This window comes from Bos indicus, chromosome 6 (genome assembly GCF_029378745.1).
Source record: "Bos indicus isolate NIAB-ARS_2022 breed Sahiwal x Tharparkar chromosome 6, NIAB-ARS_B.indTharparkar_mat_pri_1.0, whole genome shotgun sequence".
In the NCBI taxonomy this organism is placed as follows: domain Eukaryota; kingdom Metazoa; phylum Chordata; class Mammalia; order Artiodactyla; family Bovidae; genus Bos; species Bos indicus.
In genome coordinates, this window is record NC_091765.1 from 113,521,686 (window position 1) to 113,665,136 (window position 143,451).

Below are 143,451 nucleotides of genomic sequence, written 5' to 3' on the forward strand. Positions count from 1 at the left end.
GCATCCCATATGTCTCCTGTATCAGCTGGCAGATTCTTTACCAGTGAGCCACCTGGAAATATCATATAGGCTCTTTTAAATCTGCTTTGCTGAAACTTTTTCATAAGGAGTCTCAGATTGAACTTTTAAAAGCCTCTGGCTGCCAGGAAGCCAAGCCAAAGGATTACCATCAGGCTCATCTTCAATGCCTAAAGATATGAGGAAATTGCTCTCTTCTTGAGGTCTCCTAAATATCTTGAGGTTCCTGCAGCCACCAAGAAGTGACCTTCCCTACTCATCTGATAAAGCCACTGAGAAACCTATAGGCAAAGGACTAGTTTATTTTTTCAAGGACATTTATGGTCCCATAACATCAGTCAGTTCCTTAAAGTTGTCTATTCATATCTGAATTTATAAACATTTTCAAATTGGGTATTCCAACCAGTGTTGGCACTACAAAAAAATGTTTTCAATTATGTTCTGTTATAAACAAAATTGAATCTTATAGAAATTATGCAAATGCTTATATTGGCACAAAAATAAGAATACTCACTAAGAGTTTCCAAATTTTGAAAGGATCAGGTAGAGAGAATAAGATGAATGTTTCAGTTCTTCCTACAAAGTGAGAAGGTACCAAATTACTTTAAGCCATATTTAGCTTAAAAGGAACAGTTTCCTTATATCTAGAAAAAATATTAGAGAACCAGCATAAGAAGTCATAAAAATGATAGTCATCCTCATTGAATCATTTAGTCTCCTGTAATTGATTCTTGCTGATATTTTTCTAAAATTTTATTGGAGTATAGTTGATTTACAAAGTTGTGCTAGTTTCTGCTATACAGCAAATGAATCAGTTATATATATATATATATATATATATTTGCACATATCTATGTATACACACACATATATCCAGTGTTTTTAGATTCTCTTCCCATGTAAGTCATTACAGAATATTGAGCAGAGCTCTCTATGCTATACAGTAAGTCATCTATTTTATATACAGTAGTGTGCATGTGCCAATTCCAATCTCCCAATTCACCCCGCGTCCCTCTTTCCCCCTTGGGAATCATCAGTTTATTTTCTACGTCTGTGATTCTATTTCTGTTTTGTAAACAAATTAGTTTGTGCCATTTTTAGATTACACACATGTGGCACCACATGGCACTGCCCTTCTCTGACTTACTTCATGGTACCACATGGCATTGCCTTTCTCTGACTTACTTCATGGTACCATATGGCATTGCCCTTCTCTGACTTACTTCATGGCACCACATGGCATTGCCCTTCTCTGACTTACTTCATGGCACCACATGGCATTGCCCTTCTCTGACTTACTTCATGGCACCACATGGCATTGCCCTTCTCTGACTTACTTCATGGCACCACATGGCATTGCCCTTCTCTGACTTACTTCATGGTACCACATGGCATTGCCTTTCTCTGACTTACTTCATGGTACCATATGGCATTGCCCTTCTCTGACTTACTTCATGGCACCACATGGCATTGCCTTTCTCTGACTTACTTCATGGCACCACATGGCATTGCCCTTCTCTGACTTACTTCATGGTACCACATGGCATTGCCCTTCTCTGACTTACTTCATGGCACCACATGGCATTGCCCTTCTCTGACTTACTTCATGGTACCACATGGCATTGCCCTTCTCTGACTTACTTCATGGTACCACATGGCATTGCCCTTCTCTGACTTACTTCATGGTACCAAAAGGCATTGCCCTTCTCTGACTTACTTCATGGCACCACATGGCACTGCCCTTCTCTGACTTCCTTCACTCAGGTTGGCACTCTAGCTCCATCCATGTTGCTGCAAATGCCATTGTTTTCTCCTTTTATGGCCAAGCGATATTCCATGGTATGTAGGTACCACATCTTCTTTATCTATTCCTTTGTCAATGAATATATAATAGGTTGGTTCCATGTCCCAGTTATTGTAAATAATTCTGAAATGAGCATTATAGTGTATATAGCTTTTCAAATGATATATTTTTCTGGTGTGGCTCAGCTAGTAAAGAATCTGCCTGTAATGTAAGAAACCTGGGTTTGATCTCTGGGTTGGGAAGATCTCCTGGAGAAGGGAAGGGCTACCCACTCCAGGATTCTGACCTGGAGAAGTCCATGGACGTATAGTTCATGGGGTTGCAAAGAGCTGGACACGACTGAATGACTTTCACTTTCACTGGATATATCAGGAGTGGGATTGCTGGGTCACATGGGAGCTCTATTTTAAAATTTGTAAGGAACCTTCTTATTGTTCTTCATAGTGGTTGTACCAATTGACATTTCCACCAAGAGTATAGGAGGGTACCTTTTCCTCCACATCCTCTCCAGAATTTATTGTTTGTAGATTTTTTGATGATGACCATTCTTACCACTGTGAGGTGATATCTCAGTTTTTATTTCAGTTCAGTTCAGTTCAGTCGCTCAGTCGTGTCTGACTCTTTGCGAACCCAGAACCACAGCACGCCAGGCCTCTCTGTCCATCACCAACTCCCGGAGTCCACCCAAACCCATGTCCACTGAGTCAGTGATGCCATCCAACCATCTCATCCTCTGTCGTCCTCTTCTCCTCCTGCCTTCAATCTTCCCCAGCATCAGGGTCTTTTCAAATGAGTCAGCTCTTCACATCAGCTGGCCAAAGTATTGGAGTTTTAGCCTCAACATCAGTCCTTCCAATGAACACCCAGGACTGATCTCCTTTAGGATGGACTGGTTGGATGTCCTTGCAGTCCAAGGGACTCTCAAGAGTCTTCTCCAACACCGCAGTTCAAAAGCATCAATTCTTCTTCACCCAGCTTTCTTTACAGTTCAACTCTCACATCTATACATGACTATGGAAAAACCATAGCTTTGACTAGATGGACCTTTGTTGACAAAATAATGTCTCTGCTATTGAATATGCTGTCTAGGTTGGTCATAACTTTCCTTCCAAGGAGCAACTGTCTTTTAATTTCATGCAATCATGATCTTCAGTGATTTTTGAGCTCCACCAAAATAAACTCTGACACTGTTTCCACTGTTTGCCCATCTATTTGCCATGTGATGGGACAAGATGCCATGATCTTCGTTTTCCAAATGTTGAGCTTTAAGCCAACTTTTTCACTCTCCTCTTTCACTTTCATCAAGAAGCTCTTTAGTTCTTCTTCACTTTCTGCCATAAGGGTGGTGTCATCTGCATATCTGAGGTTATTGATATTTCTCCCGGCAATCTTGATTCCAGCTTGTGCTTCCTCTCATGATGTACTCTGCATAGAAGTTAAATAAGCAGGGTGACAATATACAGCCTTGACGTACTCCTTTTCCTATTTGCAACCGGTTTGTTGTTCCATGTCCAGTTCTAACTGTTGCTTCCTGACCTGCATACAAGTTTCTCAAGAGACAGGTCAGCTGGTCTGGAATTCCCATCTCTTTCAGAATTTTCCACAGTTTCTTATGATCCACCCAGTCAAAGGCTTTGGCATAGTCAATAAAGCAGAAATAGATGTTTTTCTGGAACTCTCTTGCTTTTTTGATGATGCAGCAAATGTTGGCAATTTGCTCTTTGATTCCTCTACCTTTCCTAAAACCAGCTTGAACATCTGGAAGTTCACAGTTCACATATTGCTGAAGCCTGGCTTAGAGAATTTTGAGCATTACTTTACTAGTGTGTGAGATGAGTGCAATTGTGCAGTAGTTTGAGCATTATTTGGCATTGCCTTTCTTTGGGATTGGAAGGAAAACTGACCTTTCCCAGTTCTGTGGCCACTGCTGCATTTTCCACATTTGCTGGCATACTGAGTCCAGCACTTTCACAGCATCATCTTTTAGGATTTGAAATAGCTCAACTGGAATTCCAGAAAAACATCAATTTCTGCTTTATTGACTATGCCAAAGCCTTTGACTGTGTGCATCACAAGAAACTGTGGGAAATTCTGAAAGAGATGGGAATACCAGACCACCTGACCTGCCTCTTGAGAAACCTGTATGCAGGTCAGGAAGCAACACTTGGAACTGGACATGGAACAACAGACTGTTTCCAAATAGGAAAAGGAGTCCGTCAAGGCTGTATATTGTCACCCTGCTTATTTAACTTCTATGCAGAGTACATCATGAGAAATCCTGGGCTGGAAGAAGCACAAGCTGGAATCAAGATTGCTGGGAGAAATATCAATAACCTCAGATATGCAGATGATACCACTCTTATGGCAAAAAGTGAAGAGGAACTAAAAAGCCTCTAAACTAAAAGTGAAGAAGTCGGCTTAAAGCTCAACATTCAGAAAATGAAGATCATGGCATCTGGTCCCATCATTTCATGGGAAACAGATGGGGAAACGGTGGAAACAGTGTCAGACTTTATTTGCGGGGGAGGGGGGGGGGGCTCCAAAATCACTGCAAATAGTGATTGCAGCCATGAAATTAAAAGATGCTTACTCCTTGGAAGGAAAGTTATGACCAACCTAGATAGCATATTCAAAAGGAAAGTTATGACCAACCTAGATAGCATATTCAAAAGCAGAGACATTACTTTGCCAACAAAGATCCATCTAGTCAAGGCTATGGTTTTTCCTGTGGTCATGTATGGATGTGAGAGTTGGACTGTGAAGAAGGCTGAGTGCAAAGAATTGATGCTTTTGAACTGTGGTGTTGGAGAAGACTCTTGAAAGTCCCTTGGACTGCAAGGAAATCCAACCAGTCCATTCTAAAGGAGATCAGCCCTGGGATTTCTTTGGAATGAATGATGCTAAAGCTGAAACTCCAGTACTTTGGCCACCTCATGTGAAGAGTTGACTCATTGGAAAAGACTCTGATGCTGGGAGGGATTGAGGGCAGAGTAGAAGGGGACAACAAGAGGATGAGATGGCTGGATGGCATCACTGACTCAATGGACGTGAGTCTGAGTGAACTCAGGGAGTTGGTGATGGACAGGGAGGCCTGGCGTGCTGGGATTCATGGGGTCACAAAGAGTCGGACATGACTGAGCGACTGAACTGAACTGAATGATTAGTGATTTTGAGCACCTTTCTCATGTGGTTTTAAACCATCTGTATGTTGTCTTTGGAGAAATGTCTATTTAGGTCTTACACCAAGTTTCTGATTGGGGCTTTTTTTTTTTTTTTAATTGATAGGGAGATGCATGAGATATTTGTGTATTTTGAAGATTAAACCCTTGTTTGTTGTATACGTTGCAAATATTTTCTCTCATTTTGAGGGTGTATTTTCATTTTGCTTATGGCTTCCTTTGCTGTGCAAAAGCATTTAAGTTTGATTAAGCCCCGTTTGTTTATTTTTGTTTTTATTTTTATTATTCTAGGAGGTGGACCAAAAAAGATCTTGCTGTGATTTATGTCAGAGAGTGTTCTGCTTATGTTTTCCTCTAAGAGTTTTATAACATTTGGCTTTACATCCAGGTCTTTAATCCATTTTGAGTTTATTTTTGTGTAGGGTGTTAGGGTGTGTTCTCATTTCTTTGATTTACATATAGCTGTCCAGTTTTCCCAGCACCACATACTAAAGGACTATTTTTTCTCTGTTGAATATTCTTGTTTTATTATAGATTAGGTGACTATGGGTGCAAGGGTTTATGTCTGGACTCTCTATCCTCTTCCATTGATCTATATTTCTTTTTTTGTATTCATACCATACTTTCTTAATTAATGTAGCTTAGAAGTATGGTCTGAAGTTGGAGAGCCTGATTTTTCCAGTCCATTTTTCTTTCTCAAGGTTGATCATGCTATTTGGTATCTCTTTTTGTCTCCATACAAATTGTAAAGTGTTTTATTCTAATTCTGTGAAAAAATGGTATTGGTTTTGATAGGGAATACATTGAATCTGTAGATTACTTTGGTTGTATAGTCTTTTTGAAGATACTGATTCTTCCAATCTCAGAATATGAGATATCTGCCCATCTGTTTGTGCCATCTTTGATTTTCTTCATCAATTATTCCTGGGATAAATCTCCCTTGCACGTGGCATATGATCCTTTTAATGTGTTGTTGGATTCAGTTTGTTGGTATTTTGTTGAGGATATTTGTATCTATTTTCATCAGTGATATTGGCTTATATTTGTGTGTGTGTGTGGTCTTTTTGTCTGGTTTTTGTATCAGGGTGATTGTGGCCTCACACAACGAGAGGAGTGTTCCTTTTGCAAGTTTTCGGAATAGTTTGAGAAGGATAGATGCTAACTCTTCTCTAATTGTTTGATAGAATTCACTTATGAAGCCATCTAGTCCTGGACTTTTGTTTGTTGTGTGAAATGAAATATTTCCTGCCATATCAGTGGGCAAGAAATGTCACAGCCATCGGCAATTTTGGGCCTCCAAATGTGAATGAGGGCTCCCCAAGTGGAAAACAATGCCTGCGATCCAACAGACACTGCCATCCTGGTTTCTGAGGGATTCAGGGGATTACAAGCAGCAGCCATCCACCACGAAGGTCACTCCTTTCAGTGAACAAGGTATTAAGGGTGGGAACAATCAATCAGTCAAGGATTTGGCCCTGGAGGTGCATATGAAAGGAACGAATTCAGTGTCTGGAGGCTTGAGTGTTCCCATACATGGAAGAAAGATAAGTTTCTTAGCTTGGTGTCTGGTTTTCCTTCCTCAACAATAATCTTTGATGCTCATACTGCCTTCTCCCTTTGTTGCACACTTGTATATAGCCTGAATCCCTCTCCTGACTCCTTGTAACCGTTTTCTCAGGGCTAATAAGATGCTGCCTCCCTGGATCAGAGTCCTTAACATTCCCACCAAATAAAATAAGTCTCTATTTTCAGGTTATGACTAATTTTTTAGTCAACAGTTGGGAATTTTTTTAGTCACAATTTCAATTTCAGTACTTGTGATTGATCTGTTCATATTTTCATGTTTTTCTGGCTCACTCTTGGGAAGTTGTACTTTTCTAAGCATTTATCCATCTCTTCTAGGTTGCCCGTTTTACATCCATATAGCTGCCCATAGTAGTCTCATGATCCTTGGGATTCCTGTGGTATCAGTTGCAACTTCCCCTTTTTCATTTCTAAATTTATTGACTTGGATCCTCTCCTTTTTCTTCCTAATGGGTCTGGCTGTAGGTTTATCAGTTTGGTTTATCTTCTCAAAGAACCAGTTTTTACTTTCATTGATCTTTGCTATTGTTTCCTTCATCTCTATTTCATTTATTCTTGCTCTGTTCTTTATGATTTCTTTCTCTCTACTAACTTCAGTTTTGTTTTTTCTTTCTCTTGTTGCTCTAAGTGTAAGGTTAGGTTGTTTATTTACCTTTTTTCTTGTTGTTTGTTTCCTGAGGTAAGACTGTGTTACTATAAACTTTCCTCTCAGAATTACTTTTGCTGTGTCCCATAGGTTTTGAATCATTTTGTTTTCACTGTTATTTGTCTCTAGGTACCTTTTTTATTTCTCTGATTTCTTCATTGATCAATTGGTTGTCTAGTAACATATCGTTTAGCCTCCAAGTGTTCATGTGTTTTTACAGTTTTTCCCTCCGTATAACTGATTTCTCATAGTGATGTGGTTCAGAAAAGATGCTTGATATGATTTCAATATTCTTAAATTTGCCGAGTCATAACTCGTGGCCCAAGGTGTGATCTAGCCTGGAGAATGTTCCATGTACGCTTCAGAAGAAAGTATATTTCTGCTGCCTTTGGATGGACTATCCTGTAGATATAAAATCAATCTGATCTAATAAGTCATTTAAGGCTTGTGTTTCCTTATTAATTTTCGGTCTGGATGATCTATCCATTAGTGTGAGTAGGGTGTTACAATATCCCAGTTGTATTGTGTTACTGTTGATTTCCCCTTTGATAGCAGTTAGTATTTGCCTTATTTATTGAGGTGCCTTTATGTTGGGTCCATATATATTTACAATTGTTATATTTCCTTCCTGGATTGATCCTTTGATCCTTGTGTAGTATCCTCTCTTGTCTCTTGTAATCATCTTTATTTTAAAGTCTATTTTTTTCTGATATGAGTATTACTATTCCAGCTTTCTTTGATTTCCTTTTGCATGGACTTTCATCTGCAATCTCACTGTTCCTCTGAGTCCCCTCCCAGGCGTTGGTCTTGACCACGTCACCTTTTTTACCCTTTCTTATTCAATTATATGTGTATCTTATGTGTGTATCTTTCTTATAGGATTGATTATATAGGAATTCTTCTGTCAGTTTCCAGTTAAGTTTTTAGTGAGAATTGTTTCATATGTGCATGTATTTTTGGTATGTTCAGGGGAGCAGGTGAGTATCACATGCTTTAACTCCACCATCTTGATCTTCTCCCTTACTACCAATAAGAAAGCCACAAAAATATAATCTAAGGAAGTTTTAGCATGACTTATTTGACAATCTCCCCTATATAACTTGTCATGTGAAATAAGGCTAATTCATGTAATATCTTTCTTTACATAAAGAGAGCAAAAATCTTCTGAGATGTTTCGGGGACCTCTGAAAAGTCCCCAAATAAACTTGAGGTCAAAAGGATTTTATATATAATTTGATTTGGGATAGCTTGTCAAAAAAAAAATCAAAAGGCTTGGATATTTGATTAACTAGGATGACAGATCATTATGAAACAATACTTAACCACCTATTTGACCAAAGTGACAATAAAAAAATTTCAAAGAAAAATACAAAAGGTTACATAGTTGTGAGCAAAGCTTAGCTCTCTTAATATTAGGAAGACTACCCCACCCCAGTACTCTTGCCTGGAAAATCCCATGGATAGAGGAGCCTGGAAGGCTGCAGTCCATGGGGTCGCTGAGGGTCGGACACGACTGAACGACTTCACTTTCACTTTTCACTTTCATGCATTGGAGAAGAAATGGCAACCCACTCCAGTGTTCTTCCCTGGAGAATCCCAGGGGCGGGGGAGCCTGGTGGGCTGCCGTCTATGGGGTCACACAGAGTCGGACACGACTGAAGTGACTTAGCAGCAGCAGCAGTTTTCTGAAACTGTCAAAGACCTGATAAAGGCAAAATTATTTTGATGAAACACAACATCTTTGTTTTCTAAGTGGATTACTTAAAAGGGGGAAAAATCTTTCAGGATCATTTCAGGAGCAGTCCAACAGTCCATAAAACTTTTATCCTTTTAATAGATGAAAGTAAAAAAGAAATAAAGTTTCATTTTTACCTAAGTATACTATTAATATTAAAGCTTAATTTCATAACCTTTATAGTAAATTCACTTAATTTTAGCCAGCTTGACCACTCATAGTGAGTTTCTTACCCCCTACTCTGCATGCTGTGATCTCTCCTTTTCTGTTTCATCCTGAGACAGACACTTGCAGGGGGAGGAGGGGCTTTTGTTTGTTTTTATTTTTAGCAAAAGCACATCCCCATATCTCATAACTTTTCTTAGCCAAGGACACATCCTTCTTTCCTTGCAGAGTTGTTTCTCCTGTTATTTCCAGTAGTCCTAACTAAATACGTTAGTTAGAATTCTGAACTTTTAGAAACCTCCTCCTTATTTAACTTATATGCAGAGTACATCATGAGAAATGCTGGACTGGAAGAAACACAAGCTGGAATCAAGATTGCCGGGAGAAATATCAATAACCTCAGATATGCAGATGACACCACCCTTATGGCCGAAAGTGAAGAGGAACTAAAAAGCCTCTTGATGAAAGTGAAAGTGGAGAGTGAAACAGTTGGCTTAAAGCTCAACATTCAGAAAACGAAGATCATGGCATCCGGTCCCATCACTTCATGGGAAATAGATGGGGAAACAGTGGAAATGGTGTCAGACTTTATTTTTTGGGGCTCCAAAATCACTGCAGATGGTGACTGCGGCCATGAAATTAAAAGATGCTTACTCCTTGGAAGGAAAGTTATGACCAACCTAGATAGCATATTCAAAAGCACAGACATTACTTTGCCAACAAAGGTCCGTCTAGTCAAGGCTATGGTTTTTCCTGTGGTCATGTATGGATGTGAGAGTTGGACTGTGAAGAAGGCTGAGCGCCGAAGAATTGATGCTTTTGAACTGTGGTTTTGGAGAGGACTCTTGAGAGTCCCTTGGACTGCAAGGAGATCCAACCTGTCCATTCTGAAGGAGATCAGCCCTAGGATTCCTTTGGAGGGAATGATGCTAAAGCTGAAACTCCAGTACTTTGGCCACCTCATGTGAAGAGTTGACTCATTGGAAAAGACTCTGATGCTGGGAGGGATTGGGGGCAAGAGGAGAAGGGGACAACAGATGATGTGATGGCTGGATGGCATCACTGACTCGATGGACGTGAGTCTGAGTGAACTCCGGGAGTTGGTGATGGACAGGGAGGCCTGGCGCGCTGCGATTCATGGGGTCGCAAAGAGTCAGACACGACTGAGCGACTGAACTGAACTGAAAATCTAATAAAAACTAAGAAGTAGGCATATGAACTGTCTGTCATACCAGAATTAATTAGATTAACAAATTTACAAATACATTTTATAATATCTAGAAATATGTGCCCTTCAACTACATCATTCTCAATCTCCATTTTTTTTCCTTCTAGATACATAGTTCTATTTTAACTTACGAGAGGTGGCCTAAAACAATTTCTACCAGGTTCTGAATATCAGCTGTGATCGTGAGTTTAGTCAGATCAGTTGCCTCTCATCTTATTTTCTGCTTTTTAAATATATTTAGTCACTAATCTGAGGAAGTTGTCCATTTATAGGAACTTGAGGATCCTGGTTTTAAGAAATTCTTTAACTACAGCCTATAGTTTGGCCTTTGACCAAGGAGTTAAAGATGCCTTAAAGGATCATCTGTAGCCTCAGGTGGTCTTATTTTAAAAGTTAACTGTAAAGAAAAAAAATGTTGACTGCTATTTCAGTACTACAAGGATCAAGCTACCCACCAATGGTGCACCTGAGGAGAACTCAGGATGGAAAACGGGGAAGCCTTCTGTGCCCTGGATCTTCTGTAATTGGTGACAGTGCTAAGTGTTACTTGGCGGTGGATAAACTAACTTTGAGGAGCAGGTTTTCCTTGGATTTAACTTCAAGAAAAGATCCCTGGGTTACCCTGGAATTTACAGGGATTAACATGTAATTAAAATGTAAATTAAAATTTACAAGGATTAAAGTTACAGGGATTTTTGCTCAGTTGAGAGACACTGGGGTAGTTTGGATTCAGTGATTAAATAGGAGGCTGAGATGATGTCTTTCCCATATTCAGCTACTTTAATAGAAATTGTTGGAAAAATTTATAGCTACCAGATGAGAGCTGCCAGCTTCAAAGAAATGAAACAAATCTTCCAACTGGTGACAGCTTTCTCAGGCAGCCAAGAAACTTGTGGGAGTGTTGGAGGCAAGTCCACATACTGGGTAGTGGTCCCATAGAGAAACTCACTTATTAGTTTACAATTTGCTTGTGCAGATAATAGCTTACAGTGAACGGCACCACCAGATTTGTGGTTTCTGAAAGAGAAGATTTAACTCTGGAACCAAAGATAGTCTCAGTCACTCAGAGCTTTGTGTGCAAAGTTTTACTTAAAGTGACAGGACAGAGAAAGCTTCTGACATAGACATCATAAGGGGATAGAAAGAGTACCCGCCTCACTAGTTTAAGCAGGACCTTATATACTTCTCCGGAGAAGGCAATGGCGCCCTACTCCCGTACTCTTGCCTGGAAAATCCCATGGATGGAGGAGCCTGGAAGGCTGCAGTCCATGGGGTCGCTAAGAGTTGGACACAACTGAGCGACTTCACTTTCACTTTTCACTTTCATGCATTGGAGAAGGAAATGGCAGCCCACTCCAGTGTTCTTGCCTGGAGAATCCCAGGGACGGGGGAGCCTGGTGGGCTGCCGTCTATGGGGTCACACAGAGTCGGACACGACTGAAGCGACTTAGCCTAGCCTAGCCTATATACTTCTCAACTTGCTGCTGGGGATTGATAAAAAGAATGCTCAAGGTTGTAAGAGTTCCACCAGAGCCTTTCCCAAGGCATACATCCTGAGATAACTTTGGCACAGGATTGGCCAGGGAGAACGGGTTCTGGGCAATGTCTCTGGGCAAGATATACTGTTGCTGTGCAATCAGGGGTACCAGTCTTGAGAAACAGGTTCCCAGGCAAAATTTGTTACAATTATCGTTGTTAACATAGAACCTAAGAAAAGCATTTCCATGAGTAAGACCTTGTGCTCTGTGATCAATAGTTCCGGACCCAAAGAAAGGCCAGTTCTCAGGCAAGATACATTATTGAACAAGGATTAAGGAAAGCATGAGAGAGAATGTTCATCTCCACCTTAAAGGATCTGCCTGCCTAAGCTTTAACTCTTTCACAGGGACCCACAGAAAAAGCTGGACACCCAATCCTCTCAACATTCACAGTGGTTTTAGACCGCAGGAGGGAGAAACTAGAAATGTAGAAGAGTGGAACAACTCTAGGGTGACCCCAAGAGGAGTTATGCTCACAAACAGCACCTCGGCCCATCACTCAGCTCTCAGTATGATTCTATCCTTACTAGTCAACTTTAAAATGGGAAACAAACCTTTCAAATCATAAAGAAGAGAGATGACAGGTTGCCAGCCTTCAGCTTACACCCCAGCCCAGGGTTTATACAGGTACAGAACTTATACTTGCGAGTACTCACTTAATTGAGAACTCACCCAAGATGGAGCTCTGTTGATACTCCAAAGCACATTTTGAAATTTGTGTATGCAGTTAGAGAAAGTTGTCTCGATAAAATATCTTCTCAGAATTCTGACCTTAAAGGAACAAAAGCCCTTCTGGGAGGCACTTGAATTTATTTCCCTGTGCCTTTGAGATATATATGTTCTACTTGAACTGCTAGGCGTCCTGTTTCTATTTTGAGAGCTTGGTCTCTGCAATCCAGAATGTACACATAATATGGGGTACAGCTTTCACCCAGTTAGACAAACTGGGTTTCCAAGTAGTCTCTTGGCTGTGTCAGCTCTCAGGGAAATTTGTCATAGGGGGTCCCATTCTATGAAGGCCTGTGTCATCTCAACCTTCACTGCATCTGCTAAGCAATGAAGGCCTTTACTTTCTTAGGCTGTTTTCTAGAGCTTGTGAAGGCAATATACTTTGCACTCTCTTGTAGGAACACCTCTTGCCTCTAATTGGTTTGAATTGCTATTGAGATAGGATTTGTCAATGGCAGATGATGGATCCTTAAATGGAATAAATTTCTAAATCAGTAAATTTTTAGAACACTCTCATTGTAAACAGGCCAGAAAGGCGGGGGGACGAGTCCTAGAGAGTCTGAGGTGCAGGCTGAGGGTCAGTTCCCAGAGGGCAGACACAGGAGCTGTGGAAGGTTAGAGGCAAGAGGATGCTGGGTCCCTGCTGCTGTGGGGAGGCACTTGGCACTAGAGGCAGCTCCAGGCAGTCTGCTCATCAAGACAAGTTTGAACTCCTCAAGACAGTTCACTTAGCAAAGAGGACAGAGAATGCTAATGCCACAAAGAATACGAGAATGGTGCTCGTGTGTCCACTCCACAAACTCCCACGCAGCACAAAGTAGGGTTGGGCTGTTCTTTGTCTAGAACACCCAGCAAAAGTCATGCTTCATACTCTCACAGGCTGCTATGCCCAATCAAGGGGAGCTCACAGGCCATGGGCCCACAGGTGGGAACAAGTTGACTTTGCTGCAGGGGAAGTATCGCACCCTGTGTTCTTCTCACCAGGTTGGATTCAATATGGAGTTCCTGGTGATCTCACTGGAGCGGCCAAAACACATGCGGAACCATCCCTTTTGCTTGACAATTTGCTTCCAGGAGACAAAGTCATGAATCACAGAACAGCAAGTAGCCTATTCAAGCTGGGCGTGAGCCTGTTCCAGAATGACTTGCTCTTGCACTGTAGCCTGTCCCTGCAGGGAAATGCCACCTCATGGTGAAGAACAGTCAGCCCCTGAGGCTGTCATAGAAGCTGCCTGACTCCTAGCCTCCCAAGGGGAACCTTGCAATCTCCAGATCTGTGAGATAATACATGTCTGCTGTTCATGTCCTTTCTCTGGTATCCTGTTATGGCAGATTAAACACCAATCACAAAGGATTTAACAGCAGGAGGCACGTTAACAGCCTGCAGAGTACTCTGAAGTGGACAGGGTTGGTCTACACTGAGTGAAAGAGAGATGCCAACTCTGGCACGACAGGTGGAGGACAGAGGGTTAAAGATGCAGGGATGTAGGAATGGGCTGGATGGTGGTGGTTGGTGAGGTCAGAGGCCTAGAGGACCGTCCATAAACTGAGCACTGGTTTCACCAACAAGCTCAGACAAAGGCCTGGGCTGTAGACTGGGGCTGACGGGAGACACGAGATTACAGAAGTGGCTCCTCGGTGGCACTTGAGGTAATACAATGTGACAATCAGAAGTAAGGTGTCTGAACGTAGTTGTCAGAAGGAAAGTCAATGAAATTACTGTACATTTCAAGAGAAAAGGGGCAGCAAGCCCACTCTGGGCTATGGAGATGGTTACAAGGAACCAGGACTCTTAGGGGCAAAGTAGATGAACGGATGACATGGGTGACCCTCACTATGGCCTCTGAGAAGGAATCAAGGATGAATGGGTTAGGAGGTAAAGGGTGCCAGCCAGTGGCATGGATTTTAGTAAGGAGGTGTGGCAGTGGGTACACAGCCATGGTGACTACACTCCGATTGTGAACTGCCGACCTGAGAGAGGAATGGAGCAACCAGTTGGAGGTTCTGCTGAGCAGGAGCTTGGAGATGGCACCTGTGACGCTGGGGCACCGCCCTCTAGGAGGCATGTACACCCCAAACCAGTGACCAGAGCCTGGTGATCTGAGGGGGTAGAATATGTGGGAAGGAAACAGGTGGGGCCCATTGTCATCACTCCCAGGGACCTACTTGGGAACTGGAATCTCATATACACGACTCTGGACACTGCCGGTTCAGAGGTCTGGGCATTCAAAGTGGGGGTGCTTCCACCATGGGAGAAGTTCCTGCTGGCCTGGTCACTATGGGTTATTCCTGCCAAAAGGCCAGTAGAAAAGATTCAGCAGTGTAGCGGGGAAAACTGACCCAGACCATGTGAGGAGGTAAATCAGGCCAGCTGAGCACAAGGAGGCCAAGAAGACTTGGTTTGGAGCTCACATGGGCATCTCTGGTCTTCTCTGCCTCATCTGGATGCTGAATGGACAGGCAGGCGCTGTGGCTCAGGAAGGGATGCTGACCAAGGGTCAGGCCCTCAGGAAAGAGGCTCTGGGTAGCACCAGGTCAGCATCATACCAGCACAGGTGCCCACTGGAGGTGAAAGGAGATGGATGGCAGGGAGGGACATGAGCATCTTCCACATCCCCCGTGATCTATGACAAGAACAGCTAATGCACAGGCCTGGTGGAGGGATGAGAGTAGACACCTGTGAGACATGGAAGACATCCCCACGTGGGCACAGGTGCACGGGGCAGGGGCTGGAGCAGCAGGGCTGGCCTGCCCCTCTCTCTGCAGGGCTCCTAGGGCTGCTGCGCGTCTCCTTCCACAGGGCCTGGTTAGGGCTCCCCATAGCCAGGCACGCCGGGATCCACACACGAGCACACCAGGGACCAAGGCAAACTGTGTCTTGCCACTTCTGACAGCCTCCAAGTCACACAGGCCATCTTTTCTCCATTCTGTTGGTTCCTAGACAGTCACAAGTTCACCAGCTACAAAGGGAGAAGACGCAGGTCCTGTACTCAGTAGGAGGAAGTCAAGATCAAGTCAGGTCAGGTGCATACCAGGGACGGGATGGGAGAGAGAGGATGGAGACCTGCTTGGAGACCGTGCTCTCCAGTTGTATTTGCTGGGGGAGTGGACAAGGTGGCCCGAAGGGAGAGTGAGTCACAGGTCTGGCAGCGATAGAAAGAGCCACTCAGGCATTTGGAGGTCAGAGAGAGGAGCCCGCTCCAAGACCCCTGCTCCTGAGTCAGGGTTAGAGATCCCCAGGCAACACTCTGACCCCTGCAGGCTGCACCATGTGCCAGGCATCCTCCAGGAAGGAGACACCGCTGTTGTCATCTCCTGTGCATTCCCTCTCGGGTCCCCAGCACATCTATGGGCGCCCCATTTTACAGATGGACTGCTGAGATGCAGACAGCTTAGGCATCTTGCCACGGTCGCTATCCCTGATCCAGACCTAATTCTGAAAATTTCAGGCCTTCTGCTCCTACACTAGCTGTGCAAACTCGGGTTGTCAGGTCCTATTTGTGAAAGCCAACTTTCCTCCTTAAAAGAGCAACTACAATTCCTATTGCAAGGCTCAGACTGGGGCTTCATGTGAAGGAGAGTGTACCAGGGCAGGCTTCCTGGTGGTGGCAGACCCCACCCTGAGAGTTATGATTTGCAGGGCGGTGTAAAGGAGTCAGTCCAGTGGGCTGGGGAAAGGGATGGGCAAGATGCCCAGTGGGAAATACTGGGAGAGGCCTAAGGGAAAGGCATGAGGACTGGGGTGAGGAGATCCAGGCCCGGCCAGAGGGAAGCTGGCAGTCCCCCCAGGGGAGGCGTATTTGGGGTTTGTCTAAAGGTGGATGGTCAGGACACCGCAGATGGGAGCAGAGTGCTGCTGGGCAGTGAGCGAGTGCCACCTGCCTGCACTGCTCAGGTGACCGCATCTGTGTGGGTGTCACTCCTGGTTTCCTTCCCACTCTATCCACTAAAGGGTGGTGGCCCAGTCATCTGGCAGGAGGCTGGGCCCTGCAGGCAGGCAGACGTCCTCCAGCCCCAGAGCCGGCCGAGGAGATGGAGCTGCAGAGCTGGCTGCCTCTGCTCCTGCAGCTGGGCCTGATGTGGCCCCCGTGGGCTCAGCCTGAGCCCCGACTGAGGGTCTTCGTGGTTCCCCACAGCCACATGGACGTGGGCTGGCTGCACACCGTACAGGTAGGTGGCCCGAGTGACCCCACACACCTCTTGAAGCTGCGGTCCTTTTTCCATCTGGACTCCAGAGTGGGTTTGTGTCCTGGGTCTCTGCCATCAGGGAACTTGGCCTTGGGCCCACCTGTACTTGGCTATGGACTGGATGTCGGCTGCCCTGGTGGCTAAAATAGTAAAGAATTTGGCTTCAATGCAGGAGACCCAGGTTCGATCCCTGGGTCAGGAAGATCCCCTGGAGAAGGAAATGATAACCCACATCAGTATTCTTGCCTGGAGAATCCCAAGGACAGAGGAGTGTGGTGGGCTATAGTCCATGGGGTCACAAAGATTTGGACACGACAGAGCAACTAAGGCAGACTGGCTGTGGGCAGGGGTGAGAATGTGTCCCTAGTCGCAATGTGTGGAAGGTGTTCTTCAAAATTCCATTGAGTGAACGAATGAACCAGGGCAGAGGAAAAGAGGGAAAGACTGATTTCCATAAGTTTCTGGTGCAGGTAACTGAAATGATTACCCAGGCCTGCACAAGCCCTTTCTGGAAGGAGGAAGGAAATAAATGAATAGGACCACTCTGTGATCGTGGATACAATACTTTCCACGAGATGTTAATAACTGAGTCGCTCATTTTAAAGGGAGTTGGGCAGCAAGAGGCCCTGAGGCTGAGTGTTGAGCCTGGTTCCGGCTACCCGTCTGCGTGTGGAACTGCTGACAAGTGGGGAAGCATGCTCGTCACCCCCAGTTTACAGAAGGGACACTGAGGAATGGGGTGGGTGCTGCCCAAGTCAGCCTGACCCAGATGGGAGCATGCTCAGCTCCATCCTGGGGGCTCCCAGCCCCTGGGGAGAAGATAGATTCAGAGAGATCGCGGGGTCAGCTTCTCTCAGCCTCAGCCCTTGACACACACTTCCCCACTATTTCATCCCAAGAAGGCCCATCAGTGTCCCTGGACCTCACTTCTTGGGCCCTGTTGTCAATTGGTCTGTGCTCCAAGGCAGGAGTGGTCAGCATGCCCCTCTGGGCTGGCCCCGCCTTGGCTGGACTGGCACGACCCTCTGTCACGTAGAGTGTCTGCCTCCTCATGACTCTCCTCAGTGGCAGACTCCCATCAAAGGTTGTCTGCCCGGGTGCTTCTCTCAATGCAGGGCTCATCGTGTGTCCATTACAGAGTGGACGCTGGGCTCCCTTGTTTGAGGAGCAGGGGGAGCTGATTGCAGGGCCTGGACAGGCTTGTGGGAGCACCAGTGCCCCCCAGGCACCATGTCTCCCTGGACCTTCCTCGTCGCTCCCTGGTCCATGCCCTGTGGTTTCCCCCACGGGTCTGCAGTGATGGTCTCTCCCCCTCCCCACCGCAGGAGAGCATGCAGGCTTATGTCACCAACGTCTACAACTCCGTGGTGGAGGCACTGACCCTTGAGAAAAAGCGCAGGTTCATCGCCGTGGAGCAGGAATATTTCCGGCTGTGGTGGGATGGCGTCGCCTCGCACTGGCAGAAACGCAAGGTAACGCTTCCCTCAGGGTGTCCTGACCAGCTGAGAGGAGATGCCCTGGGGGTCCCGGGGATGACCATTCAGGAAGCTCCTGGGTTGTGCTCTGTGTGACCAGGTCGGGGCTGCATAGACCAGGAGGCCCCAACTGTGCTGAGCTGTGCCCAGGGCCCATTTAGTACAGGTTTGTGGTCAGCCCCATGCCCAGGGGACAGGTTTGTGTTTGATCCTGCCTTTCTGGTTCCTCCTGAAAAGTTGCAGCTCTGGCAGCCCAGCTGGGCACTCAGCTGGTGTGAACGGGGTCACTTTTGACCCTGGGCACATCAGGGTGACCCTGTGTCCACACCCTCTGACTTCACTTATGAATCTGCATGGCTCCCATGGACACTGGAGCCACTGACCATCCATGGGTGCAGAAGTCCCTGTGGATTACCCTTCTGATTAATTCTGTATCACAGTGGGTCAGAGGCCATGGTCCTTGGAGAGGCAGTCTGGAGCCAGGTCCTCTCCTCATCTCCGTGTCATCACAGGATGGGGCTAGCCTCTTCAGCTGCATGTGAATTCACTGGGACCATGATTAATGTTAAATTCCTGATTTAGTTAATTATATAAGAGCTATAATGATCTTCTTGCTCAAGACTTAGTGAACTACGGAATTAAAGACATGAAGCTTCTAACGTTTATTTTCAATTGGTTTAAGTAAACCATATCTTGGATTAAAATAAATAAATAGTGTTAAGGAAATGGGTAAACAATATTAACAGTGAGATAATTGGGGGAAGCTGAAACGCCAGTTCTTTGGCCACCTGATGAGAAGAGCCAACTCACTGGAAAAACCTTCATGCGGGATAAGATTGAAGGCAGGAGAAGGGGATGACAGAGGATAAGGAGCTTAGATGGTATCACCAACTCAGTGGACATCCGATTGAGCCAACTCTGGGAGATAGTGAATGACAGGGAAGCCTGGAATGCTTCAGTCCATGGGGTTACAAAGGGTCAGAGATGGCTGATCAACTGAAAAACAACAATCAGTGGAAAGATTTATGGGAGGAGACCGTTTTTTACAATCCTTGCAACACTTTCATAACTTTGAAATTATTTCAAAACAAAAGTTGTGTACCTGTATGTATGCCTGATGAAGCATCAGCCATGGCCAGGTGCCGTTCTCAGAGCTAGACAAAGTGCTGACCAGGACAGACAGTGTCCTGATATTTGCAGAAGAAATGAGGCTGAGGAGTCTGAAGGAAGGACCTGGAGATGCAGTAGGCATGAGACCAGCAAACAAAAATGGTTCAGCCTGGGAGGTGTAACATGGCGTTTCTCTCTGCCCATCACACCAAGGTCCACCAGCTTGTGGCTAAAGGTCACCTGGAGTTTGTCCTCGGAGGCCAGGTCATGCACGACGAGGCCGTGACCCACATTGATGACCAGATCCTCCAGCTCACAGGTTTGATTATTCTTCCACAGATCAGGGTCCCTGTGGCCTCCTGCGGGTCTGGGACTGGGTGTCTGAGCCCTGGTCCTGAGCTCTGTCTTCCCCTTTTGGCAGGAGACTGTGCCCAGTCAACACTGATTACTGGCGCCGTGTCCATGTGTGCCCAAGTACAGGGGATAAGGGTGTGGATTCTAGACGAGCCAGCCTGGCTGGTTCCTGACTCTGCTAACTCCCAACCCTGTGACCCTGGGCAAGGATGCAGCCTCAATAAGCCTCAGTTGCCTCCTGTATAAAAATATTTGGTAATGATGTATGATCTATCTCAAAGGGGTGTTACAAAGTTTAAATAGAAATAATTCAAATAGATCACATTGAGTACAGCATGTGGATCTCTAGTCAATGATCAATAAGGGTCAGATGCCGTCTCTGCCATCACCTCACCCACCAACTGTTCAACCATACCAACACCTCCAGCACCACCACCATCACCACCATTACAACTGCCACCATCCATACCCACACCTGTACCACCTCCAACAACACCACCTCCAAGTCTGTCATGAATGCCCATCACCACCATCACCACCACTAACATCTTGGCACATCATTGCGTAATTTATAACACCAGCACCTCCAACATGAGCGCCATCACCATCACCACCATCACCAATGTCACCTGTATCTGTGCCTGTACCACCTGCAGTACCACTGCCTCCAAGTCGTAGTGAATCCTCCAGCACCACCACCATCACCACTAACACCTCAGCCCATCACTGCATCGCTTCTAACACCAACACCCCCAACCAACACCAAAATTACCATTACCACAACCTACCCATCATGCACCTCTTCCAAAACCACCACATTGCCCACCACTATTCGCATTCCGACCACCATCAAAATTAAAAGTGTGTTAATTATTTTAAACACTATTCTTGTAGAGAAGGGGACAAAAGGAAGCAAATGTAGAAAAATATGGGAAATCTATTGAAAATGTATTCATTTCCCATTTCCCCATTTCTCATTTCACCTCCAATTCAATACCCCTTCTAACACCAGTGCATACAACCACTCTCTCAACTGTTACATCCACACCATCACAACACCAACACCTCTACTACCATCCAAATCTCATCACCTTCACCACCCCAAAAACCAACAGCCGCTCGTCTACCGCTAACCTTAGCCCCCTGCCACCAGCAGCACCGTCTCCACCACCACAAGCAGGACCTGGATCACCAGCACTGTCACCTTCATGGTGACCTCTAACACCCCAACCGCTTCCCGCACCACCACTTCCAGCACCACCACCAAACCTCCAGGGCTAACTCTACCACCTACTGCACAACTGCCATCATCCGTGCCAACAGCCTAACAGAAACTGACAAACGTTACCACCGCCTCTACCATCCTCACTACCACCATCATCACCACCAACTCCATTCGCGTCATCATTATCCCTGTCAACACCACAACCACTGGCATCACAGCCGTCACACCAACACAGCTCTCATCAATACCACCATATCACCACCATCGCCTCTTCCATATGCATTACTAACACCACCACGGTCGCACCACCATCACCTTCACAACCTCCATCACCACACATACTGCCACGAAGGGCACGTTCTCCTCTGCTTAACAGGTGTTTTTCACAGGCATCACTTCACTCACCCCGGAAGGCAGGGTGTCCAGAGGGCATCAGGCTCGCAGTCTCTTTCGCAGAAGAGACACTAAGACTGAAGCTACAGGAGGGCAGAGTGTCAGTGGGAGAGTCCGGTTGACTGCAGTGTGGGCTGGGCGCTAGCCCACTGTCACTCCACTGAAGTCGGACCCTGTGCAGGACATCACGATGGCACTGGGCTCTCTCTTTGGATCTTCTTACCTCGTCTCTCCTCTCAACTCTTTAATCGGTGCTTCCTTCCTTCTGAGTTTCTACTGCCTTATTTCTAGATGGAAGTGATAAGCTCATGGGAATCTTTATGTTTTACCATAGAAACTCCCCTGTCTGCAAAATGCAGCCTCAGGCCTCACCTCCTGCTTTCCTCCTGTTCCTTCTGCTTCCTGCTTCCCAGATCTGCCCCTAAGACAAGGCCTCCTGTGGTTCAGAACAAGGTTTCCTGTTGTTTCCAGTCAGACTCACCTAGGGAGTCTCATGTCCAGGAACCTTCCACTGGGGCCACAGTGCTCGAGTACCTCCCCTCTTCACTGTGACCTACAGTTTGCTTCTGGCAGTGACCGGTGTCTGATTCTTATCTGGGTCCCCAGGGCTCAGTCCAGGATTTGACCAGCCAGGGCTGGTGGGCATAGAGGGAGGGAAAGGGCACTGAGCTATCTTCCTCCGGGTACCTACAGAATCATCATTCCTCATCTCTGGTCTCAGACCACCATGCTCACCTTCTTAAACACCGCACAGCTGACCCTGAAAGGCAGACCAGAGGAGCCAGAATCTAAGCTAAGATAGGTTCCCGTCACTGGGGCAGGAAGGGCTGTGGACCTCTTGATCCTCCCCAGGATATTCTCTGAGGCTCCATTTCCAACACCATCAGGCTCCTGGGACCCTCAGAGGATGGGCCCTGACTTCATCTCATGATGACCTCCTGTTCTAAAAACAAGGCATACACTTCCTTCCTTCAGTCCTGGTCGCAGTCCTGGAGATGGGGAGACTTACAAAACCCATTCTTGGAGGTTGAATATGAGGCAAAAATGCTGCTGAAACTTACATGAATCATGCTGCTAGCAGGTGATGGTCGCATTCTTTTTTAAAAAGTTACTTACTTTTTCTTATTATGTATATTATTGAGGTGCAGCTGACTTACAGGGTTTTAGGTGCAGAGCGATTGATGCAGGTGTACATACACACACATATTATTTTTGAAATGTTTTTCTATTATAGGTTATTATGAGGCATTAAATAAAGTTCCCTATGCTGTACAGTACACCTTTCTTGTTTGTTGCATACCTGTTTTTTAATTAAAAATCTAGCATCTATTCATCCTTAGTCAAACAACTGAAATCAAAATGTCATACATTTTTTATTTAGGCAGAAATTCATAAATATTCTAAGATATATAAGTATATGTTATGCATATATATATATATATATATATATATATATATATACATATACACAAAAGCATTGCTACTACAAATGAAGAAGGGGTGAAAAAGAACAAAAAAAGAGATGAAGAAATTGGAAAACAAAAACTAAACGAAGTGAGAAGCACTGAATGTTAAATAGCAAAAGTGAAACAAACTAGATAAAAGTAAAAAATCATCATATAGTCCAGTTGTTTTTTAACTATGGTGGTTCATAACAAATGTATCTGGAGCTCTGGAGAAAAAACAGCAATGCCTGGGCATTTATATTTTAAAAAAAAGATTCCAAGAAAATTCTGATATATATCTGCATTTTAAAAAGTGATTACAGGTTTTTCTATGAAATGGTAGTTTTAGTGATACATTCTATTATTTTTCTGTTGACCAATCATGACACAATGGTATTGAGTAATAGTTACGTACTCAAACAGAAATGGTATGGACCTAACAGAAGCAGAAGATATTAAGAAGAAGTGGCAAGAATACACAGAAGAACTGTACAAAAAAAAGATTTTCACGACCAAGATAATCACGATGGTGTGATCACTCACCTAGAGCCAGACATCCTGGAATGTGAAGTCAAATAGGCCTTAGAAAGCATCACTACGAACAAAGCTAGTGGAGGTGATGGAATTCCAGTTGAGCTCTTTCAAATCCTGAAAGATGATGCTGTGAAAGTGCTGCACTCAATATGCCAGCAAATTTGGAAACTCAGCAGTGGCCACAGGACTGGGAAAGGTCAGTTTTCATTCCAATCCCAAAGACAGGCAATGCCAAAGAATGCTCAAACTACCACACCATTGCACTCATCTCACATGCTAGAAAAGTGATGCTCAAAATTCTCCAAGCCAGGCTTCAGCAATACGTGAACCGTGAACTTCCAGATGTTCAAGCTGGTTTTAGAAAAGGCAGAGGAACCAGAGATCAAATTGCCAACATCTGCTGGATCATGGAAAAGGCAAGAGAGTTCCAGAAAAACATCTATTTCTGCTTTATTGACTATGCCAAAGCCTTTGACTGTGTGCATCACAAGAAACTGGAAAATTCAGAAAGAGATGGGAATACCAGACCCTCTGACCTGCCTCTTGAGAAACCTATATGCAGGTCAGGAAGCAACAGTTAGAACTGGACATGGAACAATAGACTGGTTGCAAATAAGAAAAGGAGTACGTCAAGGCTGTATATTGTCACCCTGCTTATTTAACTTCTATGCAGAGTACATCATGAGAAACGCTGGGCTGGAAGAAGCACAAGCTAGAATCAAGATTGCTGGGAGAAATATCAATAACCTCAGATATGCAGATGACACCACCCTTATGGCAGAAAGTGAAGAGGAACTAAAAAGCCTCTTGATGAAAGTGAAAGAGGAGAGTGCAAATGTTTGCTTAAAGCTCAACATTCAGAAAGTGAAGAACATGACATCTGGTCCCATCACTTCATGGGAAGTAGATGGGGAAACAGTGGAAACAGTGTCAGACTTTATTTTGGGGACTCCAAAATCAGTGCAGATGGTGATTGCAGCCATGAAATTAAAAGACACTTACTCCTTGGAAGGAAAGTTATGACCAACCTAGATAGCGTATTCAAAAGCAGAGACATTACTTTGCTAACAAAGGTCCGTCTAGTCAAGGCTATGGTTTTTCCAGTAGTCATTGATGGATGTGAGAGTTGGACTGTGAAGAACCCTGAACACCGATGAATTGATGCTTTTGAACTGTGGTGTTGGAGAAGACTCTTGAGAGTCCCTCCAGTCCATTCTAAAGAAGATCAGTCTTGGGTGTTTATTGGCAGGAATGATGCTAAAGCTCGAAGCTCCAGTACTTTGGCCACCTCATGCGAAGAGCTGACTCATTGGAAAAGACTCTGATGTTGGGAAGGACTGGGTACAGGTGGAGAAGGGGACAACAGAGGATGAGATTGCTGGATGGCATCACTGACTCGATGGATGTGAGTTTGAGTAAACTCCGGGAGTTAGTGATGACAGGGAGGCCTGGCGTGCTGCAATTCATGGGGTCGCAAAGAGTCGGACGCAACTGAGCGACTGAACTGAACTGAACTGAACTACATAATCACAAATGTAAAAGATTCTTATCAGTTTTCACAATAAATAGCCAGACAAAAAATAAAAGATAGTTACAATTATAAACAATTATGGAAACATGATTAACCTAACAATATAAAATAGGAACAAATTTTTTGCTTGGGTTAAGCAGAGTGACCTGGTAAGTGGAGGTTGGTGCTTTTCATGCATTTACATTTGGTGTGGTTAACAATATGTTTGATCCAATTTACCATTTTCTTAATTGTTTTGGGTTTATTTTCTGTAGATCTTTTTCTTCCCTTGTGTTTCCTCCCTAGAGAAGTTCCTTTGGCATTTGCTATAAAGCCGGTTTGGTGGAGCTCTCCAACAAATGCTAAAGGATCTTCTCTAGACAGGAAACACAGAAAGGGTGTTTAACTCGAACCCAAAACAATAAAGTAAATGGCAACAGGGTCATACTTATCAATAATTACCTTAAATGTAAATGGGTTGAATGCCTCAACCAAAAGACAAAGACTGGCTGAATGGATACAAAAACAAGACTCCTATATATGTTATCTACAAGAGACCCACCTCAAAACAAAGGACATATACAGATGGAAAGTGACGGGCTGGAAAAAGATATTCCATGGAAATAGAGGCCAAAAGAAAGCAGGAGTAGCAATACTCATATCAGATAAAGCAGACTTTAAAATAAAGGCTGTGAAAAGAGACAAAGAAGGACACTACATAATGATCAAAGGATCAATCCGAGAAGAAGATAAAACAATTATAAATATATATGCACCCAACATAGGAGCACTACAATATGTAAGGCAAATGCTAACAAGTATGAAAGGGGAAATTAACAATAAAACAACAAGAGTGGGAGACTTTAATACCCCACTCACACCTATGCATAGATCAACTAAACAGAAAATTAACAAGGAAACACAACTTTAAATGATACAATGGATCAGTTAGACCTAATCGATATCTATAGGACATTTCACCCCAAAACAATGAATTTTACCTGTTTCTCAAGTGCACACGGAAACTTCTCCAGGATAGACCACATCCTGGGGCATAAATCTAGTCTTGGTAAATTCAAAAAAATTGAAATATTTCCAAGCATCTTTTCTGACCACAATGCAGTACGATTAGATGTCAATTACAGGATAAAAACTATTAAAATTCCAACATATGGAGGCTGAACAACATGCTGCTGAATAACCAACAAATCACAGAGAAGAAATAAAAATAGAAATCAAAATATGCATAGAAACGAAGGAAAATGAAAACACAATAATCCAAAACCTATGGGACACTGTAAAAGCAGTGCTAAGGGGAAGGTTCATAGCAATAAAGGCTTACCTCAAGAAACAAGGAAAAAATCAAATAACCTAACTCTACACCTAAAGCAACTAGAAAAGGAAGAAATGAAGAAGTCCAGGGTTAGTAGAAGCAAAGAAATCTTAAAAATTAGGGCAGAAATAAATGCAAAGGAAACAAGAGATCATAGCAAAAATCAACAAAACTAAAAGCTGGCTTATGAGAAGATAAATAAAATTGACAAACCATTAGCCAGACTCATCATGAAACAAAAGGAGAAGAATCAAATCAACAAAATTAGAAACGAAAGTGGAGAGATCACAACAGACAACACAGAAATACAAAGGATCCTAAGAGACTACTATCAGCAACTATATGCCAATAAAATAGACAACTTCGAAGAAATGGACAAATTCTTAGAAAAGTACAACTTTCCAAAACTAAACCAGGAAGAAAGAGAAAATCTTAACAGATCCATGAAGCATAGAAATCGAAACTGTAATCAGAAATCGTCCAGCAAACCAAAGCCCAGGACCAGACGGCTTCACAGCTGAATTCTATCAAAAATTTAGAGACGAGCTAACACCTATCCCACTCAAATTCTTTCAGAAAATTGCAGAGGAATGTAAACTTCCAACTCATTCTATGAGGCCACCATCACCCTAATTTTATGAGGCCACCATCACACTAAAACCAAACAAAGATGCCACAAAAAAAGAAAACTACAGGCCAACATCACCGATGAACATAGATGCAAAAATCCTTAACAAAATTCTAGCAAACAGAATCCAACAACACATTAAAAAGATCATACATCATGACCAAGTGAGTTTTATCCCAGGGATGCAAGGATTCCTCTATATCCACAAATCAATCAACATAATACATAATACTCAGCCATTAAAAAGAATAAATTTGAATCAGTTTTATTAGCTGGATCCTATTATTCAGAGTGAAGTAAGTCAGAAAGAAAAACACCAATACCGTAACTAACAAATATATATGGAACTTAGAATGATGGTAAGGACAACCCTATCTGCGAGACAACAAAAGAGATGCAGGTGTATAGAACACTCTTTTGGACTCTGTACAAGAAGGCAAGGCTGGGATGATTTGAGAGAATAGCACTGAATCATGTATATTATCATATGTGAAACAGATCACCAGTCCAGGTTTGATGCATGAGACAGGGTGCTCAGGGCTGGTGCACTGGGATGACCCAGAGGGATGGGATGGGAGGGAGGTGGAAGGGGGGCTCAAGATGGGGAACACATGTACACCCATGGCCGATTCATGTGAATGTATGGCAAAACCACTGCAATATTGTAAAGTAATTAGCCTCCAATTAAAAAAAAAAAAAGACAGCTGGTTTGATAGTGCTGAATTCTCTTCACTTTTGCTTGTCTGGAAAGCTTTCAATTCCTCCATCAAATCTGAAGGAGAGTCTTGCTGGTAGAGTATTCTTGGTTGTAGTTTCTCCCGTTCATCACTTTAAATGTATCTTTCCATTCCCTTCTGGCTTGCAGAGTTTCTGTTGAGAAATCAGCTGATAGCCTGATGGGAGTTCCCTGGTATGTTATTTGTTGTTTTTCCCTTGTTGCTTTTAATATTTTATCATCGTCTTTAATTTTTGTCAGTTTGATTACTATGTATCTTGGTGTGCTCCTCTTTGAGTTTATCCTTCCTGGGACTCTCTCATCTCTTTCTGGGACCCGTATAATGCAAATTTTGGTGCATTTAATGATGTCCCAGAGGTGTCTTAGTTTGCCTTCATTTCTTTTCATCATTTTTCAATATTCTGTTCTATGGCAGTCATTTCCACCATCCTGTCTTCCAGGTCATTTTTCCATTCTTCTGCCTCCGTTATTCTGCTATTAATTCTTTCTAGTGTATTATTCATTGCTGTTTGTTCTTTAGTTCTTCCAGGTCTTTGGAAAACATTTCTTGCCTCTTCTCCATTATTTCTCCAAGATCCTGCATCATCTTCATTATCATTATTCTGAATTCTTTTTCTGGAAGCATGCCTATCTCCACTTCATTTAGTTGCCTTTCTGGGGTTTTTATCTTGTCCCTTATTCTGGGACATATCTTTCTGCCTTTTCACCCTGATTAACTTTCTGTAATGTGGCATTTGTTCTAGCCACTGTGGAACTGTGGGAGGCTTGAGAATGCAGGTGCCAGCTAGAAGTCTATTCCGCTGACCTAACTGGGTGGGGTGGGGGTCTTCCCTGGTGGCTCAAGGGTAAAGAATCCACCTACCAATGCAGGAGACATGAGTTCCATCCCTGGATTAGGAAGAGACCCTGGAGAAGACTCCACTCCAGTATTGTGATCTGTGAAATCCCATGGACAGAAGAGCCTGGCCAGCTAAAGCCTATATGATAGCTTACTGTGAACAATATCAATATCAGATTGGTAATTTACGAAGGCAAAGATTTTCCTTTGGGACCAGGAACCAGTCTTGATCACTCAAGAGATTTTGTGTAGCAGAGTTTCGTTAAACTATGAAAAGGGACAGGGGAAGCTTCTGACATAGACATCAGAAGGGGTCGGAGAATGCCCCCCTCTCTAGTCTAAGCAAGGGAATTACATAGTTTTTAATCGATTATTACAATGAATCAAAAGAATGTCCCAAGGTTGTAAAGACCTTTCTAGATCTACTCCCATAGTATACATTTTAAGACAACAGGATTAGTCAGAAAGTTTTCAGGAAGGAGAAACATGACCTTAAGCAGGATACATTATTCTTATATAATCCTTAGTAAGGAAACATAAGGAAAACAGCATTTGTCCTTTCCTCCTCCTTGAGAATTCCAGACCCCTATCTCCTCTTTGAGAGCCCCAGACACCTGTCTCCTCCTCAGGGACCCTGGACTTCTGATCAAACTGCCCAGGGATTGACTCTCTCAATCCTCCTTTTTCTTTTGGGAGAATTATGTTGCCAAGGGAAAGGGGGCATCATTTTCATTCCATAGCTACTTCCTGCTGTTGAGGGGCATTGTCCCTAAATTGTTGCTGTAACATATTCTCCTTACCCTCATATTGAGAGTCTCTGATCCAGGGGACCCAAGTAGCACTTGGAGGAGGTTGTGGCTCTTGTAGGAGCCTGGACAACCATTTGTAACTTAAAAGCTTTCAGACAGTTAGAAACAAACCCCATTTAGCAGTTACAGATATAAGACAAAATAGGCATTAAGCCAAGTCAAAACATAATCAAAATTAAAAGTTACATTATGTCCACAGTTAAGGAACAATACGTTATATCAGTCCTTCTTAAAATTGTTTGATGTCATCAGATGAAGAAAAGCTGAAGAAAGTCTTTTCCTTGAAGTGGAGAAACCCACCATGGGAAGCTTTCAATTGATCAGGAGGTTGAAAAGTTGAAAGCTGAGTCAAATAGTTAATTTTAACCCTTCAGGATCTATGACAATATCTGTGCACAAAACCAGTCTGTCATAGAGACAGGTCCTTCTTCTTAGGGGGAGTTCGAGCCCTCGTTAAAGCTACAAGGAGAACTTTAAACCAACTGTCTCATGTTTCTGAGTTTCCTACACAGATGCCTCTTAATAATGTCATTAGCCTTTCCAACTTTTTCTGAAGATTGGGATCTCCAGGAACAGTGTGAGTGATATTCTATTCCAAGAGCTTTTGACACACCTTGAGTTACAGTAGTTTTAAAGATGGAGCCATTGTCACTCTGAGTTTTAGAGTCTAAGATCCCACTTACATCATGAGAAGTCAGTACAGTAAGATTTTGTCTATTAATAAGCTTAGGAGCTTTCAGTTCACTTCAGTTCAGTTCAGTTCAGTCGCTCAGTTGTGTCCGACTCTTCGCGACCCCATGAATTGCAGCACACCAGGCCTCCCTGTCCATCACCAACTCCCAGAGCTCACTCAGACTCATGTCCATCAAGTCAGAGATGCCATCCAGCCATCTCATCCTCTGTTGTCCCCTTCTCCTCCTGCCCAAAATTCCGCCCAGCATCAGAGTCTTTTCCAATGAGTCAACTCTTCACATGAGGTGGCCAAAGTACTGGAGTTTCAGCCTTTGCATCATTCCTTCCAAAGAAATCCCAGGTTTGATCTCCTTCAGAATGGACTGGTTGGATCTCCTTGCAGTCCAAGGGACTCTCAAGAGTCTTCTCCAACACCACAGTTCAAAAGCATCAATTCTTCAGCACTCAGCTTTCTTCACAGTCCAACTCTCACATCCATATCTGACCACTGGAAACACCATAGCCTTGACTAGACAGACCTTTGTTGGCAAAGTAATGTCTCTGCTTTTGAATATGCTATCTAGGTTGGTCATAACTTTTCTTCCAAGGAGTAAGTGTCTTTTAATTTCATGGCTGCAGTCGCCATCTGCAGTGATTTTGGAGCCCCAAAAATAAAGTCTGACACTGTTTCCACTGTTTCCCCATCTATTTCCCAGGAAGTGGTGGGACCAGATGCCATGATCTTCGTTTTCTGAATGTTGAGCTTTAAGCCAACTTTTTCACTCTCCACGTTCACTTTCATCAAGAGGCTTTTAGGCATTAGCACAACAATAGCGTCAATTATCCTTTAAGCAATGTAGCCATAGCCTTTTTTTCAGTAACAAACTGAACTAAATTCTGATCCTGTGGGTAAGCTCAAAGCGGGAGCCTACCAGAGAGCAGTTTAAAGAGTCTTAAAAACCTTTTGAGTTCCTGGGGACAAAACTAGCTTGTCAGTTTGGACCTGCTGAGTCTCAGTTATAAGTTAATATAAAGGCCAGTCAAGTTCTGTATAACCCAGAATCCAAATGGGGCAGTAGCCTGATACCTAAAAATCCTCTCTTGTCTTAAAGTCATAGGAAGGGGATGACTTAATATAGGGTTAACTCTAGAAAGTATCATTCAAATCAGTGACTGAAAAATATTTTCTCTTTCAGCAATTTTAGACAATAAAGTATAAGGTTTCAGTTCAGTTCAGTTCAGTTCAGTCGCTCAGTATTGTCCGACTCTTTGTGACCCCATGAATCGCAGCATGCCAGGCCTCCCTGTCCATCACCAACTCCCAGAGCTCACTCAGACTCACGTCCATCGAGTCATTGATGCTATCCAGCCATCTCATCCTCTGTCATCCCCTTCTCCTCCTGCCCCCAATCCTTCCCAGCATCAGAGTCTTTTCCAATGAGTCAACTCTTCACATGAGGTGGCCAAAGTACTGGAGTTTCAGCCTTTGCATCATTCCTTCCAAAGAAATCCCAAGGCTGATCTCCTTCAGAAAGGACTGGTTGGATCTCCTTGCAGTTCAAGGGACTCTCAAGAGTCTTCTCCAACATCACAGTTCAAAAGCATCAATTCTTCGGCGCTCAGCGTTCTTCACAGTCCAGCTCTCACATCCATACATGACCACAGGAAAAACTATAGCCTTGCTAGACGAACCTTTGTTGGCAAAGTAATGTCTCTGCTTTTGAATACGCTATCTAGGTTGGTCATAACTTTCCTTCCAAAGAGTAAGCGTCTTTTAATTTCATGGTGGCAGTCACCATCTGCAGTGATTTTGGAGCCCCAAAAAATAAAGTCTGACACTGTTTCCCCATCTATTTCCCATGAAGTGATGGGACCAGATGCCATGATCTTCGTTTTCTGAATGTTGAACTTTAAGCCAACTTTTTCACTCTCCACTTTCATTTTCATCAAGAGGCTTTTTAGTTCCTCTTCACTTTCTGCCATGGCCTTGGGATACAGAATGAAGCAGGGCAAAGAGTAATAGAGTTTTGCCAAGAAAATGCACTGGTCATAACAAACACCCTCTTCCAACAACACAAGAGAAGACTCTATACATAGACATCACCAGATGGTCAACACCAAAATCAGATTGATTATATTCTTTGCAGCCAAAGATGGAGAAGCTCTATACAGTCAGCAAAAACAAGACCAGGAGCTGACTGTGGCTCAGATCATGAACTCCTTATTGTCAAATTCAGACTTAAATTGAAAGTAGGGAAAACCACTAGACCATTCAGGTATGACCTAAATCAAATCCCTTATGATTATACAGTGGAAGTGAGAAATAGATTTAAGGGCCTAAGTCTGATAGATAGAGTGTCTGATGAACTACAGAATGAGGTTCATGACATTGTACAGGAGACAGGGATCAAGACCATCCTCATGGAAAAAAAATGCAGAAAAGCAAAATGGCTGTCTGGGGAGGCCTTACAAATAGCTGTGAAAAGAAGAGAAGCTAAAAACAAAGGAGAAAAGGAAAGATATAAACATCTGAATGCAGAGTTCCAAAGAATAGCAAGAAGAGATAAGAAAGCCTTCTTTAGCGATCAGTGCAAAGAAATAGAGGAAAACAACAGAACGGGAAAGACTAGAGATCTCTTCAAGAAAATTAGAGATACCAAAGGAACATTTCATGCAAAGATGGGCTTGATAAAGGACAGAAATGGTATGGACCTAACAGAAGCAGAAGATGTTAAGAAGAGGTGGCAAGAATACACAGAAGAACTGTACAAAACAGATCTTCACGACCCAGATAATCACGATGGTGTGATCACTCACCTAGAGCCAGACATCCTGGAATGTGAAGTTAAGTGGGCCTTAGAAAGCATCACTACAAACAAAGTATAACAATTAGGCACTAATTATTTGTATGTCTTGAACAAGTCTCCATTTACCATTTGACTTTTTTTACACCCAAAATAGGAGTGTTGTATGGACTGTTACAGGGAATTAACAGTCCTTGTTCCTTAACATTTTTAATGATTGGCTTTAACCTGTGTGTGCTCAACACACAGTTTTTCCATCAGCCCACACTTTGAGATTTACATTTTGTTCAACCAATGGGAAAGAAACAGAAAGCTCCATATGCATGAAAACAGAAGCCTGGACATTGCTTAGTATATCCCTCCCCAGAAGGGGTGAGGGAGACTTCAGCACCATCAGAAACTTGTGAGAAAACAGCACAGAGTCCCAGTTACAGCTTAAAGGATGACTGAAATTATAGCATACGTCTCATCCTGACAGTCCCATTACAGAAGTGGACTGGGAGGAAAGCGGACCAAGGTCTTCAGTGACCACAGAGAAATTTTCCTCAGTTTCCAAAAGAAATGGACGGATTGGCCCTTCACAGTGATTAATACCTGGAGTTCCTCAGGTGTAATTAGGAGGGGAGCTTGTGCAGGGACCCAAAGCACCTTCAGTGACGATTATCTTGAGAGTCCAGCCCCAGGGGGCTACACCTCAGAGGGCAGTCTCTTCTCCAGTATGGTCTTTGCAGACCAGACATGGAGCCGAAGGCAGCTTAGATGCCTGAGGACAATCCCGCTTGAGATGCCTCTCCTTTCCACAGTAATAGCAAGCCGATCCCTTTTTACCTGGATCCCTCTGGGCATTTTGCTCAGGCTGTTTCAGAGCAGGTCTAATAGCCATTGTTGGGGCATCAGTCTTCCAACTGGCTCTTTTTTCCTATTTTCCTCCTCATCTTCTCTGCCATAACATACTGTCTGAGCCAGCTGCAACAGTTTTTCTAAAGACTGATTTGGTCCGAACACCTGTTTTAGTAACTTATGGCAGGTATCTGGAGCTGATTGAGTGAGGAATCCATTTTTTAAGATAATTTCTCCATCTGAACTTTCAGGGTCAACATCAGTGAACATGTAGAGAGCCTCCCATAATTATCTAGGAATTTACCAGGAGTTTCCTTCTCTCCCTGTTCTATCTCAGCCAACTTACCATATTTAAAAGTCAGTGAGCACTCGCTTGAGTCCTGCAAGAATGCATCCAGCAGAGGGAGTCTGTTATGGGAACTGCTTGGCTCCAAGTAGGGAGGAGGGCTATTTCGAGTCCCCCTTTCTCCTTACTTAAGCCATTCTTTGCCAAAGGTAGTTGCTTCCCCCAAAACTCAAGCTCTCGAGTCAGGAGTCAGTGTCTGTCCCAAAACATGTGCTACATCTCGCCAAATAAGGTCATAAGGTAAAGTTAGTCCCATAACGCCTTCCACGGACCTTTTGGATCCTCTAAATAGTCTACTGAGACTGAGGCAACCCCTCCTAGAACCCTGCCCTGATTCTCAGCCTGTTCATTTGGGAGCCTCAGATACAGAGGCAAAGGAAGAGAACAGGAGGGAGCTGTAGGTTTCACACCCAAATCTGTACCCTTGGGACACAAGTCTGGAATGTCTCACAGAGAGATAAAGAGCAAGACAGATGGCACTTGTACCCGTTTCTCTTGTTTTCTTCAGAACCGGTCTACTTGTAAAACAGTCTTGTAGTTAAGAGACACTTCAAACGGCCAGGATTCCCCATCTTTCACAGGATACCATGACCATTCAGTATCCCAGAAGAAGATCAGGCATGTCTTTTAACCTCTGAGGATCAAACTTCTCCCAGCATTAAAAAAAAAAAAAAAAACATTTTAAAGGAGTCGTTCTGGAACTGCTGGCTCCCATCTGTTAGAGAGAAAAAGCGACAACCACAACCATGGTTTTTCCACCAGATGCGTCCTTCCCTGCTCTAGATGGGGCTGTACACAGACTCTCCACCAAAGCGTTCCTTCCCTGGTCAGACTTTGTCAGTCCCTCACCGACGCAGGCATCTCCCTCGTCCCTCTCGGTTCTACCACTGAGGCGGGGTGGAGACGCAGAAGGGGCAGACCTGAGAGCACCCAGGCTGCTGTGGTCCCACACCACCAAAGCCTGTGTTTATGGGCCCTCTTCTCTGACGCCACCCGGGGTGGAGCAGAGGAGTTTTCCCAGAATGTTCCCCAAGCCAGGGCTGCAGGGGAGCATCCATCTTTCATGTGCCTGTGTGCATTCCAGAGCACAGTCCTGTCTGCAGTAGAAGCAGTGAGTCATAAAGGGCGAACATCAGCCAAGATATCCTATCTGAGTGTAACCAGGCCAGTATATGTATACCCAGGAGGTGGTGGGGGGTTGGCCAGAGATTAGATTATATTGGGGGAAAACCCTTGGGGAATCAATCGCATATCAAATACGGGACTTTCTGCAGTCACCCTGATTTCTGCTCCTATGGGGTGGCTTTTAAATCATGCATTAAGATGTGAATAGACCAATGATTCTGGGAAGAAGTCCTAATATTAGCATCTATTTCACAACCCCTCCTTGCCTATTAGGTGGCATCCCAGCCCTGGAGAAGGGCACGGGGCCCTGAGGGAGTGCAGAAACTTATCTCTTTGCAGAAGGACACGGCTTTCTCTATGAAACATTTGGGGTCCGGCCGCAGATCTCCTGGCAGGTGGACCCGTTTGGTGCATCCTCCACGACCCCCACCCTCTTTGCCCTGGCGGGCTTCAATGCCCACGTCATCTCCAGGATCGACTACAACCTGAAGGAGGCCATGCAGGATAACCGGGTGAGTGGTGAGCCGCATCTACTCATCCACTTTCTCACCATCAGAACTGAAAAAAGCAGCTGTGCCTTTAGGGATGGTGATGAGCTCCCCGTGTCTGGGGACATTCAAGCCGAGTTACAGACAGTCTGGCTGGCAGGTCCTGGCAAAGAGTCCTGCCCTAAGGAGGGTCAAATGAAGGTGTAGACAGGCGGCGTCTGGCGAATTCCTCCGCCTCCTGTGGCTTTGGGAAGTCAGGGGGAACTTTGTGGAGGGGGCAGCAGAGGGGGATCTTGACCTGAACCCCTGAGAGCTGCGGGTGCGGCAAGGAGATTCAGGCGGGGACTGCGGAGGGGAGCTGGCAGCCGTGTCGCCCCTGAGCCCTCACTTTGTTCCCTCCGGGATTGCAGCAGCTGCAGTTCGTGTGGCGAGGGTCCAGGTCCCTGTCAGCAGAGCGGGAAATCTTCACACACGTCCTGGACCAGTTCAGCTACTGCTCGTGAGCACCTGCCTTTGGCCAGTCCCCATCCCAGCCCCCTCCCTGGACCATCTCAGCCACATCCTTCTTGGCCAGCCCTGAGGGCACACACTGAGCACCCATCTTACAGAAAGAACAACTGAGGCCTGGACCCCAGCCAAGGTCCCGCGGTAGCAGCCATGGGGCAGATGGAGTGGCTCAGGCGATTGAGTCAAGACTTCCAAGTTCTGGCATCAGCCCTCCTGCGGGCTTTCTGGTGGGGGGCCCTGTGTCCAGTCCCTCTGCCCTCTGTTCCTGGGAGGTCGTGGGTAGGGGCTGAGCCCCCGTGAGTAGGGGAGGTGGGATGAAGCAGCAGCTGAGAGAAGAGGCAAGGGGGACTCACTAGCAGGTTCTGGGTGCTCTGTAAGACCAGAGTGATATACCCAAGTACCCACAGGGCTCACACGGGGGCATCTTCTGTCTACACAGCTGTCATCTGCCTAGCACTGCACTGTGCACCCCCTGATGGGACACAGACGCCTCAATGCTCTGGCCTGCCTGAGCCCTGCCTGCCTCCCAGAACTTGTGCTGCTGCCATGTTCAGGGCTGGGCCCCTAATGCTCCTCTCTCTCTTAGTGAGGGATTTAACTGGGATGGCGAAGCCATCTTCCCAGGTCCATCCCTGGATGGCAAGTACCCCAGCATGGAAATCCCTGTCACTGAGGACAGCATCCCAGACTTTACCCATCTCCTGGGGAAACGTGTGTTGCATAAAGCTTCCTGGTTCCAGACAGCACACATCCTCTGGCCCTGGGTAAGTTAGGGTCCCTGGCCCTGGTTCCTCAACTCTGTGCAGGTACTGCTTTCTTCGATCTGACCCCAGCACTGGCTCCACCCAGGATTGTGTGTCCACCTCTAACCATTCCAGTGTCCATCCAGGCAATGGGTCACCCAGCCCTGGCTCAGTCCTCCTTCCCTGCACCCCAAGTCCTCATCCAGTCTACTAGCTTCTCCCCCCTCCCTGGATCATCCCCACAGTCTCCGCCTACAAGGCAGCCCCTCCTTTACACAGGCTCCAGCTCCTCCCCAGCTCTCCCCTCCTTTCCCCTTCTCAATGCTGGGAGCAGAGGCCTCGGCCTGAATCCTGGCTCCCTACTCAGGGGCTGTGAGTCTTGGTACCCTCTGAGCCTCACTTTCCTGAATTGTGAAATGGGCGTGATGACAGGACCTGCTGCATTGGCTGAATTTGTCTTATCATGAAAGGCACCCTCATGGGACAGTGCGGGACACCAGTCAACATAGTCGCAGCTCAACTGGGCAGAGCACCTGCTGTGCTCCCAGAGGAGAGAGCTAGTGAGCCCCGTGGAGGGCTTCAGTGTCCTCCATGGGGAGAGGGGGGCGGTCGTGCAGATGAAGAGATGTGCAGGCTGTGCAGGCTGGGCTTGCACCCAGAAGGACTGGGCATTGCTTCTGTCCCCTGGCTGCAGGGATGTGACAGGCAGTTCTTCAACGCCTCACTGCAGTTCGCCAACATGGACATTGTGATGGATTACATCAACAGTGAAGCATCGGAGTTCGGTTTCTCAGTGGAGTATGCCACGCTCGGCGACTACTTCCGGGCTGTGCACTCTGACCAAGTCGCCTGGCAGGTCCGAGACCACCGCGACTTCCTGCCCTATTCGTCGGGTAGGAGCCTCTGGGGGTAGAGGGGGATTCGGTGCAAGGGAGATGTCACCAAAGCAGTGGCATGTGGTTTCCCAGCTTCCTCAGCTCTGCCAGTGGAGCCCACAGGGCCACTGGTGCACAGACAGCCCTACCTCACCCACCTGCCTAACGTGGATTGCCTAGGGTGGGGACAGATACAGGCGAGCTCAGTGCTGTCCACTGTTCCTTTGCCGGTTCCTTTCTTTCACAAGAGAGGCTTGAGTGATGTCCAGAGGCAGCCATGGTTCCCAGCGGGGCACTGGCGGGGGTTGGTCATGCCCCTTGGGGACTTCGTCACGCCATCACCTTTGTGTCCAGGGTGAGGAGAGTGGTTTCAGGGATCTCAGCTCCCAACGGCTCTGCCGGCCTGCCCCCATGGACAACCAGAGGGACCTGGTGGAAGGCATGCCTCTCCAGACCCTGATTTTCCTCAGAGGCACACGGGGCAGCCAGCACTCCAGCCCTTCCATTCTGTGTCCTGACTTCTGGGCCCTCATCCCTCTACATCCTCCTCTGAAGTCCTCCAGGGCCCCTCCCCACAGGCCATCCCAGGGGCCCAGGTGCTCACTGGGATTCTTTCCTCGTCACAGTCCTTCAGCACTCGGGCCTCTCCAGTCCTGCCCCAGCCCAGCCTGACCCTGCCAGCTGCCCAGGCCTTCCAGGGATCTCATACCATTGCTGATCTGGCTGGACCAGGAACCCTGAGATCACCCGCTGGCCTAGGCTGTGTCCCTGGGGACCCAGGCAGATCCATGCTGATCTATTCTTCATCAGCATTTCCCAAGTGGGGTTCAGGGGCCTCTAAGGGCAGGCCCTCCCACCGACTCCTGGCCTTTCCCTCCTAGACATGCATCACGCCTGGACTGGATTCTATGCCTCCCGAAGTGGGCTCAAGGCACTGGCGAGGCGAGCCAGCAGTCTGCTGTACGCTGGGGAGTCCATGTTCACACGCTACGTGCTGTTGGCTCCCCACCCATACCTGGACCCGGCCTGGGGCCTGCAGCAGCTCCAGCAGCTCCGCTGGGCAGTCTCTGAGGTAACACAATGCCTCCCAGAGACAGGACAGGATTGGCTATTCCGGGGCTGTGTGTTTCTCCCTCCCTAGGTCAGCACACCTCCCTGTCCCTCGTCACTACAGGACTCTTTTACAGATGAGAACACTGAGGTCGCCTTTGGTCACAAGACCATGCATGATGAAGCTGCCCCAAGGCTAGGACCATGGCCTGCCAGGGTCCAGCTGTGGTTCAGTAAGATTTAAAGCCAGACTGCCCCAGAGCAGAAAGGGCAAAGTGGAGCAGCATTGGTGTCCAACAATCCTGGCTGGATTCAAATCTCAGCTCAGCTCTATGAGCTCAGGATTTCCCTCTCTGAGCCCTAATTTCCTCCTTGAAAAATGAGAACTACATGCTCACTCAGGACACTAATGGGACAGTTGAATGTGATAATACACATATGCTGGTGGGCTCTGTGGCCGACACAAAGGAAGTTGTTCATAAATCTTCATCTTACTTGTCCTCCACTGTGCAGAAGGGAAACTGAGACCAGAGATCTCCTATAACTTGTCTCCTCTCCAGTCAGAAATGGGCCATACGGCCCATGAGATTCATAGTCACTAAAGGGAATTGTTGGCAGGACCAGTCATTGTGCGGGGTGTGATAGGATTGACTTTAGCATCCATGAGGGTGAGTAGACTCGTGGCTGCACCCCACGGGGACTCAAGTTTCCCTTCTGGGAAGAGGAGGTCATCCACCCAACATGGTGCAGATGAGTACCAGGCCATGTGTGGGGCTTGTCTGGAGCAGGTTATCAGCACTTATGGGATGACAGGGTCACAGAGGGTAGCTGGGCAGGGTCCTTTCCAGAAATCTGTTTCTGTCCAGCATCAGGGACACAGCCATGTGTTTTCCCAAGGTCAACAACACTTGGGCAAGATTGTCAGCCGCTCTAGCCTCAGATTCCTGTTCTGTAAAGTGGCAGGAATCCCCAGTTCTCCAGCAGCACCTTCTGAGATGGAAATGCTATCAGGGCCCAGCGGACATCAGGACAGCAGGTGCTGAGCAGAGGCTGGCCTGACCCCACTCTTGCTTTGCTCTGGCGGGGGCCCAGGTCCAGCACCATGATGCCATCACCGGAACTCATGTCCCAAATGTGGGTGACATGTTTGTGGAGCACCTGAGCACCGGGATGCAAGGGGTGCACAAGCTGATGGCCTCTATCATCCAGGACAGGTCTCCAGCCCACTCAGGTAAGCGAGGCCCCTGGGGGCACAGTGGGCCACGACAGGTGTCCGCCCCAGTCTGGGAAGAGAGCCTGAGGGTCAGGGGACGGGCTGGGACACCTGAGCTTCAGACTCGACTTCCATCCAGGGGAGGCTCTCGTTTAGGCATGAGCTGGGCAGGTGCCTTCACTTCACCGAGCCGTCTCCTCTGTGTGATTCAGCAAAGGCTGATATGCCAACTAGAGGCAGGAATAAATGCTAATGCAGTCCAGATGTTGCCAAGCACACGGCTTGCACAATTTAGTGTAACACCTCACATCTCTGAAAAGCTAGAAGTGCTACTGTCCTCACTTCACAGCTGAGGACACACAAGGAACACAGATCATGGAGCTGCCCAGGGTCACACAGGGAGGATGGAGCCCATACTCCTGAGCTGCCCAGGGTCACACAGGGAGGAATGGTCCCCATACCCCTGAGCTGCCCAGGGTCACACAGGAGGATGGTCCCCATACCCCTGAGCTGCCCAGGGTCACACAGGAGGATGGTCCCCATACCCCTGAGCTGCCCAGGGTCACACAGGTAGGAATGGTCCAAATACCCCTGAGCTGCCCAGGGTCACACAGGAAGGATGGTCCAAACACCCCTGTGCTACCCAGGGTCACACAGGTTGTAATGGTCCCCACACCCCTGAGCAGCCCAGGGTCACACAGGGAGGACGGTCCCCATACCCCTGAGCTGCCCAGGGTCACACAGGGAGGACGGTCCCCATACCCCTGAGCTGCCCAGGGTCACACAGAGAGGATGATCCCCATACCCCTGAGCTGCCCAGGGTCACACAGGGAGGACGGTCCCCATACCCCTGAGCTGCCCAGGGTCACACAGGGAGGACGGTCCCCATACCCCTGAGCTGCCCAGGGTCACACAGGGAGGAATGGTCCCCATACCCCTGAGCTTCCCAGGGTCACACAGAGAGGATGATCCCCATACCCCTGAGCTGCCCAGGGTCACACAGGGAGGACGGTCCCCATAACCCCTGTGCTGCCCACCTCCGCAGACAGGATGTATGCGTCCTTTTGACATTGCGGGCTTCACAGGTAGAGGATGAGTGGTCACCTCATTTTCCTGGAGCTGAGGGGATTCACCCCTGCAAATCCTGGGCAATCAGAGATAGGTGTCTTCCCTGCAGGAGCATGTGGCCCGCCCACCCTCCCAGGATCCACACTCACCCTGCTCTCTCTCACTGTGCTCTCCCCACTCTGCCTCACCCCTCACCTGCCCAGCTCTGCCCTCTTCTCTGTGTACAGTCCCATCTTACCTTCAGACACTGGAAGGGGCCGGGGTCAGGAGTGCAGCAGACTGGAATCCTGTCCACAGGGACTGGGGTCGGGAGGGGATGACGGACATAGAAAGGGAGGTAGAACGGGGTCCTTCCAGTGTCTGGTGAGTCCAGCCATTCCCATGAGCTCAGGGGGGCAGCTCCCCAAGGAAGGGGCAGGTGGAGACCCCAGAAAGACATCCAGCCATGGGAACTGCATGGGCAGAGGCCGGGGACTGGACAGTGTGTGCAGTGTTCACGGATCTGGGAGTCATTGGACGTGGTCATAGATGGTCACCTGGGGTTGGGGGTAGAGCAGAAAGAGAGTCCAGGTTCATACCAAAGAGGGCTCCACTGCTGACCTTGGTGACTGACCTTGACTCTCCAAGCTCCAGAGAATTGTCTGTACATTGCCAGCTCTCCAGCTTTGGCGCCAGGCCATAGGGCGTGGGTCACCTTGGACACCTAAGCCTTGGCTCTAGGCCTCAGTCTTCTCACCAGTAACGCTGGCTGAAAAGTAGAGATGAGTGAGGAGCTCAAGGGGGCATGCTCCCCCATCCCGCCTGGGAATCAGGACCCAGCATGAACAGATGAGGAGGGGGTTGGACATCAGAGCCCATGTGTCTGTCTGTCCTTCCCCTGGGCCTCTGCAGAGCTCGTCTCACCTGCCTCAGATTCTCTTGTTCCGAGGGGCACCAGGGGTGAAGTTTGGGTCAGGTACAGCAGTAGATCCTGTTCTCTGTATGCAGGCCCAGAGCCTGGGGGACACTTTGCAGTGGTCTACAACCCACTGGCTTGGACGGTCACCACCATCATCACCCTGACTGTGGACTTCCCCAAAGTCAGCATCACAGACGAGTCAGGCCTCCCTGTGCCTGCACAGGTAAGGGGCACATCCCATCTGTGGTGCATGCCCTGTTGCTGACCCTGCTCTGCACGGGCCCCCAGAAGTGGGCATCTAAGGGGAAGATGTGACATGCTGCCCTGACTGTGAGGAGTGTCCTAAGGGTGAGTTGCCTTCAGGGTCAGTGGATCAACCCAGTGGACTGACCCTTCCCTTTGCGTATCTGAGTTGACCAGAATCCGCCTGTAATGCAGAGCCACAAGAAACATGGGTTCGATACCTGGTAGGGAATATCCACTGCATGAGCGCATGGTAACCCACTCCAGTACTCTTGACTGGAGAATCCCATGGGCAGAGAGCCTGGCGGGCTACAGTCCATGGGGTCACCAAGAGTCAGACAACACTGAGGTGACTTGGTGTATAAGTATGTATCAGTTCAGTTCAGTTCAGTCGCTCAGTCATGTCCGACTCTTTGCGACCCCATGAATCGCAGCACACCAGGTCTCCCTGTCCATCACCAACTCCCAGAGTTCACTCAGACTCACATCCATCGAGTCAGTGATGCCATTCAGCCATCTAATCCTCCGTTGTCCCCTTCTCCTCCTGCCCACAATCCTTCCCAGCATCAGAGTCTTTTCCAATGAGTCAGCTCTTCGCATGAGGTGGCCAAAGTACTGGAGTTTCAGCTTTAGCATCATTCCTTCCAATGAACACCCAGGACTGATCTCCTTTAGGATGGACTGGTTGTATCTCCTTGCAGTCCAAGGGACTCTCAAGAGTCTTCTCCAACACCACATTTCAAAAGCATCAATTCTTTGCACTCAGCCTTCTTCACAGTCCAACTCTCACATCCATACATGACCACAGGAAAAACCATAGCCTTAACTAGACGAACCTTTGTTGGCAAAGTAATGTCTCTGCTTTTGAATATGCTATCTAGGTTGGTCATAAATTTCCTTCCAAGGAGTAAGAGTCTTTTAATTTCATGGCTGCAATCACCATCTGCACTGATTTTGGAGCCCCAAAAAACTGACACTGTTTCCACTGTTTCCCCATCTATTTCCCATGAAGTGATGGGACCAGAAGCCATGATCTTCGTTTTCTGAATGTTGAGCTTTAAGCCAACTTTTTCACTCTCCACTTTCACTTTCATCAAGAGGCTTTTGAGTTCCTCTTCACTTTCTGCCATAAGGGTGGTATCATCTGCTTATCTGAGGTTATTGATATTTCTCCCAGCAATCTTGATTCCAGCTTGTGCTTCTTCCAGCCCAGCGTTTCTCATGATGTACTCTGCATAGAAGTTAAATAAGCAGGGTGACAATATACAGCCTTGACGTACTCCTTTTCCTATTTGGAACCAGTCTGTTGTTCCATGTCCAGTTCTAACTCTTGCTTCCTGACCTGCATACAGGTTTCTCAAGAGGCAGGTCAGGTGGTCTGGTATTCCCATCTCTTTCAGAATTTCCCACAGTTTCTTGTGATGCACACAGTCAAAGGCTTTGGCATAGTCAATAAAGCAGAAATTGATGTTTTTCTGGAACTCTCTTGCTTTTTCCATGATCCAGCAGATGTTGGCAATTTGATTTCTGGTTCCTCAGCCTTTTCTAAAACCAGCTTGAACATCTAGAAGTTCACGGTTCACGTATTGCTGAAGCCTGGCTTGGAGAATTTTGAGCATTACTTTACTAGCGTGTGAGATGAGTGCAATTGTGTGGTAGTTTGAGCATTCTTTGGCATTGCCTTTCTTTGGGATTGGAATGAAAACTGACCTTTTCCAGTCCTGTGGCCACTGCTGAGTTTTCCAAATTTGCGGCATATTGCGTGCAGCACTTTCATAGCATCATCTTTCAGGATTTGAAATAGCTCCACTGGAATTCCATCACCTCCACTAGCTTTGTTCGTAGTGATGCTTTCTAAGGCCCACTTGACTTCACATTCCAGGATGTCTGGCTCTAGGTGAGTGATCACACCATCGTGATTATCTTGGTTGTGTAGAACTTTTTTGTATAGTTCTTCTGTGTATTCCTGACACCTCTTATTAATATCTTCTGCTTCTGTTAGGTCCATACCATTTCTGTCCTTTATCGAGCCCATCTTTGCATGAAATGTTCCCTATAACCGTGTATAAATTTCTACTTCCCATGGGGAAGCCAGCAATAGTCTTCACTGTTCATCTTTATGGAGGTGCTGTCGTAGGCGCAGGCCCCAGCTATGACACCCACATCCTGTGTGGTCCCTGCTCATCTCCTTCCCAGACCTGGAGCTAGACTTGATTATAGAGGTGACCCTCCTGTTACCAAGCCAGCCCTTCCTTGGGGAGCTGGATCGAGTAATGCCATTACTAGCCATTCAGCAAACACTCCTGAAAGCCTGTGCTGGGCTTGGTCCCAGATGAGTGCTCATCCCTGGACTCGGGAGCCATCCTGGGATTCAAGGAGCAGACACAGAAATGGACAGTTAAGGCCTGGGGTAATGACCAGGCAGCCAGGGCAGTGATCCTTAGCTGAGAGAGAGGGGGACAATTCCTCTATATCAGGGTCAGGGGAGGGAAGGGTGTTGGGTGGAGTAGACCCAACATGGAACATCTCCCTTCCCCACCCAAAGGCACCACCCACCAAGCCGAAATGCTCTTTCTTAAATACTACTGAACACCTAGTATGTGTCAGGCGTTACTCTAGGCACTGGAGGAACTTTAATAACCAAGTAGACAAAAGTTCCTGCACTCGGGGGGCTCCTATTCCAGTGGGGGATCCAGGCAAGAAGAAAATCAGAAAGTATAGGAGTGACAGATGACAATTGTGCTGGAGGAAAAGATCAGGACAGGTTAGGGGTGTGGGGTGGAGATGGGTATCTCCTTTAGTTCAGAGAAAGGCCAGGCTGGAGCCTGCAAGGAGCCACATGAGCTTGCTCATAGCCCCCCAAATCCTCCCACAAGACCCAGAAGTGACACTTGCTCCCTAGAGACTGAAGAACCTCCTGCATGGACCCAGTGTCCTCATCCAATTCCCTTCCCTGAATCAGATGATGTGGAGCTAGAGAAAAGCTTGCAGGGTGACCTGGAAACCTCCCTCCTTGGAAAAATCAGAGGATTAAGAGACAAGGGAGCCCTCTCTAAAGAGGTGGAACACTGTGAGCAGTCTCAGAGGCAGGAACAGGAGGGAGTGTGGGAGGAGGGCAGGTGGTTTGCAGCCCCAGTAGAGAAGGAGGAAGAAGGGAGAGCAGATTGGACCCAGTTGAGCAGGGAGGGTGCAGGAGGGGAGCCCAGCTCAGCCCAGTGTTGGATGACCAGCTGTCTCTGTGTCAAGCAAGCACTCCATCCACCAGGTGTGTAAGCCCAGGATTTCCGAGGAGACTGAGGCACCTCCCATCCCTGACATCCATCATTCATCCCGCCCTTCGGGTCTTGCAGGCCCAGCGCTCGAAGGAGATGCCCTCTGCCTATGACCTGCACGTGCTGACCACGATCCCGGGACTCAGTTACCGGCACTACAGCATCCGGCCCAGCAGGAGTTCCCAGGAGGAAACGGGGGAGCCTGAGCCCTTTGTGGCCAAAACCACGCAGTTTGGAGGCCGACTCAGGAGATACGGTGGGCAGGTGGGCGGGAGCCTGGTGCCTGTGAAAAATGGCTGCTACATCGTCTTCATGGACCTGGACACCAACCTGATGCACAGTGTCTGGGAGAGGTGAGGTGCAGTCATTGCTGCCTCTGAGGCCAGGAGGACCCTGGGACCTGGGCATGTAATGCCCTACTTGGATCTCCATTTCCTCAGCCAAGGGCAAGGCTGTGATGGTGAAGCTCCCTGTAGTGCATCGAGCTCTATTCCTAAGTGTGTGAGTCTAGGCCAGGACACAGAAGCAGCCAGGACCTACAGGATCCAGCAGAGGTGGTCAGGGGGAGAGTGTGGGGAGCAGCAGAAATGGGGTGCAGCCCCAGAACGTTCTGAGTCTCCCTGATCAGGCTGGGAAAGGTGCAGTCAGCACTGTGGACTTAGGCTCCATCATGGCTCAGGACCCACACATCTTTCACCTTGATCAAGCCCTGGTGACTCGAACCTCCTTTCTGTCTCTTGGGACTGGCCTACACTGACGTATCATGCAATGAGATTATACCATATGGGGTCCTTGGCAGGCTCCCTTCTTTCAATTCTTGTCATGTTTCCAACTTTCAGGCACGTTGCAGGGTCAATGAGACCCCTCATTCTTCTTGCAGACACAATAACATTCTGTTGTACAGATGGACCACTTTCGTCCTGTTGAAGGGTCTCTGTTCATCCCTGGCTCCTGGCTGGCGTCTCCATGGAGCCTCTGTGAGTCTGGTTCCAGCATGAGGATGACATGTTTTCTGTCATGATGACATGGCTTTCTCTTTCCTCTGTTTGCAGGCAGAGTAACCAAAAGGTATACATGACCCAGCAGTTCATGGAGTATCACGCAAACAGTGATGTCTGGCAAGGCCCCGTTTCAGACAATTATGTGTTCACACCCAGTGGTACAGCAGAGCCAGCGTGGGAGGCTGTGAGGATGGAGATCGTGGAGGGGCCGCTGGTGACTGAGATCCGGCAGTACTTCTACCGGTGAGGGCGGCCCCCTGGTTGTGCTCAGCACATGGAGGTGCTCACAGGCAGATGAATGGGGAAATGAGGGCCTGTCATGCTTCAGACACCCAGCTCCTGGACCTGGGCTTGGCACACAGTCCTTCCTCCACGGAAGTTCGATGAAGTCATGAGCTGCTCCACTCTACAGTCCAGTCTCTGCAGTCCTGCTCTGCTTGCCTGCGCTGTCACCTTGGTGGTACCTAAGTCCAGAGGTGGGACAGGAGCCCACGGTGACAGTGACCAACGCAGGACAGCAGTTCTTATGTTTTCATTAGCAGGACAGACAGAGCCCTCAGGCATCACTGGGTGCCCAGAACCTTCAGGGAACTGGGTCCCTCCTGTTCTATTGCCCAAGCAGTCTCCCCACCCCACTGGCTGCAGGAAGGATGGAGGGAGGGAAACAGAAGGAGAGGAAGGAAAGAATAAGGGAGGTACATCCAGAAGGCACCCTGGGCTTGACCTACCTCTCCTGCTTCTCCTCCAGGGAGGTGAACAACAGTTTGCCCACGTTCACCATCTACTCCCGGCTGGCCCGTGGACCCCAGGGCTCTGATGGAGCACTGCTCTGCCATCACATAGAGCAGGAGTACCAGGTGGGCCCCTTGGAGCTGAACCGAGAGGCCATCCTGAGGACAAGCACCAGCCTGAACACAGGGCGGGTCCTCTACTCGGACAACAACGGCTACCAGATGCAGCGCAGGCCGTACAGGAACTACAAGAACAACACCATCGCTCGGGTATGCCCTGAGCTGTCCTGGAGTGTGGCTGCTGCAGACCCAATCTTGATGGCCAGTTTCTAGAAAGCAGGAGAGTCCCCTTAGGGCCAGGGCCTCTCCAGAGCCCCACTGCCCTGAGTCTGCCCCTGGGGCCTGTGGCCAGGCTTGTTCAGACCAGGTGTCAGAGCTCTGGGGCCACCGTGGATGAGCTGTGTCCCTGACTGTGGATGAGCTGTGTCCCTGAGGTCTGTGTGCACCGCGGGCCCTCCTCGGTCAGATGGATGAACCACTGGGGGTTGCTTGAGGATTAAGCACATGGTGCCTGTCTAGGCCTGAACGGGGTGTGACCCTCCTTGGCTGCTCAGAGCAGTGCCTCAGCCTGTCTTCCAGGGAGAGCGGATTAGGGGCTGAACTCCAAAATCAATCAGCTCCCAGGGTCTCACCCTCCAGAGGCATGACCTTGGGCGAGTCCCTGGGTGTCCCTGGGCCTCGGTGCTCTCCTGGGAAGAGAGCGACCTCCCCCTGAGCTGTGCTGAGGCCTGGGATGATCAGGGGCAGCACAGCGCTGGGTGCCTCCTGAGCCTTCCTCTAGTCAGTTGTGTCTTCTTCCAGAGGGACCCGGAGAAGGGGGTGTGGCTCCTCCCTGCTCTGTCTTCCTTGAGCTTGTCAGTTCATCTCTACAGCTGGTCTTCACACACTGTGCCCTGGGCTCCAGAGGGTCCAGGGCTACCAGCCCCGGACATCTTCCTCCACAACAGGAAAGGGCAGGGCTGTGCGAGTGTTTTCCAACCCAGACACCAACCTCTCTCTATTTGGGAACCCCTGGCTGGGGGCCATCTCAGGCTGGACTGGCACAAATGCCTCATTGTCTCCCTGCACCAGGGGGACCTTTTGGGCACATTTCACATATGGGGAAACTGAGGCTTGGGCAGGCTGGGCCCCCAGGGCAAAGGTCAGGAAGCAGTGGAGCTGGATTGAATCCCAGTGTGTTCATCTCACAGTCAGAGCCCCTCCCATCAGTACTGTGCCACCCTGGGCTGCTGCTGTGCCCATGCAGGAGGCCGCCTGGGGCCAGAGGGAGACCCCAGACCTGCTGGCTGACCTGGCCCACTGCCCCCACCACCAGCCTGCCAATGTTTCTGTCCACAGAATTACTACCCCATGGTGCAATCAGCCTTCATCCAGGACAGACGAAGCAGGCTGGTGCTGCTGTCCGATCAGGCACACGGTGTCTCCAGCCAAAGGAACGGGCAGGTGGAGGTAGGAGGAGGCCCCACTGGTCACTCTTGGGGACCCCAGGGCCCAGGCAGGCCAGTCAGACAGTTGTCCCCTGCAGGTCATGCTCCACCGGCGGCTGTGGAACAATGACAAATGGGCCCTCAACAACGACCTCACACTGAATGACTCCTCGGTCGTCCACCCAGTGCTCTGGCTCCTTCTGGGATCCAGGACCCTCACCAGTGACCTACACCAGAGGAGCGGGCTGGCGCTGCAGCACCAGCCCGTCGTGATGCTCAGAGAGACGAATGGTGAGGTGGGGGTCCTTTCACTTCACCCGCCATCACTGCCCCCAGGGGAGCCCACCTTTCCAGGGATGGGGCTGAGCTCGTATTGATAGCTCAGGGTGAATGATGTTGATTTGTGATCTTGAAGAAGAAGATTTAGCTTTGGAATCAGGACCCAGGCTTGATCACTCAGACCTTTTGTGTGGCAATAGTTTTATTACACTGGAAAATGACAGAGAAAGTGTTTGACATAGATGTCAGAAGGAGGAGGGGGAGAACCCTTTATCAAGGGCTTATATACTTTTACCAGACCCACTCCCACAACAGACATCCTAAATTAACAAGGTTAGAATTAACCAGAACTTCCCTGGTGGCTCAGATGGTAAAGCATCTGCCTACAACGTGGGAGACCCGGGTTCAATCCCTGCGTTGGGAAGATCTTCTGGAGAAGGAAATGGCAACACACTCCAGTATTCTAGCCTGGAAAATCCCATGGATGGAGGAGGCTGTTAGGCTACAGTCCATGGGGTTGCAAAGAGTCGGACAGGACTGAGTGACTTCACTTTCACTTTCACCAAGACCCACTGCCACAAGCAAGTCTTAAGATAAGATTAGTCAGAAGGGACAGATGGTGACTACAGCCATGAAACTAAAAGATGCTTACTCCTTGGAAGAAAAGGTATGACCAACCTAGACAGCATATTCAAAAGCAGAGACATTACTTTGCCAACAAAGGTCTGTCTAGTCGAGGCTATGGTTTTTCCAGTGGTCATGTATGGATGTGAGAGTTGGACTGTGAAGAAGGCTGAGCGCCAAAGAATTGATGCTTTTGAACTGTGGTGTTGGAGAAGACTCTTGAGAGTCCCTTGGACTGCAAGGAGATCCAACCAGTCCATCCTAAAGGAGATCAGTCCTGGGTGTTCATTGGAAGGACTGATGCTAAAGCTGAAACTCCAATACTTTGGCCACCTCATGTGAAGAGTTGACTCATTGGAAAAGACTCTGATGCTGGGAGGGATTGGGGGCAGGAGGAGAAGGGGACGACAGAGGATGAGATGGCTGGATGGCATCACTGACTCGATGGACATCGAGTCTGAGTGAACTCTGGGAGTTGGTGATGGACAGGGAGGCCTGGCGTGCTGCAATTCATGGGGTTGCAAAGAGTTGGACACGACTGAGCGACTGAAGTGAACTGAACTTGTTAAGAAGGAGAAACATGTCCTGGAGCAGGATAGTTTTTTATTATATTATAGTTAGTACAGAGTTTAAAGGAAAACATACTCTTGAGCAAGATAAGTTGTTTTGTTGTACAATCATTAGCTCTGGGCTTAAAGAGAGTTAGTCTTAAAGATTGTTGTCATAACACCTCAGAGTTTCAGTAAAAACATCTTTTGTGTCTAAGACAAAAATGAAAGTGAAGTCGCTCAGTCGTGTCCAACTCTTTGCGACCCCATGTACTGTAGTCTACCAGGCTCTCCGTCCATGGGATTTTCCAGGCAAGAATACTGGAGCGGGTTGCCATTTCATTCTCCAGGAGATCTTCCCAACCCAGGAATTGAACCCAGGTCTCCCACATTGCAGGCAGATGCTTTACTGCCTGAGCCACCAGGGAAGTCAAAGACAAAGAAATGTAAAAAAAAAAATGTTTGTCCCTTTCTTCTCCTCGAGGGCTTTGGACTGCTTATCAATCTACCTAAGGATTAAGTCTCTCAGTACCTGCCAGGATCTGGGCTACTTCGGGATAGGAAGGGACCAGAGTCCTCACATCCAGGCCCCTCATTTTAAATGTGGGCAACCTGAGGTGCACAGAGGTTCAGTGACTCGTTCAAGGTCATACAGCTAGTAGGTTCACAGCTGGGACTTACTGCAATGCCCTCCTTACCTCTGTTCCCTCAATCTCCTCTATTTCCTTCTCTGAGGACACTTTCTACTTCTTCCTGTGATATATGTCACCATTCAGGTCTGGTTGCTCAGCATTTAAGAGACCGGCTTTATCTGAATTAAGTGCATTGTCACCAAGTGAGGGTGATTCTATTCTATGTCCTGATCTGCAAGTTTTATGAGTTGCCTCTCCTGAGGCTTCTATAAATTTCCTTCACTACAGTTGGGTAGCATAACTAAATAGTTGAACATGAAATAGTTTAAACAATGAGTGCGTTTGAAAGTATTTGAAGATGCTACTATAGAGAATCTTTCAAATTTTAGAGACATAAACACAAAGTGTGTATTTGTCATTCTCTTTACAGGCATACCTCAACATATATGCATTTCTTTTCTTTTTTTTTTTTTTTTTTGAGCATTGAAGATACTGCATTGTCTACAAATTGAAGGTTTGCTGCATCTTACATGCAGCACGTTCATCTGCACTGCTCGTTCAACAGCATTTGCTCAGTTCACACCAATGTATCACATTTTGCTATTTCCCACAGTATTCAAATATTTTTCATTACTACTATAATTGCCATAGGATTAGTGATCTTTGTCATTGTTCTTGCAGAAAGATTGCTAATCACTGAAGTCTCACCTGAGGTAACTTTTTTTTTTTAACAAGAAAGCTTTTAAAATCTAATGTATATATAAACTGTTTCTCTTAGACATAATGCTACTGCACGCAATAGATTATAGTAAAGTGTAAACATAAGTTTTATATGCACTATGAAACCAAGATACTCCTGTCTGGCTTTATTACAATATTTGACTTATTTCAGTGGATGGAGTCAAACCCACATTAATTCCAAATGTTGCCTGTAATCCTTAACCTTTTCCTATTTCTCATCACTTGCAGAAGTTTTGATGAGGCTGTGATTTTAGGTTTTCCCTGTTTGAGATTTAGGCTAGACTTCCACAAGGCATTAGAAGAAGGCAGGTGGTAGCTGACGCGCTCACTGAGCATTTGCTGAGTGCCTGGCACGCTGCAGACTGCTCCTGCGCTTGACCCAGCTCTTGTCCTGAAGGCCTTCTCAGGGGCTCTGCTGGGGAACAAGTCACGGGATCCAACTGCAGGGTGAAGGGGAATTAGAGGTCACGAGAGACCTGATGTCTGTACGTTTGGTGGAGTTTGCAACCCCAGACCAGGTGGTGTACAGTGATCAACTTCAAGAGCTAACAGTTGATGTTCTCTTGTTTGGAAGTAAAGAGACTGAAGCGGCAGGTACTTGAGCCGGACGTGGGGAAGCAAGTGGAATGGAAGGATGAGCTGGACAAGAGGCTGGGGCAGGAGGGAAACAGGGTAGCTCTGGGCCTCTTGGGAGCAGGTGGTCATGTCCATCTCTTTGGGGACTGTCAGGAGCTGCCTGCCCAGCCACGCCTGTGTCCAGGGGCAGACTCTGAGGAGAGAGACGGGTTTGGCCAGCTGGGCTGGGACTGCTCCTGTGGCAGTCAGTGGTTCCTTCCTGGTAGCAAAGAGGATGTTGCCGTGGTGAGAAAGCTCCATCCACGGTCCCGTCCATGGCTGTGGCCAGCTCCATCCACGGTCCCGTCCATGGCTGTGGCCAGCTCCATCCCAGGTTCAGCCTTGGGCTCTTTCACCTGTACAGACAGAAACCAAAGGTGTGAGACGGAGCCAGAGGAGCCTTTATTCTGGGGCAGACGCACCTGAGGGAAGGGTAGCGTGTATTGCTTCCTCGGGTGCTGGGCCCTTCATGCACTGTCCACCCTCTCTTTCCGTCACCTGAGCGTCACTGTCTGCAGACCTTGTTTGTCCTCTTGTCTGGGAGGTGACTGTGAACAGCTCTGGGACCAAAGGAACTGAGACGCCTGTGTCAAGGGCCGAAATCCCAGGAAAGGCTCTGATTGGCCCTGATCGAATCACGTGACCCAAGCCTGACCAATCACTGAGTCCAGGGAACTGTAAAGAGATGGCGGCTCCAGCTGGAGCCCAGAGTTGAACAAAGCATCTCCTGGGAGAGAAGGGCTGAGTCCCTCTGGGCAGAGGCAGCGACAGATGACAGTACGGGAGCTGGCGTCTGAGACCTTGTTCACAGAGCAGGTCTCTGTAAACTCCCTGCAAGTTCTGGAAGAAATGGCGTCTTCTCTCTTGGCCTATCTCCCAGTCTGCAGTTTGAACCGGTTGGACCAGAGATTCAAGGCAGGCTGGGGCTTTTGCACCAACAAGTCCTTCAGGCTGCCTGCCATGTGGGCCACAGGTGGGAGGGAGTGGTATCAGATGAAGTGGGGGACTTAGTGTGGCAAGCTGTGAGTGTCTGGAGGAGAGTTGGGCCCAAAGCCTCCCCTTGTTGTCCATCTGCCTTTCAGAGATTGCCCCGCGTGGGTCAGGCTCCAGGCAGCAAGAGGCTGTGACGCTGCCCCCAAGTGTCCACCTGCAAATCCTCAGCATCCCCGGCTGGAAGTACAGCTCAAACCACACAGAGCACCTGCAGACTCTCCGGAAAGGTGCGGCAGGTGTTCAGATGTCCAGACTCACTCCTGCCTCCACATGTCAGCCCAGTCCCCCAGCCCATCACTGCACAGAGGGGCTCTCCTCAGAGTCGTCCAGGCTCTTTGAGATCCTGCTTCTTCCAAGGTCTTCTCCTGGAGCCTCAGACACCGTTGTCCTGCCTGTATTTTCAGCTCAGGCATGACTTTGATGAGGTTCCGTTCAAGCCTGTAAAAATGATTCTAATGTCAAGCACTGCAGATTGAGCCGTGGATGACACAGGAAACATCCCTGGGCTCGGTGGGCCCCTATCTACAGAGGGAAGCAGGCAATTCATCAGAGAGCAATGACAGTGATCCGAGGAAGGTTCCAGCTGGGCATCACTGAGGGCTTCCTGGTGGAGGCAACACCTTCCAGAAACTAATAGGTGCTGTACCCCTTACCTGCCCCTTTAGGCTCTGAGCAGTTCCAGGGCAGGGCTGACCATGCCCCTGCCACTGCTGTGTCCCCAGAGCCGCACTTAGGGCCTAGGATGTTCCCATATAAGTGTCAGCCCAATTAAGAAGGAAGAACAGAAAGAAGTCAAGGCCAGATGTTACCTTTGTGCCTGATAAACTAGATCTTTGAAAGACGGGCTCACGCCTGCAGCCACATGGCTTCCTGACCCTGACTTCCATCATCCCTGCACCACTGCCCACCTGACACATCTAATGGGGTGGACGGGGTTCCCAGCAGCAGTAGAGTCATTTGGCTCCAACGTGTGTGTGTGTGTGTATGGCCAAGCCACTGAGAAAGCACCTCCTAGAGGCTGCTTGTACTGAATGAAGTAAAGGAGACACAGGCTGGGCCAAGCAAGACCCTCTTCCCAGGGAGTGAGTAAGAAGCTGAGCGAGGGGAGCACTGGGGATGGCAGGAGGGCCGCCTGCCTCCCCAGGAACAAACAACCCCCGTATCATCATCACCTGCATCACCATTGCCATCATCTCCAGCATCATTTTCCAGTGGCAGAAATCCTTCCCTGATTCTCGAGCTCCAGTCCCTAAACCCATCACCTGAATGGAGACAAGAGACTTTGCAAGACCTCTTATGCTGCAGTAACAAGGAGCCCACACGCTCTCTGTCCTCACACAGCACGGTTCATTTCGACCCCTTGCTCTGTGGGATCAGCAGGGTGGCCCTTCTCATTCGTTCTCCAACGTCCAGAGATGGAGGCTCTATTACGACACGTTTCCTAGGTCCTGGTGGCATGACCTGACACATTACCTTTGCAATGGTGACTCATCTTCAGGGTTACAAGGCCACACTCCCCTTCACAGGGGAAGGGCAGGGAGAATCTTCCAGAGAACAGGAGGCTGGAGGGACAGGCCCAATGAGGACCTCACCAGTGAATAAGAAGGAAGACTTTCCAGACTTCAGCAACGGCCCCAGTGTGGGTGGTGGGGGGCAGTAGCCTTGGCTGCACCTGGGGTGGATCCTCCCCCTCCTTCTTTATGCACACCAGCTGTGTGTCTGGGCAAGTGCCTGCCCCTCTCTGAGCCTTGTTTGGCTCATCTGCGAAGTGGGGCTGTGTTAGCTGCCTCCGAGGGAGGGTGAAGATGTGAAAGGGAGGTGAGAGTGTGAAGAGCCAGGCCGAGACTGTGTCCTCATTCCACCTTCCTTCTGTCCCCAAGACCGAGAGCACAAGGCCAAGGCAGACCTCCGCCGTGTCCTGCTGCGGCTCCAGCACCTGTATGAGGTGGACCAGGACCCCGTGCTGTCTCGGCCTGTGACGGTGAACCTGCAGGTCACCTGCCCCTCCCGTGTCCTGCTCCGACATCACTGAGTCAGGCCCCAGGAGGAGGCACCTCGGGAGACAAACCTTGGTGACTGGGTGTTTCCTGGGGTGGCCCCACCTGCCTGCCACCTGCTGGGAGTGCTGATCCAGCCAGCCCTGGGGGGTCAGCTCCTCCCAGCCTCAGTTCCTCATCTGTAAAATGGGACTGCCCCTCCTCCCATGGGGACTTGCACTACAATGAATGTGGGGGATCCTGTCCCTGGGCCCTGGTGTGGCCGCCCTTCTTCGTCGGGTTCTCTGCTCAGATCTGCGGTCCGGGTGCTCAGCCCTCCCTGTGCTCTGTCCTGCAGTCTGTGCTGCGGGGACTGGGCTCCGTGGTGTCCGTGGAGGAGCGCTCACTCACAGGGACCTGGGACGTGAGCGAGATGCGCCGCTGGACCTGGAGCACGCGGGACCCTCATGGCCACAGAGGTTCGGGCACCTTGGTCCTGACCCCGCCCCGGGTAGCCAGCCTGACCCCCAGACAGACTCCAGCTCTTCCCCTAAGGCCTGTGTGACCTGGAGCTGGCCGTCCTTCTCTGGGTCTCAGTCTTCCTGAATCAGCCACAGAAGGTTATACTCTAGGCTTCAGGTCAGTCTCCACGTGCCAAAGCTCCAGACAGGTTGTGTGTGTGTGTGTGCATGCACTTGTGTGTTCAAGACCACAACCCTCTGCGGCCTTGAGTGAGCCCCAAACTTTAGGTGCACCCCCAGGTGTTCTGACGGTTGCCCTGCTGTGCATTATGTGCACACACACAGACTGCTTCTTGCCTGGGAATGTTTGCCTCTGCTGTTCCTTCTGCCTGGAAAGCCATTGCCCCTTTATCTGGGCCTCCCCTGACTCGTGCCCCAGGTCCAGGGCTGAGTCAGGAGCCTCCCTTGCTCTCCCCTCTCCCTCACTTTGCTCTGTCCCATTTATCTCCTTTTTTGTCTACTGTACACAGCATAGTCTGGCTGTGTAGGTAGGCACTTAGTCAATGTATGATAGACAGATGGATAAAGGGGTGGTTTGATAGAAAAAAAGATGGAAGGAAGGGGAAAAAGTAGATGGATGATGGACAGGTCAATGGTTGAGTGATGGATGGATGGAAAGAGGAAGGAAGGAAGGAAGGAAGGAAAGAGAATGCGTGAAGGATGAATGAAAGGAGGGAAAATGGATGGAACATGGACTGTTGTGTAGATGGAGGTTGAACAGATGGATAGGAGGATGCAGGATGGAGGGCCGTATGAAAGGATGGAAGAGTGTGTGGTGGATGGTGGATGGATGGATGGATAGAGGGATGGATGCAGGAGCAAGTTTCATCCCAAGGAGGAAGCCTAAACCCCAGGCTGTGTCTAAGGACAGCCCATTGAGATCAAGGGCAGGGCCCCCTCATGGCCTCAGTGAGAAGGCTCTTATGCACACATACAGGGCCACAACCCATGGAGAAACAAGACCAAGCAGGCCCAGAGCCCCCGGTACATGCCTTGACTTTGCTGTGCCCTCAGGGGAGGCCAGAAATGAGAGGCCCTCCGGCAGTGCAGTCCTGTCAAGAGGGGTCAGCTGAGGGCTGCATCCACAGTGGGAGCCACAGACGCAACAGGAGCCGTGTTGCCAGGGGGATGCCAGGAGAAGGGGACCTGGGGAAGCAGGTGTTCCAGAGGCTGTGCTGGACTGACCCTCTCTGCTCCCAGGCAACTCCAGTCAGCCCTCACCACCGCCAAGAGGCCCCGAGGTCACCATCTACCCAAAGGAGATCCGGACGTTCTTCATTCACTTTCAAGAGTAGTGAGCCCTTGGCAGATTCTTGGTCCCAGGACACAGGAAAGCAGCCTACAGGGATGAGGGGAAAGCTGCCAATCTGGAGGGCTAACGGCAGGAAATGGATGGATGGGGGGTGTTCTGACTTCTTAAATAAAACTGCATTAAGGACCTGTGTCTTCCCCTGCCCACTGGAGCCAGCCCTCTCTCTCCTCTCCTATCACAGACAGTAGCTTCACACACGCTCACACTCAGGCTTCACTTGCAAGAGTCAAAGCCACGAAGTTCTCCCAAAGACAGAAGGAATAATCCACAGGTATACCAAGATGCATCTGCCTGCATCCTGCCAGATCTCAGCAAGTCCCCCAGTGTTAACACTGGCCCTGCTGTGTCCTGGGCACCTTCATGGGCTCATCGCAGGGTGGAGACGCCCCTGCTGTGGAGGGATATGCCTAAGATATATGGGACGGAGCTACAGCACTGGCCTACTGACCCGGATGTGTGATGCCAAGCTCTGTGTCCAATCTCATACTCTTGTCCTGGCCCCTGGGCACACCTGCCCTACAGGAAGTTCCTACAGCTCAGGCCACTGAAAGATGGAAGGAAATCATGTAGCAAGTGAAACACGGAAAACCCAGTGTAAGGGTTATTAATATTAAAGATCCCACTGGTGTCATAATTTCAGGACCACGAACAGCAGCCGCCTTAGGACTCTGTGCTTCTGGTGACCATTATGAGACAGAGCAGGACACGGAGGGGGTCTGGAGCTGGTGGGTACCCTCAGAAAGGTTGGCACAGGAAGGGGAGAAGAAGAGATGGCAGGAGCAGATGACCATATGAAAGTGTGTCAATGCCGTGCAGCTGTGTCCTCTGTGCCCGGGTTCTGCACTGGGGTTGCCTGCCTTGGTATGAAGCCCATTTTATGCAAGACAAGCTGAACGGGAATGGGTAGAGAGGAAGGTTCTCAAACTGTGGATGTTCGACTCTGCCCTGAGAAACTTTTCCTTCTCCCCAGCCCCCAAATGCCCTCTGTTGGGGGCAGAGCTGTCTGAACTCCCCTGCTCCCCAGGGATGCCCTACAGAGCTGGACAAAGCCCTGGAAGCCAGCTCTAAGGAGGAAAATAGAGCTGCTCCCCGTGCGATCCTGACATGAATGGAGGACTGACCTGATTCCAGCTGCCTCACCCAGTGCGGAACAATAACCTGCCCTCTGGACACTAAAGACCCTAAACTGCAGGAGTGGATGGACTTGAATACCTTGCCTACCCATCTCCCAGCCCCAGAGCGAGATTAGAGGAGACTTGGCCAGGGAGAGGGAACAGGTGGAGTTATAAGAGAGGAAGCCAGAGCAGAGAGAGAGAAAGAGCCTGCAAGACCCAGCCTTGCCCTGGCTTTCCTCCCACAACATGGCCCAGGACCAGCCATCTCCCCAGCACCCTGTGCCCTCCACCCCTCCCGGAGGAAGCCCTCCAGGGTCCTCCAAGCACATCCAAACCACCAGAGCAGATTCTTCTGTGGGCAGAGCCACCACGGCCAAGTCCTGTCTCCCCACAAGGACATCCTGGGGGCAGCACAACTCTTGCCCCTCACCTCCAGCACAGAGCCTGGCACAGAGTCAGGGTTCAGTGGCTGTTAACTGATGGAAACTTGAGAATGGGGTGCAGGACAGCCCCGCAGCCTGGGGTGGGGTGCACCTGCTGTGTATGAGGAGAGTTATCTCTGTGGTCAGGCACTGGGGGGGCACTTACATCTCCAACAGCTTAGTATCCAAACCACCCTATGGACAGACCTACGAGTGCCCACTATACAGGTCAGGACCCCGGGGCTCTGAGTCAGGCTGTCAGGAGGTGTGCAGGGTCCTGCTCCAGGGGGGAGGGACTCGCCCACACAGTAGGTGGAGGTGGAGTTGGGAGGAGCTGCTGAGCTGAGCTTTATATGCTGTGCTGTGGGTATCACCCATGTCGTCCATGGTAGAAGGGGGACAGCCATGTCCATGACCGTTACATCCCTGAGTTCTTTCCCTCAAAAGATCAGGAGGTCCTGCTTTGTTCCTGGAGCTGATCCCGCAAAGGACATAATGGACATGAAGCCTGTCTGGTGGGTGAGGAGGGTGTGGACCAAGCACACAGGTTAATACAGAAAGATACTCATCAGTAAATGCTATGGAGGCGGGATGGGAGGCCCAGAGAAAATCTCTCACAGATGAAAAGACATAAAGGAGGAATAGCACCCTGCCAGACAGGAAGTGGGGGAAGATGCTTCCCAGCAGAGGGAGCAGCACCTCAAAGGCCCTGACCTGGGAAAGGGCTCGACCTGTAGGGAGGCCCTGACCCTGCAGCTGTGGTGATGGGTGGACGGCGCTCCTTTCAGGCCAGGAGCAGAGGCCAGGACTCAGCAGAGGAAAAGGGTCGTGAGTATGGGGGGCAGTGGGCCTTCCAGCAGCTTCAGGGTGGACTGAGCAGAAGAGTGGGTGGGAGGTGAGGCCAGAAAGGCAGGGGGGACATGTGCTGGAGGGCCCAGGTGCAGGCTTCGGGTCAGGCTCCCAGAGGGCAGACACGGGAGCTATGGAAGGCTGGAGCTAGAGGATGCCAGGCCCTGCTGCTGTGGGGAGCGCTTGGCACTGGGTGCAGCCCAGGCAGTCTGCCCATGAGGGCATCCTGAGCCCCAGGCTGGTCACACGCCCTAGAGGACAGACAGCGACATGTCCCCAGGAACACACGGAAGTGGTGCTGGTGGGTCCATCATGCAGACTCCCACGCAGCACAGAGTAGGGTCGGGCTGTTCCTTCTCTGGAACACCCAGCACAAGGCACGCTTCACGCTCTCACGATTCACTATGGCCCAGATCAGGAAGAGGTCACAGGCCACGTGCCCACGTGTGACACTGGGGACAAGCTGGCACTGCTGCGGGGTCCTGCCAGGACCATGTGTTCTCATGGTGCCCGGGCTCAGAGTGCAGGTCATGGTGCGTCTCGTTGGAGCTGAACACATGTGCAAGGGCCCTTTTACTTGACAACACTTTGCTGCCAGGAACCAAGGTCACGTGTCCCAGAACCGCAAGTAGCCTCTTCCGCTGGACCACTGGGCATGACAGAGCCTGACCAGAAAGAACCGCTCCTGTGCTGTAGCCTGTCCCTGCAAGGAAATGCTACCTTCTCTTGAAGTGTGTTAGTCACTCAGTCATGTCTGACTCTTTGTGATCCACAGGACGGTAGCCCACCAGGCTCCCCTGTCCATGGAATTCTCAAGACAAGAATACTGGAGTGAGTAGCCATTCCCTTCTCGAGGGGATCTTCCCTATCCAGGGATTGAACCCCAGTCTCCTGGCTTGCAGGCGGATTCTTTACCATCTGAGCCACCTACTTAAGAACCTGCCTGCCAATGCCAGGGATATAAACAATTTAAGTTAGATCTCTGGTTTGGATAGATACCCTAAAGAGGGTGTGGCAACACACTCCAGTATTCTTGCCTGGAGAGTCCCATGGACAGAGGACTGGAGTCTATAGGGCCCCCAAGAATTGGACTTGACTAAAGCGGTTTAGCAAGCACCCGGTGAAGGACAGAGAGCCTTGAGGCTCTTATAGAAGCTGCCCTAACTCTCTGGGGGTCTTCTGGTCTCCAGATCTGTGAGATAATACATGTCTGCTGTTTAAGACCCTCCATGGGAGGAAAGTGCTGGTCGAGTCAAGTCAGGTGGGTACCAGGGAGGGGATGGGAGAGAGAGGATGGAGACCTGCTTGGAGACCGTGTTCTCCAGATGTGTATGCTGGAGGAGAGGAAAAGGTGGCCAGAAGGGAGAGTGAGTCTCAGGTCTGGCAGTGATATTAAGAGCCACTCAGGCATTTGGGTGTCAGACAGAAGAGCCCACTCCCTTGCTCCTGAGCGAGGGTACGGAGACCCCCCGGCAACACTCTGGCTCCTGCAGGTGCATCACCGCGCCCACCGTCCTCCAGGAAGGAGGCCCTGTGTTGTCATCTCACATGCATTCCCTCAGGGCCCAGCTCCTCTAAGGGCGTCCCATTTTACAGGTGGGCCGCCGAGACCCAGAGAGCTTAGTCTTCTTGCCAAGGTCACTAGCCCTGATCCAGACTTAATTTTGAGTTTCAGGCCTTCTTGCTCCTCCACTAGTTGTGCAACCTGGGGTTCAGTTCAGTTCAGTCGCTCAGTCGTGTCCAACTCTTTGCGACCCCATGAATTGCAGCATGCCAGGCCTCCCCATCCATCACCAACTCCCGGAGTTTACCCAAACACATGTCCATCAAGTCGGTGATGCCATGCAGCCATCTCATCCTCTGTCATCCCCTTCTCCTCCTGCCCCCAATCCCTCCCAGCATCAGAGTGTTTTCCAATGAGTCAACTCTTCGCATGAGGTGGCCAAAGTATTGGGGTTTCAGCTTTAGCATCATTCCTTCCAATGAACACCCAGGACTGATCTCCTTCAGAATGGACTGGTTGGATCTCTTTGTAGTCTAAGGGACTCTCAAGAGTCTTCTCCAACACCAAAGTTCAAAAGCATCAGTTCTTTGGCACTCAGCTTTCACAGTCCAACTCTGACATCCATACATGACCACTGGAAAAACCATAGCCTTGACTAGACAGACCTTTGTTGGCAAAGTAATGTCTCTGCTTTTGAATATACTATCTAGGTTGGTCATAATTTTCCTTCCAAGGAGTAAGAGTCTTTTAATTTCATGGCTGCAATCACCATCTGCAGTGATTTTGGAGCCCCCAAAAATGAAGTCTGACAATGTTTCTGCTGGTTCCCCATCTATTTCCCATGAAGTGATGGGACCAGATACCATGATCTTAGTTTTCTGAATATTGAGCTTTAAGCCAACTTTTTCACTCTCCACTTTCACTTTCATCAAGAGGCTTTTGAGTTCCTCTTCACTTTCTGCCATAAGGGTGGTATCATCTGCTTATCTGAGGTTATTGATATTTCTCCCAGCAATCTTGATTCCAGCTTGTGCTTCTTCCAGCCCAGCGTTTCTCATGATGTATTCTGCATAGAAGTTAAATAAGCAGGGTGACAATATACAGCCTTGACGTACTCCTTTTCCTATTTAGAACCAGTCTGTTGTTCCATGTCCAGTTCTAACTGTTGCTTCCTGACCTACATACAGATTTCTCAAGAGGTGGATCAGGTGGTCTGGTATTCCCATCTCTTTCAGAATTTTCCACAGTTTATTGTGATCCACATAGTCAAAGGCTTTGGCATAGTCAATAAAGCAGAAATAGATGTTTTGCTGGAACTCTCTTGCTTTTTCCATGATCCAGCGGATGTTGGCAATTTGATCTCTGGTTCCTCTGCCTTTGCTAAAACTAACTTGAACATCTGGAAGTTCATGGTTCACGTATTGCTGAAGCCTGGCTTGGAGAATTTTGAGCATTACTTTACTAGCGTGTGAGATGAGTGCAATTGTGCAGTAGTTTGAGCATTCTTTGGCACTGCAACCTCAAGTAGTCAGGTCCTATTTGTGAAAGCCCACTTTTCTCCTTAAAAAAGAGATTACAATTGCTATTGCCAGGCTCAGTCTGGGGTTTCATGTGAAGGAGAGTGTATCACGGTGGGCCTCCTGGAGGTGGCAGGCCCCACACTGAGTGTTACGTTTTTCAGGGCAGTGTCAAGGAGCCAGACCAGTGGGTTGGGGGCAGGAATGGGTAAGATGCCCAGTGGGAAATACCACTGGGAGAGGCCTAAGGGAAAGGCATGAGGACTGGTGTGAGGAGAGCCAGGCCCGGCCAGAGGGAAGCTGGCAGTCCCCCCAGGGGAGGTGGTATTTGGGGTTTGTCTAAAGGTGGATGGTCAGGACACCGCAGATGGGAGCAGAGTGCTGCTGGGCAGTGAGCGAGTGCCACCTGCCTGCACTGCTCAGGTGACAGCATCTGTGTGGGTGTCACTCTGGTTTCCTTCCCACTGCATCCACCAAAGGGTGGTGGCCCAGTCAGCTGGCAGGAGGCTGGGCCCTGCAGGCAGGCAGACGTCCTCCAGCCCCTGAGCTGGCCGAGGAGATGGAGCCGCGGGGCTGGCTGCCTCTGCTCCTGCAGTTGGGCCTGATGTGGCCCCCGTGGGCTCAGCCTGAGCCCCAACTAAGGGTCTTCGTGGTTCCCCACAGCCACATGGATGTGGGCTGGCTGCACACCATACAGGTAGGTGGCCCGAGTGACCCCACACACCTCTTGAAGCTGCGGTCCTTTTTCCATCTGGACTCCAGAGTGGGTTCATGTAATGGGTTTGTGCCATAAGGAGTCTCAGCCTGGACGCCAACACTTCTCAGCTATGGACTGGCTGAGGGCTTTCCTGGTGGCTCAGATGGTAAAGAATCTGCCTACAGTGACGGAGACCCAGCTTTGATCCCTGGGTCAGGAAGTTCCCCTGGAGAATGCAATGGCAACCCACACCAGTGTTCTTGCCTGGAGAATTCCATGGACAGAGGAGCCTGGCGGGATACAGTCGATGGGGCCTCAAAGAGTCGGACACGATGAGCAACAAACATGGGCTGCTCTGGGCAGGGGTGAGAATGCGTCCCCGGCTGCAATGGGTGGAAGGTGTCCTCAAATATTCCTGGAGTGAACAAATGAACCAGGGCAGAGGAAAAGAGGTCAGGACTGATTTCCATAAGTTTCTGGGGCAGGTAACTGAAATGATTACCCAGGCCTACACAAGCTCTTTTCTGGGAGGAGGAAGGAAATAAATGAATAGGACCACTCTGTGATCATGGATACAATACTTTCCATGAAACGTTAGTAAGCGAGTCACTCATTTTAAAGGGAGTTGGGCAGCAAGAGGCCCTGAGGCTGAGGGTTGAGTCTGGTCTCAGGTCACTGGGCAGCCTCTGTGGGTGGTTCCACCTGCATGTGGAACTGCTGATGTGTGGGGAAGCATGCTTGTCACCCCCAGTTTAGAGATGGGACACTGAGGCCTGGGGTGGGGTGCTGCCCAAGTCAGCATACATCGCTGCCTTGCCCGCTCACCCCCTGCCCAAGGCTCCTTGCATTCCTTTATCAGCATCTCTGGGAACCACAGTGAGCAGCCTGACCCAGATGGGAGCAGACAGAGCTCCATTCTGGGGACTCCCAGCCTCAGTGTGCAGTGGGAGATAGATCCAGAGAGATGCTCGAGCTGTCAGCTCCTCTCAGCCTCAGCTCTTGACACACACTTCCCCATCATTTCATCCCAAGAAGGCCCATCAGGGTCCCTGGATCTCACTCCCAGGGCCCCGTTGTCGACTGGTCTGTCCTCCAAGGCAGGAGTGGTCAGCACGCCCCTCTGGGCTGGCCCGTGGACTTGGCTGGACTGGCACGATCCTCTGTCACGTAGAGTGTCTGTCTCCTCATGACTCTCCTCAGGGGAAGGCTCCCATCAAAGGTTGTCTGCCCGGGTCCTTCTCTCAGTGCAGGGGTCACCGTGTGTCCATCACAGAGTGGATACCAGGCTCCCTTGTTTGAGGAGGAGGGGGACCCAACTGCAGGGCCTGGACAGGCTTGTGGGGAGCGCCAGTGGCCCCCGGACACTGTGTCTCCCTGGACGTTCCTCGTTGGTCCCTGGTCCATGCCCTCTGGTTTCCCCCACGGGTCTGGAGTGATGGTCTCTCCCCCTCCCCACCCCAGGAGAACATGCAGGCTTATGTCGCCAACGTCTACAACTCCGTGGTGGAGGAACTAACGCTTGAGAAGAAGCGCAGGTTCATTGCTGTGGAACAGGAATATTTCCGGCTGTGGTGGGATGGCGTCGCCTCGGACAAGCAGAAAGGCCAGGTAATGCTGCCCTCAGGGGGTCCTCACCAGGAAGATGAGAGCAGATGCCCTCGGGGTCCCAGGGACGACCCTTCAGGAAGCTCCTGGGTTGTGCTCCATGAGGCCAGGGCAGGGCTGCATAAACCAGGAGGCCACAACCCGGCGAGGCTGTGCCCAGGGCCCATTTAGTACAGGTTTGCGGTCAGCCCCATACCCAGGGGACAGGTTCGTGTTTGATCCTGCCTTTCTGGTTTCTCCTGAATAATTGCGGCTCTGGCAGCCCAGCCAGGCACTCAGCTGGTGTGAATGGGGTCACCTCTGACACTGCGCACTCTGGGGTGACCTGTGTCCACACCTTCTGACTTCATTTGTGGATCTGTGTGGCCCTCATGGGCACCAGAGTCCAGGACCAGACAGGGGTGCAGGAGTCCCTGTGGATTAGCCTCCAGGGCTGATTAACTCCGTGTCACAGGGGGTCAGAGGCCCTGCTCCTTGGAGGGGCAGCCTGGGGCCAGGTCCTCCCCCGATCCCCATATGGTCACAGTTGGGGCTGGCTCTGCAGCTGCAGTCCCACATCTGTAAGCAGGAGTGACCTCCCTCTTCAGAGAGGCTGTGCCCAGAATGTGCCCAGGATGTAAGCACCTAGGGTGCTTGGGGCATGGTCCCCTCCAGGCATCACCTGCCCTCAGAGCAGTCGCTGACGGTGGAAGTCAGAGGCTCAGCCACCTGCTCAAGGCAGAGAGCTCAGACGGTGAAGCCGGTGTCCACCAGATCCACAGAGGGGATGTGACCCTGCAGCCTGTGGAGCCGAGAGAACGAGCCTCCCATCTGATGGGCTCTGCCGCGGGCCAGGTGCTGGGCTTAGGTTTGTACAGGTTACTCTACTGACTCCTCCCCACGGCCTGCACGGTGAGGACCCTTATCCTACTGCACAGAGCTGGTCCAGGTTCAGAGAGGGCAGGCATCTGGCTCAAGGTCACACAGCTTATACCTGACAGATGGATTCTGGGTCAGTATTGTGAATCAGAGCCTTGCTCTCTGGTGTCCACTGGGCAGTTTTTCCTTCTTTACACGGACACGCCCAGAGCCAAATCACTTACTCTTACCCTTACTCTCACAGTTAGGTGTGCTGGCTAAGACCTAGACAGGAAATTCAATAATATGTCCCTGGAAACTAGCAATTTTCTGTGATTTGTTTGGGCTGAATCCCAGTTCCTGGATGGGGCCCAACATGAAGCAGGTGCGCATTTGAAACAGTACACAGTAGGTGTCGTTCCACATTTCTCAATGAACGATCTGCAAAGACAGTACTTTCAGATCAGATCCAAGCCACAGTCTACCAAGAGCATGGTGTGCTCAGTGGCACGGTCTCTGACTGTATTCATGCTTCCATTCTTCCCTTCTTTCATGGATATACTTTATTGTTTGCACCATGAGGTCTGTGGGTTGTTAGCTCCCTAGTTAAAGTAAAAAGGAAAGTAACTCAGTCATGTCCAACTGCTTCCAATCCCATGGACTGCATCCTGCCAGTCTTCTCTCTACATGGAATTTTCCAATAAGAATATTGGAGTGGATAGCCATTCACTTCTCCAGGGCATCTTCCCAACACAGGGATCAAACCTGAGTCTCCTGCACTGTAGGCAGATTCCCCACCATCTGAGACACCAGGGAAGCCCAAGAAGGGATCAGAGTCACATCCTCAGCACTGAAAGTGCATCCTACACACTGAAGCCCCAGGAAATTTCCTTCATTCCTGTGTTCTAAAATATCTGTTAGACAGACATGTGACAAATGCAATTGGAAGAGCATTCTACAAACGTACCGGCCTGAAACCATAAAAATTATGAAACAGAAATACTCAGAAAGTGTTGGAAATTAGAGGATAAACTCCAGTATTCTTGCTGGAGAATCCCATGGACAGAGGAGCCCAGTGGGGCACAGCCCATGGAGTCGCAAAGAGTTGTACATTACTGAGAAACTAAACATGAATGCATGCACACGTTATTAATGTGAAATAGCCTGAGTTTTGATCATTATATAGCAGTTGTAATTATCTTTTTCTTTCAAAAATGACCTAAACTATTCAGATAAAGGCATAGAGTTGATAACTTGTACTTTCAAATGGTTTAGAAAAATCATACTGTGTGTAATGACATGGGAGAGTGTTAACAGAAAGAGGTAAAAAATATTAGCAATGAGATAATCTGGAGAAGGATTTGTGGGAGTTTTTTGGTACAGTTCCTGCAAGTTTTCCATAATCTTGGCATCATTCAAAAGCGAAAGCTGTGAACATATGTATCTGTGTATATGCCTGACGAAGCAGAAGCCAGGGACAGGTGCTGTTCTCGGAGCTGGACGCAGTGCTGACCAGGACAGACAGTGTTCTGCTTTTGCAGAATAAATGAGGCTGTAGAGTTTGAAGGAAGGACCATGAGATGTTATAGGCATGTGCCCAGAAACTACAACTGGCTCAGCCTGAAAGGTGTAACCTGGCCTTTTCTCTCTGCCCACTATCCCAAGGTCCGCCAGCTTGTGGCCACAGGTCGCCTGGAATTTGTCCTCGGAGGCCAGGTCATGCATGACGAGGCCGTGACCCACTTTGATGACCAGATCCTCCAGCTCACAGGTTTGATTACCCTTCCCCAGATCAGGGTCCCTGTGGCCTCCTGTGGGGCTGGGACTGGGTGTCTGAGCCCTGGTCCTAGGCTCCATCTTCCCCTCTCAGCAGGAGACTGTGACCAGTCAGCACTGTGACTGCTGGCACCATGTCCATGTCTGTGCCTGAGTGCAGGGGATGAGGGTGTGGATTCTAGACAAGCCAGCCTGGCTGACTCCTGACTCTGCTAACTCCCAACTCTGTGACCCTGGCATGTGATGCAGCCTCATTAGGGCTCGGTTCCCTCCTCTGTGAAAGTGCTCAGTAGTGATGGAAGGTCTACCTCAAAGTGGTGTTATGGAGATTCCTTTCAGTTCAGTTCAGTTGCTCAGTCATGTCCGACTCTTTGTGACCCCATGAACCACAGCACACCAGGCCTCCCTGTCCATCACCAACTCCCGGAGTCCACCCAAACCCATGTCCACTGAGTCGGTGATGCCATCCAACCATCTCATCCTCTGTCGTCCCCTTCTCTTCCTGCCCTCAATCCCTCCCAGCATCAGGTTATCGGGATTAAATTGGGATAATTCCAACAGAGCACATAGTGTACAGTGTGTGGGTCCCTAGTAAATGATCAGTAAAGGCCAGATGCCATCTCTGCCATCACCTCACCCACCAGCACCAGCACCATCACCACCACTAACAGCTCAGCACATCATTGTATCACTTCTAACACCAGCACCTTCAACACGATCACCATCACAACCATTCCCACCACCATCACCATCCGCACCTGCACCACCTCCAACACCAGTGTCACTGCGACCGTCAGCACCACCATTATCACCACCATCAGCACCGCCATCATCACCACCATCAGCACCACCATCAGCACCACCATTATCACCACCATCCCCTGCACCACCACTCACATGGCAACTAGTGGGCACATTCCTCTCCATTTAACAAGTGTTCTCTACACATATCACCTCAGTTCAGTTCAGTCGCTCAGTCGTGTCCGACTCTTTGCGACCCCATGAATCGCAGCACGCCAGGCCTCCCTGTCCGTCACCAACTCCCAGAGTTCACTCACACTCACCTCCATCGAGTCAGTGATGCCATCCAGCCACCTCACCCTCTGTCATCCCCTTCTCCTCCTGCCCACAATCCCTCCCAGCATCAGAGTCTTTTCCAATGAGTCAACTCTTCGCATGAGGTGGCCAAAGTACTGGAGTTTCAGCTTTAGCATCATTCCCTCCAAAGAAATCCCAGGGCTGATCTTCAGAATGGACTGGTTGGATCTCCTTGCAATCCAAGGGACTCTCAAGAGTCTTCTCCAACACCACAGTGCAAAAGCATCAGTTCTTTGGTGCTCAGCCTTCTTTACAGTCCAACTCTCACATCCACACATGACCACTGGAAAAACCATAGCCTTGACTAGATGGACCTTTGTTGGCAAAGTAATGTCTCTGCTTTTGAATATGCTATCTAGGTTGGTCATAACATATCACCTCACTCACCAGTAAAGGCAGGGTGTGCAGGGGCATCATGGCTCTCAGGCTCCTTTGCAGAATAGAGTATAGAATAGAGAATACAAGCAGAATAGAGAATACAAGAAGGACAAAGAGTCAGTGGATGAGCAAGGATTGACTGCAGTGTGTGCTGAGCTCTACCCATTCTCACTCCACTAAAGAGGCACTGTGTGTAGGACATCACAATGGCATTGGGGTTTCCTTTCCTCCAAATGTGTTCCTTTTTATGGCTGAGTAATATTCCATTGCATATATGTATCACAACTTCTTTATCCATGTCAACAGATATCTAGGCTGCTTCCATATCCTAGCTATTGCAAATCATCCTACAGTGAACATTAGGAGTACAATGTGCCTTTCATTATTAGGGTATAGGAGTGCAAGGGATTTCAGTTTATTACTTTTATATCCTGTAACTTTACTATGAACAGTATGAAAAGGCAAAAGGATGGGATACTGAAAGAGGAACTCCCCAATCACTAGGTGGCCAATATGCTACTGGAGATCAGTGGAGAAACAACTCCAGAAAGAATGAAGGAATAGAGCCAAAGCAAAAACAATACCCAGCCGTGGATGTGACTGGTGATAGAAGCAAGGTCCAATGCCGTAAAGAGCAATATTGCATAGGAAACTGGAATGTCAGGTCCATGAATCAAGGCAAATTTGAAGTGGTCAAACAGGAGATGGCAAGAGTGAACGTCGACATTCTAGGAATCAGCGAACTAAAATGGACTGAAATGGGTGAATTTAACTCAGATGACCATTACATCTACTACTGCGGGCAGGAATCCCTTAGAAGAAATGGAGAAGCCACCATGGTCAAAAATAGTCTGAAATGCAGTACTTGGATGCAATCTCAAAAATGACAGAATGATCTTTGTTCATTTCCAAGGCAAACCATTCAATATCACAGTAATCCAAGTGTATGCCCCAACCAGTAACGCTGAAGAAGCTGAAGTTGAACGGTTCTATGAAGACCTACAAGACCTTTTAGAACTAACACCCAAAAAAGATGTCCTTTTCATTATAGGGGACTGGAATGCAAAAGTAGGAAGTCAAGAAACACCTGGAGTAACAGGCAAATTTGGCAACACCAAAATCAGATTGATTATATTCTTTGTAGCCAAAGATGGAGAAGCTCTATACAGTCAGCAAAAACAAGACCAGGAGCTGACTGTGGCTCAGATCATGAGCTCCTTATTGCCAAATTCAGACTTAAATTGAAGAAAGTAGGGAAAACCACTAGATCATTCAGGTATGACCTAAATCAAATCCCTTATGATTATACAGTGGAACTGAGAAATAGATTTAAGGGACTAGATCTGATAGACAGAGTGCCTGATGAACTATGGACTGAGGTTCATGACACTATACAGGAGACAGGGATCAAGACCATCCCCATGGAAAAGAAATGCAAAAAAAGCAAAATGGCTGTCTGGGGAGGCCTTACAAATAGCTGTGAAAAGAAGAGAAGTGAAAAGCAAAGGAGAAAAGGAAAGATATAAGTATCTGAATGCAGAGTTCCAAAGAATAGCAAGAAGAGATAAGAAAGCCTTCTTCAGTGATCAATGCAAAGAAATAGAAGAAAACAACAGAATGGGAAAGACTAGAGATCTCTTCAAGAAAATTAGAGATACCAAGGGAACATTTCATGCAAAGATGGGCTCGATAAAGGACAGAAATGGCATGGACCTAACAGAAGCAGAAGATATTAAGCAGAGGTGGCAAGAACACACAGAAGAACTGTACAAAAAAGATCTTCATGACCAAGATAATCACGATGGTGTGATCACTGACCTAGAGCCAGACATCCTGGAATGTGAAGTCAAGTGGGCCTTAGAAAGCATCACTATGAACAAAGCTAGTGGAGGTGATGGAATTCCAGTTGAGCTATTCCAAATCCTAAAAGATGATGCTGTCAAAGTGCTGCACTCAATATGCCAGCAAATTTGGAAACTCAGCAGTGGCCACAGGACTGGAAAAGGTCAGTTTTCATTCCAATCCCAAAGAAAGGCAATGCCAAAGAATGCCCAAACTACTGCACAATTGCACTCATCTCACACGCTAGTAAAGTAATGCTCAAGATTCTCCAAGCCAGGATTCAGCAATACATGAACTGTGAACTTCCAGATGTTCAAGCTGGTTTTAAGGCAGAGGAACCAGAGATCAAATTGCCAACATACGCTGGATCATGGAAAAAGCAAGAGAGTTCCAGAAAAACATCTATTTCTGCTTTATTGACTATGCCAAAGCCTTTGACTAGGTGGATCACAATAAACTGTGGAAAATTCTGAAAGAGATGGGAATACCAGACCACCTGATGTGCCTCTTGAGAAACCTATATGCAGGTCAGGAAGCAAGAGTTAGAACTGGACATGGAACAACAGACTGGTTCCAAATAGGAAAAATAGTACATCAAGGGTGTATACTGTCACCCTGCTTATTGGGGCTCCAAAATCACTGCAGATGGTGACTGCAGCCATGCAATTAAAAGACACTTACTCCTTGGAAGGAAAGTTATGACCAACCTAGATAGCATATTCAAAAGCAGAGACATTACTTTGCCAACAAAGGTCTGTCTAGTCAAGGCTATGGTTTTTCCAGTGGTCATGTATGGATGTGAGAGTTGGACTGTGAAGAAAGCTGAGCACCAAAGAATTAATGCTTTTGAACTGTGGTGTTGGAGAAGACTCTTGAGAGTCCCTTGGACTGCAAGGAGATCCAACCAGTCCATTCTAAAGGAGATCAGCCCTGGGTGTTTTTTGGAAGGAATGATACTAAAGCTGAAACTCCAGTACTTTGGCCACCTCATGCAAAGAGTTGACTCATTGGAAAAGACTCTGATGCTGGGAGGGATTGTGGGCAGGAGGAGAAGGGGATGACAGAGGATGAGATGGCCGGATGGCATCACTGACTCGATGGACGTGAGTCTGGGTGAACTCTGGGAGTTGATGGACAGGGAGGCCTGGCGTGCTGCGATTCATGGGGTCGCAAAGAGTCAGACACAACTGAACGACTGAACTGAACTGAACTGAGCTTTACTATATTCACTGATTCCCTCTAGTAATTTTCTGGTGGCATCTTTAGAGTTTTCTCTGTATATTATCGTGTTATCAGCAAACTGTGAGAATTTTACTTCTTTTCCTGTCTGGATTCTTTTTTTTTTTTCTTCTTCTCTGATTGCTGTAGCTAAGACTTCCCAAACTATGTTGAATAATAGTGGCAAGAGTGGGCTGCTGCTGCTGAGTTGCTTCAGTCGTGTCCGACTCTGTGCGACCCCATAAACAGCAGCCCACCAGGCTCCCCCGTCCCTGGGATTCTCCAGGCAAGAACACTGGAGTGGGTTTCCATTTCCTTCTCCATTGGGTGAAAGTGAAAAGTGAAAGTGAAGTCGCTCAGTCGCGACTGACTATTAGAGACCCCATGGAATGCAGCCCACCAGACTCCTCCATCCATGGGATTTTCTATGCAAGAGTACTGGAGTGGCTTGCCATTGCCTTCTCCCTTGTCTTATTCCTCATCTTAGAGGAAATGCTTTCCGTTTCTCACTGTTGAGAACAGTGCTTGCTCTGGCTTTGTCGTGTAAGTCCTTTATTGTGTTAGGTGTGCTCCTTGTATGTCTACTGTCTGAAGAGTTATAATAAATAAGTGTAGAATTTTGTCAAAAGCTTTCTCTTAATCTACTGAGATGACCACGTGGCTTTTATCTTTCATTTTGTTAAGATGGCATGTCATATTGATTGATTTGTCTCTTGTGTGATGGTGATATTCTGTATATTGGAGAATCCTTGCACCCCTGAGATAAAGTCTACTTCATCATGAAGTATGATCTTTTTAATGTGTTGTTCGATTCAGTTGGCTAGAATTTTGTTGAGTATTTTTACATCTATTTTCACCAGTGATATTGGCATGTAAGTTTCTTTTTTGTGCCATCTTTGTCTGGTTTTGTTATCTGGGTGATGGTGGCCATGTATAATGAACTGGGATGATTTTTTCCTGTGCAATTTTCTGGAAGAGTTTGAGCAGGATAGGTAACAGCTGTTTTCAAAACTTTTGACAGAATTCGCCTGTGAAGTTCTCTTGCCCTGGGTGTTTCTCTGTTGGAAAATTTTGTGAATACAGTTTTGGGAATCTGTGCTTGTGACTGGCCTGTTCATATTTTCTATTTCTTTCTGGTTCAGTTTTGGAAAGGAGTATTTTTCTAAGAATGTGTACATTTCTTCCATGTTATCCATTTTATTGGCATATATTTCCTCATAGTAGTCTCTTATGATCTTTTGTATTTCTGTGTTGTCCGATATAACTTATTTTTCATTTTCAATTTTATTGATTTGAATCTTTCTATTATTTTTGATAAGTCTGGCTAATGATTTATCAATTTTGTTTAGCTTCTCCAAGAATCAGATTTTTGTTGTATTGATCTTTCCTATTGTCTATTTCATTTTTTTTTTTTTTCATTTATCTGCTCTGATGTCTATGATTTCTTTCCTTCTACTAACTTTGGGGGGTTTTGTTCTTCTTTTCTGTTGCTTTAGTGCAAAGTTAGATTGTGTATTTGATGGTTCTCTTGTTTCTTGAGGTAGGCTTGTATTGGTATAAACCTCCCTTTTAGCACTGCTTTTACTGCATCCCATAGGTTTTGAGTCACTGTGTTTTCATTCTCCTAGGTCTTGATAAACACTCTCGAGACTTAGTTTTAGATAGAATATCTCAATGAGGGAATGGCGGTTTTCCCAGCAGCTCAGAGGACAGGACGAGCTGAGTGTGGGCATCAGGCCCTGGGGATGCGAGCTCATCCTCTCCCTGAGGTGACACTTCTCAGCTGGGATTCTCAGCAGAGGCCTGGAAGAGAGGTGGGACACAAAAGGGTGCCCCCAGTGACCCCATCCTCTGGGAGGGAGCCCAGCTCAGGTCACATGGGGGCTGGGGCTCCCATAACTGCAGTGATAGAAGCAAATGTCCCCAAGAGGGAAGGACACACCTGGGACAGTCCTGAGAGGACCCTGCTGTCCTGGTTATTCCTGCCCCAGCTCTCGGCCTGTGCCCACCCCCTCCCCCTCCCAATACCAGTAATCCCCTGTCTCCTGGGTGCCCCTCTGTTCCACCTCCCTGCTTCTCTCTGACTCCTCCTCAGCAGAGTTGAAAACTGCTTAACATTCTCCTGAGGAGGAAGGAAGCAGGTCTCTCCAGCTGAGGCGGAGACCACAATTTCAGTGTCCCCTTGGCCTCTCGGGCACCTTGGCCCCTGCACTCTTGCCCCGTCCTCCATTACTGGGCAGGGAGGTCTTGACCTGGTCTTTGTGCTCATTAGGACGCTGGTTCAGCTGCAAGAAGGTGACTGAGTGACAGTGACTCAAGCAAGAGGGAAGGTTACTTCTCTCAGCGAGGGGGTGGGGCATGGAGTCTACACTGAGGGCTGTTCTGGGCCATCAGGGGTCACTGCTCCACAGAGTAATGAGGCTTCCAGTAGCTGGTGTGTTTTGCTCTGCCACCCCCACAGGGTGTCCCTGTCTTCCTTGCATGGCTGAAGGTGCCTCACCCCCCTGAAATATCATCTCAGTTGGGAAGGGGAGGGGAATGAAGGGAAGAGGGCAGTGCATCCTCGAAAAGGTGACCCTGAACTACCTTCATCACTTCTGGGCACATCCACTGTTCAGAACCTCCTCACGTGGTCTGTCATCCTCAGGAGGCAGGGGAATGCAGGCTCCTGCCGGGAGTCTATTACCCTGTCCTAATTAGGAGGGGCTGTGTGATTCTGTTCCTAAAAGGCAGAGGGGAGAGTATATGTTGGGCAAAGATTAATTGTTTTATGCATTAATCACCTGTTCATCTGGACCTCAGGAAGATTTTCTAACAGTGTTGAAAAAACCTGAGGTACACTGAGCTGTCATTAAGATATTTACTGCTTCCTTACAAAGAAGGGGGAGGATTTAGGGATGGATTCTGCAGCCCACTGATGTTTCTCATATTCTCATATCCTCTCCCACATGATCACAAAATGGCTGCTACAGCTCCAGTCATCAGGAAAGAAAAGGGGTACAAGGGGACATTGCTTGCTGAATCTTCTTAAAATAGAAAATGTGTGAATTCTTGCCCTGCAACTCAAGCCAGTTAAGCCCATACATCTTTTCAGCTATAACTATTTGCATGCCCACTTCTAGTTCCCACAGAGGTGGAGAAAACAAGAATCAGGCAGAGGTGGGTGATCTTTCCATGACCTGTGGGACCAGTGCTAAGTCGTCCCTTGGGTCTGGGTCAATATTCCCTGACTGAAGTGAGGACTCTGAGTGTGGAATTAGGGGACATCAGACCTGCCCTCCTCAGGCAGATGATACGGGGACAGGGTGTGCCCTTCACAGATTGCTGAACCCCCGTCTCAGACCCCCCATCCCCAAGTCTTCCGCCTCTTCTCCAGCTGCTCCTCCTTGGTCTCCTCTGCTTCCTGCACCTCCTCTGCTGCTCCCACTGGTCCCTGAGTTCTCAGAGCCCACCCCAAGTCCAACCGCCTGGCTGTCTCTTTGCAGAAGGACACGGCTTTCTCTATGAAACATTTGGGGTCCGGCCACAGTTCTCCTGGCAGGTGGACCCGTTTGGTGCATCCTCCACGACCCCCACCCTCTTTGCCCTGGCGGGCTTCAATGCCCACGTCATCTCTAGGATCGACTACAACCTGAAGGAGGCCATGCAGGATAACCGGGTGAGTGGTGAGCCGCATCTACTCATCCACTTTCTCACCATCAGAACTGAAAAAAGCTGCTGTACCTTTAGTAATAGTGACGAGCTCCCGGTGTCTGCAGGCATTCAAGCCGAGTTAGAGACAGCCTGGCTGGCAGGTCCTGACAGAGAGTCCTGCCCTGAGGAGGGTCAGATGAAGGTGCAGACAGGCACCATCTGGAGGGCCGATTCCCCCGCCTCCTGTGGCTTTGGGAGGTCAGGGCGAATCTTGAGGAGGGGGCAGCAGAGGAGGATCTTGACCTGAACCCCTGAGAGCAGCGGGGGCGGCGAGGAGACTCAGGCGGGGCCTGGCGGGGAGCCGGCAGCCGTGTCGCCCCTGTGCCCTCACTCCCTTCCCTCTGGGTTTGCAGCAGCTGCAGTTCGTGTGGCGAGGGTCCAGATCCCTGTCGGCACAGCAGGAAATCTTCACACACGTCCTGGACCAGTTTGGCTACTGCTCGTGAGCACCTGCCTCGGGCCAGCCCCCGTCCCAGCTCCCTCCCTGGACCACCTCAGGCACGCCCCTCATGGCCGGCCCTGAGGACACGCACTGAGCACCCATCTTACAGAAAGAACAACTGAGGCCTGGACATGCGCAGTAGCAGCTGTAGGGCAGCTGCACTGGGCTCAGAAGGCAGCACCAAGGCCTCCGTGTCCTCAGTCTCCCTGGGTCTGAGGATTTTGTAATACTGCTCTGTCTTTATATAGAATTTTGTGATTCTGTTCATCACGATGTTTTTTGCTTTTTTTTTTTTTATTTGAAAAGTGTGAAAATCTCATTAAATTGTTACTGAGATTTTTACAAGTGCGCAGTTTTGTGTGAAGGCAAGTATCTCAGTTGCCTCATTCTGGTCCCAGCCCTGCTCGGGGTTCTTGGAATCAGAACTGAAGGGCACAAGGATGACCTAAAGAATGAGTGATCGCATGAATTGCTCCTGATCCACGTGAAGGAAGTGGGGCCCAGAGGTTGTGGGCTCCACGGAACAGCTGAAAAAATATGGGCTTGTAGGGTCACGTGCCCAAGGTCCTGCAGGGCTGAAAGGTGACGCCTTCTGTCCACTCAGCTCTCATCTGCCCACCACCGCCCTCTACCCTCTGATGGGAGACAGAGGCCCCGAGCCAGATCTGCAGGCATAGTTGCTCTGGCCTTGCTGAGTCCTCCCGACCTCCTAGGTCTCGGGCTGCTGCCCTTCTCAGGGCTGGTCCCTAACACTTGTCTCTCTCTCAGTGAGGGATTTTACTGGGATGGCGACCCAGTCTTCCCAGGTCCACCCAAGAATGGCCTGTACCCCTTCATGGAAATCCCTGTCACTGAGGACACCATCCCAAGCTTTACCAATCTCCTGGTGAACAACGTGTTGGCTCGAGCCACCTGGTTCCGGACACCACACATCCTCTGGCCCTGGGTAAGTGGGGGTCCCTGGCCCTGATCGCTCAACTTTGCACAAGGGCTGCTCTCATGTGTCCCACCCCAGCAGCCGGGTCCACCCCAGGATGGTGTGTCCTGTTCTAATCAGGCCAGTGTCCATCCAGACAGTGGGCCATCCCAGCTCCGGCTCAGTCCTCCTTCCCTGCACCCCGAGTCCTCACCCAGTCTACCAGCTCCTCACCCCACCCTGGATCACCCCAACAACCTCTGCCTCCAATGCAGCCCCTGCCCGACGCAGGCTCCAGCCTCTCCCCAGCTCTCCCCTCCTTTCTCCTTCTCAATGCTGGGAGCAGAGGCTTCGGCCTGAATCCTGGCTTCCTACTCAGGGGCTGTGGGACTGGGAACACTCTGAGCCTCACTTTCCTCATCTGTGAAATGGGGATGATGACAGGACCTGCTCCATAGGCTGGATCTGAGGTCAAGTGGGAAAGACACCCCAGGGGACAGTGCCTGATGTTATGTCATCACTGCTAAACTGTAGGGAGCACCCCGTTCTATGGGATGCATGTGTATCCTCCATTTCCTCTGCCCACTGGGCATAGGGGCAGGCCCTATGGTGTCCTGTCTACTCATAAGGGACTGAGAGCCAGAGAGGTTAGGGAATCTTCCTGAGGCCACATAGGTGCTTAGCAGGGCAGCTAAGAAAGTGGAATTTGTGCTCAGAGCCGTCAGAAAAGCTCCCGAGCGAGAACGCACGTGTGCACGCTCCCGCACTCAGCATGCTGCACGTTACGTCCTCATGACGTGTTTTTCAGATGGAAACATAACTTCTGACCTCTGTCAAGCATTTAGCCTACCCTGCAGCCCCTGTCTTTGGATCTACCCATATGTTCTCTCCATACATGAAGTTATTTTCCACATACTTTCTGTTTTCCTTTCATTCACGTATACCTGAGACCATATAGTATTTCATCTTTCTCTGTCTGACTGGTTTCCTGAGCATAGTGCCCTGAAGTTTCATCCATGCTCTTGCAAACGGCAGGATTTCCTCTTTTTATGGTGAATAATACCGTGTACATATATAACATTTTCTTGATCTCGTCGTCCACTGATGCACATGTAGGTTGATTCCATATTTCTTGCCGATTATAAATACAGCTGCAGTGAACATAGGGTTGCAGAAGTCCTTCCAAGTTAGTGTTTTTGTTCTCTTTGAATAAATACAGAGAAGCGGGGAGACTGAATCACGTGGCAGCTCTATCACTCGTTTTTCGAGGAACCTCCACACTGCTTTCCATAATTGCTGGAACAATTTACTTTTAAATCAAAAGTGCGTGAATGTTTACATTTCTCCTTATCCTGATGTACATTTGTTGTTTCTTTTCACTTAGACAATAGCCGTCGTAACAGGTGTGAGGTGGTACCTCTGTGTGGTTTCGATTTGTTCAGCATCTTTTCCTGTGTCTGTTGGCATCTTCATGTCTTCTCAGACAAATATCTATTCAGGACCTCTGCCTATTTTTTACCTGGATCGTTTTCATCATTACTACTGATCTATATGTGTTCTTTTTATATATTGTGTATTATGCCTTTCCAGATTTATGACTTGCAAATGTTTCATTTCATGGAAGTGAAAGTGAAGTCGCTCAGTCGTGTCCGACTCTTTGTGACCCCATGGACTGTAGCCTACCAGACTCCTCTGTCCATGGGATTTTCCAGGCAATAGTACTAGAGTGGATTGCCATTTCCTTCTCCAGGGGATCTTGCCAACCCAGGGATCGAACCCGGGTCTCCTGCATTGTAGGCAGACGCTTTACCATCTGAGCCACCAGGGAAGTCCATTTCATAGGCTGTCTTTATTTATGAAGTTTCTTTGCTGTGCAGAAGCTTTTAGTTTGATGTAGTCTTATTATTCTCTGTGTTCCTTTTCCATGTGATGTCAAATCCAAAAACTCATCACCAAGATTGATGATGAGGAATTTACAGTGTATGTTTTCTTCTGGAAGCCCTTATAGTTCCAGGAGTTACAATCAAGTCTTCAATTAGCTTGACTTACTGTTTGAGTACAGTGTCAGGCAGTGGTCCAACCTCATTCTACACCTGAGGATGTGCAGTTTTCATAAGACCATTTCTGGTAGAAGACGTCCTTTCCCAGTTTATATTCTTGCCCTTTGCTTTAGTGTAATTACCATACACACATGGCTTTGTTCCTGAGCTCTCTATTCTATCCCATTGATCTATCTGTATCTTTTATTGTCTACTATTTAGATTGCTATGACTTTGCAGTGAACTCTGAAATCAGGGTGTACGATGCTTCTAGTTTTGTTCTTACTAAAGATTGCTCTGACCACTCATGGTCTTTGTGGTTCCCATAAATTTCAGGATTGGTTGTTCTATTTGTGTGAAAAACATCATTGGAATTTTAAAAGGTTTTGCCTTGAATCTTTAGATTGCTTTGGAAAACGCAGCCCTCCTCTTGCAGTCACGAGCTCAGAATATTTTCCCACTTAACTTGTGTCTTCCTCCATTTTGATCATCACAGTGTCATCTAGTTTTCAGTGTGCAGGGCTGTCACCTGCTCCGTGAAATGTATTCTTAGGCATTTTACCTTTTTTTAATTTTTTTTTTTAACTTTACAGTATTGTATTGGTTTTGCCATATATCAACATGAATCCGCCACAGGTATACACGTGTTCCCCAACCTAAACCCTCCTGCCTCCTCCCTCCCCGTACCATCCCTCTGGGTCGTGCCAGTGCACCAGCCCCAAGCATTTTACCTTTTTCATGTAACTATCAAGAGGACTGTTTCCTTCATTTCTCTTTCTGATGGTTTGTTGTTAGCATGTGGAAACACTAATCAGCAGGTGATTGTGTCTGTTGATATTCTATCCTGCAACTTTACTGCTGTTATTCATTTAAGACCAGCACGGCCACTATGGACAACAGTGTGGAGACTCCTTAAAAGCTGGAAATAGAACTGCCATGCTGCTGCTGCTGCTGCTAAGTCGCTTCAGTCATGTCCGACTCTCTGCGACCCCATAGACGGCCTCCTACCAGGCTCCTCTGTCCCTGGGATTCTCCAGGCAAGAACACTAGAGTGGGTTGCCATTTCCTTCTCCAAGAACTGCCATATGACCCAGCAATCCCAGTACTGGGCATACACACCAAGGAAACCATAATTGAAAGGGACACGTGTACCCCAGTGTTCATCGCAGCACTGTTTACAATAGCCAAGACATGGAAGCAACCTAGATGTCCATCGGCATATGAATGGATAAGAAAGCTGTGGTACATATATACAATGGAATATTACTCAGCTATTAAAAAGAATGCATTTGAATCAGTTCTAATGAGGTGGATGAAACTGGAGCCTATTATACAGAGTGAAGTAAGCCAGAAAGAAAAACACCAATACTGCATACTAACACATATATATGGAATTTAGAAATATGGCAATGATGACCCTATATGTGAGACAACAAAAGAGACAGATGTATAGAACAGTCTTTTGGACTCTATGGGAGAGAGCAAGGGTGGGATGATATGGGACAATGGCATTGAAACCAGTATATTATCATATGTGAAATGAATTGCCAGTCCAGGTTCGATGCATGATACAGAATCCTCAGGGCTGGTGCACTGGGATGACCCAGAGGGATGGCATGGGAAGGGAGGTGGGAGGGAGGTTCAGGATGGGGAACACGTGTACACCTGTGGTGGATTCATGTCAATGTATGGCAAAACCAATACAGTATTGTAAAGTAATTAGCCTCCAATTAAAATAAATACATTGATATTAAAAAAATTTTTAAGATTTGTCTCTAGGGTTTTCTGTAGTCACTATTTTTATGACATCATTACAGCAGCTATTAGTGAGAATTTTATTTCTTCTGTTCTGATTTCCATGCTTTTTCACTACTAATTACTGCAGCTCTGATTTATAATACCACATTAAATAAGTGGTGAGTGGGATCATCCTCATCTTTTTCCTGATCTCCCAGGAATAGTTTTACCTTTTCTTCCTTGAGTTGGTGTTAGCTGTCAGCTTGTCATGTATGGCCTCTACTATGTTGTAATTTTCATCCACACCCACTTTGAGGAGAATTTTTATCACAAATGGAATTTGAATTTTGTCTTATGCCTTTTCTGCATCTGTTGAGATGATCATATAATTTTTATCTCACATTTTTTCATTGGTTGATTTGAGGATGTTGACTGATCCTTGCATTCCTGGAATAAATCCCTTGCATTCTGCTTTATGATGATGCAATATTGTCTTCAAGTATTGTTGATTTTGTTTGTTATTATATTGTTGAGGATTTTTGCATCTATGTTCCTAGGATATATTCAGCTATAATTTTCTTTTCTTGAGGCTTCTTTGCCTGGTTTGGTGTCAGGGTAGTCTTGGAGTTGTAAAATTATGTTGAAAACTTTCAGTCCCCTTCTAGTTTGTAAAAGAGACTAACAAGGATCTGTATTCCTGAATCCTTGATGGTAATACCAGACCCGCTTACCTGCCTCCTGAGAAATGTGTATGCAGGTCAAGAGCAACATTTAGAACTGGACATGGAACAATGGACTGGTTCCAAATTTGGAAAGGAGTAAATCAAGGCTGTATATTGCCACCTTGCTCATTTAACTTATATAAAGAGTACATCATGCAGAATGCCAGACTGGATGAAGCACAAGCTGGAATCAAGATTGCTGGGGGAAATATCAGTAATTTCAGATATGCAGATGGCACCACCCTTATGGAAGAAGTGAGGAATTGAGGAGCCTCTTGATGAAACTGAAAGAGGAGAGTGAAAAAGCTGGCTTAAAACTCAACATTCAAAACACTAAGATCATGGCATCTGGTCCCATCACTTCATGGCAAAGAGATGGGAAACAATGGAAACACTGAAAGACTTTACTGTATTGGGCTCCAAAATCACTGCAGATGGTGACTGCAGCCATGAAAATAAAAGATGCTTGATTCTTGGGAGAAAAGTTATCACCAACTTAGAAAGCATATTAAAAAGCAGAGACATTCCTTTGCCAACAAAGGTTCATCTAGTCGAAGCTATGGTTTTTCCAGTAGTCATGTATGGATATGAGAGTTGTACCATAAAGAAGGCTGAGCACCGAAGAACTGATGCTTTTGAACTGTGGTGTTGGAGACAACTTTTGAGATTCCCTTGGACTGCAAGGAGATCAAACCAGTCAATAGTAAAGGAAATCAGTCCTGAATATTCATTGGAAGGGCTGATCCTGAAGCTAAAACTCCAACACTTTGGCCACCTGATGCGAAGACCTGACTCATTGGAAAAGACCTTCATGCTGGGAAAATTTGAAGGCAGGAGGAGAAGGGGATGACAGAGGAGGAGATGGTTGAATGGCATCACCAACTCGATGGCATGAGTTTGAGTAAACTCTGGGAGTTGGTGATGGGCAGGGAAGCCTCGTGTGCTGCAGTCCATGGGGTCTCAAAAAGTTGGACACAACCGAGTGATTGAACTGATTGAACAAGGATTTGTATAAATTCTTCAACATTCGATAGACATCACTGCTGAATGTTGATCTTTGCTTTCTTGAGAAGTATTTGGATCCTGGTTCAGTTTGGTTCTAGTATCCATTTGTTCAGGCTTTCTATTTACACATAATTCAGACTGGGCAGGTTATGTATTTCCAGGAATTTATCTGTTTTTCTACTTTGACATCTTTCTGAGGACGGGATTAAGGTCAGTAAATTCAAGCAAGCCATTCTGTTTTTTATTCTTGTTTAGTATCTCATCATAATCAAGGTTATTGATACCTAAGAGCAGTGCTGGGATTTAAGAAATTGTCAGGAAACGGAATCTGGCAGACACAGAAAACCAAAACCTAAATCATCTCACTTACGTGGAATTTTACAAAATCAGTCTCATACAGAAAGAGATCAGATTTGGGCAGCCAAAAGCGGCCCTGGAGAGTGTGCAGAATTGGGGGAATGTTGTGAAAGGGTACAAACCTGCAGCTGTAAGACAAACCAGTGCTGGGGAATCACCCTCAGCATGGCAAAGAGGCAGACACAGCCCGCACAGGGCCCGGGATCCGTGCCCGCCGCGGGGAGTGTGGGCGGTCATGGGAGTAAGAGGGGCTCTCCCCGTGCAGGCTGGGCTCTGCACCCAGAAGGACAGGACGTTGCTTCTGTCCCCGGGCCTGCAGGGATGTGACAGGCAGTTCTTCAACGCCTCACTGCAATTCACCAACATGGACCGTGTAATGGAGGAGGTCAACAAGTTCACAGACAAGCACGGCATCCGGATGAAGTATGCCTCGCTCGGCAACTACTTCCGGGCTGTGCATGCACACCGGCTCTCCTGGAAGGTCCGAGACCACCAAGACTTCCTGCCTTATTCCTCAGGTAGGAGCCGCTGGTTGCGGAGCAGGGAGGGATTCGGTGTCAGGGAGGAAAGGGGCCCCCAACTCAGTGCCTGCTCAGGCTTCTGCTTGGAGCCTGCTAGGGGCCCTGGGGGAGGTACAGGCCCTGACCCTCCTTCCTGACCCCCTCCACACTCTGCCCGCTTCCTAGCTCCCGGAGCCTCTCACGCTGTCCACATGCAGCAGGTCCCGTCTCTGCCTTTTATTGCAGTGCTGCCGGAAGGACTGCCCCGTGCCCACCTCCTCTTCCTGCAAAGTCCCAGTTGTCCTGTAATGTCACCTCCTCTGATCCCCAGGTGGTGCTTGTGGTAAAGAACCCACCTGCCAATGCAGGAGACACAGGAGATGCAGGTTGCATCCCTGGGTAAGGAAGATCCCTCAGAGGAGGAAATGGCAACCCACTCCAGGATTCTTGCCTGGGAAATCCCATGGACAGAGGCGGGCTACAGTCCGTGGGGTCGCAGAGTTGGACAGGACTGAGCATGCATGCATGCATGTCACCTCCTCCAGGAAGCCTTTCCTGACCTTAAGTCTAGATCGGGTGTCTCCTCTTCCCCTCAGGGTCCCACTTTTCACCTATTGCCACAGAGTCATTAGTGGGCACAATAATGCCCACGTCTCCCACAAGCCTGTGTCCTGGAGGCCAGGACAGGTTTGGCTGCGGCCAGCAAGGCTCAGAGTGAAAGGTCATGGAGTGAGCCTTGTGCTGGGTTGTGTGCACTGTGGAACCACTCTGTGTCAGGAGAGGGGGGATGTTCATCTTGGTTAGCTCATCCAGTGTGAGAATGAAGTGAGATGAGGAGAGCCCTTAGCCTAGTGCCTGGGCCAGAGCCAGGGCTCAGCAGATGCAGCTTTTAACACTGACAGCAGCATCTCCATCCTGGGAGGCCAGGCTCCATCCTGGACATGCTGTGGGCACTCCGTGTTGAGGAAGCTAGCCCGGGGCCTGATTGCCCTGAAGGAAGCCCAGCATCAGCGTCTCTTCCAGGTCCAGCCCCACCCACCTCCAAGCGGACCCCCTTAGAAGGTCCAGCCCCGCTATCTGCAAGCCAGACAGGAATTATGCACACACAGCTTCCCACTGACAGCTGGGGAGGCAGAACGCCCTCCACACCCCAGTCCAGCCTTTGCTCAGGGCATCCGCGGGGGATGGCGTTGGCTAAATTATTGAGTATCTGAAACTCTTACTGCATACAATGCCAGAATCCTTGAAGGATCCTTGTTGTCCTGCTCCCCTTTTCCAAAAAAAAAGAGGAGCTAAGGGGTATGGTCGTGGGAGGAGACTGTGGCCAGGACCCCATGAGCCAGGATTCCCCAGGGACCCTGATCAGGTCCTACTTCCCAGGCAGGTTTGCCCAGCTGTAGGTCCATGGTGGGATCACTCAGCAGGACAGGTCGTTTTAGAAGGGAGAGGTGAGGTGAGTGTCTGTCTCCATGGACAGTTAGGAGACACAGGCTCACAGCAGCATCCACTGGCTGAGCATCTTCCAGGGGACCAGGGTGCCTGAGCTGCGCCTCTCCAGGGCCTGTGCCCTGCCCGCCCTCACCATTCAGCAGGCACAGTGTCTCAGCAGGGCTGGCCCCAGGCGGTGACTCAGATGCTCACCTGGGTTGAGATCACAGCTCCTGCCCCCACGGGCTGGGTGGCTTTGGGTAAATGACGTCACCGCTCTGAGGCTTGGTTTTGTCATCCATGACATGGGTTCTCAGAGGACTGGAGGGAATCCCACATGGCAGTTCAAATACAACCACTTCCCTTCTCATTTCCTTTCCTTCCGAAGAGACAACAGGATGGGCCCCCAGCTGCAGGGCTGGTTCTGGGCTGGGTGCCACCCTGACTGCCCCAGATCTGGATTTGCAGTGCCTCTCCGGCCTTGGTCTTCTGCCTGAGTGGTGAGAAAGGGGAGCTACATATCTCTCAGGACACTTCCCTTGGGACCTCATCAGATTGGGGGAGGGCTGGCTCCTAGAGTAGATGAGAGGGGCTACCAGAATGTGGGCGGTGTCCCAATTGAGGTGGGTGTGACACTGCCGTGTGGGCGTGGTCACACTTGAGGTGGGAGGGGATAGAGGATGTGGGCGTGGTTACCAGGAGGCAGGAAGGAGTGTATGCTGAAAGGTCCAGTGAAAAGCGAGGTGGGTGTGGCTACTTAGCCTCCCTCTAGAGAGGCACCATTTAATCAGAGACTAAAGTTCAAGGAGGAGACTTGGTCCTGATCTGAGCACAGGGTTATCTTGGTAGCTTTGTCTAGTTGGGTCCCTGCTTAGAGCTGAGGCTGTGGTGAGCCAGTGCCTGACCTGTGTGCTCAGCTTCCGGGAGGAGCTGTGGAGGGTCCCTGTGTCTCCCCCCTCAGATTGTAGCCTTTCCCAGGTCCTCCTGGCTTCCCTTCCTTGTCTAGCCAAGGTCCTCTGAGGGAAGAACAGAGAATGGAGGCACAACCCAGCCTGGGGAGGAGGCAGGAGGAGTGAACATTTGGGAACCCTGAACCACCTGCTGAGACACATCCCAGCCCCAAGGTGCTCAGACTCTTGCCCATTCCACCAGCCTCACACTCTTAGTCCAGGGTCAGGACCGTGGCTCCGGGGCTCTCACAGCTCCCACACCGCTGCCATCCTTCCCTGCTGAGCATCCAGAGAGAACTGCTGAAATGCATGCCTTCCGGGACCCACTTTTTCTCCAGAGGCACACAGGGGCTGCCAGCACTCCAGCACTTCCCCCTGGGTCCCTCAGCCCTCGCCGTCATCCCTCTCCCTCCTCCCCTGAGGTACTCAGGGCCTTTCCCCACAGGCCCTACTGAGGGTTCAGGTGCACACTGAATTCTTGTTGTCATCACAGTGCTTCAGCACTCGGGCCTCTCCAGGCCTGCCCCAGCCCAGCCTGTCCCTGCCAGCTGCCCAGCCATCCAGGAATCTTGTACCATTGCTGATCTGGCTGGGACAGGAGCCCTGAGATCACCCCCCGACCTAGGCTGTGTCCCTGGGGACCCAGGCAGATCTATCTCTGACCTCATCTTCCTCAGCATTTCCCAGATGAGGCTCAGGGGCCTCCATGGGCAGGACCTCACACCCACTACTGACCTTTTGCTTCTAGAAATATTTCATGCTTGGACCGGATTCTACGCCTCCCGAAGTGGTCTCAAGGGGCTGGCAAGGCGAGCCAGCAGTTTGCTGTACGCTGGGGAGTCCATGTTCACACGCTACGTGCTGTTGGCTCCCCACCGGTTCCTGGACCCGGCCTGGGGCCTGCAGCAGCTCCAGCAGCTCCGCTGGGCCGTCTCCGAGGTAACACAATGCCTCTCAGAGACAGGACAGGATTGGACACTCCTGGGCTGTGTGCTTCTCCCTCCCTAGGTCAGCACACCTCCCAGTCCCTGGTCACTACAGGTCCACTTTACAGATGAGAATACTTAGGTTGCCTTGGTCACAAGACCTGTGCATGTTGAAGCTGCCCCAAGGCTAGGACCATGGCCTGCAAGGGTTCAGCTTGTGGTTCAGTAAGATTCAGAGCCAGATTACCCAGAGGGGAAAGGGCAAAGTGGAATAGCACTGATATCCAACAATCCAAGGCTGGGCTCAGTTCTGTGACCTCAGGCTGCTGAGTTCCCCTCTCTGAGCTTTGTTGCAGAAACCAGTGCTTGAGAAACCAAGCACCACACTCAGAGAGTTGGAGAAGTCAGGTTTACTATGCTGGCAGGCCTAGAGGAGTTGGCACTCTAAGCTGGGATCCCCAAAAAAGGGGTTACCGAGTTTTTAAACACGGACAGGAATGACTGTGGGTTTGCAGGGGCTGGGAGATTCCAAAGAGCAGGACAAAGGTGAGTGAGATAAGCTCCAGTTCCTAGTATTGTGAGTCCCCACTTTCTGAGACGGTGTGACCTGCGTGATCCAGACTTTGCAAGGAGCAAGCTGAATTACAGAGGCAGAAGGAGCAGGGGGTTATGTAAAACTTTACCTTATCCTCTGCATTCCCCCCTCTTGATGCTTCTGTCATTCCCTGTAGAAAGCATCATCTCGTGTTTCGGTAGGGTATTCAAAGCTCCCCTTTGTTTAGGGGGTATATTGAGCGATTACCATTGTAACTATGGATTCGGTTCGAGAGGTTATGAACTGGGTAATAGCACTGAGAATACAAGGACCAAACAAGAGCGGCACAAAGAACGTGAAGAGAGGACTGGCTTAAGGGCGGACCCACGATGTCCAGCTCCATGTGTGGTTCCAGTGACCCCAGGAATTTGCTAGTTCCTCTCTCTTTTTCATCATTCATTCCCTTAGATATTAGGCCATGTCCCTGACTATTCCTGATTGGTTTACATAAAAGCAGCAGTCTTTGTTCAAGAAGAGGCAGAGGCCTCCCTTTTCAGCTGTCAGTAAGTCTAGTCCTCTCCTATTCTGTAAAGCCACCTTAGCCAGGGAATCTGTTCGGTCCTGTAAAGCCACTAAAGATTTGGCTGCTCTCTCAGTGTTGTCTGTGAAGTCCCTGGATAGTGTATGGTAGGAGGAGGTTGATGAAACAATTCCTCCTATTCCCATACCTATTCCAGGAGTAATTTCCAGACCAACTAGTAGAGGCATAAACTGGATGGCCCTTTTTGACCATGTCTTTGCTGCCAAAGGTAAGGTGAGAGTCTGGCTGTTAGGGGCAATATTCATCGGCGGAGTGAGGAAAGCTAAGATGCAGATACCCATCCAACTGACTGGTAGGCATAAGCATCTTTCCCACAAAGAAAAGGCCTTGATAGGGGCAGCAGCATATCGTGTTTGTGGGAGGATGAGTGGGCCACTCACCTTTTAAAGTTTGATTACATTGGTCCCTGGCTGATTTGTCTACAGGTTCAGTTCCTGCATTATTTGTAAAGCATTCTGGAGCCTTCTGAGTTAGCTCAGTTGTCCTTAAGACTGGCCCTTGTAAGGGTGAATATATAGGAGGTCCCATGGCTGTTGCATTATTCAGTGGTACTGGTGTACCTAAGTGCCGTGGCACTCCTTAGGATAAGCAAAGCCGGCAGTCCCTGACCAGCTGGGGGATGGTGTCTTTAAGAAGGCGATGGGTTGCACTGAGAACCTGGTACAGATGAGAGTTTAAAGGGGAGTTAACTCTGTAACCTGAGTCATACTGCCAAAGGACAGAGTCTGAGTGTTCAGGGCAAAGTTGCTCCATGATTGTGTCTGTCTGCATTATTGTTCCTGTCCAGTAGGTTTTTCCATTTATTTGTAGACAGACACCTGTTCTCTTTTATTGCATCTGTGTGCTGTTTGGGGGTAAACGGAGGCACAGGGGCATGATGACAATGGCATGGCATCAGGATACCGCTGGGGCTTGGACCACCTGGTGGGGGAAAGGTAGCAGCAGCGGGGGGCATGAATGGAGAACATTTTCGGTGCCCAGGCCTCTGGATATACGTCACATGGTTAAGGCAGTAGGTGACCAGCCTATAGGATTGGCTATCTACACGTTGTTCACGCTGATGATTAAGGACACAGTTTTCCAAGGGTTGACTGTAATGTTGACCGGTGCGTGATGGGTAAGGAACGGCACCATCTGTTACAGCAAGCGACAGAAAAGATTGCAAAGCAACCTGCACATAACAGATAACTGAACACTAGCAAAAGGTTTTCTCCCCGTCTTTGGGCTGTCATGGCTATAGCAACTGAGCCTATCGTGAAGGGGGTCAGCTATACTGTGAGCGATTTAGTTAGTAGGGCGAATTGATCATAAGAGACATGATCTCTGAGGCTTCCCGCTACAGTGAGGTAACAGACAGCTAACTGCAGCTTTGGACCCAAATCCCAGTCCTGGAGTGCGACCAAAGCTAGTCCTGGAGCAAAGAACACAGCAATAACTCCAACCAGGGATACAGACCAAGGTTGACAATGAAAATCCATTGATATTTTGATAGCCAGATCCTCAGTCTTCTGCCAGGGAATGACCAGTCAGCTGTCGGAGTGTGGCTGGAACAATCCTCAAACTTCTGCTCTGCATTGATTAGTCAGCTTCTGAAGTGACTAGAGCAGAGCTCAGCGAGCGCCCTTTGTGGGTGAGGGCCACTGTATTTGGAACCAGACCTTGAGGGGATTTTCAGAGTCCTGAATTGCTTTCCAGATGTCCTCGTCACAGGAAGCCACTGCCTTCTTGACTCTGGGGGTGGATCCAAGGCATGAAGTCTATAACTTTAACAGCAGTAGGTGTTGCCAGGACGACAGTGAGAGGGCCTGTCTGAACTTGTGGAAGTGGTTCTTTTTCCAGTCTTTAACCCATAGCTCATCTTTGGGCTGATAGGGATGAATCCAATTGCCCAAAGAAATGGGTGTCCTTTCTAAGGTTTCTTGGGCTGTACGGTGGAAGACTTTTCCCAGAGCCTGGAAGTGTCAGTACATCTCCAGGCCAGCTGGTTGTTGGGGGTTTCCTTTGAGTTTTCCTATCCCTGGGGGCATTTTCCCATATAAGATCTCAAGAAGATAATTGTCTGAGGACTGCAAGATACATCTGGCTCGGACTAAGGCTAGTGGTGACATGTCAACCCAAGATAAATGAGTCTCCTGACAGTGTTTAGCTAATGTAGTCTTGAGGGTGCCATTCATGCGTTCAACTTTCCCTGAGCTCTGTGACCTGTAAGTGGTGTGACCCTTCCATTCGATACCCAGTGTCCTGGATAAAGTTTGCATTATCTCAGACGCAAAAGCTGGCCCATTGTCAGACCCTAAGGACCGAGGCAGCCCGTATCTCGGGATTATGTCTCTTAGTAGGGCCTTGGACACTTCTCATGTCTGTCCAGTGCATGTGGGGTGGCTTCAGCCCATCCCTAGTAGGTGCAGACTGCCACAAGTAAACACTAACAGCCCCTATACCGCTTGACTTCAGTAAAGTCCACTTCTAGATCTTCAAAGGGCAGAGTCCCAACTGTCTGCATCTCTGGGTTAGGTCTTGGTCCTTGGCTGGCGTTGTTTTGTGTACAAGTCACACCTCTAGTACTGATCTGGGCACACAGGGTTGGGAGCTTAAAATCGAAACAGTAGCAGCTCAGTAAGCTCTCCAGCACAGCTTTTCCTAAATGAGTTGTCTCATGATGTTGTTTTACCAGCTGGACTGCATGACTGCTGGGGACAGTGAGTCTTTGGTCTGGGAGCTTCCACCAGCCCTCCTTATCTTTTATTCCTCCATCATTTAGAGCCCATTGGTCTTCTTACTTGGTGTATCTTGGGGACGGAGGCAATTCTGGTGCCAAGAGGACCTTAAAGGTTGCCTCAGGGTCGACTCTGGGGATTGGTTGGGTCGCCGCCTCCCTGACTGCCTGGTCAACTGACCAATTTCCTTTGCTGATTGGATCAGTTCCTCGCTGATGGCCTTTACAATGGATGACTGCTATTTGGAAAGGCTTCCAGACTGCGTCTAACAACTAAAGGATTTCTTTTTTGTTTTTAATCTCCTTTCCCCCTCCTGTCAATAGTCCCCTTTCGTTATAAATGGCTTCATGTACACGTACAGTATCCAAGGCATGCCTGGTATCAGTATAGGTGTTGACTCGTCTCCCTTTGGTGTGCCTTAGCGCCTGGGTGAATGCCCGTAGCTCAGCCTGTTGTGCTGACCACCCTTGTGGCAAGACCTCGGCCTGCACTTTCTCGTCAACTGTTGTTACGGCAGAGCCTGCTTTGTGCTGCCCGTCTTGGATGAAACTGCCTTTGTCAGTGAGCAGTTCCAGCTCTGGGTTCTGGAGGGGGATGTCCATCAGGTCAAGCCTGCTCAAGCGAATTTCATCTATGACCTCCTTATAGTTATGGTCGGGGGTTCCCACTTACACAGGTAAAACTGTGGCGGAGTTCAGCATCCACACAGTCTCGAGTTGTACCTGTTTGTTTTCCCAGAGCAGTCCTTTATAGCGAATCATCCTGGAGTTGGTCAGCCACTTATGGCCCTGGCTGTTCATCAGGGCAGTAACAACCTGGGGAACCTTTGCTTTTATATTTTGTCCTAGAGTAAGCTTATCTGCTTCTCTGGCCAAAATCACAGTGGCAGCTAATGCCTGGAGGCATGGTGGCCATCCCACAGCTGCTGGATCCAGTCGCTTTTACAGGTATGTGGCCGGGCGCTGCCATGGCCTAACTGTTTGTGTGAGGAGCCCTGCTGCAGTGTGATTTTTCTCATGCACAAAGAGGTTAAAGTCCTGTGCCGCATTTGGCAGCCCTAATGCAGGAACAGTGGTCTAGAGTCTCTTTATCTCCTTGAAGGCCTTTTCCTGTTAAGGGTGCAACTCCAGGGGATCCTTACCACTCTGTTGTGGCTTTCAACAAAGGCTTGGCAATTTCAGAGAAACTCAGTATCCAGATCCAGCAGAATCCAGCCCCGAGGAACTCACAGACTTCTTTCGTGGTGTTCTGCCGAGGTAGTGAGCAGATGGCTTGCTTCCCCTCCTGTCCCAGTGCCCGATGCCCTTTTCAAATGACAAAGCCCAGGTACTTGACCTCCTGTGTACAGATCTGAGCCTTTTCCATGACACCTTGTACCCTGTGGTGGAGAGAAAAGCCAACAGGGCTTTGGTGCCTCTCCAGCAATCCCCTGGGTGGGACTGGCTAGCAACAGGACATACACATACTGGAGTAGTGTGCAGTTCAAAGTTTCTCTGCGAAAGGCAGCAAGGTCTTCAGCCAGGGCTTCACCAAACAGGGTAGGTGAGTTTTTGAAGCCTTGTGGCAGCCGGGTCCAAGTCAGCTGTGTCTTCCTCCCAGTGTGTGGGTCTTCCCTTTCAAAGGCAAAGAAGGGCTGGCTGGCAGGCTGGTGAGAGCCAGAGCCAGAAGAATGTATACTTGTGATCAAAGCAGGTGAACCAGCTTGCATGAGACAGTAAGAGACTCAGGAGAATGTTGAGATTTGGGACCACGGGATGGATGGTGATCACCGCACTGTTGATGCCACAGAGGCCCTGGATGGGGCGGTAGTCATTCCCTCCTGACTTTTTGACTGGTCAGAGTGGGGTGTTCTGGGGACACTGACATTCCATTAGGATCTTGGCATCTCGTAGGCACTGGCTGTGGTCCCAAATTCCCAGGCATGCCTCCTGTAGGTACTGGATATTGTTTATAACAGGAGTGGCTCCTGGCCTCAGGTCCACTACAATGGGGGCATGGTTTGTGGCCAAACCTGGGGGCTCCTTCTCTGCCCAGACATCAGAGAATTCTATTAGCAAGCTTGGGGGATTTATTTTTTCCCTCCGTGAGTAGCAGAGATGCCATTCATCTTCCCTGGGCATAGTCATGGCCTTTGTCAGAGCTGATTGGCTCCTCAGAGTGAGGCTCGTATGCTTTCCAGGAGCAAAGGTAATTTGTGCCCCCAGGTTTGTCAGTAAGTCTCTACCCAGCCAGGGAATGGGGCATTCAGGTAAGCAGAGAAATTCATGAGTCACCAGATGGCCCCCTAGCTGACACGAATGGGCCTTGCACAATGAGCAGGCTGCCATGTCCCTGTGGCCCCAACAATAGTTGCTGTTCGGCCTGTGAGGGGAGCCAGAGGTGTGGTTTCCATGAAGTGTTCAGCTCCAGTATCTGCCACAAAAGTCATTGATTGGCTTCCTACTTTCATTGTGACCAGGAGCTCCCAAGGGCCCAGGACTAGTGACCCCAGTCTTCTTTAGTCTGCTTTTGCTCCAGCCAGGCCAACAAGGTTTTGGACGGCCAGCTCAGGCTGGTGCCTTTCTTTTGGGGTTGACCGAACTTCTTTGACCCTTAGATGTCCCTCTGTGACGGTGGCACTCAATCCTCCAGTGTCTAGTGTCCTTGCAATAGGTGCACTGGTGGTGGTGTAGAGGTGGTCTCTTCTTAGTTTCCCCTTTCCACAAGGGGACATTCTGTTTCACTTGATCTGAGCTCCTCAGTGATGCTGCTAGCAGGGCTGCTCTCTGTTTCATTAATTTATCTGATTCTCATTGGGCTTCATGGTCTAGGTTCACGAAGACTTTATTTGCTACCTCCAGTAAATGTGAGGGATTCATCCCAGTGAAGCCTTCCGGCTTTTGGAGCTTTCGTTGGGTGTCTGCACAGGATTGAGCCACAAAGGAAGCATTAATCATTGGTTGATTCTCCATTGTCTCAGGGATGAACAGGTTGTATGTCCGGAATGCTTCACACAGTTTTTCATAGAAATTGGTGGGAATGTCATCTGCCTTTTTTGACTGTTGTTGTAATTTTGAACATATTGGTGGGCTTTTTGGCTCCTGCTTGAAATCCATGTAGAAAGGCATCACAGTAGCAACCCAGGGTTTCTTATCCTCCTCTGAAATTGAAATCCCAACCAGGCCTCATCTCTGGCATCACTTCTTGTGCCCATCCTTCTGCATCTAAGACCTCTGTGGACACTTGTCCTCAGAGCCATTTGGGGGCTTCTGTTGAGATGCATCACCTTTCTTCAGCGGTGAAGAGAGACGTAAGGGGCTGGTGACAGTCATCCCATGTAGGCTGATGGGTGTGGGAAATGGACCCTAGGAGGTCAATCATAGCTGGTGGTTTATCCGAGTACGCTGGGTTATGGTGTTTCCAGTTTAGGAGATCAGTAGGGCTGAAGGCTGGTGATAGAGGAGGGAGCGACCAGGCTGGACTGAGCCTTGTCCACTTGTTGAGGACCTTGAGTTTCTTGCAGTGGCGTCTCATGGGCGGTGGCCAGCTGGTTAGACTGTTTGGCTGAGCGGAGCTGCTTCCCTACTGGCTCAGGGCTGGTGTCTTGCTCATGAGGTGCTGCGGGGGACGTGGAGGGAGGTGGACTGTCTGGCAATGGGTCTGGCGCTGACTGTGCCGGGGCGTCTGGAGTCCGGGGAAGGTATGGCAGGGGCAGTCATGGGTCTTCCACTGGATCTCCCTGGAATATATATTTTTTCTCTTCTTTCTTTTTCTGAGTTCTGGTTGGGGAACAAATACCCTACTCTGTCCCTATCTGTTCATGCAAAATCTTGCCCATGGGGGCAGGATCTGTGCTATAGAAGCCAGGTGTCTATGTATGGGGGCTTCCTTGGTGGCTCAGAAGGTAAAGCGTCTGCCTGCAATGCAGGAGACCTGGGTTTGATCCCTGGATCAGGAAGATCCCCTGGAGAAGGAAATGGCAACCCACTCCAGTACTCTTGCCTGGAAAATCCCATGGACAGAGAAGCCTGGAGTCCCAGTGACTACCTGGTTCACTGCTTGGACAGTGGGAAGGTCAGGATTGCCCTCTGGCAGCCATCCAACATCAAAGGATGGCCAACTGAGCTCACATAAGTTAAGTTTCCTGGGGGTCATCTTGACTAATCTCCTGCAAAGCCCTTCTTAAAGTTCTTTATCAGTCTAAAACTGTTGCTTCAGAGGAACTGCCACCCATGTTGACAAGCGTAATCTATCTGGCAGGGTTTTGAGGAAAACCTCATCTCTTACCTGTCAGCTCAAGGAGTCAGTCAACAGAAGAATAACCAGTAACCAATAATTTCTCCCTCACTGTATATCCCGCCTTGAGTCAGTGGTGCAAAGACAAGCAAGGGTGGCTGGCCCGTCGAAAGAGAATACCATTCAGGTGACTGCTTGCCTGCGTCCCTGGGGGGAACTTAGGTGCCTCTTAGCATTGGCAGATCAGTATATACCCCTGATCCAGTTCTGTCTCGCAGTGAGGGACTGGGTCCCTCAGAGCAGATACCGCCTTGAACCACATGAGGTCACCACGGAACCACAAGTTAGGGCCTACTCGGACTCCGTAGCCATGACGGCCGTGAAGCCACACAATCAAGCCGGAAGCGCAAGCGAATCAGGCTGCACACTCGTTCACATTCATGTCTCATCCTCTTGGCTGCTCTCTTGAGGGAGATTTAAGATGCCTCTGAACATTGGCAGGTTGGTATAAACTGCCGACCCAGACCAGCCTCGCAGGGAGAGATCAAATCCCCCACAGACTGGCCCTGCCTTTCAGCCTTATGAGATCATCACAGAACTGCAGGTTTTGGATCCTCTCAGGCTCTGTAGTCCGAGGACTGTGTAGCTCACTTCCACTTCCTTCAATCAGCAATCATGTATACACAGTAATTCAAGAGGTCATCACAATACCTCCCTTTTCCTGAGTCCCCAGGTCTCCCTATCTGATGCTCCCTTCCTGGGATCTCCAAGGAGGTGATCAGTCTCCTCTTCTACCCGTTAGGGTAGGGCCTGACGGGGCCTTATTTGATCCTGTGGCCGTTCCTGGTGAGTTGGTCCATTCCTCCAATGAGTCCGGTCAGGGCTAAGCTACCTGGAGAGTCAGAACGCTGGTCCAAAAGAGAACCCAGAATACCACCAGGTGGTGTGCCACCTCGTCCCTTTCGGGGCTCCTCCACTCCGACCCGGCTGAGCAACCAGTCTGGTGGCTCAGGTGGCATGGTTGCAATCTTGCTGGGGCCTCCAGAAATGTTGCAGAAACCAGTACTCGAGAAACCAAGCACCACACTCGGAGAGTTGGAGAAACTCAGGTTTTCCAGAGGAGTTAACACTCCAAGCTGTGAGCCCCAAGCACGGGGCTTACAGTTTGTATACACAGACAGTGATGATCAGTGCATTTGCAGGGGGCTGGGCTATTGCAGAGAGCAAGACAAGGCTGAGTGAAATATGATCCAGTTCCTAGTACTATGAGTCCCCACTTTCTGAGACTACATGACCTACATGATCCAGACGTTGCAAGGAGCACGCTGAGTTACAGAGGCAGAAGGAGCAGGACGTTATGTAAAATTTTAACTTTTCCTCTTCACCTAGGTCAGCACACCTCCCAGTCCCTGGTAACTACACGTCCACTTTATAGATGAGAACACAAAGGTCACCTTTGATCACAAGACACATGCATGATGAAGCTGCCCCAAGGCTAGGACCATGGCCTGCCTGGGTCAAGCTTGCGGTTAAGGAAGATATACAGCCAGATTGCCCCAGAGAGAAAAGGGCAAAGTGGAGTAGCACTGATGTCCAACAATCCAATGCTGGGCTCAAATCTCAGCCCAGATCTGTGAGCTCAGGCTATTGACTTGCCCTCTCTGAGCTCTAATTTCCTCCTTGGAAAATGAGAACCCTATATCCAAACACACATAGGTTGTTGGGCTCTGTGCTGCCGCAAAGGAAGTTGTTCATAACTCTGCATCTTACTTGTCCCCACTGTACAGATGGGAAAACTGAGACCGAAGATCTCCTACAACTTGTCTCTTCACTAGTCAGAAATGGGCCACACTGCTCATGACATTCATAGTCACTAAAAAGAATTGTCGGCAGGACTAGTCATTGCGCGGGGGTGAAGGGGATTGACTTTAGCACCCATCAGAGGGGGTGGCCGTGTGGCTTCACCTCACGGGGACTCAAGTTTCCCTTCTGTGAAGAGGAGGTCATGCAACCCTACGTGGTGCAGGCAAGTAATAGGCCATGTGTGGGGCTTTTCTGGAGCAGGGTATCAGCACTTATTGAAAGGTTGTTGCTGAACCATGAAAAACACCAGATTCTTAGCCTCTGGAGGATAATTCAATCCAGGGCCAGAGACGAGACTTGATCACTCAGAGCTTTTGTGTAATAAAGTTTTATTAAAGTATAAAAGAGATAGAGAAAGCTTCTGACATAGACATCAGAAGGGGGCAGAAAGAGTATCCCCCTGCCAGTCTTTAGCTGGGTGTTATATAGCTACTAGAAATCTGCTAATTAGAGAAAGGAAATGTCTCAAAACTCAGAGAATGGCACCAGGCCCCTCACCCACAAGATTCATTGAGATAACATTAGCACCGGGGGAGTCATCCCGGGCCATGAAATGATTGACGTGAATCTTGAAGAAGGGCAGACTGTCATACACAGACACAGTTTCGGTAACATAGATTAGGAGAACAGTGTATGAGTACAACATACTGGCTTGTCAAGTGGGTTCTGAGTCTTTAGGGGGAACCGACTTGAAGACAGAGTCTGGGGAAAATACACTGTACATTAGCACAGCTTAAGACCAACACTTCCATAAGGAAAATGCGTTGGTGAGCTCAAGGTTGGAGAAAAGTTAGGTTCAGGTGGAACCAGGTGTCATTATGGCAACACAGAGTTTTAAGAGAAACCTCTTTTTAAATTTGTATAGAAAAGGGGAAAAAAAAAATAACACTAGTTTGTTTCCTCCTGCCCCTTAAGAGAGAGAGAAAAATGTTTGACACTCTTCCATTCGGAGACCCCTGGCCTTCCTGCTTGTTACCCTCTCATTATGGGATGGCTGGGTCATGGAGGGAAGCTGGGGAGGGTCCTTTTCGGAAGTCAGTTTTCTGTCCAGAGTCAGGGACACAGTTATGCGTTTTCCCAAGGTCAAAAACACTTGGGAAAGTTCATCGACCTCTCTGACCTCAGTTTCCTCTTCTGTAAAGTGGGAGGAACCCCCAATTCTCCAGCAGCACCTGCTGAGAGGGAAGTGGTGTCAGGGCCCTGTGGGTGTCAGGACAGCAGGTGCTGAGCAGAGGCTGGCCTGACCCCACTCCTGTCCTGCACCTGCGGGGGCCCAGGTCCAGCACCACGATGCCATCACTGGGACTCACGCCGGCAAGGTTGGTGACATGTTTGTGGAGCACCTGAGCACCGGGATGCAAGCGGTGCACAAGCTGATGGCCTCCATCACCCAGGACAGGTCTCCAGCAAACTCAGGTAAGCGAGGCCCCTGGGGGCACAGTGGGCCATGGCAGGTGTCTGCCCGGTTGTACTGCCCAGCTCTGCCCTCTGCTCTGTGTCTGTGTGCAGTCCCATCCCACTTTCAGAGTCTGGAAGGGCCCTGGAGACCAGGGGTGCAGCACACAGGAACTCTGCCCATGCAGACTGGTGTTGGGAGGGGAAGACTTTCTCAGTAAGGGACTTAGAACTGGGTTCTTCCGGTTCCTGGTGGGGCTGGCTATTCCAATGAGCTCAGAAGGGTGACTGACTCCCCAGGCAAGGTGCAGGTGGAGACCCCAGAAAGGCATCCAGCCATGGGAGCTGCCCGGGCAGAGGCCAGAGACTGGACAGTGTGTGCAGAGTTCAGGGATCCGGGAGTCATCGGACACGACCTTATCCTGGGGCACATCTGGTGGAGGATGGAGTGGAAAGAGAATCCAGGTTCACACCAAAGAGACCTCCAGTGCTGACCTTGGTGACTGGCCTTGACCCTTCAAGCTCCAGAGGATTTTCTGTACATTTCCAAGCTTTTAAGCTTTGGAACCCTGCCTTAGAACGTGGGTCACCTTGGGCAGCTGACCCTTCTTTCTGCAGCTCAGTGTCCGCACCAGTAAAGTGGGCTGACAGGAAGAGATGAGTGAGGAGCTCATGGACCCTCATCTCTGGGTGGATGCTCTCCCACCCCTCCTGGGAACCAAGACCCAGCTTGAACAGATTAGGAGGGAGTTGGACGTCAGACCCCACGTGTCTGCTTGTTCCTCCCCCTGGACTCTGCAGAACTCGTCTCACCTGCCTCAGTTTCTCTTGTTCCAAGGGGCACCGGGGTGAGGGGTGGGTCAGGTACAGCAGTAGAGCCTGTTCTCTGTGTGCAGGCCCGGAGCCTGGGGGCCACTTTGCAGTGGTCTACAACCCGCTGGCCTGGACAGTCACCACCATCATCACCCTGACTCTGGACTTCCCCAGTGTCAGCATCACAGACGAGTCAGGCCGCCCTGTCCCTGCACAGGTAAGGGTGACATCCCATCTATGGTGCATGCCCTGTTGCTGCCCCTGCTTTGGGCTGGGGCCCCAGAAGTAGGCATCTAAAAGGAACATGTGACACGCTGCCCTCACTGTGAGGACAGTGTCCTATGGGTGAGTCACCATCAAGGTCAGTGGATCCACCCAGAGGACTGACCCTGGGCTTTGGGCATCTGAGTTGACCAGAAGTCTGCTCTACTCTTCTTGCCCTGGAAGGTCTCATGGTATCTTCAGCTCCATGGGAGGCATCCACCCGCAGTCCAGCCCCTCACTGGGAATATATATATATACACATATGTGTACATTTCTACTTCTCATGGGGAAGCCAGAAATAGTCCTAATTGTGCATTTATGGAGGTGCTGTCGTAGGGGCAGGCCCCAGCTATGACATCCACATCCTGTGTGGTCCCTCCTCATCTCCTTCCCAGACCTGGGGCTAGACTTGGTTCTAGAGGTGACCCTCCTGTTACCAAGCCAGCCCTTTCTTGAAGAGGTGAGAGAGGGAATTTCATCAGTCCATCATTCCAGAAACACTGCCAAATGTCTGTTCTGAGCCTGGCCCCCAGATGAGTGCTCATCCCTGGACTGTGGAACCATCCTGGGATTCAAGAAACAGACACAGAAACGGACAGTTAAGGCATGGGGTGATGACCTGGCAGGCAGGGCAGTGATCCTTAGCTGAGACAGAGGAGGAAGATTCCTCTGTGTCAGGGTCGGGAGACATGAGGGTGTTGGGATGAGTAGACCCAACATATAACATCCCCCTCCAACCCAAAGGCACCACCCACTAAGTCTAAATGCTCTTAAATACTCAGATCAGATCAGTCGCTCAGTCGTGTCCGATTCTTTGCCACCCCATGAATCGCAGCACGCCAGGCCTCCCTGTCCATCACCACCTCCCGGAGTTCACTCAGACTCACGTCCATCGAGTCAGTGATGCCATCCACTCATCTGATCCTCTGTCGTCCCATTCTCCTCCTGCCCCCAATCCCTCCCAGTATCAGAGTGTTTTCCAATGAGTCAACTCTTTGCATGAGGTGGCCAAAGTACTGGAGTTTCAGCTTTAGCATAATTCCTTCCAAAGAAATCCCAGGGCTGATCTCCTTCAGAATGGACTGGTTGGATCTCCTTGCAGTCCAAGGGACTCTCAAGAGTCTTCTCCAGCACCACAGTTCAAAAGCATCAATTCTTTGGCGCTCAGCCTTCTTCACAGTCCAACTCTCACATCCATACATGACCACTGGAAAAACCATAGCCTTGACTAGATGGACCTTTGTTGGCAAAGTAATGTCTCTGCTTTTGAATATGCTATCTAGGTTGGTCATAACTTTCCCTCCAAGGAGTAAGCATCTTTTAATTTCATGGCTGCAGTCACCATCTGTAGTGATTTTGGAGCCCAGAAAAATAAAGTCTGACACTGTTTCCACTGTTTCCCCATCTATTTCCCAGGAAGTGGTGGGACCAGATGCCATGATCTTCGTTTTCTGAATGTTGAGCTTTAAGCCAACTTTTTCACTCTCCACTTTCACTTTCATCAAGAAGCTTTTGAGTTCCTCTTCACTTTCTGCCATAAGGGTGGTGTCATCTGCGTATCTGAGGTTATTGATATTTCTCCTGGCAATCTTGATTCCAGTTTGTGTTTCTTCCAGTCCAGCGTTTCTCATGATGTACTCTGCATATAATTTAAATAAACAGGGTGACAAGATACAGCCTTGACGAACTCCTTTTCCTATTTGGAACCAGTCTGTTGTTCCATGTCCAATTCTAACTGTTGCTTCCTGACCTTCATACAAATTTCTCAAGAGGCAGATCAAGTGGTCTGGTATTCCCATTTCTTTCAGAATTTCCACAGTTGATTGTGATCCACACAGTCAAAGGCTTTGGCATAGTCAATAAAGCAGAAATAGATGTTTTTCTGGAACTCTCTTGCTTTTTCCATGATCCAGCGGATGTTGGCAATTTGATCTCTGGTTCCTCTGCGTTTTCTAAAACTAGCTTGAACATCAGGAAGTTCACGGTTCACATATTGCTGAAGCCTGGCTTGGAGAATTTTGAGCATTACTTTACTAGTGTGTGAGATGAATGCAATTGTGCGGTAGTTTGAGCCTTCTTTGGCATTGCCTTTCTTTGGGATTGGAATGAAAACTGACCTTTCCCAGTCCTGTGGCCACTGCTGAGTTTCCAAATTTGCTGGCATATTGAGTGCAGCACTTTGACAGCATCATCTTTTAGGATTTGGAATAGCTCAACTGGAATTCCATCCCCTCCACTAGCTTTGTTCGTAGTGATGCTTTCTAAGGCCCGCTTGACTTCACATTCCAGGATGTCTGGCTCTAGGTGAGTGATCACACCATCGTGATTATCTGGGTCATGGAGATCTTTTTTGTACAGTTCTTCTGTGTATTCTTGCCATCTCTTCTTAATATCTTCTGCTTCTGTTAGGTCCATACCATTTCTGTCCTTTATCGAGCCCATCTTTGCATGAAATATTCCCTTGGTATCTCTGATTTTCTTGAAGAGATCCCTAGTCTTTCCCATTCTGTTGTTTTCCTCTATTTCTTTGCATTGATCGTTGAAGAAGGCTTTCTTATCTCTTCTTGCTATTCTTTGGAACTCTGCATTCAGATGTTTATATCTTTCCTTTTCCCCTTTGCTTTTCGCTTCTCTTCTTTTCACAGCTATTTGTAAGGCCTCCCCCACAGCCTACTGAACACCTAATATGTGCCAGGTGTTACTCTAGGCACTGGAGAAACTTTAATAATCATGTAGACAATAATCCCTGCTCTCATGGGGCTTCTATTCTAGTGGGGGATGCAGGAAAGAAGAAAATAAGAAAGTGTAGGAGTGACAGATGACAGTTGTGGTGGAGGAAATCCTTCAGGACAAGTGTGGGATGTGAGGTGGCAACAGGTGTCTTCTTTAGCTCAGAGAAAGGCCATGCTGGAGACTGTGAAGTGAAACATGAGTTTCTTCATAGATCCCCCAAACCCTCCACACAGGACTCAGAAATGACACATGTTCCCTAGAAAGTGAAGGACCTCCTGCATAGACCTCGTGTCCTCATCCAACTCCCTTCCCTGAATCAGATGACATGAAGATGGAGAAAGTCCTGTAGGATAATCTGGAAACCTCCCTCCTTGGGAAAACTGGAGGATTAAGAGACAAGGGAGCCCCCTTCAAAGAGATCAAGGGAATGGCATGAACAACGGCTCAGAGGCAGGAACAGGAGGGAATGTGTGAAGAGGGCAGGTGGTTTGCAGCCCCGATGGAGAAAGAGGAAGGAGGGAGAAGAGTTTGGACCCGGTTGAGCAGGGAAGATGCAGGAGGGGAGCCCAGCTCAGCCCAGTTTTGAATGACCCAACTGTCTCTGTGCAGAGCAAGCACCCCATCCACCAGGTGTGTAAGCCCAGGATTTCCAAGGGGACTGAGGCATCTTCCATCCCTGACATCCATCATTCATCTTTTCCCTCAGGCCTTTCAGGTCCAGAGTTCAAAGGAGATGCCCTCTGCCTATGACCTGCGCATGCTGACCACAATCCCAGGACTCAGTTACCGGCACTACAGCATTCGGCCCAGCAGGAGTTCCCAGAAGGCCACTGGGGAGACTGCACCCTTTGTGGCCAGCACCCAGCATTTTGGACCCAGACTCAGGAGACGTGGCAGACAAGTGGGCTGCCACCTGGTGCTTGTGGAGAATGACTGCTACACCGTGTTCCTGGACACAGACACCAACCTGATGCACAGCATCTGGGAGAGGTAAGGTGCAGCCATTGTGCCTCTGAGGCCAGGAGCACCCTGGACCTGGGCAGGTGATGCCCCACCTGGGTCTCCATTTCCTCAGCTGCAGGGCGAGGGTGTGATGGTGATGAAGCTCCCTGCAGTGAAACCAGTCTAGTTGTGGGAATCTAAGCCAGGTCCATACAGCCTTTCTTGAACTTGTTCATTCCAAAAATTTTAATCCTCATAAAATGGGGTATATCCTAACACACCCCGGGAAAACATACTAATCATGAGATCAACTTTTTAAAACTGAGAGCCATATGAAATCCATCTATTCACCCACAGTCCCATCCACTATGCACTCACACAACCACTTATCTATGCATCTAACCTTCCTGGTTTCCATCCATCATCCATCCATCCATGCATCATCCATCCATTCATCCACCCATCCACTGAACTATTCACTCACCACCAGCTATTCGTTGGCAGCAGAGAGGGCAGCTGAGCCCCAGGAAAGGCCCCCAGAGCCCTGTCCATGGTGAGGTCACACGATAGGCAGTTTCGACACCTCTTCAGCTCTTTGTCCAACGCACCCACTTCTGTTTCTTGATGTGATCTCCTAACAGGAACAGAAGTTTGCCAGGGAGAGGGTCAAGGAACCTGGGGTGGGGGTCCAGGCACCGGGCAGAAAGTGAGGTAAGGAAAGAGAAGGAGGAGGCAGCCAGAGAAAGGGAGGAAGACAGGGCACATCAGTCTGAGGTGAGTGTCACCTGCAGCTCAGCCCTGTCATCTGTCAGCAGTCTGCAAGCACAGACCTGGACCCCCTCAATAGGGCTCCCTCCTCCAGTCAACCCACAGGTCCTTCTTGAGAGGGCATGAGGCACGTAGTCAGGGCTGACTGCAGAGACTCTGGTGGAACAGAAGAAATGGGCTGTCACCCCAGTAGGTTGTGAGTGACTGCCCCCCTCCTCCAAGGGGTCATGCTTTGAAAGGTGGAGTCTGCAGGCCAGCTTGAGCTCTGTCATCACTCAGGCCCCATGCCCCTTCTGGAACACCCCTGAACAGCCAGGTCCGTCTCGCCACCCCATTCTTCCCTCCCTCAGGTACCCTATCCCTAAGCCAGGACCCCACATGGTGCTCCCCAGGGGAAGAGCACGCGTCCTGCTGTCCACCTTCCTCACCCTGTGTGTCTTCAGGTGCTTTTGTCTCAGGGAGGACAGCATGTTCCTTATGGTGCCACTTCACGTCCCAGTAGGGAAACCACCAGTGCCTGCTGCAGAGTCAGAGAGGGGAGGCTGTGGGGACTGAGAAAGGGTGGTGCAGAGTGGGCGTGGCAGGGATGAGGCCCCTGGAGCCAGGTGTGAGGCCTTGAAGGGCAGGAAGGAGTCTGTGGGTCAGAGGAGGGGGCAGTGGTTCCTGGGAAGGACCCGCACGTGCAAAGGCCTAAGGCAGGGAGCCAGCATGTGCACAGACCACCCCAGGGCAGTTTTGCTGGAGGAGGGCCTTTGTTCTTTTATATACATCAAGGGTGTTGCTGAAAGGCACATACCGTCTGGGTCATCACTTTACACTGTACACGTCTGTGCTGTTCCCTGTGATCACAGCGTCGTACAGGCATCTCCACACTCAGGTTAGGACAGTTACATCACCCCCGAGAGAATCCTCACATGTCCTCTTTTCACCTCCCTCAGGGACCTGGCTTCCCTGCTGGCTCAGGTGGTAAAGAATCCAGCTGCAATGCAAGAGACCTGGGTTCAATCCCTGGATTGGGAAGATCCCCTGAAGAAGGACATGGCAACCCACACCAGTAATCTTGCCTGGAGAATCCCATGGACAAAGGAGCCTGGCAGGCTAGAGTCCATGGGGTTGCAAAGAGTCAGACACCACTGAGCAACTAAGCACACACACAGGGCTACCTGGCTAGTGGAATCTCCTGGACTTGCTTAATGTAGACATTTCAGTCAATGGAATCACACCCTACGGGGCCCTTTGGAGCCTGGTATCCTTCACACGGTGGTTGTTGTTCTGTCGCTACAGCGTGTCTGACTTTGTGACCCTATCAATTGCAGTGCCCCAGGCTCCTCTGTCCTCGACTCCCTCCGGGAGTTCACTCACATTCATGTCCATTGTGTCAGTGATGCCATCCAACCATCTCATCCTCTGTTACCCCCTTCTCCTCCTGCCCTCAGTCTTTCTCAGCATCAGAGTCTTTTCCAATGAGTCTGCTCTTCTCATCAGATGGCTAACGTATTGAAGCTTCAACTTTAGCATCAGTCCTTCCAATGCATATTCAGGGTTGATTTCCCTTAGGATTGACTGGTTTGATCTCCTTGCAGTCCAAGGGACTCTCAAGAGTCTTCCCAAGCACCACAATTTGAAAGCATCAGATCTATGGCTTTATGGTCCACTTCTCCCATCTTTGCATGACTACTGAAAAAACCATAGCTTTGACTATACAGACCTTTGTCGGCAAAGTGATATCTCTGCTTTTTTAGTGTGCTGTCTAGGTTTGTCATAGCTTTCCTTCCAAGGAACAAGTGTATTTAAATTTCTTGGCTGCAGTCACCATCTGCAGTGATTTTGGAGGTAGAAATTAAGTCTGTCTCTGTTTCCATTTTTCTCTCTTCTATTTGCCATGATGTGATGAGAATAGATGCCATAACCTTAGTTTTTTGAATGTTCAGACTTAAGCCATCTTTTTCACTCTCATCTTTCACCCTTATCAAAAGGATCTTTAGTTCATCTTCATTCTCCACCATTAGAGTGGTATCATCTGCATGTAGGGCTTCCCTGATAGGTCAGTTTGTAAAGAACCCACCTGCAATGTAGGAGACCCAAGTTCAATTCCTAGGTCGGGAAGATACCCTGGCAAAGGAATAGGCTACCCACTCCAGTATTCTTGGGCTTCCCTTGTGGCTCAGCAGGTAAAGAATCCACCTGAAATGCAGGAGACCTGGGTTTAATCTCTGGTATTGGAAGATCCCCCGGAGAAGGGAAAAACTACCCACTCCAGGATTCTGGCCTGGAGAATCCCATGGACTATAAAGTACATGAGGTTGCCAAGAGTCGGACACAACTGAGGGCTTTCCACTTTCACTTTCATCTGCACATCTCAGATTGTTGTTCTGCTGACAATCTTGATTCCAGCTTGCGGTTCATCCAGCCTGACATTTTGCATGATGACTCTTCCACTCAGCATCATATTTCCAAGTTTCATTCACATTGCAGTGGGAGTGAGACCCAGTTCCTCTGGGGGGCTGATTTATATTCCACTGACAGATATTCCTGGGTTCATTTATCCAGTTCTCACCTCATGGACATGTGGGTGGTTTTCATTCTGGGGCTTTTGTGAATAAGTCCACTGTGAACATGCATGTACAAGATTTTGTGTTGACAAAAGCTTTCCTTTCTCTTGGGTCACTTCCTAGGAGTGGAATTGTTTGGTCACAGGAAACTCTATGTTTAACACTTTGAGAAGTTGTTGGACTGTGTCCCACCCAGCTGCACCATTTTTCAATCTTATCCAAAACTATGAGGGTCTGATTTCCCCATACCCCACCTGCATTTGTATTAACTGCCTGGTCCATATAGCTACCCTAGTGAACGTGACGTGCTGTCTCACTGGGGCTTTGATTTCCAACCCTATGGACTGTAGATGTTGAGCATCTATTCATGGGCCTCTTGGCCATTTGTGCATCTTCTCTGGTGAAATGTCTTTTTAGATCCTTTGCCCATCTCAAAATTGGGCTGTTCTTTATTGTGCAGTTGTAAGAGTTCTTTCAACTTAGGAAGAATTACTACAAACAAACCTTGTGAAGGTGATGGAATTCCAGCTGATCGATTTAAAATCCTAAAAGATGATGTGTGATAGTGCTGCACTCAGTATGTTAGCAAATTTGAAAAACTCAGCAGTGGCCATAGGACTGTAAAAGATCAGCTTTCATTCCAGTCCCAAAGAGGGGCAATGCCAGAAAATGTTCCAACTAATGTACAGTTGCTCTCATTTCACATGCTGGCAAGGATGTATTCAAAATCCTTTAAGCTAGGCTTCAGTGGTATGTGAACTGAGAACTTCCAGGAACTAGAGGTCAAATTCCCAACATATGTCAGATCAGGGAAAAAGCAAGGGAATTCCAGAAAAATATCTATTTCTGCTTCATTAATTATACTAAAGCCTTGGATTTGGATCAAAAGAAACTGGAAAATTCTTAAAGAAATGGGAACCGCAGACCACCTTACCTATCTCATGAGAAAACTGTATACAACTCAAGAAGCAAGAGTTAGAACTGGATGTGGAATAACCAACTGGTTCAAAATTGGGGAAGGAGTTCCTCATGGCTGTATAGTGTCACTTTGACTATTTAACTTATATGCACAGTGCATCCTGTGAAATGCCAGGCTGAATGAATCACAAGGGGGAATCTAGATTGCCAGGAGAAATATCAACAATCTCAGATATGCAGATGATACCACTCTAAAGGCAGAAAGTGAAGGAGGAACCTAAGAGCCTCTTGATGAAGGTAAAAAAGGAGAGTGAAAAAGTTGGCTTAAAACTCAACATTCAAAACACTAAGATTATGGCATCGGGTCCCATCATGTCTTGGCAAATAGAAACAGGAAAAATGGAGAAAGTGACAGATTTTATTCTCTTGGGCTCCACAAATTACTGCAGCAGATCGTGACGTAACGTGAAATTCAAGATCCTTGTTCCATGGCAAAAAAAAGCTATGTGAAATCTGCACAGTATATTAAAAAATGGAGATACCACTTTACCAACAAATATCCATATACTTAAAGCTTTGGTCTTCGCAGTAGTCATGTGAGGGTTTGAGAGTTGAACCATAAAGAAAACTGAGTGCCAAAAAATTGATGTTTTTGAAGTGTGGTACTGCAGAAGACTCTTGAGGGTTCACTGGACTGCAAGGAGATCAAACTAGTCAATCCGAAAGGAAATTAACCATTGATATTCATTGGAAAGACTGATGCTTAAGCTGAAGCTCAAATACTTTGATCATGTGATGGGAAGAGCCCATTAATTGGAAAAGATCTTGATGCTGGGAAAGATGGAAGGCAAAAGGAGAAGGGGGCAGCAGAGGGTGAGATGGTTAGATAGCATCACCAACTCAATGGACATGAATTTGAGCAAACTCCAGGAGATAGTGAAGGACAGGGAAACCTTGTGTGCTTTAGTGCGTGGGGTCAGAAGATTCGGACATGACTTCGCAACTGAACAACAGCAACAACCAGGAAAGGGAAAGGATCTGATGTCATGTGAGCTCTGGTGGGTCCATACTGCTCTTATCCAAACCAAGTGCATGAGCTTCACTAAGTGAGCTCACACATGTCACTGGTGCACTTAGGAGGTTGTTTGTGTTCCCCCCTTGGCCCAGGCTGGCATCTCCAGAGGCTCTGTCAGCCTGGGTCCCAGAATGAGGATGAGATGGCCATGATGATGACACTCTTTTCTCTTTCCTTTCTGTGCAGGCGGAGTAACCGAACAGTACGGGTGACCCAGAGTTTCATGGAGTATCATGTGAAGAGTGATTCCAATCATGACCCCATTTCAGATAATTATGTGTTCACACCCAGTGGTAGAGCAGAGCCAGCGTGGGAGGCTGTGAGGATGGAGATTGTGGAGGGGCCGCTGGTGACTGAGATCCGGCAGTACTTCTACAGGTGAAGGTGGCCCCCTGGTTGTGCTCAGCACATGGAGGTGCTCACAGGCAGGTGAATGGGGAAATGAGGGCCCGTCATGCTTCAGACACCCAGCTCCTGGACCTGGGCTTGGCACATGGTCCTTCCTCCATGGAAGTTCGATGAAGTCATGAGCTGCTCCAGTCTCTGCAGTCCTGCTCTGCTTGCCTGTGCTGTGTCACCTTGGTGGTACCTAAGTCTAGAGGCGGGACAGGAGCCCACAGTGACAGTGACCTAGACATGAGAGCAGTTCTTGTGTTTTCATTAGCAGGACAGACAGAGCCACCCAGGTATGACTTGGTAACCAGAACCTTCAGAGAACTGGGTTGCTCCTGTTCTATTGCCTGAGCAGGCTCCCTGTACCCCTGGCGGCAGGAAGAATGGAGGAAGGGAAATGGAAGGAGAGGAAGGAAGAAAGAAGAAGGGCAGGGCACCCAGAATGCTCCCAAGTCTTGACCTACCTCTCCTGCTTCTCCTCCAGGGAGGTGAACGACAATGAGCCCACATTCGCCATCTACTCCTGGCTGGCCCGCGGGCCCCAGAGCTCTGACGGGGAGCTGCTCTGCCATCGCATAGAGCAGGAGTACCGGGTGGGCCCCTTGGAGCTGAACCGTGAGGCCATCCTGAGGACAAGCACTGATCTGAACACGGGGCAGGTCCTCCACTCGGACAACAATGGCTACCAGATGCAGCGCAGGCCCTACCGGCAGAACATGTGGAACACCATTGCTCGGGTACACCCTGAGCTGTCCCGGGGTGTGGCAGCCACAGATCCAGTCCTGGTGACCTTTCTCCAGAAGGCAGGAGAGCCCCTTTAGGTCTAGAGCATCTCCCAGAGCCCAACTGCCCTTTGTCCGCCCCTAGGGGCTGTGGCCCAGGCATGTTCAGACCTGGTCTCAGAGTCTGGGGCTGCCGTGTGTGAGGTGTGTCCTTGAGGTTTCCTATGTCCACCGCGGGTCTTACTCGGTCAATGGGTGACCCACTGGGGGCTGCTTGAGGATTAAGCATGTGGTACCTGGCTAGGCCTGAATGGGGTGTGACCCTCCTCTGCTGCTCTGAGCTGAGCCACAGCCTGGCTGCCAGGGAGGGCTGAGCAGGGGCTGAACTCCAAAATCAGTCAGCTCCCAGGGCTTCGCCCTCCAAAAGCGTGACCTTGGCTGAGTCCCTGGGTGTCCCTGGCCCTCGGTACTCTCCTGGGAAGAGAAGTGCACTGAGCCCTGGGATGATCCAGGGGCAGTGCCGTGCTGACCACCTCCTGAGCCTCCATCCCTGTTAGTTTTCGCTCCTTCCACTGGAGCCCTGAGAATGGGTGTGGTTCCTCCCTGCTCTGTCTTCCTTGAACCTCTGTCCCTTCATCTCTGCAGCTGTTCCTCACCCATTGTGACCTGGGCTCCAGAGAGTCTGGGGAAATCAGCCCAGGACATCTTGCTCCAGTAGAACAAACAAACAGAACAAAAAGTTGTATGAGCACTTTCCAGCCCAGACACCAGGCCCTTTCTATTTGGAACCCCTGGCTGGGGGCCATCCCTGGCTGGACTGGCACAGATGCCTTATTGTCTCCCTCCACCAGGGGGACCTTTTGGGCACATTTCATATATGGGGAAACCAAGGCTTAGCTGGGCTGAGTCCCCCAGGGCATAAGGTCAGGAAGCAGTGGAGCTGGATTGAATCCCAGTGTGTTCATCTCACAAGTCAGAGCCCCTCCCATCACTACTGTGCCAACCTGGGCTGCTGCTGTGCCCATGCAGGAGGCCGCCTGGGGCCAGAGGGAGACCCCAGACCTGCTGGCTGACCTGGCCCTCTGCTCTTACCACCAGCCTGCCAATGTTTCTGTCCACAGAATTACTACCCCATGGTGCAAATGGCTTCCATCGAGGACTTACCAAGCAGGCTGGTGCTGCTGTCTGAGCAGGCACACGGCATCTCCAGCCAAGGGAACGGGCAGGTGGAGGTAGGAGGAGGCCCCTTTGGTCACTCTCCAGGACCCCAGGGCCCAGGCAGGCCTGGTCAGACAGTTGTCCCCTGCAGGTCATGCTCCACCGGCGGCTGTGGAACAATGACCAGTGGGCCCTCGACAATAACGTCACACTGAATGACTCCTCGGTCGTCCACCCAGTGTTCTGGCTCCTGCTGGGACCCAGGACACTCACCAGTGGCCTGCGCCAGAGGAGTGGGCTGGCGCTGCAGCACCGGCCCGTCGTGATGCTCAGAGAGATGAACGGTGAGGTGGGGGGTCCCACAGTGCACCTGTCATCACTGCGCCGGGTGAGCCGACCTGTCTAGCACTGGCGCTGAGCTGGTGCCTGCAGGGACCTGAGATACTATGGGGCAGGAAGTGACCAGGGACCTCAGATCTAAGCCCCTCCTTGTAAACGTGGGCATCCTGAGGTTAAAGAGGTTTCAATGACTTGCTCAAGGTCATACGGCCAGTATGAGGAAATGAAACTCCTCTTTCAAGAGCAGAGATCCCAGAGAAAGTTTCTGACTGGTCCTGATCAAATCATGTGACCCGAGACTGACCAATCCCCATGGCCTGGGAACTGTGAGGGGATGGTAGCTCCAGCTGGAGCCCAGAGTTGAGCAGAACATCTCCTGGAAGAGGAGAGCTCGGTCCCTCTGGGCAGAGGCAGCGATAGATGACAGCACAGAAGCTGGCTTCCCAGAATTGTTCACAGAGCAGGTCTCTGTGTAAACTCGCTGCATTTTATGGAAGAAATGGCATCTTCTCTCTGGTCTCAGTCTCCCCGTCTGCAGTTTTGAAAGGGCTGGACTAGAGATTCAAGGCATTTTGGGGCATTTGCACCAGCAGGTGCTTCAGGCTGCCTGTGGTGTGGTTGAAGGAAAGAGATCAGATTAAATGGGGGCCTTAGTGTGGAGAGCTAAGGATGCAGAGAGGAGAATTTGGCCCAAAGCCTTTCCTTGTTGTCCATCTGCCTTGCAGAAACTGCCCACAGAGGCAGTTGGAATGGTTCTTGGAAGCAAGAGGCTGTGACACTCCCCTCAAGTGTCCACCTGCAGATCCTCAGCATCCCCGGCTGGAAGTACAGCTCGAACCACACAAAGCACCTGCGGACTCTCCAGAAAGGTGAGGCAGGTGTTCAGGTGTCCAGACTCACTCCTGCCTCCACATGTCAGCCATGTCCCCAGCCCTTCACCGTACAAAGGACTCTCCTCAGAGTCGTCCAAGCTCTGTGAGGTCACCTGGTTCCCTTATCTGGCCAAAGACGGATCTGAAGCCTCAGGGAGGCGGGTCACTCAGCAAGCAGAAACAAGGTGCGTCTGGATGACGTCAGGTGCTGTGACTGTGTACAGAGGAAGCCCCCAGCAGGGGGTCAGGGAGGGCTTCCTGGAGGAGGAAACAACTGCCAGGAACCCATTATTCATATTGGGGTTGCTGCAGCTTATCTGCTCCCTTAACTCCATGCTTTTCAAAGGATGGACTGGCTGTGCCTCAGCCACTCCCCTGCTCCATGAGACCCACCAAAGGCTGGCACACTCCAAGTGTCTGTGAAATGAGGAGAAGGTGGAAAAAGGCAGAGGTCATCTTTGTACCTGATAGAGGGGCATTGCCAACTGTGGCTCAAGTCTGTAGACATGAGAATTCTAACACTGACACACAGCATCTCCACTTGTCACAGAAGGTGAGATGGGGGAGCCTCACCTGGGGTGACAGAGCCTCTGCTACTGTTATGTGTGTCAGGCTAAGTGCACTGAAAACGCATCTTCCGGGGGCAGCTTGTGCCAAAGAGGAGGCCAAGGGGGCTGGGCTGGGCAAGTCCACCCTCCTAGAGAGACGTCAGTAGAGACTGCATCAGGGGAGCCACAGGGGATGGCGTGAGGCCTGCTGCCTCTCATGATGCTTGAATCCTCGAGGAATCTCCACCAGCATGATTATTGCCATCATTATCATTGTCTTCACCATTATTGTCATCACCATCACAGTCATAATCACCATCACCACCATCACCATCACCACCATCACCATCATCATCACCATCACCACCATCACCACAATCGCCATCACCACAATCACCATCACCACCATCACCATCATCACACCATCAGGACCATCACCATTACCACCATCACCACAATCACCACTGCCGCCATCATCACTATCAGCATCACCATCACCATCATCACCACACCATCATCACTGTCATCACCACCATCATCACCATCACCACAATCACCATCAGCATCACCATCACCATCAGGACCATCACCACAATCGCCATCACCACCATCACCATCATCATCACCATCACCACCATCACCATCATCATCACCATCACCACCATCACCATCACCACCATCGCACCATCAGGACCATCACCATCACCACCATGACCACAATCACCATCACCACCATCATCACCTCAGCGTCACCATCACCATCATCACCACATTATCATCACCATCATCACCATCACCACAATCACCACACCATCACCAACATCATCACCACCATCACTACCATCACCACAATCACCAACATTATCACCATCACCATCACCATCACCACCACCATCACAGCATCAGGACCATCACCAGCATCACCGTCACTGCCCTCATCACCAACATCACCATCTTCATCACCATTATCCTGGTCAACTTCGTGTTCTGCTCTGAGAAGTCCTTCCCTGATTCTAGAGCTCCAGTCCCTAATCTCAGCACTTGATGGAAACAAGAGACTTTGTAGGCCTCTTAGGCTGCAGTAACAAGGAGCCCACATGCTCTCAGTCCTCCTCACACAGCACAGGTCACTTCGTCCCTGTGCTCTGTGGGGTTGTCAGCATGGGTCTTTTCATTTGGTCACCAAGGACCCAGAAAGTGGAAGCTGTATTACAACACATTTCCTAGGTCTTGGTGGCAGTGACCTGACACATCAATCCTGAAGATGGCGCCTCATCTTCAGGGTTACGAGGCCATACCATGCTTCACAGTGGCCAAGCCAGAGAGAATCTTCCAGAGAACTGGAAGGTGAAAGGATGAGCCCAGTGAAGACTCCACCAGTGAATAAGAATCAGCGCCGGCTTCAGCGTGGGTGGTGGAGGCGGTAGCTTTGGCTGCACCTGGGGTGGATCCTCCCCCTTCTTCTTTATGCACACCAGCTGTGTGTCTGGGCAAGTGCCTGCCCCTCTCTGAGCCTTGTTTGGCTCATCTGCGAAGTGGGGCTGTGTTAGCTGCCTCTGAGGGACGGTGAAGATGTGAAAGGGAGGTGAGAGTGTGAAGAGCCAGGCCAAGACTGTGTCCTCATTCCACCTTCCTTCTGTCCCCAAGACCGAGAGCACGAGGCCAAGGCAGACCTCCGCCGTGTCCTGCTGCGGCTCCAGCACCTGTATGAGGTGGACCAGGACCCCGTGCTGTCTCGGCCTGTGACGGTGAACCTGCAGGTCACCTGCCCCTCCCGTGTCCCGCTCCGACATCACTGAGTCAGGCCCCAGGAGGAGGCACCTCGGGAGACAAACCTTGGTGACTGGGTGTTTCCTGGGGTGGCCCCACGTGCCTGCCACCTGCTGGGAGTGCTGATCAATCTCGGCACTTGGGAGCAGCTCCTTCCAGCCTGTTCCTCATCTGTAAAATGGGACTGCCCCTCCTCCCGCAGGGACTTGCAATACAATGAATGTGGGGGATCCTGTCCCTGGGCCCTGGTGTGGCCGCCCTTCTTCGTCGGGTTCTCTGCTCAGATCTGTGGTCCGGGTGCTCAGCCCTCCCTGTGCTCTGTCCTGCAGTCTGTGCTGCGGGGACTGGGCTCCGTGGTGTCCGTGGAGGAGCGCTCACTCACAGGGACCTGGGACGTGAGCGAGATGCACCGCTGGACCTGGAGCACGCGGGACCCTCACGGCCACAGAGGTTCGGGCACCCTGGTCCTGACCCTGCCCCGGGTAGCCAGCCTGACCCCCAGCCAGACCCCAGCTCTTCCTCTAAGGCCTGTGTGACCTTGAAGTGGTGCCCTCCTGCCCCAAGTCTAGGTCTGCCTGCATCCGCCACAGAAGGTTCACAGTCTTCAGGAGAGTCATCACACAGACTATGTATGTAGGCTGTGTGTGCATGAGTCCGAGACCACACACCCTCTCCCTGCCTTGGGTGAGCCTCGTCTTGCAAGTATACCCTCGGGTTCTGACATTTGCCCCGCTGTGCGTTGCACTGTGCCACACAGCCAGCTCCTGCAAACCACAGCCTGTCTTACTACTCTATCTGCACTGCTCCCTCTACCTGCAAGGCCCTTGTCCCCTTTATCTGGGCATCTCCTAATGGGGCTCTTCCAGGTCCAGGGCTGAATCCGGGGCCTCCTCTGCTCTCCCCTCTCCCTCAGTTTGCTCTGACCCATTTATCTCCTCTTTGTCTACTGCACACAGCATAGTCTGGCTACATAGGTAGACACTTTGTCAGTCTTGCCTGAAAGATTAATAGAAGGCTGGTTAGTTGGGTAAAAAGGATATAAAGAAGGGTGGAAGGTAAGTGAATGCTGGACAGGTGGGTGATTGGATGATACATGGTTGGAAAGATGAAGGAAGAAAAGAAGATGGATGGGTAATGGATGGGTGGATGGATGGATGAGGAAAGGAACGATGGAAGGAGGGAAAGAAGATAGAAGATGGATTGTTGAGTAGATGGTGAATGGATGGATGATTAAATGGTGAATGTTTCGATGGATAGATTGATGCATGGATGGAAGGATGGATGGATGAGCGTGTTTCAACCCAAGGAGGAAGCCTAAATCCCAGGCTGTGACCCCTCAGTGGAGTCCACTGAGATCAAGGACAGGGCCCACTAATGACCTCACTGATAAAGCTCTTAGGAATTGAGTTCCACACCCTATGGGATAGGAGGCCAAGAGGGACCAGGGCCCCCTCGTGGCCTCAGTGAGAAGGCTCTTATATACATATACAGGGCCACAACCCATGGAGATATGAGGCCAAGTGGGGCCAGGACCCCTGTACATGCCTTCACTGTGCTGTCCCTCAGAGGAGGCCAGAAATGAGAGAGTGCCCCTGGCAGTGAAGTCCTGTTGAGAGGGGTCAGCTGAGGGCTGTAACCACAGTGGGAGCCACAGACGCAGCAGGAGCCCTGTTGCAAGGGGGATGCTGGGAGGAGGGGCCCCGGAGAAGCAGGTGGTCCAGGGGCCATGCTGAACTGACTCTTTGTGCTCCCAGGAAACTCCAGTCGGCCCTCACCACCACCAAGAGGCCCCGAGGTCACCATCTACCCGAAGGAGATCCGGACGTTCTTCATTCACTTTCAAGAGCAGTGAGCCCTTGGGAGATTCTTGGTCCCAGGACACAGGAAAGCAGCCTACAGGGATGAGGGGAAAGCTGCCAATCTGGAGGGCTAACAGCAGGAAATGGACGGATGGGGGGTGTTCTGACTTCTTAAATAAAATTGCATTAAGGACCTGTGTCTTCCCCTGCCCACTGGAGCCAGCCCTCTCTCTCCTCTCCTATCACAGACAGTAGCTTCACACACACTCACACTCCTGCTTCACCTGCAAGAATCAAAGGCAGGAAGTTCTCCCAAAGACAGAAAGAAATAATCCCCAGTGATACCAAAATGTCTGCAGCCTTGCCAGATCTCAGCAAGTCCACCAGTGTTAACAGTGACCCTGCTGTGTGACTAGTGACCTGAGGTGCCAGGAGCCAGCATGGTGGGGACAAGAGGACTTCATGGCCCATGGTTTCTATGTTGGGAAAGCTGTGGAAAGGTTATTCCTGGCTGGAACTGTATAAACACCTCACAGACACAGCTTGAGGCCCCCTCTTCCTGTAGGGTCCCCCGCATCCTGCACTGGAAAATTTCATCTGCACTCCCTGCAAAAAAGAAATGCAGATAGGAAATCTATCATTGAGCTGGGGCAGACATATTGAGGAGTCCATTCGGGGTGATGCAGGCACCCAGCAGAGGGCTTCTTGTGGTGGCTCCAATGCTCTCTCAGGCTGGATGTCTTTCCCTAAACAGAACAAGGCAAACACAGCAGCTACATGCAGGAAGGTACATCCAGTCTCCTCTTCCAGAGGAGTCTTGAAAAAGTTGGAGGATGGTTGAGAAGAGAGACCACTGGGCACTATCCTCTGGGAGGTGAGGCAGGCAGCTGGGATGGATGCTAAACCAGTTCCAGCATTGTGAAGTGTTTGGAAGGGTGATGTCCATGAGCACTCATGGAGCTGGCTGAGGTCAAGGGGCCCTCTGATCTTTTGCTGCCTTGACCTGGAATGGCAAGAGGTGGGGTGGCCAAGCAGAGCCTTTGGGGGTCATTCCAAGAAAACCTCCAAAACTCCCATCTGGGCTGTTGGTGGAGCCAGACTCCTGGGTGCAGGGGATGTCAGGATTGTAGGGGGCTCTCAGGAGATATCTAACCAGGTCACTTCTAACAGGACACCTCACCTGGGCCCTTGGAGGAGCACCTAGGGATGACACCAGATCACAGCCCACAGGCTGTCAGGATCTGTGTGCAACAGAGGTCCTCACACAGAGTCTGGGACCAGCCAGGTGTCCCAGATCCTAGAGCTTCTTCGGATCTTAGAAAGAGATAAACAGTACCTGTCCTGTATCACAGAGCACCCAGCAGTGGATTTAGGACAGCACCCATGATCACAGGCTACAAAATGTGTCTCCCCAAAATTTGTATGCTGAAGTCCTAACCCCTAGCACCTCAGAATGTGGTTATACTTGGAGATATGGTCTTTAAAGAGGCAATTAACATAAAAGAAGTTATCTTGTTGTTTTGTTGCTCAGTTGCTAAATTATGTCCAACTCTTTGCGACCCCATGGACTGCAGCACTCCAGGTCTCCTTGTCCTTCACCATCTCCCGGAGTTTGCCCAAGTTCATGTCCATTGAATCAGTGATGCCGTCCAATCATCTCATCCTCTGCCACCCTTTCTCCTTTTGCCTTCAATCTTTCCCAGCATCAGGGTTTTGTCCAATGAGTCAGCTCTTTCAGTGAGATATTAGGGTGGGTCCCAATCCAGGCTGACTGGTGTCCTTGTGAGAAGAGGAGGCTGGGACACAGATGCACAGAGGGATGACCGTGTGAGGACACAGTGAGAAGATGGTCGTCTACACATCCAGGAGAGAGGCCTCGGAAGGAAACCAACTCTGTCTGGTCTTGGACTTCCAGCCTCCAAAACTGTGAGATAACAAAATTATATTCACTGGCCCACCCAGTCCCTGTTACTTTGTTATGTTGACCCTGGCAACGTCACATGAACATTTACACAGTGAGGATATGATATGCACAGGAAGTAGCACGAATAAGTGCTACAAATGCCCTCACATCCGTCAGGCCATGTTTACCAGCAAAGAGGTTTTCAGAGCTTTTTAGGTTTCAGAACTACAGCTGAGCAAGTGTGGAGCACTGTAAATTCATAATCAATTTAGAATAACTGTTAAATCGTAAAATTTACTTATTAACCTAAAGTCAATTCTCAGTTTCTACTTATATAAATTTTAGAGGATTTAGTTAACAAATCCCTCCAAGCATCACCAAGGAAGCACAGACACCAGAGGGACACAGGGGCCTTGAACTTATTCATACCCATGACAAATCTCCAGGGGAAGAGCTGGGAGGGTATTCTGAGCATCAGGCTCTGATGGACCCTGCAGGGAGGGACCCACTAATTGGCTTAGAAAAACGTGCTTGACACATCGTTGAAGGAAAAAGTGAATCCGAGTGTAACCAAAAGCAAAGGTCCACCTGCTCGACGCTCAAAAGCCAGTAAAGAAGCAAGGATGGTGGAAAGTAAAATGTGCTTTATTTTGGATCCCCACAACCAGAGGGGTAGGGGGAGGACAGATGCCTGTCCAAAGGCTGACTCCCTGCCACTGACAATCAGTGGGCAAAAGCTTTTATAGACAGAGGGAAGGGGCTACATGAAGAAACAGCACAGTCAGCTCTGATCATCATCTTGAAATTCATTCATTAGCATCAGCTTGATTGTTTTAAGCACAGTTAATCTTCAGTTCTTGCAGTGGTTTGTTTCCATTTCTTTGAGGCCAGTTCTTGGAACTGTGGCCGCCTATGCCATAGCTACAGTCTGGTCAGGTAGTTACCTTCTTCCACCCGGTGGGGGTTTTAATATCTACGAGAAAGCTCACAGTATATGGCTTGGAATATAAGTCCTTAAGAAGGAACTAAAGTCCCTGGCTTTGCTTAATGACAAAACTATAATTATTTAGTCTTATTGGACTATCTTCATTTGTTTCTGCCTTTTCTCACTTCTGTGATTAAACTTTGGCTAACTGTTTCCACATACAAAAGGCAAACAGAGGACGTGTGGGGAGGGGGACCACAGGGCCTGGCTCCATGACAAGAACACCCTCACATTAGTTTTCTTCAGTTCAGTTCAGTTCTGTCACTCAGTCATGTCCGACTGTTTGCAACCCCATGAATCACAGCACACCAGGCCTGCCTGTCCATCACCAACTCCCAGAGTTCACTCAGACTCACCTCCATCGAGTCAGTGATGCCATCCAGCCATCTCATCCTCTGTCGTCCCCTTCTCCTCCTGCCCCCAATCCCTCCCAATATCAGAGTCTTTTCCAATGAGTCAACTCTTCGCATGACGTAGCCAAAGTACTGGAGCTTCAGCTTTAGCATCATTCCTTCTAAAGAAATCCCAGGGCTGATCTCCGTCAGAATGGACTGGTTGGATCTCCTTGCAGTCCAAGGGACTCTCAAGAGTCTTCTCCAACACCACAGTTCAAAAGCATCAATTCTTCAGCGCTCAGCTTTCTTCACAGTCCAACTCTTACATCCATACATGACCACAGGAAAAACCATAGCCTTAACTAGACGGACCTTTGTTGGCAAAGTAATGTCTCTGCTTTTGAATGTGCTATCTGTGTTGGTCCTAACTTTCCTTCCAAGGAGTAAGCGTCTTTTGTTTTCATGGCTGCATCACTATCTGCAGTGACAGAGTACTACAAACTAGGTGGTTTTTAAAAAAAAGAAAAAAGGTGATTTATTCTATCACAGTTCTGGAGGCCAGGAGTCTGAAATTATGGTGTCCACAGGGCCAGATTCTCTGAGGCTCATGGGAAAGGTTGTTTCTCACCAATTCCAGCTTCTGGTGACTCCCAGCAATTCTTCCGTCACTTCCCATTCTTCCCCTGTTTTCACATAGCCATCTTCCCTTTGTGAGCCCCACCCCCTTCTTTTAAGGACATAAAAGCAGTCATATCGGATTAGGGCCCCGCCCTGTGCCATCAGGGCCTCATTTGAACTCGATTACATCTGCAAAGATTCTATTCCCAGATAAGGTGCTGTTCACATACACAGAGCATTAGAGCTTCATCAAATCTCTGGGGAGATACAATTCAACGGACTGCAACCCTACATGGTATAGTTTGTGTCGCTGTGGGTGTGGAGAGATTTCCAAGCACCAAAATGTTCTGGGAGAGCCTAGTGAAAATTTCCAAGATGTGCCCAAGACCTGTTTTTCAGGAACAGATGGGACTAACAGATCATGGCACTTGCTTTTGAGCAAGTTGTGGTATTGTTTGTGACAGCTGTAAATTGTGAATAACCCAAAGATCCCTTGACAGCCAGATGAGGAAAGTGTTCAGTTGGTCTCAAAGTGTGACCCCAAGACCAGCAGTACCAGCATTGCCTGGGAAGCTGTGAGAAATACAAACCACCAGACCCTGCTGCTGCTGCTGCTGCTGCTAAGTCGCTTCAGTCGTGTCCGACTCTGTGTGACCCCATAGACGGCAGCCCACCAGGCTTCGCCGTCCCTGGGATTCTCCGCAAGAACACTGGAGTGGGTTGCCATTTCCTTCTCCAACGCATGAAGTGAAAAGTGAAAGTGAAGTCGCTCAGTCGTGTCCAACTCTTCGCGACCCCATGGACTGCAGCCTACCAAGCTCCTCCGTCCATGATTTTCCAGGCAAGAGTACTGGAGTGGGGTGCCAACGCCTTCTCCGCCATCAGACCCTACCCCAGATCAAATAAATCCAAAACTCTAGGGTTTGGGCCCAGAAATATGTGTTTCAACAAATTCTACAGATTTTTCTGATGCACAATCAAATTTGAGAACTACTGCCAGAGAACACTCCCTACCATGGTGGCGCTAGTGGTAAAGAACTCCTCTGTCAGTGCAGGAGACATGAGACTCGAGTTGGATCCCTGAGTCAGGAAGATCCCCTGGAGGTGGGCATGGCAACCCACTCGAGTGTTCTTGTCTGAAGAATCCCGTGGACAGAGGAGCCTTGTGGGCTAGAGTCCAAAGGGTCACAAAGAGTCAGACACAACTGAATCGACTTAGCACACACGCACACACACACATACCTACCCACGTCAACACAGGTGAGTCTCATATATAAAACTGGTAAAAGAAGCAAGATACAAACAAATAATTATGATTTCACTTATATAAAGTTAAAAAATGGGAGAAAAACTATACCATATTATTTATGATTACATTTATAGCTGATAAAACAAAGAAAAGCCAAAATAAATAAATAACCAAAAGTCATAAAAGGGGTTATCTCTAATGGGGAGTGGGAGGGCTGAATTAAGAAGAGATGTCTCATGACTTCCCTGGTGGCCCAGTGGTTGAGAATCCCCCTGCCAGTGCAGGGGATATGAGTTCAATCCTTGATCCAAGAAGATCCCTCATGCCTCAGAGCAACTAAGCCTGTGCACCACAACACCTGAAACCCTCCCTCTTTAAAGTCCATGCTTGGCAACAAGATAAGCCACTGCAATGAGAAGTCTGTGCTGCAAAAAAGAGTGACCCTCGAGGGGGAGGTCCTAAGATGGCAGAGGAATAGGACGGGGAGACCACTTTCTCCCCCACAAATTCATCCAAAGATCATTTGAGAAAATTCCACAAAACAACTTCTGAACCCAGAAGGCCACCAGGCAGAGGACATCAGGCACCCAGAAAGGCAGCCCATTGTCTTCAAAAGGAGATAGGACAAAAGATAAAAGACAAAGAGACAAAAGAGTTAGGGACGGAGACCCATCCGGGGAGGGAGTCTTTAAAGAGGAGAAGTTTCCAAATACCAGGAAATCCTCTCACCAGTGGGTCTGTAGGGAATTTTGGAATCTCAGAGGGCAACATAACTGGGAGGAAAAATAAAAAAAAAAGCCCCACAGATTATGTGCCTAATGGCAACTCCCAATGGAGAAGTAACCCAGACACTTGCATCTGCCACCAGCAAGCGGGGGCTGAACAAGGAGGCGCGGGCTGCACTGCTTAGGGAAAGGACCGGGCCTGAATGCCCTGAGGACAATTAAAGAGGTAAGTGACCTGATCTGGACACATCCAGCCAGCTCTAATGTTCTAAGAGTCTAGGCAGCCATGAGTGGAAAACTACAAGGGATAAATTATGAAAGGAACAAAATGCTCTTCCTACCAGATGCTAAACTTGAACTAGGACCAATTTTGAATATACCCATGTTGTTTCCCTCTTACCCTTGAACTTCACATACAGTGGAACTATCATTTAGAAGAGAACAGGAAAATATGGTTTTATTGAGCAAATAATCATTATTTTGATCATTGGCAGGGCTTTGAAAAATTCAGCAATATCCAGCAACACTAGCCAGATCTGCTGTCCTCTTTCTGTACTTGTTAAATTTCTCATAATAATTTCCACTTCCAATTGCTTTTTAAAATATGTTTTGGAAGTCCATGAATCCTTTGAAAATCTTATGAAATATGGGGGCTCATATAGCAAAATGCACTTATCTACAAAGTAATGAATGCAACTTGAGAAGGCTCCCCAAACCTTGAGGGCCTAGGGTTCCAGAGTAAGTTTATATTGTGACTTACAGTTGATGGTATACAGGGCAACCTCAACTGTGGGATAGCCAGAGAGAGAGAAAAGAAGAGAGAGAACTTTCTCATGAAAAGCTATAAACTAAGGCACTGCCGGGCCTGCTCACAGAACAAAGGACTGAGCAAATACCAGAGGAGAGCTAGCCAGCTGCGGACCAGCCCTTCCCCCGCTGGAGGCAGAGAGGCAGGCAGCCTACAGCCAGAGCCAGAAAGGGGCAATCTCGGCCCCAGAAACGGCATCCTCTACCAAACTGTGAGCAGGCTCCCAGTTGCTAACCAAGTCTTCCTAGGATCCTGGAGGGTTGACATCCACCGGGAGGGTCGCAGTCAGAGGTTAGCTCCCCAGAGGAGACATATGGCACACCTGAGACAGCGCTCCTGCTGCGCACCCGGAAACCGAGCGGCTGTGACCGGGGAGGTGATAAGACACACTACCCCACCTGGGGAGAGTGCGCTCGCCAAGTACCTGGTCACCTGAGTTGCTCGGACCTGGGAAAGGCACAAAACGCAGGCCCAACCAAGTCTGTGCCTTTGTGGAGTACCCGAGAACCTGAACCTGAGTGGCTTAGACCTGGGAAGTGCACGCAACCCAGAGCCCACTTTAGACAGTTCCCCTGCAGAGCAACCTGGAGCCTGAGCAGTGTTGACTGGGAAAGCACACACACTGTGAGCGGGGGCAAACCCAGTGTGGCCCCGACACTGCGAGCACACTGCGAGCACTCCCCACACACGCCAGGGACATTTGTTTGCAGTGTTCCTCCCTCCCCACAGCACGACTGAACAAGTGAGCCCAAATAAGTGACCACCTTCACCCCCTTGTGTCAGGGCAGAAATTAGACACTGAAGAGACTTGCAAACAGAAGAAGCCAAAATAAACAAAAGGGAACCACTTTGGAAGTGACAGGTACAACAGATTAAAACCCTGTAGTTAGCACCAACTACATTGGAAGGGGCCTATAGACCTTGAGAAGTATAAGCTGGAACAAGGAACTATCTGAAACTGAACTGACCGAACGCTGCCCACAACAGCTCCAGAGAAATTCCTAGATATATTTTTACTATTATAAATTTTTTAGTTTTTAATTTTTTTATTTTTAAGTCCTTTATTTCTCCTTTAATTTTCATTTTTATAACCTACTGTTACCTTGCAAGAAAAAACCTATTTTTAAAGCAAATTTCATATATACTTTTTTTAATTTTTGTGGTTTTTTTTAATATTGTATTTTTGAGAGTCTAACCTCTACTCTAAATTTTTAATCTTTGCTTTTTGGTATTTGATATCAATTTTCTACCTTTAAAAATCCAATCTTCAGTACCCATTTTTACCTAGGAGTGTGATTACTGGCTTGATTGCCCTCTCCCCCTTTTGACTCTCCTTTTTCTCCTCTAGGTCACCTCTATCTCCCCCCTCCCCCTTCTCTTCTCTACCCAACTCTGTGAATCTCTTCGGCTATTCCAGACTATGGAGAACACTTTGGGAACTGATTATTGGCTAGATCTGTCTCTCTCCTTTTGACCACCCCCCCCCCCCTTCTCCTCCTGGTCATCCCTATCTCCCTCCTCCCTCTTATCTTCTCCATGTAACTCAGCAAACCTTTCTGGGTCTCCTTCACTGTGGAGAATCTTTTCACCATTAACCTAGATGTTTTATCATTGGTTCTGTATGGATGGAGAAGTCTTGAGGCTACTGTAAGAATAAGACTGAAAACCAGAGGTCGGAGGCCTAAATCCCAAACTTGAGAACACCAGAGAACTCCTGACACCAGGGAACATTAATCAATAAGAGCTCATCCGAAAGTCTCCATACCTAAACTGAAACGAAGCTCCACCCAAGAGCCAACAAGTTCCAGAGCAAGACATACCACACAAATTCTCCAGCAACACAGGAACACAGCCCTGAGCTTTAATATACAAGCTGCCCAAAGTCACACCAAACCCATAGGCATCTCAAAACTCACTACTGGACATTTCATTGCACTCCAGAGAAAAGAAATCCAGCTCCACCCACCAGAACACCAACGCAAGCTTCTCTAACCAGGAAACTTTGACAAGCCACCCGTCTAACCCCATCCACAGGGAGGAACCTCCACAATAAAGAGGAACCACCAACTGCCAGAATACAGAAAGGTCACCCCATACACAGCAATATAACAAGATGAAAAGGCAGACAAATACTCAGCAGGTAAAGGAACACAATAAACGCCCACCAAACCAAACAAAAGAGGAGGAGATAGGGAGTCTACCTGAAAAGAATTCAGAATAATGACAGTAAAAATGATCCAAAATCTTGAAAACGAAATGGAGTTACAGATAAATACCCTGGAGACCAGGGTTGAGAAGATGCAGTAAATGTTTAACAAGGACCTAGAAGAAATAAAAAAGAGTCAATCAATCATGAATAATACGATAAATGAGATCAAAAATACTCTGGAGGGAACCAACAGTAGAATAACTGAAGCAAAACTTAGGATAAGTGAGGTGGAAGACAGAATGGTGGAAATAAATGAAGCAGAGAGGAAAAAAGAAAAAAAGAATTAAAAGAAATGAGAACAATCTCAGAGACCTCTGGGACAATGTCAAATGCCCCAACATTCGAATCATAGGAGTCCCAGAAGAAGAAGACAAAAGAAAGGCCATGAGAAAATACTTGAGGAGATAATAGTTGAAAACTTCCCTAAAATGGGGAAGGAAATAGCCACCCAAGTCCAAGAAACTCAGAGAGTCCCAAACAGGATAAACCCAAGATGAAACACCCCAAGACACATATTAATCAAAGTAACAAAGATCAAACACACACAAACACACACACACACACACACACACAATATTAAAAGCAGCAAGGGAAAAACAACAAATAACACACAAGGGGATTCTCATAAGGATAACAGCTGATCTTTCAATAGAAACTCTTCAGGCCAGGAGGGAATGGCAGAACATACTTAAAGTGATGAAAGAGGAAAACCTACAGCCCAGATTACTGTACCCAGCAAGAATCTCATTCAAATATGAAGGAGAAATCAAAAGCTTTACAGACAAGCAAAAGCTGAGAGAATTCAGCACCACCAAACCAGCTCTTCAACAAATGCTAAAGGATCTTCTCTAGACAGGAAACACAGAAAAGGTGTATAAACTAGAACCCAAAACAACAAAGTAAATGGCAACGGGATCATACTTATCAATAATTACCTTAAATTAAATGGGTTGAATGCCCCAAATAAAAACAAAATCTGGCTAAATGGATACAAAAACAAGACCCCTATATACACTGTCTACAAGAGACTCACCTCAAAACAAGGGACACATACAGACTGAAAGTGAAGGGCTGGAAAAAGATATTTCATGCAAATGGAGACCAAAAGAAAGCAGGAGGAGCAATACTCATATCAGATAAAATAGACTTTGAAATAAAGGCTATGAAAAGAGACAAAGAAGAACACTGCATAATGGTCAAAGGGTCAATCTAGGAAGAAGATATAACAATTATAAATATATATGCACAATTATAAATATATATATATATATATTCTCCCAACATAGGAGAACTGCAACATGTAAGGGGAATGCTAACAAGTATTAAAGGGGAAATTAACAGTAACACAATAATACTGGGAGACTTTAATACCCCACTCACACCTATAGATAGATCAACTAAACAGAAAATTAGCAAGGAAACACAAACTTTAAATGATACAATGGATCAGTTAGACCTAATTGATATCTACAGGACATTTCACCCCAAAACAATGAATTTCACCTTTTTCTCAAGTGCACACGTAACCTTCTCCAGGATAGATCACATCCTGTGCCATAAATCTAGCCTTGGTAAATTAAAAAAAAAAAAAATCGAAATCATTCCAAACATATTTTCTGATCACAATGCAGTAAAATTAGATGTCAACTACAGGAAAAATAAAAATAAAAATTCCAACATATGAAGGCTAAACAATACACTTCTCAATAACCAACAAATCACAGAAGAAATCAAAATATACATAGAAATGAACGAAAATGAAAACACAACAACCCAAAACCTATGGGACTCAGTAAAAGCAGAGCTAAGGGGACGGTTCATAGCAGTACAAGCTTACCTCAAAAAAAAAAAAAAACAGGAAAAAAGTCAAATAAATAACCTAACTCTACATCTAAAGCAACTAGAAAAGGAAGAAATTAAGGACCCTAGGATTAGTAGAAGGAAAGAAGTCATTAAAATTAGGGCAGAAATAAATGCAAAAGAGACTATAGCAAAAATCAACAAAGCTAAACGCTGGTTCTTTGAGAAGATAAATGAAATAGACAAACCATTAGCCAGGCTCCTCAAGAAACAAAGGGAGAAGATTCAAATCAACAAAATTAGAAATGAAAATGGAGAAATCACAACAGACAATACAGAAATATAAAGGATCATAAGAGACTACTATCAGCAACTATATGCCAATAAAATGTACAACTTAGAAGAAATGAACAAATTCTTAGAAAAGTAAAACTTTCCAAGCTTCCTTGGTGGTTCAGATGGTAAACCATCTTCCTGCAATGCAGGATACCCAGCTTCGATCCCTGGGTCGGGAAGATCCCCTGGAGAAGGAAATGGCAACCCCTCCAGCATTCTTGCCTGGAAAATCTCATGGTCACAGGAGCCTGATAGGTTACAGTCCATGAGGTCACAAAGAGTCGGGCACGACTAAGCGATTTCACTTTTCACTTTCACTTTGCAAAACTAAACCAGGAAGAAATAGAAAATCTTAACAGACCCATCACAAGCATGGAAATCAAAACTGTAATCAGAAATCTTCCAGCAAACAAAAGCCCAGGACCAGACAGCTTCATAGCTGAATTCTACCAAAAATTTAGAGAAGAGCTAACACCTATCCTACTCAAACTCTTCCAGAAAATTGCAGAGGAAGGTAAACTGCCAAACTTATTCTATGAGGCCACCATCACGCTAAATACCAAAACCAGACAAAGATGCTACAAAAAAAAGAAAACTACAGGCCACTATCACTGATGAACATAGATGCAAAAATCCTTAACAAAATCCTAGCAAACAGAATCCAACAACATATTAAAAATATTATACATCATGACCAAGTGGGCTTTATCCCAGGGATGCAAGGATTCTTTAATACCTGCAAATCAATCAATGTAATACACCACATTAACAAATTGAAGAATAAAAACCATATGATTATCTCAATAGATGCAGAGAAAGACTTTGACAAAATTCAAAATCCATTTATGGTATTTAAAAAAAAAAAAAAAACCTCCAGAAAGCAGGAATAGAAGGAACATACCTCAACATAATAATAAAAGCTATATATGACAAACCCTCAGCAAACATTATCCTCAATGGTGAAAATTGAAAGCATTTCCCCTAAAGTAAGGAACAAGACAAGGGTGCCCACTCTCACCACTACTACTGGACATAGTTTTGAAAGTTTAAGCCACAGCAATCAGAGAAGAAAAATAAATAAAAGGAATCCAGTTTGGAAAAGAAGTAAAACTCTCACTTTTTGCAGATGACATGATCCTCTACATAGAAAACCCTAAAGATTCTACCAGAAAATTATTAGAGCTAATCAATGAATATAGTAAAGTTGCAGGATATAAAATTAACACACAGAAATCCCTTGCATTCCTATACACTAACAATGAGAAAACAGAAAGAGAAATTAAGGAAACAATTCCATTCACCACTGCAACGAAAAGAATAAAATACTTAGGAATATATCTACCTAAAGAAACAAAAGATCTATATATAGAAAACTATAAAACATTGATGAAAGAAATCAAAGATGACACAAATAGATGAAGAAATATACCATGTTCATGGATTGGAAGAATAAATATACTGAAAATGAGTATACTACCCAAAGCAATCTATAGATTCAATACAATCCTTATCAAGCTACCAACAGTATTTTTCAGAGAACTAGAACAAAAAATTTCACAATTTGTATGGAAATACAAAAAGAACCTCGAATAGCCAAAGCAATCTTGAGAAAGAAGAATGGATCTGGAGGAACCAACCTGCCTGACTTCAGGCTCTACTACAAACCTACAGTCATCAGGACAGTATGTTACTGGCACAAAAACAGAAATATAGATCAATGGAACAAAATAGAAAGCTCAGAGATAAATCCACACACCTATGAATGCCTTATCTTTGATAAAGGTGGCAAGAATATACAATGGAGAAAAGACAATCTCTTTAACAAGTGGTGCTGGGAAAACTGGTCAACCACTTGTAAAAGAATGAAACTATAACACTTTCTAAAACCATACACAAAAATAAACTCAAAATGGACTCAAGATCTAAACGTAAGACCAGAAACCATAAAACTCTAAGAGGAAAACATAGGCAAAACACTCTCCGACATAAATCACAGCAGGATCCTCTATGATCCACCTCCCAGAGTAATGGAAATAAACCCAAAAATAAACAAATGAAACCTAATTAAACTTAAAAGCTTTTGCACAGTGAAGGAAACTATAAGCAAGGTGAAAAGACAGCCTTCAGAATGGGAAAAAACAATAGCACTCGGAGCTGGTGCACTGGGATGACCCAGAGGGATGGTACGGGGAAGGAGGTGAGAGGGGAGCTCAGGAAGTGGAACACATGTACACCTGTGGTGGATTCATGTTGATGTATGGCAAAACCAACACAATATTGTCAAGTAAAATAATAATAATAGAGAAATGATAAGTGGTTAAAAAAAAGAAATGATGACAAACATATTTGGTTTTCATCCAACCAAATACAATGTTGATAAAGTGCTTTCAGCAAAAAAAAAAAGAAAAAGAAAAAAGAAAATAATAGCAAACGAAGCAACTGACAAAGAATTAAACTTAAAAATATAAAGCCACTCCTGCAGCTCAATTCCAGAAAAATAAATGACCCAATCAAAAAATGCGCCAAAGAACTAAACAGACATTTCTACAAAGAAGACATACAGATGGCTAACACACACATGAAAAGATGCTCAACATCACTCATTTATCAGAGAAATGCAAATTGAAACCACAATGAGGCACCATCTCACACCGGTCAGAATGGCTGCTATCCAAAATTCTACAAGCAATAAATGCTGTAGAGGGTATGGAGAAAAGGGAACCCTCTTACACTATTGGTGGGAATGCAAACTAGTACAGCCACTATGAAGAACAGTGTGGAGATTCCTTAAAAAACTGGAAATAGAACTGCCATATGACCCAGCAACCCCATTGCTGGGCATACACACCAAGGAAATCAGAATTGAAAGAGGCACGCGTACCCCCAATGTTCATTGCAGCACTGTTTATAGTAGCCAGGACATGGAAGCAACCTAGATGTCCATCAGCAGATGAATAGATAAGAAAGCTGTGGTACATATACACAATGGAGTATTATTCAGACATTAAAAAGAATACATTTGAATCAGTTCTAATGAGGTGGATGAAACTGGAGCCTATTGTACAGAGTGAAGTAAGTCAGAAAGAAAAACACCAATACAGTATATTAACGCATATATATGGAATTTAAAAAGATGGTAATGATGACCCTGTGAGACAGCAGAAGAGACACAGATGTATAGAACAGTCTTTTGGACTCTGGGAGAAGGCAAGGGTTGGGTGATTTGAGAGAATAGCATTGAAACATGTATATTATCATATGTGAAACAGATTGCCAGTCCAGGTTTGATGCATGAGACAGGGTGCTCAGGGCTAATGCACTGGGATTACCCTGAGGCATGGGATGGGGAGGGGAGGGGAGGGGGCTTCAGGATAGGGAGCAGATGTACACCCATGGCTGATTCATGTCAATGTATGGCAAAAACTACTACAATATTGTAAAGTAATTAGCCTCCAATTAAAAGAAATTTTAAAAAGAGTGCCCTTCACATGTCCTTTAAAACTTCATATTATAGTAAATATACAAATATATGTAATAAAATAGTCCCTATATAAATATATGACATACATTACATATATAATATTTATGTACATGTCATTGTCACATAAAAATATTTAAAATGTTTCAAAGTACAAATATGTGAAAAATAATCAATGTCAAAGTGAAAAAAGAAGAAAAATTGTTCAAATTCACACCTTACCTCTAACAGGTTTTCTTACCTAACCCAGACCACACAGGCCTAACACAAACCGACTTAAACAAGATGGAGATGCTTTGGTTGTAGCAAAGATGGTCAGCTCTCTACCAAAATCCATTCTTACCCTCCACGGTATAAACTGGGCTTCCCCGATAGCTCAGCGGTAAAGAATCCGCCTGCAATGAAAGAGGCCCTGGTTCAATCTCTGGGTCAGGAAGATCCCCTGGAGAAGGGATATACTACCCAGTTCAGCATTCTTGGGCTTCCCTAGTGGCTCAAACATTAAAGAATCTGCCTGCAATGCAGGAGACCTGGGTTCAATCCCTGGGTTGGGAAGATCCCCTGGAAGAGGGCATGGCAACCCATTCCAGTATTAAACAAGATGGAGATGCTTTTGTTGTGGCAAAGACGGTCAGCTCTCTACCAAAATACATTCTTCCCCTCTACACTCCAGTCAGAGACATTTCCCAGTTTCTGTTTCATCCAAAGGCTGCATCTGAACCTCACCACTGTAATCAGAGAAACCAGTGAGACCTTTGGGGGCCTCCCGGCCCATCCAGCCAGCAGGACAATGAAGCTGAGGAAGTGGCTCCAGGCAGCACTACAAGAAACAGAAGAAGCAACGAGCGAGCCCTGCCCAGATTCCTGAATCCCAGAATTGTGACAAGTGAGCCTTAGGGTTCTAGGCCATTGTGTTTTGGAGTCTTTAGAAAGCAACAATAGATGACTGAAACATATAGTGAAAGTGAAAGTGTTAGTATCTCAGTGATGTCCAACTCTTTGCGACCCCATGGACTATACCTGGCCAGGCTCCTCTGGCCATAGAATTCTCCAGGCAAGAATACTGGAGTGGGTAGCCATTCCCTTCTTCAGGGTATCTTCCCGATCCAGGGATCAAACCCAGGTCTCCTGCATTACAGGCAGATTCTTTACTATCTGAGCCACAAGACATCTTTTATCAGTGCACAATGTCCTTTTTTTCTCTTTCACACTTTGGAGCTTCAATTCTACTTTATTCCTTCATTTTTACACTTTCATTGCATTTCATCACTGGTGTGATTCTCATAAATAACACACACCTGGACTTTAAGTTTGACTCCAAATGCCAAATTCTTTTAAGGAAAGTCAGCATGCTCACTGATTGGACTTTACTTCTTTTCTCTTCTGTTTATATTTTATTATTTTTCTCATTTTGCCTTTCCCCACAGAATAAGTGTCACTGCCCTAAAAACTCCTCTGTGCTGCACCTATTCCTTACCCCAGACTCTAAACCCCTGACAGCTAATGCTCTTTTTACTGTCTCCATTGCTTTTTCTTCCAGAATGTCATATAGTTGGAATCACACACCATGTAGCCTTTTCAGATTGGCTTCTTTCACTTTGTGATGTGTAATTGCATTTCCTCCATAGATAGTTCATTTCCATTTAGTACTGAATGAGATAATCACGATGGTGTGATCACTCACCTAGAGCCAGACATCCTGGAATGTGAAGTCAACTGGGCCTTACGAAGCATCACTATGAACAAAGCTAGTGGAGGTGATGGAATTCCAGTTGAGCTAATTCAAATCCTAAAAGATGATGCTGTGAAAGTGCTGCACTCAATATGCCAGCAAATTTGGAAAACTCAGCAGTGGCCACAGCACTGGAAAAGGTCAGTTTTCATTCCAATCCCAAAGAAAGGCAATGCCAAAGAATGCTCAAACTACTGCACAATTGCACTCATCTCACACGCTAGTAAAGTAATGCTCAAAATTCTCCAAGCCAGGCTTCCACAATACATGAACTATGAACTCTCAGATGTTCAAGCTGGTTTTAGAAAAGGCAGAGGAATCAGAGATCAAATTGCCAACATCCGCTGGATCATGGAAAAAGCAAGAGAGTTCCAGAAAACATCTATTTCTGCTTTATTGATTATGCCAAAGCCTTTGACTGTGTGGATCACAAGAAACTGTGGAAAATTCTGAAAGAAATGGGAATACCAGACCACCCAATGTGCCTCTTGAGAAACCTATATGCAGGTCAGGAAGCAAGAGTTAGAACTGGACATGGAACAACAGACTGGTTCCAAATAGGAAAAGGAGTACATCAAGGCTGTATATTGTCACCCTGTTTATTTAACTTATATGCAGAGTACATCATGAGAAACGCTGGGCTGGAAGAAGCACAACTGGAATCAAGACTGCCGGGAGAAATATCAATAACCTCAGATATGCAGATGACACCACCCTTGTGGCAGAAAGTGAAGACGAACTAAAAAGCCTCTTGATGAAGGTGAAAGAGGAGAGTGAAAAAGTTGGCTTAAAGCTCAACATTCAGAAAACTAAGACCATGGCATCCAGTCCCATCCCTTCACAGCAGATAGATGGGGAAACAGTGGAAACAATGTCAGACTTTATTTTGGGGGGGCTCCAAAATCACTGCAGACAGTAATTGCAGCCATGTAATTAAAAGACGCTTATCCCTTGGAAGGAAAGTTATGACCAACCTAGACAGCATATTGAAAAGCAGAGACATTACTTTGTCAACAAAGGTCCATCTAGTCAAGGCTATGGTTTTTCCAGTAGTCATGTATGGATATGAGAGTTGGACTGTGAAGAAAGCTGAGCGCCAAAAAATTGATGCTTTTGGAGATGACTCTTGAGAGTCCCTTGGACTGCAACCAGTCCATTCTAAAGGAAATCAGTCCTGAACATTCATTGTAAGGACTGATGCTGAAGCTGAAACTCCAATCCTTTGGCCACCTGATGTGAAGAGCTGACTCATTTGAGAAGACCCTGATGTTGGGAAAGATTGAGGGCAGGAGGATAAGGAGACAACAGAGGATGAGTTGGTTGCATGGCATCGCCAATTCGATGGACAGGGGTTTGGGTGAACTCCGGGAGTTGGTGATGGACAGAGGGAGGCCTGGCGTGCTACAGTTCATGGGGTCGCAAAGAGTCAGACACGACTAAGTGACTGAACTGAACTGAACTGATATGCCATCCTCTGGATATACCACACTTTTCCATCCACCTTTTGAAAGCTACCTTCAGTTCAGTTCAGTCACTCAGTTGTGTCCGACTGTTTGTGACCCCATGAATTGCAGCACGCCAGGCCTCCCTGTCCATCACCAACTCCCAGAGTTCACTCAAACTCATGTCCATCGAGTTGGTGATGCCATCCAGCCATCTCATCCTCTGTCGTCCCCTTCTCCTCCTGCCCCCAATCCCTCCCAGCATCAGAGTCTTTTCCAATGAGTCAACTCTTCGCATGGGGTGGCCAAAGTACTGGAGTTTCAGCTTTAGCATCATTCCTTACAAAGAACACCCAGGACTGATCTCCTTTAGAATGGACTGGATGGATCTCCTTGCAGCCCAAGGGACTCTCAAGAGTCTTCTCCAACACCACAGTTCAAAAGCACCAATTCTTCAGTGCTCAGCTTTCTTCACAGTCCAACTCTCACATCCATACATGACTACTGGAAGAAGCATAGCCTTGACTAGATGGACCTTTGTTGACAAAGTAATGTCTCTGCTCTTGAATATGCTATCTAGGTTGGTCATAACTTTCCTTCCAAGGAGTAAGCATCTTTTAATTGCATGGCTGCATTCACCATCTGCAGTGATTTTAGAGCCCCCAAAAATAAAGTCTGACACTGTTTCCACTGTTTCATTTATTACCCATGAAGTGATGGAACCAGATGCCATGATCTTCGTTTTCTGAATGTTGAGCTTTAAGCCAACTTTTTCACTCTCCTCTTTCACCTTCATCAAGAGGCTTTTTAGTTCCTCTTCACTTTCTGCCACAAGGGTGGTGTTATCTGCATATCTGAGGTTATTGATATTTCTCCCAGCAATCTTGATTCCAGCTTGTGCTTCTTCCAGCCCAGCATTTCTCATGATGTACTCTGCATAGAAGTTAAATAAGCAGCGTGACAATATACAGCCTTGACGTACTCCTTTTCCTATTGGAACCAGTCTACTCCTTGGAAGGAAAGTTTGTGACCAACCTAGATAGCATATTCAAAAGCAGAGACATTACTTTGCCAACAAAGGTCCATCTATTCAAGGCTATGGTTTTCCCAGTGGTCATGTATGGATGTGAGAGTTGGACTGTGAAGAAGGCTGAGCGCCGAAGAATTGATGCTTTTGAACTATGGTGTTGGAGAAGACTCTTGAGAGTCCCTTGGACTGCAAGGAGATCCAACCAGTCCATTCTGACGGAGATCAGCCCTGGGATTTCTTTGGAAGGAATGATGCTAAAGCTGAAACTCCAATACTTTGGCCACCTCATGCAAAGAGTTGACTCATGGGAAGACTCTGATGCTGGGAGGGATTGGGGGCAGGAGGAGAAGGGGAGGACAGAGGATGAGATAGGTGGATGGCATCAATGACTCAATGGACGTGAGTCTGAGTGATCTCTGGGAGTTGGTGATGGACAGGGAGGCCTGGTGTGCTGTGATTCATGGGGTTGCAGAGTCGGACACGACTGAGCGACTGAACTGAGCTGTTGTCCCATGTCCAGTTCTAACTGTTGCTTCCTGACCTGCATGTAGGTTTCTCAAGAGGCAGGTCAGGTGGTCTGGTATTCCCATCTCTTTCAGAATTTTCCACAGTTTATTGTGATCCACACAAAGGCTTTGGCATAGTCAATAAAGCAGAAATAGATGTTTTTCTGGAACTCTCTTGCTTTTTTGATGATACAGCGGATGTTGGCTATCTTGGTCACTTCCAAATTTTAGCAATTATGAATAAAGGGGGCTTCCTGGTGGCTCAGACAGTAAAGAATCAGTCTGCAATGCAGGAGACCAGGTTTCAATCCCTGGGTCAGGAGGATCTCCTGGAGAAGGGAATGGCAACCCACTCCAGTATTCTTGCCTGGAGAATCCATGGACAGAGGAACCTGGCAGGCTACAGTCCCAAGTGAAAGTGAAGTCGCTCAGTCGTGTCCAACTCTTTGGACTGTTGTCTACCAAGCTCCTCTGTCCATAGGATTTTCCAGACAAGAATAATGGAGTGGGTTACCATTTCCTTCTCCAGGAGATCTTCCCAACCCAGGGATTGAACCTGGGTCTCCCGCATTGTAGGCAGACGCTTTACCGTCTGAGCCACCAGAGAGTACAGTCCAAAGGCGCGGGGGGGTTACAAAAGAGTTGGACACGACTTAGGGACTAAACAATAACAACCACACAGACAAATTCCTTCAGGAGACACACTTTGGACCCAGGCCCAAAGCCAGCGTAGCAGCCGGATGGAGGTTTGGGGATGAAAACGAAGCGAGACAAGAGGGAGTGTTGCCTGCCCCTGCGTGGGTTGCGGAGGCGAGCGCAGCATGATGGTAACGGTGAGGAGAACACGAGAGCCCACGTGCACACTGCATGGGTTAGCAGCGGCGGGCCGCCAGGGGTGAAGGGGGAGGGAGATAAGGGAGCTCGTGCGTGTGCGTCTGCGCGTGCGTGTGTTACAGAAGGACGCAGCCCGAAGGCGAAGGGGTAGAGAGAGCTTGGGTGTGCGCGCGTGCGGCCGCAGTAAAGCGGGTTGCGTCGCCCTCTACTGACGTGCGCGAGCCCGCAGCTAGTTCCACCAGCGGCGTGACCGTAAAGAGGCACGGCGGTGTCGTGAAAGGGGCCGCAACACGCAGGGCGCTGGTTGACGGCTGAGCCTCCATTTTGTCCTCCGCATCTCTGCTCGTAAGTCGCTCGTCTTCCGTAGCTTCTGTGAGGCGAAAAGTTTAAAAGGGGTGAAAGTTTTAAAGAATATTCTGGAAGTGTGTTGGTAAGCCCCGCGGGTCTCCATTTTCTCTCTGCAGCCGCCTCGCATCCTGTGGTTCGGGAAGAGCGGGGAAGATGCGGCCCTTGGACATCGTGGAGCTGGCGGAGCCGGAGGAGGTGGAGGTGCTGGAGCCCGAGGAGGACTTCGAGCAGTTCCTGCTGCCGGTCATCAACGAGATGCGCGAGGACATCGCAGCACTCTCCCGTGAGCACGGGCGGGCCTACCTGCGGAACCGAAGCAAGCTGTGGGAGATGGACAATATGCTCATCCAGATAAAGACGCAGGTGGAGGCCTCGGAGGAGAGCGCGCTCAACCATCTGCAGAATCCGGACGACGGAGCCGAGGGCCGGGGGACCAAACGGTGCGAGAAGGCGGAGGAGAAGGCCAAGGAGATCGCGAAGATGGCAGAGATGCTGGTGGAGCTGGTGCGGCGGATAGAGAAGAGCGAGTCGTCCTGAAGGAGGGTCGGCGGTAAGGCGGGGGGTGGGGGACAGCAGGGGGGTCCCAGCGGTTGCCCGACGGTTGGGTCGGCCTCGGGGACGTTTGTTTACAGGGGATGCCTGGCGGGTGGGAGTTGGGAGAAGAGAATAGAATTCTACTCAAGTTTTTACGTTAGGAGGTGTTAGGGCGTACAAAAATTGTTTACTCTTGAACTGGCAATTAGGGGGAAAGCCAGTTGGTTGGTTTTGACTTAGTAAGTGGTTGAAAGCTAAAATCACGCTCATTAGGATAACTACTAGGGTAATAAACAACAAAAATCACAGTATAGACCATTAAGCAGACGGGGATAGAAATAACAGAATTAACAGAGAAGGCCATTATTGGACGGTCCCAGATTTTGCTTGAAGGAGTCAAATGGCCTCCGGAAGAGATGGTTTCCTGCGAGGCTGAATTTGTAATGTTATTGAGTTGTTTTTTTCCCACTCCGGATTAACCTGTTAATGATGAGTTTCTCCCACTTTCACTTTAGATTTACAGCCAATGGATTCTGGTCAACTGATGGAGATTGGCTGACACCCTGGAGAAGCTGAAACCAGAGAGCCTTTTGTTTTCTCTTTCTTTCCCGCCCCCTCCCCACCCCCCACCTTTCTGTCTATACTCTGTTCTCACTTACACTACGTTTCTGCTATGGTCTGTGGTTAATGACCTCAATTTCAGTTTTGACTGTTAAATGTTTTTGTTTGGAGAGGTAACTTTAATTTGGAAAATGCACTCACAAGAGTTAGGGCCTAGATTGTAAGCTCTTACAGCAGCCACATTTGTTCCTGGGCTTTTCTAAACTTGTTCCTAAGTTTTGAGGTGCTTTGCTCTTTCTTGTGTGACCTGATAGCTCCCTGGAACTTTGGGTCTGTGTGTGACAGATGAGACTCAGAGTTGGGGTTCTCTGGCTCTGAAGGTCCTGAAGGAACTACATTATTTCTGGAAGATGACTCCATGCAACGATCGCTAAAGAAGCTGAAGAAGGGACCAGACTTCAACTGGGAATGTGACTGGAGCTGATCTGGCTGGGACTGATGAACCAGAAGAAGGGCTGGAGGATGATATTATGTTTGGGGACTTTGATTTCTGTGTGAGACCAAAGGAGGAGAAATGTATTTTGTTCAAAGTTTTAAGTTTTATGCGGCACACTGATGTAACCTGTCTGGTCAGCTCGTTTGGAAAAGGTAACTCAGCTTTATGTGACACGGAACCTAAAATAGGACGCAAGCTAGGTCTCCGTATTCTGTGTAATGGTTGTGATACCCTGATACATTTCAGGGGGTTCTGGACATGAAAGCGATATTTGCAAAGGCCCTTAAGGGTCTGGGGAAGAAAAGCAATGGCTATTTTGGACCCTAAACTGGACAGGGACTAGGTATCTTCAAGATTTGTAAATTGTCTAGCTGTAAGTTCATTTCAGTAGCAGACCTGACAAGCATTTGAGGTCAAAACCCTACCGTGTGTTTAAAAACAATTTACCATGTTAATAAAAGTATTCATTTGCTTGGAAAGACAAAAGACCTGAAAGATTATTGACTACGAAGTTTTGTTTCTTTAAGAATGAAATTTAATGTTATCATTGCTTACGGTTTTTGAGGCTCTCAGTAAGCCTGGCTCATAAGGAAGGTTCGTTGCTGTGTGTGACTGAAAAAAGTGCAGTTGTCACTCTAGAGGGTGGAAGGGGTGGTTCTAGGACCCCCACCTTCCCACAGGTCCAAATCCAGGGCTACTCAAGGTCCTTGTTAGATGACAGCACAGTCAGCCTTCCAACCCTCAGTACCCACGATTCTGCATCCTGCAGAACTTAGCTGCACTTCAGTCTTCACCTTAAAGTCTAATTCGTGGGGAATCCAATTGATGGCAAGTAAGAAACAAGAGTAAACCAACTGTCACAGCCAGATACGGTACCTTAGAGCACTGAGGGAAGGAAGGTGAGGAAAGCACTTCAGAGCAAGTAACTGGTGAACTTGGCCTTGAAGGATGGGTGCAGCGTAGGAGGAGGAGAGAATGAGAACATCCCACACGCAGGGAATAGCATGAGAAAAAGCCAGAGTTCCAGGAATGGGGAAGAGTGGGCATGATGAAAAAAGAACCAGGAAAAAGTCACCAAAAAATCTGCATTTGGTACATTTGCCAAAACAAGGACATTAATGCTGTACAGTACTACTAACTAGACTATACTTTATTCTAATTTGACTGGTTTCCCACTAACACTTTTTTCTGTCAGGATATCACATTGCATTTGGTGATTTATTTTTAAAAGAAGTAATATAAATGGCCCAAAATTCAAAAGAAAAGTGACCCTCTCCTTAGCGTCCCAGTTCCCCTCGAAGATGACCATTCACTAGCGTCTTTTATCGGTCAGTTCAGTTCAGTTCACTCACTCAGTCGTGTCTGACTCTTTGCAACCCGATGGACAGCAGCATGCCAGGCTTCCCTGTCCATCACCAACCCGCAGAGCTTGCTCAAACTCATGTCCATTGAGTCGGTGATGCCATCCAACCATCTCGTCCTCTGTCGGCCCCTTCTCCTTCAGTGCCTTCTTTCCCAGCATCAGGGTCTTGTGTAGCCTTCCAAATGTGTATGTCTGAACATACACATATATAGCTCTCTCCAACCTTTTTATTTTGCATAAATAGGAACACACTGATCTATGACTGTCCTTTGACTTTTTTTTCCACCTAAAACTATAGTTTGGCAGTTAACCCTAGCCAAACGTCCAGGCCTGCATTCTTTTTTAAAAGACTGAATTTTGTTCACTGAACTATGAAGTCAGAGGTGGTTTCTTACATACCCAGAAGTTTGAGACTTGTCCTAGATTATTTTCACTCCTTAATTCGTCTTTCTTATGATTTCACTAACAGTGCAGCCGATAAGTCCCAATTTCTCCATTTGCTGAAATCAGTCTTGGCTTGCTAGCAGCTGGAGCAATTCAATCTTGCTTTTTCTGGGCAAAGAATGGTAAGAAGCCAATCTGACAGGTAGTCTGATAGGGCTGTATAATGTTAGATTGAGTCTAACTAGGGTTGCCAGAATTTTTACCATGGATCCATATGTCCCTGCTGGGGCCCAGGCTGTTCAGAGGTAGGTCATGGACAGCTGTGCACAAAGCCTTGTTGGGGTCCTTGGACAGGTTCCTGCTAGCAGAGGCCCACTGGAGCTGGAATCTATCTTTGCTCAGATGTGACAAGTGACCTTTTTTTATCAAAGTGCTATTACAGGAAGAAGCATGAGGGCTGTGGGAGCATGGGGTCTGGAGAGGCATTCAGGAGGAGATAAACATGGTATTTCGTAACAGAACATCTGATGAAAGGTGCAGAATGTTCAAAATCTGCTGGTCCTACTTGATCACAATCAGGCTGGGGAGATCAAAAATTCGTGCTACAAAGGTTTTGACATCTGGTTTCATCAGCTGAGATGGCCCCAGGGAGAAAAGAAAATTCTAGTGGACACTACAGAAGTACTGGCAGTAGCCAAGGACACTTTCAACTCTGAGGCAGGGTGTGTGGCAGCATGAGTGAAAGTCTGACTCCAGGTGAAGGGAGGTGAGTCAAGTGTTTCTAACCTTGCCAAAGATAAAAGCTCGGGATCCAGGGGCTGGAGGGCAGGAGACCCGGCTCCCAGTCAGCCCACTGCCGCTTTCTGTGATCTTGGGCAAGTATTGGCTTGTCTCTGAGGTTTCCAGCCCTGGGTTTCTTTTTGTTGTTCAGTTGCTCAGTCATGTCCAACTCTGCAACTCCGTGGACAGCAGCACTCCAAGCTCCCCTGTCCTCCACTATCTCCCAGAGTTTGTTCAGATTCATGTTCATTGAGTCAATGATGCTATCTCATCCTCTGCTGCCCTCTTCTCCTTTTACCCTCACCCTTTCCCAACAGCAGGGTCTTTTCCAGTGAATCGGCTCTTCGCATCAGGTGGACAAAGTATTGGAGTTTCAGCTTCAGCATCAGTCCTTCCTATAAGTATTCAGGGTTGATTTCCTTTAGGATTGACTGTTTTGATCTTGTTGTCCAAGGGACTCTCAAGAGTCTTCTCTAGCACCACAATTAGAAAACATCAGTTCTTTGGCATAAAGCTCATCTGAGGTAAAAATGCCATAGAAGTCCTGAGTACTGTTGAAATAAATTCCAGTTCTTCACCTTGCATGCATCTGACCCCCGGCAGTTATGGTTGTGTTGTGTGTGTGTGTGTGTGTGTGTGTGTGTGTGTGAGTTGTGAGGGAAACATCCAAGCCAAATTCTCCAACATGAGACCATCCAGAGCTCTTTCTTCTGGCTCAGGGACACAACTTTCCAGATGGTGGTTGACTGTCAGCCTGTGTTCCTTGCCGGCCAGCGATGAACATGTCGCACAAACAAGGAAAAACTTTGCTTGTTTTAAGCCACTGAGATTTGGAAATTGTTAGGATGACACAGTCTAGACTGAGATGACTGATACTTTCATTCCTTTCCTTTCCTGTGTTTTGATGAAAGCCTTGTCCTTCTCTCTGAGGCCTGTATGTTCACTTATCCTCACATCTCCCTCTAGCTCAGGGCATTGTCCAAAAAAAAAAACATTATCTTTCTCTTTCTTTCCTTTGTAGCTGTTTTCTCTCCTCTGCTCTCTAATGACACCAAGGAAAATCCATCCTCCCCATCCCAGGCAACAGATAAACATGAGTTTTAACCATCTTCCAGAAACAAGTAGGGATTTGTTATCTGCTTAATGCTGTGTCCAGAAAAACCTAAGTCCAAACAGGGATTGCTTCTGCTGCTGCTGGAAGTAAGCCCCACCCCTGATCCTTTCTCCCTTTCTCTGTAGTTCTTTTCTCCTGATTTATATTCCCATTCCTTCTTTCTTCAAGCTGTCTGTGACTCATAAAATCCTCCATTCTGTTATTCCCAGACTCATCCATATTCTTTGACTCTTCAAACAAAGTTTCTTTACCACGTGTAACAGCTGAGACTGGACTCCCCCCACCCCACCAAGCCTTGGGCTTTCCTGCTGCCCCACTGGTGATGGTTCCAACACCCAATCAATCAAGGGCTGCATTTTTCAACAGAGAGGAGTGAAGGGCAAAAAAAGAAAAGGGGAGTAAGAGGTTGGGGTTATGACAAGGGTGTTATTTCAACCATGACCATGCCCACTAAGTGGATGAGCAGGGGAGAAAGCTGTTCAAGTGAGCTGAGGGCCTGGTGAAGTTTAAAAAGGGTGCCAATGGGGACTTCCTTGGTGGTCCAGTGGTTAAGAACCTGCCTTGCAATGCAGGGGACATGGGTTTGATCTCTGGTCGGGGAACTAAAATCCCAAATGCCGGCTCACCGCAACTACTGAGTCCTTGCACCACAACGAAAGATCCTGCACGAGGCAACCAAGATCCCAAGTGTCCCAACTGAGACCCAAGGCAGTCAAATAAATAAGGTAAACGGTTCTAGCGACTATAGTGGAAATGGTGGGAAGGATGGGGTTGAGATCAGAAAAGAGGACTGAGCAGGTACTAAGCAGGTTTGGGGGCAGTAACAAGCCTTAAGTCACACTTAGGAGTGAGTGACAGAAGCAAGCCCTGTTTGGACTTAGATTTTTCTGGCCACAGATAACAAATCCCCACTTGTTTTTGGAAGACGGTGAAAATATGTTTATCTGCTGCCTGGAAGGGGGAGGATGGATTTGCCTTGGGGTCATTAGAGGGCAGAGGAGAGCAAACAGCTACCAAGGAAAGAAAAAGATTTTTTTTTTTTTTTTTGGACAATGCCCTGAGCTAGTGGGAACTGCTCATTGGATACGAAGAGACTGAGGACCTGGGGCCCCAGGTGTGGGATGGTGACCGTATGAGCATGGAACTCAGCTAGGATGATGGTGGCCGGCAGGGTGTGGGGTGGGGAAGAGGCCCAGGGGCCAGGTGGGAAACCTGCAGTGGGTGGGGCATCCATGCAGTGGGGGAGGGGCTTGGAGGATGACAAAGGAAGAGGACTGTCAGATGAGCAGCAAGCACTCCAAAGGCATGTCTATCCATTAGACACGGGGAAGACAGCAGCAGTGTAGCCACAGCCGGGGGAGGAGCACGCACGAGGAACACAGGGAACTGAGCAGCTTTCCCTCCACGGGCCTGAGTACAGAGTTGGCACAATTCTCCGTGGACAGTCCAGCCAGGGGCAAGATGGGGGTGGGTGAGCCAGGCACGTGAAGCTGTGGCTCAGGAGAGGGTTTGGGGGAGGAGAGCTTTATGGGAAACTTGGCAGAAGAATAGCACCCGAGGCTGACATCTACTTGCATCACCCACAGGAGAAACAGGGGTGACAGGCAGTCCCGAACCCCGTCTCCTCGGGGAGGAGGGTATCCCTTTGGTGTGAACACTATTGTTGTTTAGTCACGAAGTCATGCCCCAACTCTTTGGGACCCCATGGACTGTAGCCTGCCAGGCTCCTCTGTCCATGGGATTTCCCAGGCAAGAATACCGGCATGGGTTGGTGTGGGAAGTGGGAGGGAGGTTCAAGAGGGAGGGATCATATGTATACCTGTGGCCGATTCATGTTGATGTATGGCAGAAACCAACACATTATGGTAAAGCAGAAAGTAAAAGTGTTAGTCGTTCAGTTATGTCTGACTCTTTGTGACCTCATGGACTGTATCCAGGTTCCTCTGTCCGTGGAATTCTCCAGGCAGGAATACTGGAGTGGGTATCCATTCCCTTCTCCAGGGGATCTTTCCAACACAGGGATGGAACCCCAGTCTCCTGTACTGCAGGCAGATTCCTTACCATCTGAGCCACCTTGGAAGCCCCAATTATTCTCCAATTTAAAATAAATAAAATGTTTTTAAAGTTAAAAAAAAATAATGGAATGGGTTGCCATTTCCTCCTCCAGGGAATCTTCCCAGCCCAGGGATCAAACTTGAGTCTCCTGCTTGGCAGGTGGACTCTTCGCCACTGAGCCACCGGGGAAGCCCCATGAACAGTATGGTGGAGCCAAAGAAGCTGTGGCTGAAGGTTGTCACCCAACTGTGCTTCCTGAATAGCGTCCTTGAAGGAGATCTAGGAGGCCACCACTGCTGTCCTTTGGGGTGGACAGTGGCGAGGATCTCTGCACCCCAACCTGAAACGGCTGTAAGATGGCTCCAGAAGTTGTCTTCCAGATGAGATGAGACCGAGGCCCCAAGATTGTTTTCACGTGTCTCCTTTAAAGGTGCTTCCCCAGATGGTGAATGC

At 48.3% G+C, this 143,451-nt stretch overlaps 3 protein-coding genes across 4 annotated transcripts; all 3 read left to right on the top strand.

Annotated features, from left to right (window-relative positions):
- Positions 1-16,611: 16,611 nt before the first annotated feature.
- On the top strand, positions 16,612-56,940 carry LOC109560090 (epididymis-specific alpha-mannosidase-like). 2 transcript variants are annotated; one of them, XM_070791847.1, is made up of 19 exons: positions 16,612-16,796; positions 18,140-18,286; positions 19,613-19,718; positions 35,331-35,503; positions 35,890-35,978; positions 36,573-36,750; positions 37,424-37,622; positions 38,486-38,676; positions 39,747-39,885; positions 41,923-42,056; positions 45,427-45,701; positions 46,401-46,592; positions 47,098-47,350; positions 48,479-48,589; positions 48,666-48,858; positions 53,089-53,226; positions 54,880-54,992; positions 55,334-55,454; positions 56,697-56,940. In XM_070791847.1, exons 1-19 carry the CDS (start codon positions 16,659-16,661, stop codon positions 56,789-56,791), a joined length of 2,985 nt encoding a protein of 994 aa, XP_070647948.1. In that variant the 5' UTR covers positions 16,612-16,658; the 3' UTR covers positions 56,792-56,940. The 2 variants fall into 2 exon arrangements, with proteins under 2 accessions (XP_070647948.1, XP_070647949.1); XM_070791848.1 differs by lacking the exon at positions 53,089-53,226.
- Positions 56,941-62,641: 5,701 nt separating this feature from the next.
- On the top strand, positions 62,642-115,561 carry LOC139183687 (epididymis-specific alpha-mannosidase-like). Its single transcript, XM_070791850.1, has 19 exons — positions 62,642-62,912; positions 64,374-64,520; positions 67,020-67,125; positions 75,152-75,324; positions 75,713-75,801; positions 76,570-76,747; positions 82,897-83,095; positions 86,204-86,394; positions 97,590-97,728; positions 98,604-98,737; positions 102,224-102,507; positions 107,959-108,150; positions 108,650-108,902; positions 110,009-110,119; positions 110,197-110,389; positions 111,110-111,253; positions 113,452-113,564; positions 113,904-114,024; positions 115,329-115,561. Exons 1-19 carry the CDS (start codon positions 62,775-62,777, stop codon positions 115,424-115,426), a joined length of 3,003 nt encoding a protein of 1,000 aa, XP_070647951.1. The 5' UTR covers positions 62,642-62,774; the 3' UTR covers positions 115,427-115,561.
- A 20,008-nt stretch (positions 115,562-135,569) lies between these two features.
- LOC139183688 (MORF4 family-associated protein 1) lies at positions 135,570-137,788 on the top strand. Its single transcript, XM_070791851.1, has 3 exons — positions 135,570-135,708; positions 135,828-136,261; positions 136,761-137,788. The coding sequence occupies exon 2, from the start codon at positions 135,865-135,867 to the stop codon at positions 136,246-136,248; it is 384 nt and encodes a 127-aa protein (XP_070647952.1). The 5' UTR covers positions 135,570-135,708; positions 135,828-135,864; the 3' UTR covers positions 136,249-136,261; positions 136,761-137,788.
- The last annotated feature ends 5,663 nt before the right edge of the window (positions 137,789-143,451 follow it).

Bases quoted from the DNA above. Each gene is read 5' to 3' on its own strand.
- LOC109560090 (XM_070791847.1), top strand. From the start codon at position 16,659: ATGGAGCTGCAGAGCTGGCTGCCTCTGCTCCTGCAGCTGGGCCTGATG. The intron at 39,886-41,922 runs GTAAGCGAGGCC...CTCTGTATGCAG, and splicing joins CAGGTCTCCAGCCCACTCAG to GCCCAGAGCCTGGGGGACAC. The intron at 48,859-53,088 runs GTGAGGTGGGGG...TCTGCCTTTCAG, and splicing joins GATGCTCAGAGAGACGAATG to AGATTGCCCCGCGTGGGTCA.
- LOC139183688 (XM_070791851.1), top strand. From the start codon at position 135,865: ATGCGGCCCTTGGACATCGTGGAGCTGGCGGAGCCGGAGGAGGTGGAG.
- LOC139183687 (XM_070791850.1), top strand. From the start codon at position 62,775: ATGGAGCCGCGGGGCTGGCTGCCTCTGCTCCTGCAGTTGGGCCTGATG. The intron at 75,325-75,712 runs GTGAGTGGTGAG...CTGGGTTTGCAG, and splicing joins AGGCCATGCAGGATAACCGG to CAGCTGCAGTTCGTGTGGCG. The intron at 113,565-113,903 runs GTCACCTGCCCC...TCTGTCCTGCAG, and splicing joins CTGTGACGGTGAACCTGCAG to TCTGTGCTGCGGGGACTGGG.